This window comes from Canis aureus, chromosome 37, assembly GCF_053574225.1.
Source record: "Canis aureus isolate CA01 chromosome 37, VMU_Caureus_v.1.0, whole genome shotgun sequence".
In the NCBI taxonomy this organism is placed as follows: Eukaryota; Metazoa; Chordata; class Mammalia; order Carnivora; family Canidae; genus Canis; species Canis aureus.
The window spans coordinates 7808041-7952219 of NC_135647.1; the positions used below are offsets into that span (position 1 = coordinate 7808041).

The following is a 144179-nucleotide window of genomic DNA, read 5'->3' on the forward strand; positions in this document are numbered from 1 at the left end:
GGGTGTGGAGCTTACTTAAAAGGAAGAAGAATGAAAAAGAAAACAGGCAAGACAGAGCGCCTGTAGCATCACCGCTGCCACCTCATTTTTGAACAATAAATGTAATTCCCGTCCACAGGAATGATAGGCCCGTGTCACATGTGTGAGTGGGTCTTTTGATAGAGAAATGCTTTGTTTTAGAGGAGGCAATGTGGCATAATGACTGAGAACCCAGGCTCTGGAATCAGATATGCTTTGTCTTCACCCCCCAAACCAACCATGATACTTAACTTTCTAAACTCCAGTTTTCTGATCTATAGAATAGAAATTATAGTAACTACCTCATGGGCTATTGGAACAACTCTTGTAAAGTTATAGCTACTATATAATAATAATTATTATGAATCTACAGTTGACAAGGGATGTGAACAGAGATAAATGTGAAGGAAAAGAGAGTGATGTGTCCATGGTGGAGTTCTTATGGACCTTAGAATCCTAGCCCATCCTTCAGAAGCCCATTTAATTAATCTGTAGTGGAACTGTTTCATTCGCTGGATATTGTACCATCTGATAGTTCTTTTCCTTTTTTAGATTTTTAAAAAAGATTTTATTTATTTATTCATGAGAGACACACAGAGAGAGGCAGAGGCATAGGCAGAGGGAGAAGCAGGCTCCCTGTGGGGAGCCTCATGCAGGATAGTGACCTGAGCCAAAGGCAGACAATTAGCCACTGAGCCACCCAGGTGCCCCATCTGACAGTTCTTTTTAGCATTAATTGTACTATAGTATCAACAGGACAGAACTATTAAGATTTAAGTTCTCTGACATTTTGTTTTCAGGATCTAAGCGTAGTTACTTTGTTTTAAAGGGAAAATTAAAAAAAAAAATAAAGGGGAAATTTTATTTATTTATTTATTTTATTTTATTTCAAAGATTTAATTTATTTATTAATGAGAGACACAGAGCGAGAGAGAGGCAGAGACATAGGTAGAGGGAGAAGCAGGCTCCATGCAGGGAACCTGATGTGGGACTCAATCTAGGGAGTCCAGGATCACACTCTGAGCCAAAGCCCAACTGCTGAGCCACTGAGGAGTCCCTAAAGGGAAAATTTTAAAGAAGATTGGAACCTGTTTTATTGAGCAGAAGGAAATCTGTGGAGGGCTATTCTTCTCTTTTCACATCTATGACAATGTGAAGACCATTTTTGTGTGTGTGTGTGTGTCTGAAGAGCATAGATTTGTTTGTAGAAGATTCTGAGTGGTTGAGTACTTCCTTCATGAATTCGCCCCCAAGTTGGCCTACTTTTCCTGGGAGTTCACATCTAAGTGCTGATTTTTTGAAAGAGAGAGAGAGGGAGAGAGTGAGAGAATGCGAGTGTGAGCCTAAGCATGGAGAGGAGGAACAGAGGGAGAGAAAATCCCAAGCAGATGGTGCTGAGCGTGGAGCTAGAGGTCCACCTTGAGGTCACACAACCTTGAGATCAGGACCCAAGCCTGAGCCGGAACCAAGAGTCACATGCTTAACTGTCTGCCATATAGGTGCCTTAGTTTTTTTCCCCACGCAATGATTTCAAGCCCCTCCTGCCCTCAGACGTTTCACTTGGCTGCCATTCTGCTCCAGGTAAGAGGAGCACTGCTTCAGTTCTCCTCAGTTTTCAGAACTATGTGAGATCTCATGAGCCTGTCTTAGCCTAGCTGATGGGCAATCCTATGCCTGTGTGAGTGTGAATGTGGGTGTGGTAAGGGTCAAGCAGAGATTGTCATCCGCTGTTGGTGGCCTCCTAGAACAGCTCCATGGGGACCGGCAGTGGGAGTAGGGACCTTTTCTTTTCTTTTCTTTTCTTTTCTTTTCTTTTCTTTTCTTTTCTTTTCTCTCTTTCTCTTTCTTTTCTTTTCCCTTTCCTTTTTCCTTTTTCCTTTCCTTTCCTTCCATTGGTGAGGGAACATTGGTTGAGGGATTCTGGCCTGGTGATGTAAAATTCAGGGCAGCCCCTTGGTGATGGAACGCCTCCAGAAGGCAAAACTGCATGCTGGGCTGTGGAGGGGAAGTTGTTACCAGTATCTGGCAGGCCTGCAAGTGCATGTGAAGCCAGAGGCCACACTGATCACCATATAAGGTCTGCCTGGACGTCACTGCCCACCTCTTTGGATTCTCCTCGGTTCAGTAACATCTCCCAGGTAAACTGCTGATGCAAAAGCTTTGGGCTCGGTTTTCCCACGAATCCTGCGGGCTCCCGTGGGCTCCCTTTCCCCTGGTCTTCTGCCCATCAGTTCAGGGCACTACTTTCCTGAAAGCTTTCTTCATCAGCGGGCACACAGCAATTCCTGGGAAGAATCTGCAAGACTCTCATGACTCTGGAAACCCACGGATCAAGTGAAACAGTTCTCCCGAGTGCCGGTGATACATTTGTCTGCGCCTGGGGACAGAGAGCAAGCGCTTCCCCTTTGAGAACCCGCGCACTGAAAAGAGTGTATCGGGATGCACCCGTGCACCCGTTTCGTCCAGAGGTCAAACAATCTCAATCCGGAGGGATGGGAGGAAGTGATCAGAAGCCAGCCAGCCGCGCTCTGCCTTTCTGGGGTGACGCGGATCGGGGTGCAGGAAACCACGTCTTGCTCAGAGGAGGGTGAAGAGAGGGAGCGTGGGTGCAGCCGCCGCACGTTAACCCTCTGGGCGACGCCTCCAGGGAGGGGCTGGGAAGGAGAGCGCTGAGGAGCTGCGGGCACCGGGGCTGGGGGGCACGGGGGGGCAGGCCCGCGGGCCCGGGAGGAGGAAGGGGACGGCCCAGGCCGCAGGCCCCGCTGCAGCAGCTCACCCCGGCCCCGCGGCGCGGGCTCCCGCAGGGCTGGGCGGGCCGGGCGGCGCTTCCCCACTTTCCCTCCTCCTCCTCCTCCTCCTCCTCCCCCTCTCCCCCCCCGGGGCCGTCCCGCGGCTCGGCCAATGAGCGGCGAGAGGAGGGCAGCGGGAAGCCGAGCGCGCCCGGCCGCGGCCCCCATCCCCCCCCGCTGCGCCCCGGGGCCGCGGAGCCCGCGCCAGGTCTGCGCCCCGGGACTTCGCGGCCGTCGCGGCCCCGGCCTGGTGGCTCGTCCCCGGGAGGGAGGCGGCGGCGCGCGGGCCCTCGGCTGGGGCACGGCGAGCGGGGCGGGCGGGCGGGCGGGCGGGGGCAGCCGCCTCCCGAAGATGCGGGATGGCAGAGCGGCCGCCGTCCAGCCGCTCGCAGCGCACCACGGGCTCCACCTGCCTGCACGCGCTCAGCGAGCTCCTGGGCCTCCCGCTGGACCAGGTAAGCGCGCGGCCGGGGCGGGGGCGGGCGGGGGCGGGCGCGGGACCCCTGCGCCCCCGACGCTCCTCCCCGCCCCAGAGCGGGTTTCACCGCTGCACACGCTCCACAGGTGGGCTTTTTTTTTTTTTTTTTTTGCTTCCCCCCCCCCCCCGCCCGGCTTGATGTTTTTGTCCTGCAAGTGTAGAAGAAAAAAAAAAAAAAAAAAAAAACAACAACAAAACTGGCAGACAGGTTCAAATGAGCTTTTTTTTTTTTTCTCTTTGAGGTTTTGGGTTGCCTCGTTTCCTGTAACCAGGTTCTAAAGTATTTTGATAGATAAATCAAGTGTTTTTTCTATCAGCGTGGTCGAGTCTTTATTATTTTTAATTTAAATATCTCTACTTTCCCCCCCCCCTTTTTTTTAGTGTTTGTTTATTTGAGAGAGAGAGACAGAGAGGAGACAGCGAGAGAGCAGGAGCAGCGGGTGCAGAGGGAGAAGCAGGCTCCCCGCGGCCCGCGGAGCAGGGAGCCCATGCGGGGACTCGATCCCAGGACCCCACGATCAGGATCTGAGCCTGACCTGAGCCGGAGACAGATGCTTAACCAATGGAGCCACCCAGGCGCCCCTAGACATCTCTATTTAAAAGATAAGCCTGATGACTCTGTAGGCGGTAGCCTGTAGCTCTTGAACAGGGGGACCTGGGTTTTAGACTTGGGCGGTGAAACCAGTGTCACATCAGGGTGACAGTTATTTTGTACCACGTATGACGTCCACAGGGAGGAATTACACAAGGACCCTGTGGTTTCCTGAGGGGCTTTACTTTATTCAGTGGGTTTATCCTTGAGGTCCCAGGCTCCTGGGTGAGTTACATTAGTGTGAGAAGAGAGGCTCGTGGAAGGTACTTGGACCGTCCAGGAATTGTCTGCTCCTATTAAAACTGAGAATGACAGTAAAGAACAGTAATTCCTGAACATGAAACCTGCCTGAGGGTTGAGGCTGTCTTACTCATTTTCTTTTCTCTTTAGGTGCTGCAAGCTAGTGCTGCTGTGTATTTCATAGTGAGTCAATAAATACGTGTTGACTTCGTGGAATGGGGAGTGGTGGAGGAGGGCCCATTACATTCCTTTTCGGTATCATACTGAGTTTTGCTCCAGGTTTCTTTCTTTGCTTTTTACTAGTGATCTTTTTTCCCCCCAAATGGGAGTATACCTGCTGCCTTCACCACTCACATTCCTTCTGCAATGAGGAAGTGAGATCTGGCTGTTTGCCTTACTCAGATACTGTTTACTAAGCCACCCATCCACCTGGCTCCCTCCAAGGATCTGATTCAGAGCTCCACCTCCTCCTGGTAGTTGCCTTCTCATCAGTTGAAAATCCAGAAAGTTAACACATTGGGAGAGGTACCAGATGCTAACTGGTGCTTTTGTAATTTGTAGTGAGGATGAGAGAGACCCAGGGACTGGGGCAGAGGTGGAGAGGCTAGCGAATTCTTTTGTCCTGAAATTACTGTAACTCCCAGCTGAATTTCCTTAAGGGGAGTGTGTTTTGTACTTACCCCTTCAGCCCCAGCCCCACCCCCATCAGAATTTATTTTAATTGCAGTTTCTGTTTTAAGTTATTTGGCATTGCTGGAGAGAGGAGTCCAGGGAGGCTTTTTGCGTGGAAAGGGATAGTTAGGAGACCTTGACAAGTTACAACTGGGAAGTGCTAGTACGATGTTATTGAGTACTTTCTTCACTGCATCCACCTCCATCCCCAATCTTCTGGATTTCTGTCTCAGGGACCCTGTTTTTAATTTATAAAGAAATGGGATGCCTGGGTGGCTCAGCGGTTGGGCGTCTGCCTTTGGCTCAGGGCGTGATCCCGGGTGCAAGGGTTGGGTCCCCTCATCAGGCTCCCTACAAGGGAGCCTACTTCTCCCTCTGCCTATGTCTCTGCCTCTCTCTGTGTCTCTCATGAATAAATAAAAACAAATAATTTATAAAAAAAAATCAAAGAGCCTTAAGGATGTTTAAGGCTGGGAGAAAGGAATTTCTGGAATAAATTGAAGGACAGATATGAGCAATGGGCAAGGAAGGAGCCCTGTTATCTTGTGGATCTTAGGGTGGTCCCAGCACCCTCCCACAGGGTCACATCTGAGTGGCTTTTGGTAGAAGAAGCAAGTCTAGGGCAATGACCCTGCTTGTTTATTTAAGGCCTGGGGCAAATCCCAAACCATAAGTAATGTGGTTTGAGGCTAAATTGTGGCTTGAGAATTTGGAAGCTTGGTGTGTTTTTTTCCCCTCACACTTTCAAGGCCTTTTAAAGTCTTAGATGTCAGACTTGACCTGCTCTGCCAGCAAACTTCTTTGGTGACTGCTTCTGTGACCACTGGCCTCTAAGAGCCCCAGTGTCCTCATGGGTAAAATCAGATCTACATTTTGGAGTTTAGGAATTTTAGGTAGATAGAAAATGCCCGACATCAGAAAGGTTCTGCACTCAGGCAGGGCCCCAGCAGGAAAAATAATTTAACTCAACAGGTTGCAATGAAGAAGCTTTAATGAACTAGAGGGATGGATGTAGGCAGAATTTAGGGGGCGTTCAGATACCAAAACCTGGACTAGCAAGAGGACAGGGGAAGATGTGCTGTTGCCATGGCCCAGTGAGAGCTGCATCCAGGCCCTTCTGGGATGTAGGTGGGAAGCAGAGAGAGAACCTCAGTGCTTCTCCTCTTCATCTGCAGCCCTTCCAGCTCTTGCCTGTTCTCTCTTGGTGGTCAGACCCCACCCAAGTGTGGCTGGCCTGGGGTGTCCTGGTGATGCAGTCTGTAGGGGCTCCACCCCACCCCGTGCCACCCCCCAGCACAGAACTTGGAAGAGAAAGATAGAGCCAGATCTGGAGGACAATCCAAGGACAAGAGCACAGTCCTTAATAAATGTTTGCTTCTGTCCCATTAAAGAGTGACTTGTTCCTGGCCTTCGATATGCTAAACATGATGACACATGTACTTCAGGTTACTCAAGTAGCTCTTCACATGCCACTTGAAGGCATTGAATCTTTTCTCGCCCATCTTAACATTTCATGTGTATATTTGTAATTTTTTAAAAAGATTTTATTTATTCATGAGAGACACAGAGAGAGACAGAGACATAGGCAGAGGGAGAAGCAGGCTCCCTGCGGGGAGCCTGATGCAGGACTCCATCCCAGGACCCCAGGATTAGGACCTGAGCCAAAGGCAGATGCTCAACCACTGAGCCGCCCAGGTGCTCCTATATTTGTAATTTATGAATGGAATGCACTTCTGAGGATGTGTTTGGCTTCTGGGTGTCCCCATGTCAAGTAGTTTATTATTTGCAAAAACTGAAATGTCCACTGAGCATTCTGCTACGTGAGTGAAGAACCCTTTTCTTATTTTTCATTTGCCTCTTCTGTTTGTCTGTTCTGTTAACTCCTGGTAGAAGCTTGTGTGTGATTGTGAGGAAAAGTCTATGGTTTTAATTTCCAAGGATTTTACTAGTCTGACATCTTCCTAAAGATGTTAACTGTAAGATCATCTTATTTAATTAGAAGTGAGTAGAGCACAGAATTCAGATGCAGAGTGTGGGAAATGAAGGATGACATAGGAACCCCCACAGGTGCCTCACAGATGAGTTTGTTGGAAGTTGCATTTCTAAAACAGCAGGTTCCTGTATCTCTAGCAAGTACGGAGTTCTGGCCACTAGTAGGATTATTCAGATATAAAGCTTCACTTACCCAGGATAAATGAGGTAAGCACTTTTCTTTCCCTTTTAGAGTGAATCAGGGAACAAAGGATGTGTTTTGTCTTATTGTTTAAGCCATCAGCTCATGCCCTCTCGAGCTGGTTTTGGTTGTGGTTTGTGTCACCATCTGCCTTTAACCATCACTTAGGAAGTTTGCAAGACTGATTTAGCCACGGAGATGGAGATGGATGCATATTGCTGACGTTCTTAATTTACGTGGTATGTGGTCATATACTAGGAGTTGTGGAAGCTGAGAAAGCCAGTTGTGGAAGCCAGTTTGCTGGCTTTAAGGAATTTCCAGTTGAAATGGGGTGGGGGAAGCTCTGGGTGCCAAGGCTGTTTTTACCCACCGGCACCCTGAACTTTTGTTTTTTCGCATAAAGTATCAATTCATTGTTGAATTAGGATTCCTTGTCTGGGTCTCATTTTTTCCCCCGCAACCTGATCAGAAAAAGGAGCAAGGGAAAAACAGACCAGGACATAAGAACTCAGGAAATGATTTTGAGATTAAAGCAGCAAAGATTGAGGACAATTAATGCAAGCTTGTATTACAGTTTGAAAGGCTGGGTGAACGAAGACCAGCTCTCAAGACCTGTCATTCTTCACTAATGGTGATACCAGTAGTGAGTTTTGATGATTCCATTGGGGCCTCTGACCTCATGGTTTCTTTAATTGCCTAGACCTTTTGGTCAGTGGTTGGCTCCTTTGTCCATCCTTAGAAAGCCCAACCTTCATGTTTCTTCTTCTTCTTTTTTTTTTTTTTTTAAGGAAATTAGTATTTATTTTAAAGATTTTATTTATTTATTCATGAAAGACACAGAGAGAAAGAGAGAGGCAGAGACACAGGCAGAGGGAGAAGCAGGCTCCACGCAGGGAGCCTGACTTGCGACTCGATCCTGGGTCTCTGGAATCATGCCCCGGACTGAAGGCGGCGCTAAACTGCTGAGCCACCCGGGCTGCCCCTTCGTGTTTCTTCCTACCTAAATCTTGCCCTTGGCTAAAAGCTCAGCTCATGTTCCACCCTCATTATTCAATCAATTAAATATTTATTTAATGCTCTTAGTGCCATGAACCTGGCCAGGTAGTAGAAATACAAGGATCAGAAAAATCCAAGTCCCTGTTTTGGAAGAGCTTGTAGACCATCAGAGGAGACAAAGGCCCCATATAATGAATAAGTAGTGGGTACTCACCGACTTGTGCAGGTGCTAGCAGAAGTTTGTAGGTGGTGCTCTGGTGGAACAGAGAAGGGAAAACCACAGGACTTGTTGGATTCCTGTAGAATTTACTATTTAGCTTTGACAGGTTTACTTTTGACACTTGGTAAACATGACCTTGGATTGTTAATTATCTTGCTGTGTTTGTATGCTGAATTTCAAACTCATTTAAAGTCTCCTTGAAGTAGAGATTTTATCCCTCCTTGTATTCCAAGGACATAGTAGGTACTTAATAAATATGTATCATTAGTAACACATGTGCCAGTGGTAATGATGTGCATTATCAAACTTCAATATACTTAAAGCTGGTTTTTATTGTTTATTTATTTATATATTTATTTAAAAATATTTTAAAATTATTTATTTATCTATTCATGAGAGAGAGAGAGAGAGAGAGAAATGCAGAGACACAGGCAGAATCGAGTCCCATGCAGGGAGCCCAACATGGTACTCGATTCCGGGTCTGCAGGATCACACCCTGGGCCAAAGGCGGCGGTAAACCGCTGAGCCACCGGGGCTGCCCTTAAAGCTCGTTTTTAGGGACAGCAGATCAGCCTTTGTAGAGGGAAGGGTTCTTTGCCTAACTGGACCCTTCCGTTGATGCTGCCTCCAGGCTGTACCCTTGGGTTTCTGACTTGAACAATCTGCTCTTTGCCTTGGGGCTTTCCAGTTCATCCCACTTCAGGATGGGTTGGGCATATGGCAGGCCATAGAACATAAGCCCAGTAGAATCTCCCCTTCATTGTCTGATTTTGAAAATGATTGGCTAGCAGGAGAAAAGTAATTGGATTAGGCTGCAAACAAGTATTGAGTTTCTGTGGTGCTCCTCAAGAATTCCTTGGGGAGCGTTAGGTTGTGATGATTTAAACAGGAATAAAATAGGGCCCATCCTCAAAGTCTTGCTGGGTGAGGCAGGGACAGATACACCAGTTGTTGCTCACGCGTAGTGCCTGGGCCAGCAGTAGCAGCCCGGACGCTAGTTAGAAATGGTCATCCTCTGTCTAGTGCCTCATCTGCTGCCCCGGGGGTTGGTTTAGTGAACCCCGCCAAAGTCTGTGAACCACTGCTGCACACAGCTAACTGGGATGCAAATTAATCAGGCATAGAGGAAGCAGAAGGAAGGGAAAGATCTATTCTGCTTTTATTGGGGGGTACTGAGCTACGCTTGTGAGAGAGCCTCTCGCTGGTGAGGGGGCACACAAACTGGGTCTTGCAAGATGATGAAGGGGCATTTATCAGGCACGGTGTGTAGAAAGAACAATTCAGAGGAGCGGATGAGTGAATTTGTGCATTGTTCTGGGAACTGAGAGCCCACTGAGGTGGGTGGTGGGCTGCTGTGTGCAGCCTGCGGGGTCTGGGCCAGGGAAGAGAGCAGGAGTCCCATCAGGAGGAAGCCGAAGGGCTCTGGTGGAGTGTGTGCATTTCATCCTGCAGGCCAGGGGTCTGCAAACCTTTTCTGTAGAGGGCCAGACAGTAAATATTTTAGGTTGCACTGGCCCTGCAGCCTGTCAACAGCTACTCAACTCTGACATTGCATGAAAGCATCCATAGGTAATATGTAAATAATTGGCTGCAGCTGTATTCTTATGAAACTTCATTAATGGACACTTCTGAAATTTGAGTTATATATATATATATAATATATATATACATATATTTATATAATATATATTTAAAAAATTATTTAAATTCGGATTAGTTGACATATAGTGTAATAGTAGTTTCAGGGGTAGAATTTAGTGATTTATCAATTGCATATGACATCCAGTGCACATCACATCAGAGTTTCATATAATTTTAAATCCATCAGGCAATTTTCTTTTTGTGATTATTTTCAACCCTTAAAAAATAAAACACACACACATGTATATTTTTAGCAGGTAGGCCATACAAAAATAGGCAGTGGGCTGGATCTGGCTGGAGGCCTGGACTTTGCAGACCTTTGCTAGAGAAGAACTTCAGGTTTGATGCGTGGACTATTGTGAGAATCCGCTGCCATGCATGTTTCTGGGATTTGGCCCAAACTGGTGAATCCAAATGTGAGGGTATGGGGGCTCCCCAGGGGATTCTCTGGCCTACTGAATTTTAGGGCCACTGGTGCCATCAAAGGGAAGGCCCCAGGGGGCTTAAGTTGTGAAAAGATTTTCATTTTGTGACATTTTGTGATGTGGTGCAGGACTCCTGGCTGCAGGATGCAGGGATGGAGGACGCATGGGGGTCTGAGGTGGGTGTAGCATTGTCTGTAGGGCGGCAGAGGAAGAGCCGTCCAGGGTCCGTGTAACGGGTTGCTGAGCGTAACCAACCCTCTGAAAATCGCAAATTTTTAGCGGCACGAGTTTGTGCCAATTTGTGATTTTTCTCTTTCAGGGGCTCCTTGTAGGAGCAAAAGTAAAACCGGTGGACCTTTGCAGGGAAGGTTGCTGAAAAGTGAAGAAGGAAGGGTGTTGAAAGACGCTGACAAGTACTTGGAAGTGATGGGGATGAGAAGGGAAACAGCCAGAGCTTGGAGGGACTCTGAGGAGCAGGTGTAGAGGAAGGGGAGGGTAGCCGGGCCTGCACGGTGCTGTGGAAGATTCCTAGCGAAGCTTCTCTTGGCAGTGACAAAAATCTGGGTGTGCATGTGGGAGGAGGGGTGACAGTTGGGTTTAGCCCGGAGTGGCAGGGTACTGGGAGATTTCGCACACTTCCTCCCAAGAGATTGCAGCAGGTGAACTCGGGGATGTGAGCTGGAGCCACTGCAAGAGCGAAACCTTCTAGTAGGTTCTGGGTGTGTGAAGCCAGAGGGAGAAGGCACTGCTTGCCCTCAGGCACTCAAGCACCTGCTCTGTCCGCCTCGCCCTGTGAGAGAGAGTCTGGATGGAGCACAGGTTTTATTTAAGGGAGGTGGAAGGAAAATGACCTAAGTAAGGCAGCAGAGGGGGATTTGGAAGGGCAGTGACATCCTTCTCTCTACTTGCCTGTTGTGGCGATACAAGGCGCAGGCAAGTGCCTGGAGGCAGGCAGTTCTCCACCAAGCCTCTGAGGGAAGGAAGAGAGCTGGGAAGGGCACCTCGGGGGTTTGGGGTGGGGTTTAGGGTAGAGTGGAGGGAGGGCTGTGAGGAGGTCAACAGTGGGGAGGAGGGCTGAGGTGGGGTGATGAGTCATGGGGGATGAGGAAGTCAGGAGTGGCATGTGGCTGCAAGTTGACAAGGAGGGCCTGGTGGCTGGGCATGAGGGTCAGGGTGGATGGCAGGCTTCTGGGGAGGCAGGGGTGGCTCCCTGGGGTCCCGGAGTCCTGCTCTGCTTGTCACTGGGTGCCCAGTGACCAACCCCAAACACTATGGTCTTTCCTGGGGTTGCGCATAAATGTGGTGGAAAATTCCTTTGCGGTTCAGAGGAGGTTGCTTTCCAGAGGTAGAGGGCAGCTTGCAGAAACAGGGAATATCAAAGGGTAAGATGTGTTGAGGGCAAGATTATGAGGACTAAATCACAAACTCCATAGAATTGAGAGGACAGGGCTGGTGGAGTTAGGGCCATCCCTCTGTCCAGATCCCGCAGGAGCTTGTGCACACAGAGCAGTAGGATGAGCAGTCTCCATTCGAGGGGACTCTGGGTGAGTCCAGGAGTTGGGCTGGCCCCACTGGAAAGTGTTGCTGGATGTTGCAATCTGGTGGCTTAACTGGACAGTCACTGAAGGGAGGCAGAGAGAGTGCAGCTGTGGCCATGTGCTTCCTGGAACAAGAGGTCGGTCTTCACAACCTCGCCTCGGTTTACATTTCTGGCTTAACGACACCAACAGCTCTGTATAGTGAATGCTTGTGCTGTCAGGCATTCAGTCAGCTTCTCTGTGAGGATTATATCATTTAACTGGTATGACAACACTGAAAGCTATGCCAGATACTTCCATTTAAACAGTGGGCCTACAGGGTGTAACTGCCTGTAGTCCTGGGGGTGGGGGCAGAGGCGGGACTTGAACCCAGGACCTGTGACAGCTGTGCTCCTAGGCACTGTATTGCAGGGCACCCACCACTTACTTCCCTGTGCTGTCCCCCAGCGGACTGTTGATATCCTAGACCTCAAATGCTCTGTGCCTTTTGCACCTGCCAGCTTTCCAACCACACCCTTCCTTCCCTCTGAGCCTTGTTCTTCCCCATTCTTGTTTCCTATCCCATCTCTTCCTGCTCTCTGTAACCCTTATGTTGCTGTCTCCCTTGGCTCCAGGGCCAAATGGGTCCCTTCTTTTTTTTTTCTGCCTCTCCACAGCACTGTGCATACCACATTGCGGATATTACCTTATGTTTTCCATATTTATTGGTCTTTCTGCCTTGCCTGACTCTGGGAGGCCTGCCTGCCCTTCCTCTTAAGAGTTCATCCATTTTTTTTGACAGGGAGAGAGAGAGAGAGAGAGAGAGAGAGAGAGAACAAGCAGGGGGAACAGTAGTGGGAGAGGGAAAAGCTTAGCAGGGAGCCTGATGATGTGATGATGCGGGGTTCCATCCCAGGACCCTGAGACCATGACCAAGCTGAAGGCAGAGGCTCAACCGACTGAGCCACCCAGGCACCCCTAAATGACCATATTCTTTGTAAACCCTTAGGATACAGTGAGCTTCATGCTTCAGGGAGTGTGTGTACCTGCCACTTCCCCAGGGAACTGGGCGGATCTGGGTGGGGTAGTGGGGACTTCCTGGGAGTTGCTGCTTTAGGAGGAGGAGAAGGGGAATGTGCTGGGCGGGAGCCAGGTGGGATGGGCAGCCTATTCCAGGAAGCAGAAGCTGTTTGAGCAAAAGTGCTGAGACTCAGCTGTAGAAAAGATACACCTTGTTTGTGGGCAGTGACCGAGCATGGATCTTAGTCACCGGTGGTGTGCTTGGTGCTGTGTAGGAACTTAATAAACTGTCTGTTGAAGTGGGATTTTATTTACATTCTTGTATCGGAGTGAAGGAGTAAGTTAAGTTAAACTTGGGCGCCTGTTCATTTTACCAACTGGTTAGGTCTGCATATTGTTATTTGGAACCTGCATTTCAGATTGATAGGCCTAATTTCTGATTGAAAAGTTAACAGAAGGCCCAGCCGGCTGCTGATAGTTGGATGTTAGGCTTGGCTTGTTTAAATATAAACTTCTCCATTCCCATTTTCATCATGTGGGGTTGATGTATGCATTCTTTGGAGTGATAGATGCAGATACTAATGTCAGTTTGGGGCCAGTTTTCTCAGATTTGTTTGAACAACACGGGGAAGTTTCCTTTAGCAGCCTGTGGTCAAGTCCCATGGGTAAATGGTGCCATATACCCAAGAACTTCCAAGAGTTTTGCAGCACGGCCTCCGAATTGCATTTATCAAGAAAGATTTCTTGAAAAAGACTCTAAGGAGATCCAATCTAGAAATATGTTTTGTAGCAGGAATTCAGAATGTGTAATTTAATAACAGTACTTGGTTGTGTGCTTTCCAGAAGCTTTCTATTTTAAGTAAGTCAACCTTTTTGGTAAACAAGATAAAGGGGAAACTTTCTACAGTCTTATTAATGGCCATTTCTAGCAGTTTCACCAACATCAGTGTAGTCAGTGGGAAAAGTAATATCACATCATTTATATCGGTTAAAAATGTGCTTTATTGAAAGACCGCTGTCCCTTTGGGCTCACAAACGTTGACCATCTACCACTCGATGAGCTCATTAACCCGTTTGTGTTTTTTTAGTTTATCCAAAAGATGTGCCCCTGGTCCCTTGTAGTGGTGGGACTCTGCTTACAGCTTTCTGCACTTGTGAGATGTTCGTCTTTTATGTGTTAGTAATACCAGTCTGATTTGAAGTAGGGTTTGGAAAGTCCACAGCAGCATCAAAGCAGTTTTAAGTGTTGAATTCAGATTTCTGGGCTGATACTGCTGGGGATTTCCCAACCCTCTGATTATTACCAATATTCCATTCTCAGGTATTTTTACCAAACGACAGCACAGAGCTCAGGTTCTAGTCTCATTTACAAAAGAGCAGGGGTACCTTTGAACACTTTTTGTTCAGGTGGTTCTAACTGCTTCCTTCAAACAAGGAATTCAAATGAAAAAGATTGGTTTGTGTTCCCCCTCCCCCCCACCCCCATCCCTCAGCATCCCCTGTGCCCCATCCATCTTCTGAATGCAAAGGTATTCAGCCAGAGGTTGCTAAGGCCTCAAGGAAGTGGCTAAATTCAAAAGTCGTTTTGTGAAATTCCATGAAGTGGTTTAACTGTGAATGTCACAGGGTTAAAACTTTTTTTCCCCTGGCATTATATTTTACTCTTTGTTTTTATTTAAATTTATTTATCTATTTGTTTAAATCTTAAAAATTATTTTTAACTAATGAATTTTGTGCTTTTTATTTTGTATAAGTACAGTAAAAATCAGTTTTCTGATGACATAACTTATATGCTTATTATGAAAATCACAGAAAAGAGAAGATAATGAAGGATCCCCTCTTCTCCTTTGCAGCTGTCTGGATCCCCTCCCCACTGGCAGCCAGTGACATCCTTTCAGAGGCAGGCTTTGCATACATGTGCACAGAATCTTTTCGTCTGTTTTTCTGATAGTGTACAGTTCTTCCACTCCTTGCCTTTTTTTTTTTTTTAACTTAACAGTGGTCTCTTAGGGAGCGATTCATATCTGTATATACAAGAGTTCTGACTCTTGTGACATTTGACTTCCTTTCTGCTTTTTCTGAGAGTTCTGTTTCTTTGCTTCCAGGAACTGCCTTGTCCCTTAGCAAAGGCTGATGGTGCTGTTGGTGCTGGGTGAGGAGGTTGGGGAGGGGTCTTCCCACATTGGCACCGCCTCCTCCGTTCTCATTCCCAAGGACTGTAGTAATAAACAACAAAATTTCAACTGAATGAATATAAAGATCAAGTTGGCTTTATTCAACGTTTCATGAATCAGACAGCATCTCATCTAGTAACAGAAAGGAGCTCTGCCAAGCTGAAGGAAAGGAAAGATTTTTAAATGCAGAGAGGGGGTGGAAAAAGGAAATTATTAGCAAAGAATGCATTATTTCAGGCAAAGTCCCCTTCCTCAGGAGAATCAGAAGGGTCCCTGGGGAGGGATTATCTCAACAGTGCTGTGAGCCAGTGATTCCAAGTTGATTGGTTAAAGTTTACATTCCCGGGGAGGTGAAACTACAATTAGTTTAGGTATTAAGTCTTTGCCGATTGGGGCTTAGCACAAGTGACTCCAATTTGGGCATGCTCTCTCCTTTTTAACAATGGAGAGCACTGATGCTCCCCCCCCACCCCGCCCCCATCCAATAGCACTTGTGGTGGGGAGAGAGATTGGGGTTTGTTTCCAGTTTCCCCTCAGATGGAGAGAAGTACATCTAGACTGAAACATGAGAATCTGAAAGATCTCCACGATCCTTGAGTCCCAGAGATGAAAATGGCTCTATCTCTAACCAGCCTGGTGTCGCTGTGCTTCTCCAGACCTCTTAGTATGCCCATCTTCTGGGAACCTACTTAGCTCTAAAATTTTGTGATTGCAGAATCCTCAATAGTAGCAAGGAAGGCTTGGTTCTATATCACAAAGAAACACTTTTTGAGGGTAAAGCCCACCAACCAAGGTTCTTTATTTTCCATTTTTTAGTGGATGTTTCTAAAAGGAATGTACATATGTTTTTTACTATCTTATTTCTGTAAGTGAAATGCGTGCATTTTGGTGCATATTGGCTGAAGTGAGTTAACATTTGGGGTTCTGAAATTTTCTTCTTTCTCCTCTGTTGGCGTGGAAGACATTTTCTATGTCCTTCTGAGTCTGTCTATCTGAACCAAGAATCAAACTGACATGAGACTGATTAACAGGAAAAAATCAAATTTAATAGTGTATGTGTAGGGAGTCCATGCAAACATGGAGATTCCAATGGCAGGCCTCTATGACAGGAAGCCTCTATGACATCCTGAGCTAAGGAGAGGGGTAAGGTCTGGAGATACAAAGAGGAGGAAGACCATTAGCAGAAAGGTGAGGAGATGTTTGGAAAACAAAGGTTGCCCTGGATGCAATGAATTTCTTAGGTAAAGAGGAGTCTGTTAACAGCTGTCTTCCTGATACCAGCTGTACTTTCCAATGTAAATTTAGGCAGTGGACAGGGAGGGGCATTCCCTGCCCCCCACCAAGATATAGGTTAGCAGTTATCCTGCAAGCATATGGCCCACTGATATACATCTAAAGGGTCTCATGACTAAGGTTTTACTAGACAGTAATGAATGACCTTTTCCTAAGGATAGCTAGCCCCCTCAAGGTCCTGGGAAGCTTGTTTCCAAAATACCGTGGAGGTTTGTACTGTCACTCACCCCCTCCCAACTTGAAAGTATATAATGAGTCACCTGTCACAACCCCAATGCAGCTTTCTCTGCCTGTCAGTCCTGTCTCCGCACTTTAATAAAACCACTTTTTTTACACTGAAAATGTCCCAGGAATTCTTCTTGACCATTTGCTCTGAACTCTATTTCCATATCACCTGGAGATGGAGTTTACAAAAGTATTTTCGCAATCTCAGCCTCATGGAGTTAACAATTACCTCAATTTTATAGTTAGCTTTACTAAATTGCAAAACTTAAGTTGACTTATGTGGTTTTTATCTTTCTATTCAAGTATTTGAGTGTCTTTAGACATATCTTTGTTTGATGGCTGGTTCTGTTATCTTAGTTTAAAAGAAGGGCAAAATGTGGTTGTAGTCTAAAAATAATCATTTTATTAAGATTTAGGGTGAGGCTCAATTTCTGCATACTAATGAATACTGAATTGTAAGTGTGCATCTTAGCTAGGTGGAATCACAGAGAGAATTTGAAGGCAGGTAGGGAGCGATAAAACTATTTAGAAATTGATCATTCACGAGTTTTTATGAGAGCTGGAGAATCAGATCTTGTATGCTTGGCAACCCTGAAACATTTACTAGAGTAATATGTGTCTCACTTTAGTCCTCTGTTGCAAAGTTTCCAGAAGAATTTGAGTGTTAGGAAAAGGCAATGAAAATGGTCATCAGAACAACTTAGCTTCACAATTATGTGAAGATTGCTAAATGAGAGGAAATAACTTTGAGTAAAACAACAACAACAACAACAACAAAAACCCAAAAAAACCCCTAAGGATAGCAAAAGCCATAGAGCAAGGAGTGGCCATCAGTGAAGACCTTCAAATGCTGGTTAAGAACCTTAGGTGGGGTGCATCACTAATGCATCTCATTTCCCCAAGAAGGCCTTAAACATGATGGCTTCTGTGGAGAGCTCCTTTGTTGTGTTATTTTGTAGTTAGCCCTCATAAGCTCAAGTGAAAATACCAAGGGTCTCCACAGTATTTTAGGAAATGACTTGCACATCTTTCAAAGAGTGCCCTTTGCTTTATCATAGATGGATCACAGGTTTTGGTAAAAAGATTTTTTTTAAACTTTTTGTTTTGGAGTAATTTTAGATTTATGGAAGAGTTGTAATGGTAGTACAAGGAGTTTTTGTATATGCCTCAGCCAGTTTTCCCCAATGGCAGCATCTTACATTACCATAGTACATTTGTCAAAACTGAAAAAATCAACATGGATATATTATATTAACTGTTAAATAAATTCCAGACTTTTTTAATTTTACCAATTTTTCCACTACTGTGCTCTTTTATCCCAGGATCCTGTATGTTACAAGTCACCCATTTACAGTGTGTACAGTTCAAAATGTTTTCTAGTATAGTCACAGAGTTCTGTGCCCATTGTCACAATCTAATTTTGGAACATTTGTGTCCCTCCTGCCCCAAAGAAATCCCCATATCGTTAGCAGTTCCCACTTCTTCCCAAATCCTACTTCTCTTTTTCTCCCTCTGTCCAGGCCCTGGCAACCACTAACCTACATTCTTTCTCTGTAAATTGACTTATCCTGGCTGTTTCCTATCCTATATATGGAGTCATATAATGTATGTTTTTGTGATTCTTTTTTTTTTAATTTTCAAAGGTCTTGGTGGTTTTTGACTGGGTGTTCATGCTCTGTTGTACTTAAACTGTGGAGATATTTTGAGACCTGGATCTAAAGCACAAACCTTTTAAGCAAATTTGGGTTTCCCTCTGCCAGGGCACCTGGGAGCACTCCCAAGCTCACTTAAAGTACATTTTCTGCTTTGGAATTTTTTTTTTTTTTTTTTTTTTTTTTTGTGGTCATACAGGGCATATAAATTTAGGCCTCCAAGCTCTCATTCTCAGGGGTGTCTTTGTACATTTTGTCTCTCCACTGAGAGTCACAGCCCATATAAACACACATTCCACTGTCTTGGCTGTGGGAAGAACAATTTTCCCTAGTGAGGGGTTGCCTTTTAGGAGTTTAAGACCAGTCCTGGCTTCAAGACATGTCTTCACTTTATGCAGAGTCTCCAGTTTTGTCTTTTCTCAGCCTGCTTTGTTTCTAGGGCCTAAGCTCTGGACTCTCTGGAGGACATGCCAGCTTACATGTCTGATTTCTGCTTTTTTGCATTTCTGGCTTCGGAGGAATTTGTTTACTTTCTCACTAGTTCAGTTGTGCATGAAAATGATCAAGCATGTCAGTATGAGCTCATGTTTAGCTTAACAAACATAGATGATTTCCATTTTGGAATGTTTTAATATGTGTGTATACTCAAGAGTTGGTATATACACCTATTTTCTTTTGCTGTCAGCTCAAAGGTTCTGCTGGAGTGACAATCCACTAGCAGTGAGTACACCTGTACCCAGATCTTGGTTTCTAATACCTTTCTCCAAAACAAAATAAATAAAAACAAAAACAAAAGCTCCTAGTGATGAGAATGTTTCAAATCGACACAGGAGCCCACCCAAAAAGAGCTTGGAATGGCTAGAACTGGAAATATTTGAGCAACGGAGTAAAGAAGCCTTAGATTATAAAAGTATAGATTATAGATCTATAATCTACAGATTATAAGCCAAAGTATAAAATAAACATCAAGGAGTTCACAGTGATATAAATAAATAAGTAAATAAATGGGGAAAATAGACAAATTTCCTTGCAGACGAATTCCAAATAATACTCTTCCCTCAGGGGAGGGGTAGTATAACTTTCCACTCCATGAATGTGGGCTGTGCATCATGACTTCCTTCCAAAGAGAATAGTTTGGAAACGGAAGGTGGGGGACAATAGTTGGACAGTGCAAGAACTTAGTAAGTCTGACCTCCGTCAAGTGACGAAGACCAATATCAGTGATAATTATATTGGTAGTGCGTTACCCTTCGTATGGTGTGGGGAAAGTAACACTTCTGTCATCTTTCTTTCCAAAGCCCATAACCCTTATCTAATTATGAGAAAAACATTAGACAAATCCCAGTTGAGGGAGTCTACAAAGTATCAGACTAGTACTCCTCAAACTGTCAAGGTCATCAAACACAAGGAAAGTCTGAGAAACTGCTAATCATGCCTACGGTAAGGGATTGTTGTGAATATCAGATGAGGTAGGTGATCCCTGGGGAAGGTGTTAGCAGACACCAAATGACATTTTTTAAAAATTTATTTATTTATGATAGTCACACAGAGAGAGAGAGAGAGAGAGAGAGAGAGAGACATAGGCAGAGGGAGAAGCAGACCCCATGCACTGGGAGCCTGATGTGGGATTCGATCCCGGGTCTCCAGGATCGCGCCCTGGGCCAAAGGCAGGCACCAAACCGCTGCGCCACCCAGGGATCCCACCAAATGACATTTGCTGTCATTTCCTCATTGCCCGCTCAGTCCCTCTTTTGAAGCTAATAGAGAAAAATGTTAGCACTTCAGTGAGGTGGGTGTGGGTGGGTTCAGCTAGTATCTGATGAACAGGAAGAAAACATTGGACTTTGCAGATGCTAGAGGAGGAAGGAATTTGGATACTCCAAGGCAGAAAAGATGGGGCAGAAGGATTAAGTGAAGATGTGGACGACAGGTGGAAGGAAAGCTTTTTTTTTTTTTTCTTTTTGACCATAGTGAAATGGGAAGGTGGAGATCTAAGCTGATAGGTGAGTAGGTTTCGTGTACCTAGGAAGTGTGAAAGAACCTTTTTATCAGGTAAACATTACTTATCAACTGAAACCTGGGGTTGTTAGTTTGGGTGTGTTCCTAACCACCAGGGTGGCTTTGCATGTGGGAATATTAGGAAAATCAACTGTCTTCTAAAGCAGACACCAAGGCATAGTTTTTTACTTATTTACCAGACATTTGGGTATATAAAAGACACAACTTTGATTTCTTGGGATGAAAGGAAAATACGGGGGCGTCTGAGTGGCTCAGTGGTTGAGTGCCTGCCTTAGGCCCAGGGTGTGATCCTGGAGTCCCGGGATCGAGTCTCACATCAGGCTCCCTCCATGGAGCCTGCTTCTCCCTCTGCCTGTGTTTCTGCCTCTCTCTCTCTCTCTCTCTCTCTGTGTGTCTCTCATGAATAAGTAAATAAAATCTTAAAAAAAAAAAAAAAAAAACAAAGGAAAATACAACTTAAGCCCTGAGGAGGTATGGGTCATAGGTATACTTACTCTATCATATGGCAATATTTCTCATTCCAGCTTCCAGTCATAGTGCAAATCTAGCTATATGTAAAGCTTTTTACAATGAGTGCTTCCTATATACTGTGCTAAATACACACTCTGCACGAATTATCTCAAGTAAGCCACACAACAACCCTGTTGGTAAATCATATACCCCCATGAAAAACTGGGAACAAATATGTGACTTGGGTGAGATCCCGTGGCTGGTCAGCAGTACAACCAGGATTTCAACCTAGGAATTTTGAGTTCCAACCCTAGACTCCTATCCACTCTTGTATTTTATGTCTAAGGGTATGAAATGCAGCCTCAAAGTGGGAATGATTAGGTGAATATTTGGAAAATCTGGGAATGAACTAGACTACAAAGAAGTTTTGCAGTTGCCCCATTTGACTTGTGCAGGGGTACCATGACCTGGGGAACATGTTTTGCTCTCCTGTCCATAGCAGGTGATGCTCTGCAAGGGTAGGTGGCCACAGTCCACTCTGTGCTGTTGGAGTCACAACCCCTCTGCCCTGGTTTTTAGTGCTGGGTGTCAGTTTAAGAACTGTTCCAGTTTAAGAACACTGGAAAACTGAGGTGTAGCTGAAGGAAGATGAGCCTTGTACCTGGTTCATACGAGGATAGATAAAGGAGAAAGATGTGTTTAACTTAAAAGCCTTATATGATTGCAGTTTTCAGATATTTGAAGAATATAATTGTGTCCTCAACAAAATTAAACTCATGGGACAGAAACTTTAGGTTTCAATTCATCATAAAGTTCCTTATTAATGAGAGTTGTGTAGATGAAAGAAGAGCGTTGGTGTTCATGAGTCCGCCATCCCTGGCAGTATTCAAGCAGAGGCTGTAAGATGACTCATCATCAGGAGCTATGCCCTTCCTTCCCCATGTCCCTACCTGCGTGCCCTGAGTCCTGTTGCTTATCCAGCTGCCACTCTATGTGATTCTGGTTTTAGTGTTAATTGACTAACTGACAGTGGCTTAAGGAGCAGCCTTTCTTGGCGGGCATTTAAAGGTCACAGGATCTGTAAATGTTAAGCAGTAAATGAATAGTTGGATTAAATCATAGTATTTTCAAGCTATGGAACCATATACAGGCATTGGAATAAAGGCAGATTTGAAGATGTCCATCACATTGAATAAAAGCAAGTTGCTGAACAATGTGTATATTATGATCCCATGTCTCATTTAAATAAAAAAAATCAAAATACTTTCTCTCTCTCTCTCTCTCTCTCTCTCTCTCTCTCTCTCCAGTTCTGGAATGATAGTTACCAAAATGTAGCTAGTGGTCACAGTGACCTTGACCTTCTCAACAGTCATCCAGATGATTGGGGAGGGCCAAGGAAACTTGTAAATTTTTACATCTCTCTCTTTTTTTTTTTAAACATAGCATTTGGCATTTAAAAACTTTAAAAGGAAAGAGCTTCAAGACCTAAAGGAATGAAGTAGTTGTGCAAAATAAGTTGGTGTGGTGGTTGCTTTGGGGCTATCACAGTTCTGAAGCCCATAGGGTTGCAGAAAAAGGTGTCAGGAGACAAAGAAGGTGGAGTTCTTACACACTTAGAGTTCTGAGTATCTGGGTGAATGGGACTGTTTGACAGGAAAGCGAAACAATGTGACTTCTGCTTTGGGCCACATTAAGAGGAGAGCAGAAAAAAAAAAAAAAAGAGAGCAGACTTTCAAAAATGAGATGTCTTTGGGGGAAAGTGAGCTGTGAGTGATCAGAGCTGGGAAGATGGAGGTTTGGAGAGCACCAGCATCTGAAGGCAGAGGAAGCCAGGAAAAGGCATGACCTTGGTGGCATGGTGTAAGCTGAGGTCACAGAGACTTGCCTTGGCCAGCATTTCCACTGAGCATGCATAGAGGAGCCAGGAAGGGCAGATTAGAAAAGGTAATTTATTTATTTTTTATTTTTAAAAGGTTTTATTTATTCATGAGAGACACAGGCAGAGACATAGGCAGAGGGAAAAGCAGGCTCCCTGCGGGGAGCCCTATGTGGGACTTGATCTTAGGACCCTGGGATCATGCCCTGCACTGAAGGCAGACACTCAACTACTGAGCCACCCAGGTGTTCCTAGGAAAGGTAATTTAGACTAGTAGTTTGGGGTTGGGTGATGATGGGAGGGGTGTTGCAGGGTCCTCAGGTGGGAGGAAATGGACATATGTGTAGACCACTCATGAGAGCAGTCTGGTGACTTTGGAAGAGAGACAAGACATAATGGCAGGAAGGATCAAGGGGGAGTTTGGTGTTTGTTTTTTAAGATGGGAATTGTCCATGTTTGAAGATAGCGGTGAAGCTGAAACCTGGGGAGAAGAAGCTGACAGACATGGTGGTATACAGTAGATTAAATCTGAGAACACTAGGCCAGCTGAGGACACTGACAGAAGGTCCCTTCTCCACCCAGGAGAGTGGGATTGGGCCTGACTTACTTCACGGTGGAGATGGGAAGGAGGGGTGCTCCTGCTGAATAGCTCTGGCTTTGGTTTTTGGGTAAAAATATGAAAAGTAAGTTACCAGGGGCTCCTGGGTGGCTCATCAGTTAAGCGTCTGCCTTCAGCTCAGGTCATGATCTTGGAATCCTGGGATTGAGCCCTGCGACAGGCTCCACGCTCAGCAGGGAGTCAGCTTGAGGATTCTCTCTCTCTGCTCCTCACACATTCTCTTTCTCTAATACATAAATAGGGACGCCTGGGTGGCTCAACCGTTGAGCAGTTGAGCGTCTGCCTTTAGCCCAGGGCATGATCCTGGAGTCCCGGGATCGAGTCCCACATTGGGCTCCCTGCAGGGAGCCTGCTTCTCTCTCTGCCTATGTCTTTGCCTCTCTCTCTTTTTGTGTCTCTCATGAATAAGTAAATAAAATCTTAAAAAAAATAAATAGTCTTTAAAAAACCCTAACTTATCAGTATTTATTGTTCAGAAAGAGTGAAGTGGACAGAAGCCATCAAAAAGGTAGAATGGGCTCCGTGTCCCAAAGACGTAGGGCATCCTAAAGGCTTAAGGCATTCTAGGGCAGTTCACAGTATTTGTGGTTTACAGCACTCATTCCCAAACAGTGGTCACCATCGGAATTACTTGGGCGTCTCTTTAAACATAGGGATGCCTGGGACCTACCCCTGATCTTTCTGAGTCTGAATTTCCTAAGAAGTCCCAGTCTAAGACTCTTAGGAATTTAAAGAATCAGTGTACCCTTCAAGAGCTGCCTGGGACATGCTGATGGCCTTTAAGAGGAAGCATGACTTTCCAAACCATAAATACTGAGTATAGTGTGAAAGTTTGCTTGTCTGAGCATTGACTCCTTGAGGGACTTGTTCTAACTAAATTTTTGCTCACTTGGGAATTTCAAGTCTACCATGGTAATCAGGCAACGTGGTATTTCTCAGGCTGAGCAGCTTCTGTATGTGCAGGTGTGTGTTTGTTCATTGTTCTCAGCCTACCATGTCTTGTTCTTCCTCAACTCCAAGGCCTCTCTGACTGCCCCTCAGTCCTTTTTCTCTGAGTGCTCTTCACAGGGTTGCTTCTTACTCACGCTTCATATGGTGTTCGCATTTTACTTTCAAACATAGGGAGAAAACCAGTGTTCTGTTAATTTTCTTCCTTTCTTGACCTGACCAATGGAAATGACTCTTTCGTATTAATTAATCCAGAAGTCGCTCTTAGTTATGTGACTCTTTCCTACTCCTCTTTGTTAGAGATAGAGATTGCTGGATCTCTTCTGGTTTTGTAAACTATTTTAAATTTGTAAAAATAGGAATTTGGAACTGTTTTCACAGGGAAAGTGGGAGGAAGAAAGGGTGTTCTGTGGGACCACAGTAGAGACCACCCCAAAGAACATTTCCCATTAAGTGTGTGTGGAACAGCCATTTAGATACTTTTGCAAAATATGTTACATATGTCTTGTTATGAAATTTTCTGGATTAGCCTAACAATAAATCTTATTTCCTTCCTCATTTGACAGCAAGATCCAGGCTTACTGAAATTAGATTACTTGCCCAAGGACATCCAACTAGCTAGTGGCAGAACTGGGTTCATGTGCTTTCCAGTATGGCAGGCTTACTACTTTGTTCATGTCTTTGGAATTAGTAAGATGTATCCATGGTAAGAAGGCTGGACCTTTGAATTAAATGCTTACTGTAAATGGAGTTTCAGGTTTTTAAACATTCCAGACAGCTTAGGAATTTGCTCTTATGTCCTTGGGAGGACTTTATGTTAATATCTGAAATGAGCAAATTGTGATGGTCAGAGATGTTTCAGAGGAATAAACAGAGGTTATTTTTATCTCTAAGATGTTTAAATTTGAAGTACATGGTTCCAAACAACTTGGTAAATAATAGTTTTATAGCCATGTTTACAGGCTGCAGGTTTTGCCTAAAGCTTTCCACATGTCAGAATGTGGAACTTGTTCAGTTAACTAGAAATTGATCTTGGGGAATAACTCAAGGCTCTGTGTTTTTTTCTGAATTTCTGGTTTATTTACTTTCAAAAGTAGATGGCTTTTTTTCTCGTGTGGTTTTCTTAAGTCTCAGACCCAGTTAGAGTTTAAATCCCTTTACGTTGTCTGAGATGTACCTTTGATAGAATATTCCTGTTTGTGCTACTTCTCCAAGGGCTGTCCCAGTGTACTGCCTCAAAGCCGTGGCAGTTCAGGCTGGTATCTTTGACTCCAGATTCAGACCAGTGGTCAGGCAGGAAAGAGTGTGCACTAAACTTTCTTCTCTTTTCTTTCTTTTCTTTTCTTTTCTTTTCTTTTCTTTTCTTTTCTTTTCTTTTCTTTCTTTTCTTTTCTTTTCTTTTCTTTTCTTTTCTTTTCTTTTCTTTTCTTTTCTTTTCTTTTCTTTTCTCTTTCTCAACCTCTTTTTCTGTTTCTCATTCCCTCACCTTGGGTTTTAGGAAGGATGATGAAAATGAGGGCACTTGAGTTTTTAAGTGCTTAGGAGAGTGGGGATGGTATACCAGAAGCACCATTGAAGATGGACCATGTGCTGGTGTAGCCACTGTGGACAGCAGCATGGAGGATCCTTAAAAAAACTAAAAATAGAACTACCCTATGATCCAGCAATTTCTCCTCTGAGTATATACACAGAGGAAATGAAATCACTCTTTTAAAGAGTTATCTTCACAGTCCATATTCATTACAGCATTGTTCATAATAGCTAAGATGTGGAAACAATCTAAGTGCCCATTGATGGATGAATGGATAAAGAAAATGTGATACACACACATATACACACACACACAACAGTGGAATGTTGTTCAGCCAAAAAAGGAAAGGAAAGCCTGCTATTTGTAGCAACATGGATGAACCTTGAGGATATTATGCTAGATAAGATGAATCAGACAAAGACAAATACTGTATGGTTTTACTTTTGTGTAAATCTAGAAAGACTGATGATGTCTGTAATCATACTGAAAATCTATAGATTCTTATTCAGGAGGCCGAGAGGGGTGAGGTGAAGATCGAGTACCTGCAGAATGAATGGAATCCCTGCAGGTGCTGAAGCTTTCAGCAAATTCCAACCCTCCTACCCCCATTTCCTTCCTCCTCAGAGTTTATTGATGTCAAGTAGTAGATAAAGTCAGGGAGTCAGACACAGCTGTTTATTAACTGCCTGGGAAACCTTGGGCAAGTTACTAACCCTCTTGTGTTGGGCACTGTCCTAGGTAATAGGTTTACAGAGATGAATAAAACTTGTTCCTTGCCTATAGGGAACTCAAGCCTAACTGGAATACAGGCACACAAACAAATAATTGCAGTTACATGTGACAATTAAAATAATAGGTACATATAAGTAGTACAGAGCTAGTAGCATAGAGGCAGATATCTAGTCCACCATGTGTGTCCAAGGATGGGAGTAGGAGGGTGGAGAGAGGAGGGGGAGAAGTAGGGAATTGGGGTCAGGTGATGGTAGGGGGTGGGCTGTACCTGAAGGTCTTGGCAGAGATATGGCTGGATTGTTCTAAGCAGTTCATTTAACACAGGATGGTTTGAGTATGTACAGATGAATTGCCACAAAATTTGGGGAGTTTTTTTGTTTTTGTTGTTTTGGTGGAGGGGATTTAGCTTTGTGATAGGAGTATCTTCTTGTTCATGCCCAAAGGGAAGTACTAGAGGAAAGTGGGTGTCGCCACTTGGCCACACATATCCATGCGCTTTTGTGAGACAGCTGCACCTGTGTGGAGAACCAGCTCCTCTCCATGTGTAAATTGGTAGAGCCACTTTGAAGGACAGCTTTTGGCAAAATCCACAAAAATTTAAAAATGTGCATGGGTTGACACAGCAATTTCACGTCTCAATATTTCCAAATGTGCACAAGCAGACGTGGGTGGGGATGCTCACTGGAGCAATAATGAGAAACTGCAAGCTCCTGCTATATATCCATCAGTAAGGGAATTGCTAAAGGAGCCATGCTCATTGCATACCGTGAAATATTATGCAGCAGGTAAAAAAAAAAGGCAGTTGGCTCTATATGGACTAATATAGTTCTCCATGACATAGCTTTGAATGGAAAGAAAGCGAGTTGTAGCATGATAACTACAATGCATTACCTACTTATGAAAAAGAAAACAGAAACCTGTATTTAATGTAAAGAAAAGGTTTGGGGAGATAAACACTTCAAACTGATACCTCCTCTGGGAGGATGGGAAAGACTGGAAAGTCAAAGGGGATTTGTCTGTAGGGTTAACACATTTTCAAATAAGGAAAAATTACTGATGTATTACATGCAAAAGTGAACTTTAAAAAAAGCACTCCTCAGCTATTTTTGGTGCAGTAAACTGTTTCTCAAACCTGCCTGAAGATAAGGAATGGCTTGGAATGCTTGTAAAAAAAACCCCGGATTTCCAGCCCCAAGAAAATCAATCTCTGTCTCTCTCTCTCTGTCTCTCTCTCTCTCTCTCTCTCTCTCTCTCTATATATATATATATATATATATATATATATATTAAAGATTTTATTTATTTACTCATCACACACACACACACACAGAGAGGCAGAGACATAGGCAGAGAGAGAAAAACAGGCTCCATGCAGGAAGCCTGATGTGAGACTTGATTCCGGGACTCCAGGATCACGCCCTGGGCTGAAGGCAGATGCTCAACTGCTGAGCCACCCAGGTGTCCCAAGAATCGATATATTTAATAAGCAACCCAGGTGATCCCTACCAGCAAAGTTGGGAAACCTTAAGGTAGAGCCAGTCCCAGATAATACTCAGGAATTTTACTTTTCCTGGGTATTTCTCAGCCTTGTTCATTAAAGTGAAGAAGAGTCACTGTTAAATGCAGCTCTCTCTTGCTTTCTTCCTTTGGGAGTCAAGTAGAGTAAGAGAAGATCAACATACCTCAGTCCACCTCCAGAATTTAAAATATAGAGGTAATGGCCCCCTCTGTGTAATATTGAGGGCTCGCCCAAATTTGGGGAGTCTTGTAGACACGCAGGTGTTAGTTATCCATCTAGGGATTAAGGCCCAGCCATCAGCTGTGGCTAAGTGACTAGGGTCCTGCTTTCCTAGGGTGGTTGCCCATTCCTTGTATGCCTTTCTGCCAGTGTTGGCTTCCAACCCTGGGTTGCCATCGAGTATTCTCTAGCCTCTTTTTGTGAATGGTGTCACTGTTGACAGTGTCCCATCCTCTGCCTGTCCTCCCATCTGCAAGATGACCAGGGATGCTGTGATCATCAGACTTGGCTTTGCCAGACAGGCTAGACTTCCCCATCAGTGCCAGCACCGGTACAGACCCCTGGAATGCTTCTCTGATGTTAGGTGGGGCATCTTCCTGCCCATCTTGCTGTGAGTTACTGGCTAGAGACCCCCTGAGTTCCTAAGATACATTTCGATTTTAGGGGGAGTGATGTCAAAGATTTTGGAGCTGGGTGAGAGGCCTTTTGGGGAGCACTGTGCTGGCAGCAATAACTTGGTGGTCACAGCTATTTAGTTCTTGTACTTGGCTTTGCTAATTAGTCTATAGTCTTGATTTTGTTAGGAAACTTATACTTGACGGGGCTCAGAGCTGGATACCACCAACTAACCAGAATACCTTTTCATCCATTCACCGTGACAAATACAACAGATATGCAGGATGGAAATACTGATGTTAGTCATTCCATTTATATCCTACACAAGATACTTCCCCTGCAAATTTAAAGTCTCATCATACGTAAAGGGGGTCAGCTGTCTGGGCGTCACAGTCATGGGGATTGAGCTATGCTGGTGGACCCAGCTGCATCATATGGCTGTACCTGGGTCAGCTGGTTGTGGTACCTGTTCCCCCAAAGGGTGCTCACGTACTCAACATTTTTTTCTTTTGTTGTTTAATAGAATCTTTGCAGGCCTCCCCTTTCTGTACACACATTATCTTTTCCAGGTAGATCATAGTATCGTGGATTAGATTATGGTTTGTTTTAGTTACATTCCAGCCTCAAGGACAGGGCAGCCTGCCAGGTACCTTGAGTGAGAGAGTAACAAAGGGGAACAGAGGACAGGGAGTTCTGTATGGCTGTAATGATAGCCTCACCTCTCTGGACAGAAGTGATAAGGTCAGGGGATTTTCAATATCTGAAGAGTACTGTCTCTTTTGATAAATGTAATACCAGTTCTTTCCATTGTGTTCTCCAAATATTTGTCCATCAGTGATAAATAACTTCTCCATTATGTTCCAGAGTTACAAAAACTGTTGGCGTGTAAGGGTTTCCATTTTCACCCTTGCCTGGGTGAGTGGAATCAATTGAGAAATATTCACAGGTCTCAGCTGGGATGCTAGGTATCAGCTTTGATACTGGAAAAACTAACATGGAGATGTCAGTACGGCTCTGGGGCTAAGGAGGAGCTCCTGAAAACCTGGATTGAACTGATTTATACCAATGTGGGGTGGAACAGCATGTTGTTGCCCCTTGGCCAGCGAGAGGTGGGGGAGACTGAGCAGCCTTTAGGGAGGCATCTCAGGAGGGAGTCTGGACCTCAAGGTCCTGTTCCCTCCCCTAGAAAAAGGAAGGATCCCCCTAGTGTCAGTCATACCTTCCTTTGGGCATACTGAGTGAGGGCAAGGGGGAAAAAAAGAGAGGATTTCTGCTCAGTGTTCTAGAGAGAAGTCTTGGATTGTATGTGAGCCCAGGAGGAGAGGTTCTCGGCTTGTAAAGATGTGAGTAACCTTTGGCTTGATTAAATACTCATTCTCTTAGAAACTCTGGAAGTGAGCTGGTACTCTCATTTTAAAACTGAGGAATTTGAGTCATTTGTTCAGGGTCACCCAGGTCTATGTGGAGGGCACGGACTTCAGCCAGGGCCCCCTGATGCCTAACCCCAAGCCATGCCATCATACCAGGTTGCCTGTCAGAGGATGTGTGTGGTGCTAACCCTTCCTTAAATTCACGGTGAGTTAAAATAATCTTTTAATAGGCCAAGGCCTAAGACAGTCAATATGTGTACCTGTACCCTTTAATTGTGCTCTACACGCACAGCATCCACTTAGCGTGACCCCTTCAACATCTGGTTCCTGTGCAGAGGTGAGCTCTCTCAGATGCTCATGGGGTTCGTGTCTCACATGCGGGGGAATCGCGATGCCTCATACCTGAGTGGTCTTTTGTGCTTGCTACAGCCCTTTCTCTAGAAGGCTGGTACCAGAGCACCTGCTATTTTTTGCATATTGTAGCAGTAGCACAGTGCCTGAACCCACCCAAGCTCTCTGGGGTTATTTAATTGAGTAAATGTCTTCACCTACTTCTGAGTTCAAGAGAGAAGAAGATGGAAGGGAGAGAGAAGGCCAGAAAGAGAAGATAGAATAAAGTAGGAGCAAGCAGAAGGAGAGGATGGAGGGGGATGATACTAAGGGAGTGAAAGAAAAGAATTTTTAAAAAGGAGAAGACGACAGGAGAGGTCACACAATATTGTGCTTCCTCCTCCACCTGAGACAGCCCTGCCCCTTTTGGGGGGCACTGGCTGTCCTTGTCTTTGGCAGTACATGGGAAGGGGCATCACCACAGCCATGGCCAGTGTGGCCTCTTTTGTTGCCAGAGTGTCATTCATGATTCGTCAGTAGCAGCCTCCAAGATGGGAAATGCTCTCAACAGGCAGATACTTTGGTGGCTGACAAGTAGGCAAGGTTAAATCACCTGGTTTCTATTTTTAGCATGCTGTTAGTCCTAAAGCCGATTGGTCCAAGGTAATCATTTGCTACTTTATTCTATTTTAATTGTGTGTCTCACTAAACTCAGTTTCGGCTACATCAAACTGGTTTTTTCTCCTTTCCCTTTAATTCTTAAATTTTAAGTTCTAGATATTTTATTGTTTGGGGTGCACCCATAAGTGGGATTATTTTCTTAATTTCACTTTCTGCTGGTTCATTATTGGTATATGGGAATGCAACCGATTTCTGTACATTGATTTTGTAGCCTGAAACTTTACCAAATTCATTTTTCAGTTCTAGGAGTTTTTTGATGGAATCTTTAGGGTTTTCTTTTCTATCTATAGAATCATGTCATCTGCAAATAGTGAAGTTTTACTTCTCCCTTACTAATTTGGATGCCTTTATTTCTTTTGGTTGTCTCATTGTGTTGCAAGGATTTCCAGTACTATTGAATAAAAATGGTGAGAGTAGGGACACCTGGGTGGTGCAGTCGGTTGAGTGCCTGGCTCTTGGTTTTGACCCAAGATATGATCTGGTTGTGGTATCTGTCCCGTGTCAGGCTTCCCGCTCAGTGCAGTCTGCTTAAGATTCTTTTTCCCTCTCCTTCTGCCCCTTCCCATTTGTGTGCTCTTTCTCCCTTTATCTCTCTAAAATAAATAAAATCTTAAAAAAAAAGTGAGAGAGGACACCCTTGTTTTTGCTTCTGACCTTAGGGGAAAAGCTCTCAGTTTTTTGTCATTGAGGGTGATGTTTGCTGTGGGTTTTTTTTTTTATAAAGATTTTATTTAAAAATAAAAGAGACAGAGAGAGAGAGGCAGAGACACAGGCAGAGGGAGAAGCAGGCTGCATGTAGGGAGCCTGATTTGGGACTCTGTCCCAGGACTCCAGGATCACACTCTAGGCTGAAGGCGGCGCTAAATCGCTGAGCCACCTGGGCTGCCCTGCTGTGGGTTTTTCATATAAGTCCTTTATTATGTTGACATATGTTTCCTTTAAACCTACTTTGTTGAGGGTTTTTATCATGAATAGATGTACATTGTCAAATGCTGTTTTTATATTATTGAAATGAGCAAATGGTTTTTATCCTTTTTCTTATTGATGTGACATATCACATTGATTGTTTTGCAAATGTTAAAGAACCTTTGCATCCCAGGAATAAATCCCACTTGATTCTGGTGAATGATTTTTAAAAAATGTATATTGGATTCTGCTTGCTAATACATATTTCTTAAAATTTTATTTATTTATTTGATAGAGCGAGAAGGAGAGCACACGCAGGAGGAGCGGCAGAGGGAGAGCGAGAAGCAAACTCCCCGCATAGCGGGAGCCCAGGCATAGCAGGAGCCCAGTGCAGGGCTCAATCCCAGAATTCTGGGATCATGACCCTAGCCAAAGACAGAGGCTTAACCTAGTCACCCCTGTTTGCTAATATTTTGTTGATTCATGAGAGATATTGGCCTAGAGTTCTCTTTTTTGGCAGGGTCTTTATCTGGTTTTGGTATCAGGGTAACTCTGGCCTTGTAGAATGAATTTGGAAATTTTCCTTCCTCTTCCATTTTTTGTAACAGTTTGAGAAGAATAGGTATTAACTCTTTAAATGTTTGGTAGATTTTGCCCGTGAAGCTGTCTGGTCCTGGACTTTTGTTTGTTGAGAGTATTTTGATTACTGATTCAATTTCATTGCTGGTGATGGTCTGTTCAAGTTTCCTATTTCTTCCTGCTTTAGTAGGTTATATGTATTTGTGGACTTTCTAGATTTTTTTCTTATGGTTGATTTCTAGTTATATAGGATTGTGGTCAGAAAAGATGCATAGGAATAAACCAAAGAGGTGAAAGACTTCCACTCTGGAAACTATAAAGCACTAATGAAAGAAATTCGAGACAATGCAAAGAAAGGGACATTTTATGCTTATGGGTTAGAACAACAAATATTGTTAAAATGTCTATAATACCCAAAGCAATCTACACATTTAATGCAATCCCTAACAAAATACTGACAGTATTCTTCATAGAACAAGAACAAACAATCCGGGCAGCCCGGGTGACTCAGCGGTTTAGCGCTGCCTTGGGCCCAGGGTGTGATCCTGGAGACCCGGGATTGAGTCCCACGTTGGGCTCCCTACATGGAGCCTGCTTCTCCCTCTGCCTGTGTCTCTGCCTCTCTCTCTCTGTGTCTCTCATGAATAAATAAATAAAATCTTAAAAAAAAAGAACAAACAATCCTAGAATTTGTATGGAACTACAAAAGACCTCGCATAGCCAAAGCAATCTTGAAAAAGAAAACAAAACTGGAGGTATCACAAGTCCAGGTTTCAATTTATATTACACAGTGGTAGTAATTAAAATAGTATGCTACTGTCATAAAAATGGACATGTAGATTAATGGAATAGAAGAAAATCCAGAAATCAACCCACAGTTATATGATCAATTAATTGTCAACAAAGGAGGAATGAATATCCAATGGGAAAAAGACAATCTCTTCAATAAATGATGTTGGGAAAACTGGACATGCAAAAGAATGAAACCGGACCACTTTCTTCTGCATCACAGAAAAATAAACTCAAAAGGATTAAAGACTTAAATGTGAGACCTTAAACTATAAAAATCCTTAAATAGAGCATAGACAGTAATTTCTCTGATATAGGCTATAGCAATATTTTTCTAGATATGTCTCCTGAGGTAAGGGAATAACAGCAAAAATAAGCTATTGAGACCATGTTAAAAAAAAAAAAAGCTCTGTACAGCAAAGGAAACAATCAACAAAAGTAAAAGGCAACCTACAGAATGGTAGAAGATATTTGCAAGTAACATATCTGATAAAGGGTTAGTACCCAAAATATATAAAGAACTGGTGTAACTCAACACCCAAAACCCAAATAATCCAATTAAAAGCTGGGCAAAAGACAGGAACAGACATTTATTCAAGGAAAACATGCATATGGCCCACAGAGACATGAAAAGATGTTCAACATCACTTATCACTTATCATCAAATGCAAATCAAATGAAAATCAAAACTACAGTGAGATCTCTCCTTACACCTGTCAGAATGGCTAAAATAAAAACCACAAGAAACAACAAGTATTGACGAGGCTGTGAGGAAAAAGGAAACTTTGTGCATTGTTGGTGGGAAGGCAAACTGGTGTAACTACTGAGGAAAACAGTATTGAAGTTCCTCAAAAAATTAAAAATAGAACTACCTTGTGATCTAGCAACCACACTACTAGGTATTTACCCCAAAAATACAAAAGCACTAATTCAAAGGAATATATTATTTATGGCATTATTTATAATTGACAAACAATGAAAGCAGCCATCAAATGATGAATGGGTAAAGATAAAGATATATATTATGTAAAATATTCCACTATATATATAATATTCTACTATATATAGTGAAATATTACTCAGCCATAAAAAAGAATGAAATCTTGCTATTTGCAACAACATGAATAGAATGAGAGAGTATTATACTAAGCAATGTAAGTGAACTAAGTTAGTAAAAGATAAATACCAGATAATATAATTCATATGTGAAATTTCAGAAACAAAACAAATGAACAACAGGAAAAAAAGAGAAAGACGAACCAAGAACTGACTCTTAACTATAGAGAACAAACTGATGGTTACCAGAGGGGAGGTAGGTGAGGGTATAGCTAAAATAGGTGATGGGGATTAAAGAGAACATTTACCATGATGAGGAACAACCACCACCAACAACACAACAAAATAAAAACAAAAAGAAAACACAAGAACAAAAAACTCTCACCTGCAACCCACCAGGGAGTTCAGGACTTTTGATCATTAGCTACCCATTCTCCTGGGTGGTGCCATACCAATAAATAAATAAATAGCAAATTGCCTTTCTTCACTGCAAAAAAAAAAAAAAAAAAAAAAGTAAGTTCTAATTAAGCCTTTTGGTGCCTCTAGTTTGAAAATATTTTACAGGTTTACAGAAGGGATGCCATTTATTAAATGAAGTTTTCTTTATATTCACTTGTCCATGGATACATGGTGTGTTTTTATTTTGGAAAAAAAAGTAACAAATCATTGGTACTTGTTAAGTGGTAGAAGGGAGAGTAGGTGCTGTGTTTAAAAGCCAGAAAATCTATTTAAAGGCCAGAAATTCATGTAATGTTTAGGGCAGCTCAAAGCGGAATTTTGTTGGCAGATTCACCAACTGCAGACAACTCTTGAATTTAGTTAGCAAAGAAATCAGAGCAGCGATTCTGTATGGGTGGGGGAGTAGGGTGTAGACAGTCCATGGCCAGTGGTGCTTGTTAGAACGAGAAGAGGTTAGTGAGTGCCCTTGAGGTCTATCTGAGAGTCTGCACTGGGGCATCTCAGAGAGATTGATAGAGTGAATAAATTGCAGAGCTGTGTGAGGAATGATGGGCAAGAGATCCAGAAAGAGCTAGGGTGATTGGATGTGATTGGGAGAGGAATAGGGGAAAACTGAAGCAGGTTGGAGGCTATCAAGCTACCTCAGATGTTTATTGAAAGAGCCCAAGGAGTGTCTGCTTTCTAGGCGATGCTAAGGTCAACCAGGTAAGGCTCCTCTCTTGAAGGAGAACACAGGCTACTAGTGAAGAGGACCAGTCCATGGATACTTCAGGTACAAGACATGACATGATGGGTGCAGTTGGCCCACATGAGCCAGAGGGAAGGGGGAGACTCAGCGTTTGCCTCTCCCTAGTTCTTATAGAAGTTTTTTTTTTTTTTTTTTTAACAAAACATGTTGAGCCAGGACCCTGAGATCAAGACCTGAACTGAGATTAAGAGTTGAATGCTTAACTGACTGAGCTACCCACGTGCCCCTGATTTTTTTTTTTTCTTTACTCTAACTCTTGGCAAGTCCCTGTTACCAGCTGAACATCCAGTGTATGTTTGGTGAGCTGAACTTTGAGGAACAGTGACTGGTGGGATAGCCTAGCTCCACTCATTATGTTGGTGACAGTGCAATGTATTTATTTCTCATGCTGTCTGTGTGGTTACCAGTGCTTTTACATGAAGTGAACTAATTAATCATTAGCTGGCAGATGACAATCCACCTGTTCCCGTAAGCTAAGTCACTTGATCCCAACAAAAGTGTTAGAATCATTTATGGGAATTTCTGAGTTAGAAAGGAAATCATGGATCATCGATGTGACCTCCTGATGGCCTCAGAAAGCTGAGGCCCTCAGATGACTTGAGTTGCCTGATGTTTCATACATAATAGACGTTGACTGCAGCCCACGTTTAGCCTGTCACAGAGCTAGTCAGTGTCCTGTCTGGGGTTAGGGAATGGATAGCCTCACTCTGATTCCACATGTACTTGGAAGGGCCATCAAATCTAAGATACCTATTTATTTTTAAGTACTTATTTCCCAGAATTCTGTGATGCTTTTATAACCCGGGGATGTTTTTGTGGCATTAGCTACTTGATAAGGATTGCAGTGATGGTCTCTTCCTAGTAGTAGGTAGCCATAGCAAGCTCAGCGTTCACTGTAGAGGGAAAGGGTATCATTTGGGGGTGGCCTAGGAGTATATTCATTGAATAAACAAGTTGTGACTGTGTGCACATTCTGTACGAATTTTAGGAACCTTCCTGTTTCATTATGTGCAGGTACCCTTCAGCCTCCTCTTCCCCATAGATTTTATATCCCTGAGAACTAGCAGCAATAGGCAGTAACTGCTGCCTTATACTGTCAAATGGCCCAATTCACAAGTAAAACATAAATAGAAAAAAAACACCACAGGAGGAGGAAATGGCATCTTGGCTTAGTGGGGTTGCAAGGTGAGTAGAGTTCTTTTTAAAGTTTATACCACTGCAAAAGCTAAATTATAGACTCTGGAGGACTGAGGGGTTACAGGTAAAACCCACAGGACTTTTCCCTCCATGTTGGGACAGATTACCTTTAATGCTCAACTGTGAGCTTGCAGGGCATGGGTTCCGTGAGTGACACTGAGTGCCTGCTCACATCTGCCCAATTGTCATTCCTTCTGCCATCAGGGACTTAGAGAATCTGATATCAGAAAAGAGGGAAAAAGGAAGTTGAGGCGGTAGAGGTGCTGGCAGGCAAGTAGTACTTTGGTGGGAATCAAACAAAAGTGAGAAAAAGTTTTAGCGATAGCCAACATTTTAGGATAATTAGAAACATTTGCCAAGTTTTGTGAAAAATCTTTGTGCTTCACTTTATTGTCCATATATATCTATACGGCTTGGTGGATTTTTAAAAAATAGTTACCTTTGTTATGATAGCATCCCCAAGGCAGATCTGAACACCCCCCCCCCCGTTTGCTGCTTAAAATAATGAAATGAGAGAAAATATTTAAATTCCTGAAGGCCAAAGCCCAATGAACTGGCAAAAGGTGACTTTTTAATTGTTGAAACGCCAACAGTTGGGGTCTTCATTAGTGTTTTCATCCAGGTATGGGAAGGTAATTCTTGATGGTAGGTTAGGCTGTAAAAAATTTTTTAGTGTTTGCTATGTATGAAATCACTTGTCAACTGTCCAGTTCAACCCATCTTTTTTTCTTTTTTAATAAAGATTTTATTTATTCATGAGAGACACAGAGAGAGAGACAGAGACATAGGCAGGGTCCCTGTGGGGAACCCAATGTGGGACTCGATTCCAGGACCCTGGGATGATGACCTGAGCCAAAGGCAGATGCTCAACCACTGAGCCACCAGGTGCCCCTAAGTTCAACCCATCTTTAAAATTAATAATTGTGAGGCCATACCTCCTTATTGGCTTTGAAATGGAGTAAAAAACTGATCATAAATGCTCTAATCTCCTTTGGGTCTTATTTTCTGACTGTTTAAACTCTCAACTTTAAAAAAAACTTAGCTATTTATAAAGTAAAAATAACTTATGATGATGATAATAATAATGAGTCCTTGGATTTGCCAGTGCTATTCTAGACATTAATGTCTTACATATATATTAATTCACTAAAACCTCGCAACCATCCTAAAGTGGGAGGGCTTATGTCTATGAATGAAGACATTAATAAGTAGTGGGTGGATACAAAATCTGGATCTGGAGAGACCCCAGGCTGTACTTTCAACCACAACACTGCACCATATTAATTCTAAAATAAACAAAACCCAAAAACACATGCCCTCGCAGGCAAACTCCAAAATTAACTCTTGCAACAACCTTTATGATGCTATTGGGCTCCTTGATGTGTGTTGCAATTGTGCCTATGTCTTACAACACGTGATATTTTTTTTTTCTTAAATTTCTCTCGAAGAGGAAAATAAAAATGTCACATAAGAGCCTAAGCTTAAATTCTCCACTTAAGAGGAAGCAGTGACTGGGCTAAAGATAGTTTCTTGCCTTGGGCTTTTCTTCCTATATTATTTTTATTAATTAAAGAAAAATTTGTTGTGAGCCCTTAAAGGGGATCAGGTGTTGGGGAAGGAATTGTGTTTTGATGCTTTCTCTCTTTCCCCTCCTTGCCTACAGAAGTCTTCATTGTGCATTTCAGAACTTAACAGAAAATGGCTTTACTGTAACTTTCTTGACTGTCTTAGTAAATAATATATCCAAGGTGAATTAATTTGCCTCTTATGAATGTCACCACCTCTGTTCTGCCATGGGTCCATCATGCCAGATGTGAAAATGGAAATTAAAGGACTTTTGACAATAGTAACTTTTTGCTTTGAAAATTGTCTGTAATTGGTTAGTTGATATTATTTTTAGTTGGTGTGGGTTCCATGAGTGGAACTGTTTGCAGGTCTTGATTTCTTCAAGCTACTCACAAGAAGCAGTTCTTCCTTCTGGAGCCCTGATGCATCCCACCGGATTGCACACAGCAGTGCCATTGTGCTGTGTAACTCCAGCAGTGGCCACCTGGAGCTTCTATAGATTGGTGGCCTGGGTACCTGGGCCCCCAGTACTGCTTTTACCCCTCACTTCTCCCTCTGTTGTCTTAGATTTTTCTCTAGGCATGCCCAACAGCTCTGCACTGTATCATGAAGCTCATTTTTTGAGACAAGAGCAAGTGCAATGATGCCACCTGGAAGAGGTGTCCCGTTGATAGCCATGCACACTGCTGCTCCATGCATGTTGCTCCTATGTGTACATATTCCTTGCACCATGATGGGTCTGGAGTGCACCACAAGAACTGCAATCAGTGCCATCACGACTTGTTTAGTGTGCTACCATTTTTTTAAGTCCCTTCAAACCCTGTATTTTATATAAAATTTATAAACCTTTACAGAAAACTGACCGTTATTATTAGTCTTGCTTTTCATTTGAATTCATAGAGGCTCCAGTAAGTGGCTGGCTGAGGGCTACTGGGGCCTTACAGGCAGCCTGTGGAGGTTGGCCCATGGGATGAGGGAAGCAGGAACTTCACCCACAGCCTGGTCCATGCTGTGTTTGCTCAGGACTGTCCCTTGGGCATTGAGAAGAGGTAGGTGGAGTGGTGAGAACACCGGGTTAGAACTGTCTTTGCTTTTCAGGTCTAGAGAAAAAACAAGAAATCAGGCAGTTTTCCAATCAGTAAAGCCTGAGTATAATTTTGCATTTGCCCAAATAGCCTATGACCTACTGGAAAGCACAGAAGGGAAAAGAACTAGTTGGAGTCCTTCTTTGGAACCACCAGAAGTGGGAGCCATTGAGTGAGGCCTGCTGTAGCTATCTGTATATTCCCCCCTTTTTCCCTTGGATTTATTTCAGTTTTCTTCTATACATCTCTTTTCTTCTTTACCATTAGGTTTGGATTGTATTAATTCCATCTAAATAGTTGTACATTCATTCATTCTACAGAGATTAAATTCTTATGTGCCAGGCGCTGTACTAGGTGCCAGGGATCCAAAAAGTAACAAGCCAATAGGTTTCTGTCCATGAGAGCCTCACATACTATTGGAGAAACAATCGGATTTTGTCAAGAGTCTTAATTGTTTGTGCTGTCAATTCTGAGTTCTAGAGTGATGCGGCAAGAAGCGACCATTACCATATACTTTTTGTCTTTTCCCTTCTTATTTATATGCCATCCCCAACATTTTTGTCTTTATCATTTCTCTATATTTTAAAGTATTTTTTTTTCAATTTTTATTTATTTATGATAGTCACAGAGAGAGAGAGAGAGAGAGAGAGAGAGACAGAGACACAGGCCGAGGGAGAAGCAGGCTCCATGCACCGGGACCCCGATGTGGGATTCGATCCCAGGTCTCCAGGATCGCGCCCTGGGCCAAAGGCGGGCGCCAAACCGCTGCGCCACCCAGGGATCCCCATTTCTCTATATTTTAAACCCAGGATTCCTAAATATTTACCAGCACTGCCTAGCTCTGCATGTAGTACTCAGACTTAAACAGTTGTCCAATTTCTGGTCCGTCTCTAAGTCAAACAGTTTTAAATCTCTTTTGTGTCCTCCTGTTTATGAACAGCAAAATGTATTTTGACTCTTTCAGATATTTTCCAAAATTAGTCATTAATCATTTCTGATGACATGTTTCCATTAAGTTGTGGTATTTTTTTGTTTTGTTTTGTTTTGTTTTTGTTTTTTTAGAGAGGAAGAGCATGCACATCTGCACGCCTGCGGGAGTGGGGGTTGGGGGAGGGGCAGAGAGAGAAGGAAAGCGAGGATCTTAAGCAGGCTCCATGCCTTGTGCAGAGCCTCATGTGGGGCTTGATCTCCAACCCTAAGATAATGACCTGAGCTGAAATCAAGAGTCAATAATTTGAAGAATTAACACTTGGAACTTAAAGAAAAGCATTTCTTGAAGTCATTCATAGCTCCAAAACATTCTTGTAATCTCAAAAATGCCTTCCAGTAAACATTTTCTGAATGCCTAGCAGAGGTATGACACTATGTTCCTTATAGAATAAAAAATAAGCATAGTCTTCAGAGCCTTTTCTTAGCTTTTCTCACCTTTTCTCTGTCCTGCCTTTATCTACCTTTTCGTATTCTCTTAACACTCTGACCACTCACCCCCTAGCTCCTGAGCATACCATTCATTCTTCTTTCATTCATTCATTGTACTGTTGAGAACCTAATATACAGCAGGCACTATGCATACATTGATCAACAGGATGGATAGATGTTACCTCTGCCTTCTTGAATCTATTGGTCCAGGTAATGAGATCTTTAGAACAGAGCACAAGAAGTGATGTGATTGTGGAAGCTGAAGGTGTAGTGGGAGCAGGAGAAGGGAAGGCTTCCTAGAGGAGGTGACCTCTAAGCTACAATCAAAGGACTGCAGAGGAGGGGAGGGAGGGATGGACAAGATCAGAGGTAGGGAGATTAGCAAGTGGCTGTTGGAAATTGTTGAGTTGAAATGAATGGTGGCCTGAATTAAGGTAGATGTGGAGAGGGGAACATGCAGATTTAAGATAGATTTAGAAGGTAGAATTAATAGAGTGAGATTGGTTCTGTTTGGGAGGGGGCATGTAAGAGAGAAGCACAGTTCTCTGGTTTCTGGCCTGAAAGCAGTCAGGTGGTTGAAGGGCCCCACCCTTGAGCAGAGACCCAGAAAGAGGAATAGATGGGAGGCAAAGATTATGAGCTCTGTTAGGGACATACTGGAATTTAGGTGTCTGTAGTTTATCCAAGCAAAGATTCCAGCAGGCATGGGGATATACGTATAGGAATTCAAGGGAGAACCTCTGGGCTGCAGAAAATGATTTGGGATTCTCCAGCTGATATTTGAGACACAGGAGTAAGGGAGGTCTCTTGGCATATAATGTGGTATGAGAAGAGAAGCTGGCCTAGGATGGCCTCCAGAAGGGCACTGTGGTAGCAGGTGACAGGGGAGCAGCTCTCAAAGGAAAGAGATAAAAAGTGATCAGAAAGGTAAAGACAACACAGAGAATGTGGAATCAGGGAGTCAAGAAGAAAGAGCGTAGAGTCAAGTATAGTGTCAAATATGTTCCTGGCAGGCAAAGACTGGATATGGTTCCTTGGCTTTGGCAAGCAAGAATATGGTGGTGATTTGGGCAGAGCAGTTGTGGGGTATTAGGGATAGGCCATGGTTTGTGGCATGAAGGGGAGGTTGAGAAATGGAGTATGATTTTAGGGATTCTTTGGAATTCAGTTTTTTTTTTTAAGATTTTATTTATTTATTCATGAGAGACACAGAGAAAGGCAGAGACACAGGCAGAGGGAGAGGCAGGCTCATGCAGGAGCCCGATGTGGGACGCGATCCCAGAACTCCAGGACCATGCCTAAGCCAAAGGCAGATGCTCAACTGCTTGAACCACCCAGATGTCCCATGGAATTCAGTTTTTAGAATAAAATCCCATCCTTTCCCTTTTCCCCTATGACTGCATAGGTGGAAGAATTAATAGGTACCAAAGAAAAGCATGCTTATTACTTGAAAACAAATTTTTAACCTTTGTTGGAAATTTGTTTCCTACCTTTGAAAACTGTATATAGTTTGCTGTTGAATAGGCTAAGGTGTTTTTGTTGTTGTTTTTAAAAAAACAGGATGCACGGTTTCTTTGACTCTTGGTCCACATTACAATTTCCCTTTTGCTACAAACACATATTCTAGAGAAGGTGATTACATAATAGGAGCTGAAAATAGATTTGTTCCTAGGGACCAAGCAAAATCGCAGATTTTCCTCTTAGAATGATCTGCCAGGATACAAGGGCTACCAGCCCTTCAGTAGTCTCTCCACTGTTGGAGGAGTTATATCTCTGTTGTATCCCACCTGGCCCCACAAGGTCTCTCTCTGATAAAAGCTAAATGGTAGTGTGTTTTACTTTCAGTGTAAACTAAATTAAAATTAATTCTGCGGTGAGACTTTGGAGAATTTCATAACACTCTCAGATAATTGGTCACACCCTAGGGAATTGCATAAGAAAATATAGTCCTGGTTTTGCATTTTCCGTTTCCCCAAAGATCTCACTGAGTATCATCTTCAACAGCAAGTAGTATTATGGGTGTTAGGAAAGTGTATAGTTCAGTGGAGGGCATCTTCCTTGGAGAGGTAAAGTTTTTACTTAAGTCCACCAGGAAAGAAGTTGTTCAAATTGGATTTTCTTGTTTAGGAGCAACATAAGTTGTTGGGGAGAGAGGCAAGTTGTGAGTCTGTTTCCTTCCCTCTTGTTAAATAACCTTATTTAACCTCTGCATTTTATCCTCTGGGAAAACAGTGATGCTATTTGTACTCACTGCCTCCTTAGTGATGTGAAATAACCAAATGCAGTGTGTGTCTATGAGTACACATGTGTGTTACTTTTTTATAAGAAAGATGACACTGTGGTATCATATAGTTAATTCATGCTCCATGCTGGTTGGGCTTCTGTTTCTCGATTAATTCTATTTCCAATGTGTATGCCTAAGAATTTTAAAATAAGTAATGAGATTTGAAAAAAAAAAAGTGTTAGAAAAAAGGATGAATGTAGCCTTTTAAAAGCACAGTCACAAGCTCATCTCATTTGGCAAAGAAGATGGATTAATTGTGTTTTCATATAGGACAGATATTTGACTATACAGGAGAATATTATGCATTTGATAGGCCATCAGGGATTTTTTTTGGGGGGTATGTTTCATCATTTATATCCTTTCTACTAAAGGATGTGTAGAGACATTCGTCAACTATAATTAGTACTTGAGCTTTTCTCCTTGCTACTGTGTTGGGAAAACAGCTTGATGGAAAAAAAAAAAAAAGATAATATCTAGCATGTACTGAACAAGCAGTGTGCTAATCACTTGACATGTATTAACTCATTTAATTCTGTGAGAGTAGGTCTATTATCATGCTTATGTTATGGAAGAATTTGAAAAACAGGTTAAGTAACTTGGCTAAGGTTGTCCAGCCAGGGGTTGAGTTACGATGGGATCTGTCTCCAGCAGGCTGAGTTCATAGCTTGTGTTCTTCACTCTATTCTAGATACCATCACTATTGGTTAAATCTGTGTGCTTATTAATTCATCTGCATAACTCTCCCTTTTTATAGTAAATACTTAAAAATGTTAATGTAGTGGCCAATAAAGTCATTGGCCAAAGGTCAATGATAAATCAACTAGCAGTCAGGAAAATGTAAATTGAATTACTACAATACCAATGTTTACTACCTGATTGAAAAAATTAAGCAGATTCATAGCATACAGTGCTGGCAAAGGTGAAGGATAAAGAAGACCATAGGCATATATGATGGTGGGAGTAAAACATTTCTTCCAACTTTTGGAGAAGGTATCTGGTCATACTTATCAAATTAAAAAAATATATACCATTTGACTAAACTCCTAGGACTTCATCTTACAGACAAAAATCTTCAGAGCATAAAGTTATATATCAACAAGGATTTTTTATGGTGCTGTTTGTAGTGGCCGAAAACCCCTGGAAACCACTTGGAGGTTGGAAACTACTTGAGTAAATTATGTCATAAACATAATATTGAAATTTTGGAAAACTAATAAGGCCCTTTTCTTTCCTCCTGGATGTGGACCAACTTGGAAATAAATCCAAGAGACAGAGGAAGATCAAAATATTACCTTTATTAATGATAAAGTTGATTACCTTTATTAATGATAAAACCACAGTAGGTTCCCTTTCTCTTTACCCTTGAATGAGACTGACTTACCCCTCAACCCTGAACACTGGTAGCTGGGCAACCACACAAGACCCCCTCGGAAGGACAAAGCAGGGAGCATAGAGAGAGAAGGCCTTTTGTAAATGCAGACCTGACCCTAAAGAGAGAAGTCCCAGAAGGTCTGAACTAGTCATGTTCAGTGTTTCCTCTCAAATTCAGTTGGCTAAGTCATACATCCGTCCCAGGAAAGGAAGGACTGAGGACGGTCAGGTTAGATACCTTTCATATTTTCCCTTCTAGGGAATAGAGTGGAAATTATTTTTATGGAAATCATTCTATGGAAAACTAAAACATTCCCCACTCTAACACATATTATGGAATACCATGAAGTTTTAAAAAGTGCATACAAGCTCAATGTGAGTAGACCTGGAAAGATGTCTGATATTTTATTAAGTGAAGCATTGAATTACATGATTACCATGTAATCAATACCATGATTATATTAAAGGAAAAACCAACATGTATGGGTACATTTTTATAGATATAGATAAAAATATTAAAAAATTGACTCCAGTTTGCAAAGAAATATGGTGGGTGGTGTGTGTAGAAGGTTGGGAATGGGGGGGACCATAGGTTTTTTCACTGTATATTTTTGTGTCTTTCAGTTGTTAAAATAAGTGTTTATTAATTTTTTTATAGGAACATAAAATGAAATGAAAAATAACCACTACTTTTTTTCAATTGACTTCATTTTGGTATAGTTTTGCTAGATGCCTGGAAGAAAAACTTGAAATTCTTTTGTTATATTTCATTTAGTTCTCATAATATAGGATAATAGTTTGATTACTTTGGATGACTTTTGTCTGTTCTGTATGAATCAATTGGTTTTCCAATTTGTTTTTAAACCTTCTACAAAAAGTGGGGTGTACAGTGCACTAGACCTTTTTAGTAGCTCTTCCTATAGTTAAGAAAGCTCTTCTGTGATGGGGTGATGAGTGTCAGGGAGCCAAAATGTAGCCAGTTAGTCAGCCAGCAGGTATATCAACAAAGTATTAATAAAGATATTGTAGGTCATGTTGGGCATGGAGATCTGAATCTATTTATAAGGTGGAAGCAGATCTGTCTGTAGAGTTAGGAGCCTCCTGCCATAGTCTCCCCTCTGTGGGCTATTTTCCTTACCTACAAATGAGGGGCTTGCTCCAGATAATTGCTAATAGTCTAAGATTCTCTTGTATATTTTATGACTGAATTAAAATCTTTAATTACTCTAAAATGGACTTGCTAAACTGCCTGTCACACACACACACACACACACACACACACACACACCTGCTTCTGGTGGTGATCTCTATCTGTGTGTAAAATTTGACATCCAGGCCCTGGTCAAGATTATAAAGCCGTAATCAAACCAGTAATCAAAAACCTCCCCACAGGGACACTGGGGTGGTTCTCACTTGGTTGAGGGTCTGACTCTTGGTTTCAGCACAGGTTGTGATCTCTTGGGTTGTGAGATTGAGCCCTCTGTACTCAGCAGGGAGTCTGCTTGAGGATTCTCTCCCTCTGCCCCTTCTCTCTCTCTCTCTCTCTCTCTCTCTCTCTAATCTTTACAAAAACACACAAAACCTCTCCACAAACAAAAATCCTGGACCATATGGTTTCACTGGTGAATTCTACTGAACATTAAAAAGGAGGATTAATACCAATCCTTAAACTTTTTCAAAAAACAGAAGAGGAGAGAATACTTCCAAACTAATGTTATGAGGCCAGCATTACTCTGAAACCAAAGCCAGACAAAGACACCACTAGAAAAGAAAATTATAGGCTAATCTCTCTGGAAAACAGAGATGCAAAAGTCTTCAACAAATATTAGCAAACCAAATTCAACAATATGACAAAATTCAGATGTCATGATCAAGTAGGATTCATCCCAGGGATGCAGGGATGGTTCAGCATCTACAAACAATCAACATGATACACCACACCACATTAACAAAATGAAGGATAAAATCATATGGCCATCTCTATAGATGCAGAGGCATTTGACAAAATTCAGCATCCATTTATTATAAAATTGACAAAGTGGGTATAGAGGGAACAATTCTCACAATAATAAAGGCCATTATAATAAAACCACAGCTGATATCATATTCAGTGGTGAAAAGGTAAAAGCTTTCCTTAAGTCAGGAATAAGGCAGGGGTGCCTGCTATCACTACTTTTATTCAACACAGTAGTGTAAATCCTAGCCAGAGCAGTTAGGCAAGAAAAAGAAACAAAAGGCATCAGAATTAGAAAGAAGTAGAACTGTCTCTAATTCCAAATGACATGTTCTATAGAAAACCCTACAGACTGTACCAAAAAACTGTTAGAACTGGTAAATTAATTCAGTAAGTTGCAAGATATGAGATCAATGTACAGAAATCTGTTGTATTGCTACTCACTGATAATTAGCTATCAGAAAGATAAAGTAAAATAACTCACAATTAAATAAAAAAGAAGATACCAGAATAAATTTAACCAAAAAGGTGAAAGACCTGTATATTAAAAACTATAAGATATTGGGGCACCTGGGTGTCTCAGTGGTTGAATGTCTGCCTTTGGCCCAGGTTGTGATCTTGGAGTCCTGGAATCGAGTTTCGCATCAGGGTCCCTGCAGCGAGCCTGCTTCTCCCTTTGCCTATGTCTCTGCCTCTCTCTGTGTCTCTCATGAATAAATAAATAAAATCTTAAAAAACAAAATAAAACTATAAGATATTGATGAAAAAGATTGAAGAGGACAGAAATAATTGAAAAGATAGACCATGCTCTTGGATTAGAAGAATGAATATTGTTAAAATGTCCATACTATCCAAAGCAATCTACATATTTAATGCAATCCCTATCAAAATTCCATGGCATTTTCCACAGCAACAGAACAATCTTAAAATTTGTATAGAGTCACAAAAGACCATAGCTAAATCAGTCTTGAGAAAGAAGAACAAAGCTAGAGGCATCATGCTTTCTGATTTCAAAGTATTCTACAAAGGTGTAACAAAACACTGTGGTATTGGTATAAAACAGTTTAATGGAACAGACTAGAAAACCCAGAAATAAACCATGTTACAAATTAACGGTCTATTAATTTATAACAAAGGAACCAGGAATGTATAATGGGGGAAGTACAGTCTTTCCAGTAGATGATGGGAAAACTGTACAACCACATGCAAAAGAATGAAACTTGACCACTATCTTTCACCATACACAAAATGGATTAAAGATTTGACTGTAAGACCTGAAACCGTAAAACTCCTACAAGAAAACATAAGCAGTAAACTCCTTAATGTAGGTCTTGGCAATGATCTTTTGGATTTGAGGCGAAAAACAAAAGCAATCGAAAAGTGAACAAGTGGGACTACATCAAACTAAAAAGTTACACATCAAAGGAAATCATCAACAGCATCAAAAGTCAGCCTAGCAATTCAGAGAAGATATTTTGCAAATCACATATGTGATAAGGGGTTAGTATCCCAAATATATAAAGAACTCATACAACTCAATAGCAAAAAATAATCTGGTTAGAATTTGGGCAGAGGAACTGAATAAACATTTTTCCAAAGAAAAATGGCCAACAGACACATGAAAAAAGATGTTTGATATCACTCATCATCAGAGAATGCAAATCAGAAGCACAGTGAGCTATCACCTCACACCTGTCAGAACGGCTGTTATCAAAAGAATAAGAAATAATCTGTGTTGGTGAGGATGTGGAGTAAAGTTCTCCTCATGGTGGGAGTTCTCCTCATGGGCTATTGGTGGGAGTGTAATTTGGTGCAAACACTATGGGAGATGGTATGCATGTTCCTCAAAAAATTAGAAATAGAACTACCATATGATCTAGCAATTCCACTTCTGGGTATTTATTCAAAAGAAATGCAAGCTCTTTACTTGAAAAGATATCTGTACCCCTATATTCATTGCAGCATTATTTGCAATAGCCAACATGTAGAAACAACCTTAGTGTCCATTGATGTTTGAATGGTTAAAGAAAGTGCATATGCATATGTATGTGTGTGTGATGGAATATTACTCAGCCATAAAAAAGGAAAATTGCCATTTGTGACAATATTAATGGACTTTGAGGGCATTATGCTAATGAAACAAGATAGAGAAAGACAAATATCATGAGCTCACATATGTGGAATCTAAAAAATATCCCAGAACTCATAGATACAGAGAACAGATTGATGGTTGCCAGAGGTAGGGGCTGGGGAGTGGGCAAAATGGGTGTAGGGCATTGAAAGGCACAAACTTCCAGTTGAAAACCAGTCATGGAAATGTAATATACAGTATGGCGACCGTCATTAACAATACTGTGTTGTGTATTTGATAGTTGCTAAGAGATGGATCTTAAAAATTCTTGTCACCAGAAAAAGAACTGTAACAATGTGTGGTGATGGATGTTAATTGGCTTATTGTGGTGATCATATCATAATGCACAAAAATATCAAGGGGCACTTGGCTGGCTCAGTCAGAAGAGCATGTGACTCTTGTTCTCAGGGTCGTGAGTTCGAGCCCTAAGTTGGGTGTGGAGATTACTTAAATAAGTGAATAAATAAAAACTTTAAAAAATATATTTATTTATATTTACATATTTATATATATTTTTATTATATATATATATTTTAAGTTTTGATATTAAATATCAGATCTTTTTTGGTACACCTGAAACTAATTTGTTATATGTCAGTTAGATCTTAGTAAGGTAAAGTTGCCCCAAACATTACACTTCCTAGTTAAGTGGTGCTTCCTTCTGTACTTCTGTCCCTTCTTCCCACTGTTAGTCTTAGGGTTCAAGTCTTAGGGTTCACTCAGACCTTATTCTGAGACGGTCCTCTCAGACCTCCTGCATCCCATCTTACTTCCATCCCACATCCAAGGCTGGTAAAGAATTGCAAGCAGGTACACTGGACCAGAGTCAGGACACCTTAGTTCTCAGCTCTGAGAACAGCCACTCGATAGCTGTGTGACCCAGGCCAAGTCATTGACAGTCTCTGGGCTTCACTTCTCTCACCTGGAAAATGAGATGTTGGAAGGACAGGTGAAGGTTTAATTAAGTGAATCATCCATGGTGGCTAAGCAAATTGTTTCTGGATCCAGAATCCCTGAGTTTAAATTCTAGTGTTGCCAATGACTAGGTATGTGATGTTTGTGAAAATGTTTTAACTTCTCTGTGACTTAATTTACTTTTGTTTAAAATTTACTGTGCCTCAAAGAGCCTCAAGAAGTTGTGAATGTTGAAGGAGTAACACAGGAGGACTTAAAGCAGTGCCTGGGATGTGGTACACACCCTGCTGCTAGTTATTATTATCGTGTTGCTGTTGTTGTCACTTTCGACTGGCTAACAATGAAATTCATTCTAGTGGGCAGATCACATCTCCAGAGGATATATAGGTGGCTGTCTGTGGACAGGGTTTACAGGACTCCTCCAATGGTCCTGAATTCTATTCAGTCTTCCTGCCTCCTTGGCCCAGGATTAGAAGTATATGATTTATGGGGTGGGAGGTAAGCTGGAGACAGATCCTTAAAAAAAGATGTCATGCACATATTTTCAGGTTTTACTCTGCCATGGCTAAACAGACAGCATAAACATTTTTTTGCCCCTATATCCATTGGAGTTCATTTTTAAAGTGTTTTAATTTTAAATCATAACTAATACATGACACAATATTTACAGAATAGGGCAAGCTGCAAGTCTTCCTGTGCAGTGTAAATGAGCCAAGAATACAGGATTTTTTTTCCCTTCGAAGTAAGAGAGGGATTATCTCATTCCAGAGGGACTGGATGACGTACCCTGAACTGGGGACTGGGGGCAAGGAGGCTTCTGATGTGAGTATACAAACTCCAAAGAGAAAGTCTGTGGAAGTCTCCGAGATGAGTTGTTGGAACTGGCTTTGAGCCCCACCTCCTCACCCTACTAAATGGAGATCTTGAGAGGCAATCGCAGGCAGTGGCTAAGCATGTCAGTTTAAGTCCTGATGTTGCTCTGTGGTGGAGGAGCTTTGGAGTCCTTTATGTTGTGTCTGAGATCCTCGGTAGGACATTGAGGCTTGCCAACAAGGTTAAGTCAGGTAATGGGTGTGAAGCACTTAGTATCACAGCCAACATTTGTTGAGCTCAGTAAATGTACATGCCCAATAAATGCCTATTGTTATTACTTAAAACTTGTGTGTTTTAAACAAAGCCTGCGGGTTGTGTAAAGCCATTGTAGGCCAATGAGCTTTTTTTTTTTTTTAAGTATTTATTTATTTGAGAGAGAGAGTGCCTGAGAGCAGGAGCAGAAGGAAGAGGGCAGAGGGAGCTAGAGAAGCAGACTCCCTCCTGAGCAGGGAGCCTGATGTGGGGCCTGATCCCAGGACCCTGGGATCATGACCTGAGCTGAAGGTAGATGCTTAACCAATTGAGCCACCCAGGCGCCCCTGCCAATGAGCTGTTGATAGCTGTGGGGTCAGGGAGGCAGGGGGCAGGGACACCCCTCTCCTGTGGGTGGGCCGAGAGACCCTTCTGGGGTGTAGGAGGCTTCCACATATGCCAAGACTCACAGCTCCTCACAGCCTTGCCTTTGGGGCTTGCTCACTTTCCACACGTGGGTGCAAGGGAAATGAAGTGTGTTTCATTCCAGCTGTTTGAGTAAAGGATTTTTACTGAGCGGTATGATGGGGTTGAATCGTGGTCCCCCACCAAATCCAGATGTTGAAATCCTAACCCTTTGTGAATCCAGCCACTGTACATAACCGTTTTGGTTTTCATCCTCCTCACGTGTGAAATAGGGAGGAAGCTACTTCAAAAAGTTTTTACAAAGCTTAAATCGTTTACATGGGGTTTAGCACTGCACCCGACACGTGGTGAGCACTGGATGAATGGCATGTATGGTTATGGTGGGTCACTAAAAGCCCATTTCGTTTTAAACCACACACGTGGATGATCAACTTTAAATGATATTTGCTTATCGACAAGCTTCGAAAAAAATCAGCTCGTTACACATTTAAAAGGACTTCTTGCTGAGGTTCCAAGGCGTTGGAACAAAAGCGTCACAAGGATCTCTTTGAAAGTGCAAAGTAGCAGAAGAGTATGGTACAAACACTTTTTGTTCTGTGCTGCAGAAGGGAATAGGATTTCTTGTCATCTTCCCCAGCCACATTTATTTGTAGGAGGCAATGCAAGAGAGTACTGTTTGTGGAGGAGGAATGGCTGGCCTTTAAATAAGGAATTGTTTAATTAGATTGGTTTTGTCTGGGAGCATATAAGGCAGTGTTGCTGGAGAGAAACATTCCAGGCCTGGATGGTCGCCTGGGCCTCATTGGTGAGCCACCATGGTAGAGGAAATAATTTTGCACTGTAATATTTGCTGTTTGTTAAAAATAGACTGCTTGCATCTCTTCATTAGGAAGAAGGCAATGTTTTTTGCTCCTGGCAAAGTTCGTTTCTTGTTGGAAGAATATGAAGGCCATGGAACAGAAATCCCCAAATAATGCCTTTGTAGCAGCACATAACTGCTGAAAGATTTAAGATTTAAGACATACATTAGAAAATTGCAGCACAGTTTGCTTGTGTTTTGGTGAAATAGGGAGTCAAACCCTTGGGCTTGTGTTTTATTTTCTTGCAATGACTTTGAAATCTTGTAAGAGCCGTGGAAATTGAGCTCCTGTTGAATCTGAGGTATGTCAGGCTTGCGTGTGTGGAAGAGACTGACCAAAACAGCTGTGCTCTCCTGTTTCCTTGTGCATAAGGACCCACACAATACTTTAATTGTGCAGAGCATATTGTTGAATATCACAAATGAAAGCGCAGCTTTCTTTTCTGCTCCGGAGGGGGTGTGTCAGCACAAAAGTAGAGACGTTGCACATGTTCCTTTTAACTGTGAAGTTTATTCAAGAGCATCATGGTACAGATTTTATTCTTTCTGGCCGTCCACGCTGTTACCCTTGACATTTTGCCATGTATAGAACGTGTTTTTCTTTAAGAGCAAACTTGTTACAGGTTGTTTTTTTTTACTTATGCCTAATTCTTCCCTGAACTTTATCTGCAGTTGGTGCTAATAAATGCAACCTTGAGGCTTAGGGATTTTAATGCAGATTTTTTTTTAAAGATTTTATTTATTTACTCATGAAAGACACAAGAGAGAGGCAGAGACATAGGCAGAGGGAGAAGCAGGCTTCCTGTGGGGAGCCCGATGCAGGACTCGATTCCAGGACCCCAGAATCCTGATCTGAGCCAAAGGCAGACACTCAACCACTGAGCCACCCAGGCACCCCTAAATGCAGATTTTTAAGTTTCCTAGATTGCCTTGATGGTGTGTGTGTGTGTGTGTGTGTGTGTGAAAATCTACATGGAGTTTACAACTATAAATTGTAAAAAAAAAATTTACAGAAAATTTGCTTTGTTTCCTGTCACCTGACAAAATAGCCAACTTCCACTTTGTGTGGTACGTTTGCCTTTTTTCCTAATGCCACTATTAGTTTTTTTTTTTTGACATAGTTGTAAGCATACATACAATTTTATACTCTGTGTTTTTTAATTAGTTATAACAAATGCTTTTCATCTGATTATAGGCACTTTGCATGCCCAGTTTTAATACTGTTACACTGCATAGGTCTACGCACTAATTACTATCCTCTGTGTCCTGTGTTTAAAAGGTAGATCTTCCTTTATTTTGTTTTATAAGTAATACCTTCACATTTTCTCAACATTTCACCTTCTGTTATCCAACAGATGGATTTCCAGGAATTGGTTGAATGTGCAGCTTATAGCAAATACCAGCACAGTGCTTTCAAGAAGGATTGTAACTCAAGGTGCATCCTTGAGCTGTTTCATATGTTAACCAGTGTCTTTACTAGTTGTTGAACTTTTAGGTCCCTCCTTCTTGGGACTGGAAATAATACGGAGGTAAAAATTTTTGTGTAAAATTTTGTGCACATTTCTAATAGCGGCGATGATGATTGGTTGAAAATTTACAGCCATGGCTAGCTATGCAAAAAAATGTAACTTTGAAATTCCTCCCTGCTGCACTTTATTTAGCTTTCAAGCAAAATTGCCAGTTATAAGCAGCTCCCTAAAGTTTTGTCTGCCCCTGCCCCTAGGAATAAGCTAAGCCTGAAGGGTCCACATACCTTTGGAGCCATGGTGAGGGCCTCAGGTCCTTGTGCCACTGGGGCCTTGCTGGCTGGCCTCTGCTGGAGTGGAGCCTCTCAATTTGGTTTTGAGGGTTGGCCTCTCTTTGCTGCTTTGTCCCCTGTACCGTGCAGTGTCTCCCGTGGCTCCTGGGGGCAGGTTCACACTTAGCATCCACATCAGTGCAACCCCAAGACCTTCTCAGGCCTGTCAGCCCTCTGCCGGTCTCTCAGCTGCTCCTGGAGCCTGGGAGAGGGGCCTGAGTGATGCCTCTGGTTTGTGTACTTCATCACCTTCTGAGCCTCTTGGAAGCACTGCTGGCATCGCCTGGGGCTGCGTTCTGAGAAGCCAGGCAACCAGTGTCCTATGGAAATACTTGTATCATTCCTCCAGACTTCTTTCCTATATTTGTAGAGACTGCTTAGACTTTTTCAGATTTCTCTCTGCTTTAGGTTTACGAAACCCAACTTGGGAGTTGGAAAACCCAGAGATTGACTCTTTGTCGTAGACTGCATTGCCTCTCCCTGTGGAAGAAAGGACACATGGAAAATTCTGGCTGCTGCCTGAACATGTGGTGGGAAAGGGAACCAATACAGGGGCAGCAGGGAGGAGGCTGGGGAAGCCAGATCGTAATAGCTCAACAGTAGTTACTGTGTGTTGAGTTACTCTACACTTAATTCGTTATGTTATCATAGTGGGTGTAGAATAATATTAATAGCAGGTGCCTGTCAGCACCAGGCACTGGGGAGCCAGTTCGTAATAGCTCAATAATAGTTACTGTGTATTGAGTTATTCTACACATAATTCGTTATCATAGTGAGTGTAGAGTGATATTTATTAATGTTAATTAGAATAATATTAATAGCAGGTGCTTGTCAGCACCAGGCACTGTTTGAAGTAATCTTACGTATTTAGTTCCAACAAGCCTGTGAAGTGGTACCACCACTATTACCCCCATCAAATGAACTAAGAGTCGAAGCGCAGCAAGCTCTTGTAGCTCTTCAGGCAGTAAATGGTGGATCCTGGTTTTGAAGCCAGATATTCGGCTCTAGGTCAATTCTTGCAACACCTGGATCTATTGTTGGTTGTGGGATGCGGGGTCATGAGCCCTTCATGTGGTTATTATTTGAAGGTAGATCTATTTCTTTTGTAATGGTAATTTGACATGCTTCTTCTGGAAGTTTGATCATTTCATAAAAGGCTTTTGTTATTATTGTTTTTACTATTTAAGAAGACAGGATCCCTTTATCACTTTGATTTGTTTCTGTACTTACGTATATCTATTACCTCACTAACTTAGGTGTTTCTCCAATTTGGGTAGTTTCAACTTCTGGTAGTCACCAGAGTTTAGTATCTATCATCTCAGGCCAGTGATTTGCTTGCCAGAGTTGTGTAATTTTTAAAACCTGTTTGTTATGGGAAGGCTCAAACACACACAGAAGTGGAGAAGTTAGTAGGATCAGCGTTCTTATGCTCAGCACTCACTTTTCAGCTCATGGCCAATCTTGTTTCATCTATACCATGATTTGTTAACACTGGCTCTCCTGACCTGTTGGGTCAAAATATTCTTTGTTGTGGGGGGCTGTCCTGTGCCTCTTCAGATATTATCCTCTACCCACTAAATACCAGTAGCATTTCTTCTGGTTATGACAACCAAAAATGTTGCCTAGGGAGCAAGTCTTCCCCTGAGAACCACTGATTTGTACTCCCTCCACTCTCCCCATCCCTTCAAGATTATTTGGAAGCAGATCCTATACATTAAATCAAAACACATTTTGAGTTGTGTTTCTGAAAAACAATGCCTCCAATTTTATTGGTCCTATATATATAGAGGAAAGAAGTAATTATCTCATTCTGTTCCTATATGAATTAGTGTCATGGCAGCCTGCCCCCATCGGCTGCAGAGATGGTCATAGTTCATTCCAGCTACTAGAGTTGATATGAAGTAGCAAATGCAAAGAAATTGGTATCATGCTTCAGCCTATAGTTTAAAAAAAATTTTTGTGGTAAAATAGACAAAATATAAAACCTTCCATTTTAACTATTTGTAAGCATACAGTGCAGCTCAGTGGCATTAAGCACATTCCCATTGTTATGCAACCATCACCACCACCCATCTCCAGAATTCTTTTTATCTTGCAAAACTGAAACTCTGTATCTGTTAAATAATAACCCCATTCCCCCCACCCCTCAGTCTGTCTACTATGAATCACCTTTCTACTCTCAGTCTCAATGAATTTAACTGCTGTATTCTAGGTGCTTCATTTAAGTGGAGTCATACAATAGTTTTCCTTTTGTGACTGCATTATTCACTTAGCTTAATGCCCTCAAAGTTTATCCATGTTGTGGCATATGTCAGAATTTCTCCCATCTCAAGGCTGAATAATATTCCATTGTGTATTAGACCACATTTAAAAAAAAGATTTTATTTATTTATTCATGAGAGACACAGAGAGAGAGAGAGAGGCAGAGACACAGTCAGAGGGAGAAGCAGACTCCATGCAGGGAGCCCGATGTGGGGCTTGATCCCGGGACTCCAGGATCATGCTCTGCACCAAAGGCAGGTGCTAAACCGCTGAGCCACCCAGGGATCTCCTGTTATACCACATTTTGTTTATCCATTCATCCGTTGATAGATGCTTGGGTTGATTCCACCTTTTGGCTATTGTGAATAGAGCTGTTACAAACATGGGTGAAGAAATATATCTTCAAGATCCCACTTTCAGTTCTTTTGAGTAAATACCCAGAAGTGGATTTGCCAGATCATATATATAATGTATAATGGTAGGTTTAATTTTTTGGAGAACCGCCACAGTGGCTGCACCATCCTACATTCCTACTTGCAATGCAGAAGTGTTCTAATGTCCTCATCCTTGCCAACATGTATTTCTTTTTTTAAATAATAGCCATTCTAATGGGTGCGAAGTGGTGTCTAACTGGTTCAATTTGTGCCTTTTAAGATATACATCTGATAGTGGAAAAGCAGTTCTGTTAGAAGCCTCCTGTAGAACTAAGCAGTGCTGCTGTGTTTCCACTTTTGCCTTGGAACAGTTTGCCAGGGAACATTCAGATAGCCGTCCATGACTCACTCCCGGGAAGAGGATGAGGGAGTGGGTTGTGTCTGTGTGGAGGAGGAAGCTTGCAGTCCCTAGCGAAGTATTGCATTTAAACATGAACTACTAACAGTTAAAGGATTCAGGTTAGATTAGCATCAGGGGCCATTAGAGCCAGAAAAGACATTAGAGACCAGGTCTACCAAATCACGTTTGGCAACCCCCTCCAAAAAAACTGAAACCCAGAGCGTGTCAGTCTTCTTGACTTGGTGGTAGTGACAGTTTCTTGCCCACTATCCCCAATACCTGGCATGTAGAGTCAACCTGTGAATGTTTGTAGAATTATTCAAGGAATTACCTAAGGCTGCCCAGCTGATACCTGAGAGTCAGAACTAGGGCATTCAGTCAGGTCCAGGTGAGATTATGGTGGCTGAAAGATGGCAGATAGCGTCAGTGACCCAAGCAGTCTTCACTTCTTCATTTCTTTATCGATCGCTGGAATGACAAGATGAGATGGAATTTTTGCACGGTGAGCCTTATTCTTCCTTGGAGGGCAGCAGGGACCCACTTTCTTTAAGACAACCCAGCTGATGACTGTCGGGGGGCTGAGGAAGTCTGGGCCAGCTGAGTGACAGCCACCAAGCTTAAATCTGTTCCATCTCATCCCTGCCCTGCAGCCTTTATGGTCCCATCCTCCCATCCTCTACTTGTGCCTTTCTTCTTTCTGGGAAAGCCTAGTTCCTCCTGGGTACCTCTGTGTGTGTGTGTGTGGGGGGGGGGTCTCTATCTTTTAGTCTGCTAAAGCAGGTGTTCTCTATCTTGCCTGCTTACCAGAACCATCTGGATGCATCAGAAAGTCCTGATGCCAGGCCAGTTATATCAGAAGGCCTGGGGACGGGACCCCAGCAGCAGTATTTTTAATGTCCTTAACCACCATCTCCCCCTTTGCCTTCCAGTTTTTACCTAAACATTTTTTTCCTCCTGATTATTAGCCTGAGTCTCCTCCTTCCTTAGCCATGAAACTTCTTGTTACTTACTTTGGATCTAAAGGGCACATAATATAAGAGAATGATAATGTAGTAAGTTCACACAATGTTATTGTTACTTTATGATCACTTGTAGGTTGTTACCCTCTTTCTCAGAGTATAAGCTCCTGAAGGCAAGGGCGGTGGCTCCTTTCTCCTCTATCTCACTGCGTCTCAAAGTAACTGTGCATCACCATCCCTTGGAGGGCCTTTAAAGCAGCCCACCTTGAGAACGTCTAATTTAGTAGGTCTCAGGTGGGACATAAGAATTTGCATTTCTGACAGTTATCCACGTGATGCTGATGCTGCTGGTCTGGGGACTACACTTGAGAAAGCACTACTCTACCCTTTGGATCATTCCTCATGTGCAGGGGCACTCAGTAATTACTGGCCAACCCAAAGTTATGGAACAGATTTCCCCTTGGATGCTCTCCTAAATGACTATGTTCCTCTGTGGCTGAGAGAATGAAAGAATATTTGATTGATCACCTACAGATGATCCTAACTTCAACTTTATGGTTGCCAATTCCTTTATATTTTGAACCTTGCTAAGATGGTTATTTTTCTCTCCATTGGGTGTTTGTGTGTGAGAGAGGGTTGCTGTTGGTGTATTTAGGCTACATAAAAAGGTAGGACTTCGTGGGGAGATGGGATAATTGGGTGGTGGGCATTAAGCTAGGCACGTGATGTGATGAACACTGGGTTTTATCCACAACTGATGAATGAATTATTGAACTCTAAATCTGAAACTAATGACGTACTGTATGTTGGCAATTGCATTTAAGTTAAAAAAAAAAAAAAGGTATGACCGTAACACGTAGGCTCGGATCACAATTCACCTCCTCTCTGGCTTTCAGGATAAAAAGTGGTGGCAGAGGCACCTGGGTGGCTCAGTGGTTTAGCTTCTGTCTTTGGCTCAGGGTGTGATCCCTGGGTCCTGGGATCGAGTCTCACATCGGGCTCCCTGCAGGGAGTCTGCTTCTCCCTCTACCTATGTCTCTCCCTCTCTTTCTGTGTCTTTCATGAAAAAAATAAATAAAATATTTGAAAAAACAAGAAAGCGATGGCAGGCAAGAGCGGGTATAGTTTTTGGAAACTTCAGTGAACAATGATCTTCTAATAGAGGGCGGTGGGAATTCACAATTTTTAAAAATGACACAGAAGGGCTGCCTGGATGACTCGGTTAAGCAGCTGACTCTTGATTTTGGCTCGGGTCTTGATCTCAGAGTTGTGAGTTCAGGCTCCGAGTTGGGCTCCGTACTGGACATAGAGCCTAATAAAATGGTAATAATAAAATAAATAAAAAAATGAAACAAAATATTCTTCAAAAGCATTTCTGTGGATTATCAGGAGTCCATAGTAGCCTTGATTTTTACTGGGAAAACAAAATGAACTCAGGGGGCACCGATGTTGCCCCCTCCAGCCCCACCGCGGCGACAGCCCTAATGAATTTCACCAACAGCCACAGTTTTCTGTAGTGTAAGGGACTGTGGAGACTAAATTTGAGGCTCTATATAGATATCTATATCCTTGCTCCCTTTTATGTTAAGTGTCTTCTAAAAGTGAAGTTTTCATTCTGAATACTCTTGAGAAGGTTGATCCACTTTTCCGGTTGTCGCTGATGGTTACATCACTTGAAAGATCAGCTGATCTTTCCCATGGGTATCAGGGAATTATTTTATATATTCCTTTAGGTCTAATATTTTTGACAGAGAAATCAGTGGGATTTTTCTAGGGAATTTGTTGCCTGTTTTGCATAATTGGCAGGAAGTTTAAAGGGAGGCTAATTTCTTCTTCTTTTTTTTTTTTTTGAGACTTTATTTGAGAAGGAGGGAGAGCATAAACAAGGGTGGAGGGGCAGAGGGAGAGGGAGAAGCAGGCTCCCCGCTGAGTAGGGAGCCCGACCTGGGGCTCCATCCTAGGGCCCTGGGATAATGACCTAAGCTGAAGGCAGACGGTGGTTAACTGATTGAGCCCCCAGGCACCCCGAGGTTCTTTTGTTTTATATATGGATTTTTAACGCTACCCCTTGAACTTGACCAATGCTCTTGTTGATTTGGTGTTAATTTAAAATGAGAAAAATTAGGGGCACCTGGGTGGGCTCAGTAGGTTAAGTCTGCCCTAGGCTCAGGTCATGATCCCGGGGTCTGGGGATCAAGCCCCGTGTCAGACTCCCTGCTCATCAGGGAGTCTGCTTCTCCTTCTCCCTCCCCTCCCCTCAAGTTATGCCCATACTCTCTCTCTCAAATAAACAGATACAATCTTAAAAAAATGAGAAAAACTAGAGTCAAAACAGCTGATGATTACTTTGGAGAGACGGATTTAGTTTCTTAGGTATTAAATGAAGACAGCGTCATGGATTTGATTCATTTGTGTCTCTAAGGGAACACGTGCTTTATTTTAAGATCATGCTGTGGGTGAGCATGGGGTGGGGCAAAAGAGACCCAGTAAACTGACCTCACCATCACTGAGGTCCTTTTACATTAAAAAGCCCTCTTTGTATGGGTGGAAAAGCAACCTTGGCTAGTTTTAAAGGATTGGAAACATAACTCAGGTTCCTCACTTCTTACACCAGATGAAGGCATGGTTAATTTTTAGCCCCTGAACCTTTTCCAAATGAACACGCTGCTGAGAAAAAAATCCAAGGCCAAGTCTTAGAGGCCCTTTGCTCTGGAAATCTGAAAAGAGTAAAGAGAACTTACACAGGTAAAAGGGTAAAGGTTTTGAGTCTCTCTCTCTCTCTCTCTCTCTCTCTTTTTTCCCCTGTACAGGTGAATTTTGTGGCATGCCAGCTCTTTGCTTTGTTTGCTGCTTTCTGGTTCCGCATCTACTTAAGTCCTGGTAAAACCAGTCCCGATGTCCGGCACGCACTTGTCACCATTTTTGGCATCTATTTTGTCATCTTTTGTTTTGGCTGGTGAGTATGAGCCTCAGGAATACTAATCTTTATCCTTTGGGTAATACTCTTTGTGGCAATACCCTTGGCATTTCCCAGGCACCAAGGAAAGAAATATATTTACTGTTATTATAAACTAATGGAGATGTTCCAGGAATGTCCATTAGCGGTAAGAACCTAGAACCAATAAACTACCCGTTAGAAGTCAGTTCAGTGAATTTTTCTATAAGTTATGCTTCTATTGATTTCACCCTGGGTCATGTAAATGGATCAAGGTTTCATTTTCTGGGTGAGGGACCTTTCCTATCTGTTGTAGATATTGATGGTGTTTTTCTTGCATTACTGCTAGAGCTAATCGGTGTTAGTCCTATGCCTGGAGTAGAATAATAGTTTTAGTGCTGGTTTGAGGAAATGCGAGTCATAGCTCAACAGAGAGAGCCCATAGATGACACTTCTCCACTACATAAATGGACCGGTTACCGTGGGAGTGACACTTCTCAGGGAAAAAATTTTAGGAACCAACATTTCTAGACATACAACATACAACCTAAATTTGTGAATTCATTCAGAATACTAGAATACTACTCTTCAATAAAAATTTGAGAAAGGATGATACATATTTTGAATCAGCTGTCAGGTGAAAATCTTGATATCTGGGAAAGGTCAGTTTGAGTCCTGATTTTTTTTTTTAAGATTTTATTTATTTATTCATGAGAGACCCACAGAGAGAGAGAGAGGCAGAGACACAGGCAGGGGGAGAAGCAGGCTCCATGCAAGAAGCCCGAAGTGGGACTCGATCCCGGGTCTCCAAGATCAGACCCTGGGCTGAAGGTGGCGCTAAACTGCTGAGCCACCCAGGCTGCACCCCCCCCCCCACCACCTTTTTAAAGATTTTAGGGTCCTGGTGTTTTAAAAGCAAAACAACAATAACAATAAGTTTTGAGAAAAGAACTCTTCTGCATTCTCAGCTGTATGTGTGCAAAAGCATCAGCATTCCATTTATGGGCTCTTGACATCACTAGCACTGCAGTTGGCAGACCATGCCATGACTTCCTCCTGTCATTTCAAGATGTAGTACCTTAATTACACAGAGCAAAAATACTTGATTTATTTTCTCTTACATAAACACGAGGTAATGGATCACATGCTTTTTGCCGGGGGGGGGGTGCTGAGCAGGAGCATGGGTATCCAGTAGGTATGCTAATTCCGAGTGTATTCAGTGTTCCCCCTTCTCTCCATAATGTTTTAAAGGTACTCTGTACATCTTTTTGTGCTGGTGTTAATGTGCTACGGGATCATGGTCACTGCAAGTGTATCCAGTATTCACAGGTAAGATTCTGGGAGTGAACCAGGCAAGGTGAGGTTTTTCATGACCTCTGAAATGTGTTTCCAGGATAAAGGGGCACCTTCCCTATTTGCCTGCCACAGTGGCATATCCTAAGTGGAATATCCCATATCTCTGGGATATCAGAAAGAGAGAGGGGGGCCCTTAAACACTGGAAGTATTCAGAGGAAGCTTTGCAAAAGTGGTGGGAAGTCTCAGGTGTCAAAGTAGAAGCAGCCCTGTGGTAGCCACGAACTGGAAACAGTCCAAATGGCCACCACAGTGGGATACTACTCAGCAATAGAAAGGAATGAATGACTGATAACACACAATCACATGGATGAATCCTTGAAATAAATATGCAGGAAGAAGGAAGCCACACAAATTCTGTTCTTGAAAATGCAAACTTACCTGTAGTGATAGAGAGCAGATCAGAGCTTACCTGGGTAGGACGGTACAGAGAGACGTGAAAGTAATCAGAGAGGCAGGAAGAAGCATGGGGGTGATGGATATGTTACCTTGAATTTGGCTGTGGTTTTCCAGCAGTGTACCTATGTCGAAACTTTCTGTACTTAAAATATGTACAATAAAATGTTAAGAGCAGAAGTATTCTTACCATGATACTTTCATTCAAAAGTACAAAAGTAACTTAATTCTGCCTTGAAGGCAACATGCTTGGATTATTGATTCAGACACCTGGGTATCATCTATTTAGCTTTGTCTCTGTTTCCCATGGTCTGTAAAAAACCTCAGTATTAATACTGCCTTTCAGTAATGCTGGAATGTAAGCTCTATGGAAACAAAGTTCACAGTTGTATCCTCAGAGCCTAGAACAATACCTGGCACAAGTAAAGACTCAATATTTATGGAATGAATGACTGAATATCTTTGAAAAGACATTTACCGTTATGACTTCTTTTCTGATGGCTTCTCTGAAAAAGCGGGTGCCTTACATCAGCTTCAGAAGGCTCTCTGATTAATAAGGCTGTTAGCATGATGGTTTTCCTTTTGAAAATTGTTGGAATTTAACTTTTTAGTGTATAATTGTGTAAAGTACTCAAAATAAATTTCTGGTTTTCAAGGAAAAATATATTTGCATGATTTTGAATTGTGTTTTCACCCAACTTTTGTCCAGATGAGCTCTGAAAAACTGGATGGTAATCACCTCTCTTCTGAATGCCTTCCTTGAAGGGGATAGTGTCACTCCTTCAGAAGGGAAATAGGAAATCCACATTTCTAAGCCTAGGTTTTGGGAATGCTTCATATTATGACAAAATGCTGTTTTTAGCGGAGGGTGAAAATGTCTGGCTTTTCCCCAACTTGAGTTTCAGAGCAATTCAACAGTTGATAAAAATGTTGTTGCATCTCTATAGCACATTTTTAACTGCTTTGCAAATTGTGATTTGTCAGCTCTGGCCACACTTGTGGGATGCTGATGGGGTGTGGACCATTTTTCGGAGGGTCAGGAGCCTGCACTCACACTTGTTCCAGGCTGGGCCCAGTGTTGGTCTCTGGCCAGGAATGGAACACTCCAGCCTTGGCCAAGCAAGTGGTTTACTGACAGGCTATGAGTGTTTCACCATAATAATATTGTGGTAGCAGAGGGCCGTGTCATAAGACCAGAAAGGACGCCAGAACGAGTTCTTCCCTTCTTTCTTTGCTTGTGTAGTTGCCAAGACAGCAAAAGTAGGGAGTGGTTCATCATTCATGACGAAGAGAAGTTGCTTCCTATTGATGCAAGGAAAGAGCATTAGACTGGAAATCTGGCTCTTTCTAGCAGCATGAGTTCAGAAAGTTCACACAGCTTCTCTGCACATTAGATTTCCCATAAAATGAAGGGCTTGAACTTTAGTTTTCTTCAGGATCAGGATTTCATGATTCTTTGTGAATTGTTTCCTTCCCCTTGCTGAATTATAAGAGTTCTGTCATATGGCTGGGGAAGGTCAGTCTTTGCTGCTATGGGGAGTTAACCCATTTCTGAACATATCCTATCTGTCTTTGTCTAGAGAATTCTTGGGGCACCAGGTCTGTTTCCTTCCAAAGCCACTATATTGGACAGAAATCATAGGTGTTAATTTATCATATCTGAATCAACTGGAACAGAATATATAGTTTGTATCTCCCAAGACTTACACGGAATGTGATAATGTGACCAGTTGTAGGGGGTACTGCTTTATGCCCAGTGCTAACTAAGCCAAGCTCCTTTAAATAGTTTTCATTATTTTTAATATCTAAAGTCTTATTTAGTGTATCATTTAATATATTTAATATTTCATATCATTATTGCAAATATACTCTTTCTAGGACAGTCCTATGGGATTTAGGTCCTCACTCGCCCCCTCCCCTGCCCGCCAAGGTGAGGAAATGAAAGCTCAGAGAAGTAATAGGTATACAGATCAATGAATTTTCACAAACTGAATATATCCATGTTATCATCACCCAGGTCAGTAGGGAAATATTATCATCGCTCAGTCCCAATCTCTACCACACCCCTTCTTCCTAAAATAACTACTCTCTGGACTTCTCACATGAGTTTGGCCATGGTTGGGATTTGAAATCATGTTGGTCTGTCTCCAGAATATGTACTCTCTCTACCACTCCTGGATTCCTTAGATTTTTCAGGTTTGTGTAGAGGATGAATACATTGCCCTGTTGTATTGGGCCATAGTACTTGGCACCATCCTTGATAGATAGCTCTTTTTATAAGAAGTGAGTTGAACTTGCTTTTCCCTCTGGGTGAAGGGGCAGAGGAAGGTATGGGTATAGTTCATGTTGAGGAGAAAGAGGACTCAGGCATGGTTGCATTCAAAAGGGCCCTGCGAGAATTTGTCTTCTGATTTGGCTTTTTGCTTTTACCTTGACCCTCACGAACTGGCTGGAGAAAGAAACAGAGGCTGGAGGCAGAAAGGCCTAATTACATTCTATTTCTGCTCAGCTCTTCAGAGAGTTGCTTTCTGTTAGTCAGTTCCTTTGTTCACCATCTTCCTGTCTTGTCTTGGAAAGGGTTAAGGATGAACCTGAGGCAGGGCAAGTCTTTTTTTGTGTGTGTGTGTCATAACATCTTTGTAAATAACAGTAAAAAGAACATAAAGTCACATAGTGCTTCAGAGTTTACAGAACTCCTTCACGCTCACTGTCTGGTTCTCCCTTGCTACCAAATGAATTTTTATTATTCCTATTTCACTATTCCGTAGGTTACGCTGGTCTTCACGAGTTATTTTAATGAGGATTTGTGAAGTTCAATAATAATTTGATATGAGAATATATATCTCCCCTGTTTTATGACCCATGTTTAAAAATGTTATACCTTCTGCATTTATGTCTATTTCTGAGGAGTTCCTGAGCCATTTAAAATGTTGAATGTACTCATTTCAGTTCATGTTAACTAATAGTGCATGAACCCCTTCTATGGTCAAGAGTTGGGATGCTCAAGGTCACAGTGAGTTGGCATAACAGACACGTGCATATAATTGCAGCATTATAATTATGTATGTTGCATGCAGTGCTAGAGAAATACTGGCAGTGGAGCAATGAATTGTGCTGGAGGTGGGGTGGAAGGGATGGGGCAAGCCAGCGCCAGGGGCCTGACTGGGAGCTGAGCCTTACCTTAATTAGGCAGTTCGCAGGTGGGCTAGAGGATGGGGAATGGGGTTGCAGGCAGGGGAAGGGGCATGTGGAAGGCATTTGGCCTGAAAATGGAGTCTGTAATTGTGGAGAGTGAGCAGCCAGTGGAGTTTGAACGTAAGGTGTTTGTGGAGTGTGGCAGGAGATGACTGTAGAAGGGAAAGGTAGAGCTTAGTGTGTGAAGCACATCACAGGCTGCATTTAAGAGTTTTTTTTTTTAAGATTTTATTTATTTATTTATTCAGGACAGACACACACACACACACACACACACACAGAGAGAGAGAGAGAGAGAGAGAGAGAGAGAGAGAGAAGCAGGCTCCATGCAGGGAGCCTGACGTGGGACTCAATCCCGGGTCTCCAGGATCACACCTGGGGTTGAAGGCGGTGCTAAACTGCTGGGCCACCGGGGCTGCCCTGCATTTAGGATTTTTGATGTGACTGGACAGTGGGACCCATCACAGGCTTTTAAGACTGGTAACATTTAGTTGTTGGTGCATGCAGTATGCAGTAGTCTGTTCTTGTGAATGAAACACGCAAAACATTCTTGCTTTCATGGGGCTTTTGATCTAGTAGGGGAGACAATGGTTAATTAGATTATCACTGTTAAAAAGAAAACCTTAGGGGCGCCTGGGTGGCTCATTGGTTGGGCCTTTGACTTGAGTTGTGATCCTGAGATTGAGCCTGGTGTCCTGAGCAGGGAGCCCGCTTCTCCTCCCACTGCCTCCCCCTGCTTGTGTTCTCTGTCTCTATCTCTCTGTCAAATAAATAAATACAATCTGTTTAAAAACAAAAACAAAAACCCATAGACCCACATGGAGTCACTTAGGCCAACTCACCAAACAGGGGCTTAATACCTAACCTCCCTGCAGTTTTAACTCCCAGAAATATGTCTTCACCGGTCAGCCAGGAATTATCTGGCTAGCACCAAGGAGGCTCCGTCACGTGGGCCCTCCCCGTCCCCCAAAGGGAAGGGGAGGCCATCTGCACAGTAAGACACTTCCCTTTAAGGGAAAGTGGCCTTGCCTGAAACAACTCCTTCTTCTCTTTTCTTGGTCACTTCCTCATTCTACTCTTCTTCCTGTAGAAATCTTCCATTTTGTACCACTCCTTGGAGCTCCCCTCTACTTCCTAGATGGGGTGCTGGTGCTAGATCAACACATCACTTAATAAAGATAATTACATCTTCAAGTTTGACTCAGTTGCATTTTTGTCCTTTAATGTCATACATTTATGTATGATTACAGATTGATGAATATTCTGAATGGTGCCCATGCATGTGTATGGGTATGCGTGCATGTTGCTGGTTTGTACCATGTTCAGGGCTGGTCTCTGAAGGAAGCCACAGAACGATCCGAGTCTGTGGTAACTGAAGCCTCAGGCTTGGGCAGGGAGGGTCCCCCGAGCAGAGCACTGGGAATGCTAACACCTAAGGAGTAAGCGGAGTAAGATAAGCTGAGCAGAGCCATGGAGGAATTAACTAGAGAAGTAGGAAGCAGATAAGAAGAATAGAAGCCAAGAAAACAAAGTGTTTCATGAAGGGAGTGGTCAGCAGTGTAATACTGGTCTGTATTTTACAAAGATCTTGTGTAAATGTGATGGTTGTGAAGAGGAGAATCTGAGTGCAAGACCTTCCAGGTCAGTGCTTCCCAGCTCCGGCTGCACAATGGAATTACACCTGCTGGGTGTAACTTGTACCAATTAAGCCTGAATATTGAGGGCGAGTCCCAAGGCATCTGCAGTTTGTAAAGCTTCCTGGGTGACTCCATTGTCCTGTCATGGTCCCCGTGACAAAGGATGAAGGGTTCCAGGCAACGAATGCAAAAGTGAGGGGAGCGCATGGACAGGCTTGCAGATAGAGCAGAGAGGACTTTGTGATGGATTGCATATGGGGAGTGAAGGAGAGGATGGAGAAAATTGTCATTCCCTTGCGTCATCATCTGATCCTCCCTGCTTTTGGTTTCAGATACACCTTTTTGGTAGCAATGGGATACCTGACCATATGCCACATCAGCCGAATATACATCTTCCACTATGGAATCCTCACTACAGATTTTTCTGGGTGAGTATCTTAATTTGGCTGGGGGGCGGGGTCCTTTGCCTGCAGACTCTGACTTACTCTCTTGGGGTCTGTAAAGATCAAGCCTACACAAGAGACTCCTTGGTGGTTGGTTAAATCAGTTGGTAAGACTGATGAGGTTGGGGTAGAAGATTTGATTGGTCTGCGGGACCACTAGCTCTTCCGTGTTGCAAGGTAGGGGTTGCATACATGTTGCATATGGCCCCTGTGCTGTATCTCTCCTGCTGCCTGTTTTTTGTAGTTACGTTGGAACACAGCAAGGCACGGACTCATTTATGTGCTGTCTCTGGCTTACAGTGGTAAGACTTGTGTAGTTGTGACAAAACCATATGACCCACAAAGCTTAAAAGATTTACTGTCTTGCTCTTTACAGAAAAGTTTTTCCAAGCCCTATCCTAAGGCTCCTCACGCAGGGTGTTTATCTCATCCTAATTTTTAATAATATGGAAATTCTTCCAAACTAGCTGATGAGGGGATCCCTGGGTTGCTCAGTGGTTTGGCGCCTGCCTTTGGCCCAGGGTGCGATCCTGGAGTCCGGGGTCGAGTCCCGCGTCGGGCTCCCGGCATGGAGCCTGCTTCTCCCTCTGCCTGTGTCTCTGCCTCTCTCTCTCTCTCTCTCTCTGTCTGTCTATCATGAATAATAATAAAAAAAAAAATCTCAAACTAGCTGATGAACAGACCCCCTTGAGCATGTCCCCTGGCTGCCCTGGCCCCTCCCCCAGATTCCCTAGACTTCTGGCAACTAGAAGGTAATACCATAGCACAGCAAGGGTCTCCATACCAGTTGTAAAAACTTCTTTCTGTCACCATGGCCTTGATCTAGTGGACCAACCCTCTCCTGATGGTCACGTGGTGAAGACTGTAGAGAGAGAAGTGAAAATTTTGTGCTCTGTTGCTCTTTGTGTAGGAACAGCGTTTTATGAATCTTGAGGAGTGGACAGTATGCAGAGAGACCTCTCATAACACATTGTCTGATAGCCATGTTACTTCCCCAGGAGCTCGGGCCTGTTTTCTGCAGCAATCCGAGGTCAGGGAAAGCCTGTTTTCTCCACTCAGGTTGGATTGGGCTTCATTCCATGAGTTCTTGGAGAATGGGTAATAAAATAAAGGGGTTGCAACTCACAGCTTGTTTCTGTAAACCTTGCTGCTCATGCAGCTCCACGGTTCCACCATGAAGAGGCTCCAGAAGGCAGAGGTGTTGCTTTGAGGCACCAGGACTGTTGGTTGTCCTTAAGTTTTCTGTGTTTGTGGTTTCCTCTTTCAGGCATCAGTTCTCTCAGTCTTGGGCTTCTGAGATCTGACATTTCTCTTTGGCTAGTCTCCTTTCTGCATTCCCCTCCCCATAGTTGCGGGGTGCAGTTGTTCAGTCTTTCTGAGACGAATTCACAAACTCTTTTTTAAAAGAGATTTTATTTATTTATTTGAGAGAGAGAAAGAGAGCATGAGCAGGGGTCAGGCGCAGGGAGGAGGGAGAAACAAACTCCCGCTGAGCAGGGAGCCTGATGCGGGCTTGATCCCAGGACCCTGAGATCATGACCTGAGCTGAAGGCAGACGCTTAACGCTTAACTGAGCCACCCAGGTGTCCAGATTCACATTTTACTTTCTCATAATGTGTCTTGGAAAAATCATGTTAGCACCAAAGACAACAAGCCAGGAAGTTACAGCATTAAAAAGAATCTTTAAACAGTGATTATAACTTAACTAACCCTAGTGTTTGGTCAACAAACTTCATTTTTTGGTTTTACCCCCAAACTGTAACACCCCCCACCCTCGACCTCCACACATACACACACACACACACACACACACACACACACACACACCCTTAGAAGAGCTCCTGACTTATTAGGTGTTTGGTAAATGACTCTGTGAAATACTGGAGTTAATTTGTCAGTTCTTTTTCCAGTGCTGCAGGAGCTGCAGTTAAGGAGCTCCTCCAGCTATACTGAGTTGAGATAGTGAACAAAAAGCTTTGACTTCAACCCCAAGTAGATTATTACCTGTTTCTCACCCATATCATCTTCTTTTGAGGGGCATGAAACATATATTCATTCATTTACTTCTGCAAGAGTTTTTGAGACCCCACTTTGCTAGGCACAGTGCCAGGTGTGGAAGGCACCATCACTTAGGTAGGAGGAAGGGTGCTTCAGGCAGAGGAAGCAGCAATACAAGAGCACAGAATTGTGACAGGTGCCTATCGAGGTCCCAGAAACCTGCCTTGCTCTCCTTTACCTCCCACATTCCTCTGTCCCCAGGTCCTATCAGGCAGGCAGCCTGGCCGTCACTAGGCTCCAGACACTGCTGTCTGTGTGTCCTCTGCCACCACTTTGGACCACCGCATGTCTGCATCTTTCCCAACTGGCCTCTCATTTCACCCTACCCCTTGTCCGGTCTGTGCTGTCTATACCAACCAGAGCGAGCTCTAAAATATCAAAGCAGATGATGATCTGGACCCGATTCTCCTGTGGTCTTCTCCTGCTGTGTACTGCATATGGCAGCATTGCAGGAGAGCTTACGGCCTGCACACACGCTGGGCTGGTTCATGTCTCTGTGTGTATGCCTTGCTCATTCCTCTGGTTAGAAGGCCCATTTTTACCCTTGTCTGTGTGGAAATCTCTTACTGCACTTTCTACAACCTAGCTCAAAATCGCTGCTTTACAAAGCTTTCCCTGATTGCCACCTGCTCCTTCCCCCATCCCCTTCTTCTTCCTCCTGTTGGTCATTGCATTTTGGACCCTGCCTGGGAGGAGGGCTCTCATGTGGCTTTCATGGCTGGTGCCGCCTGTCACCTGTAAATCCCAGTGCACAATGTTTGGAGTTAGAGGGCAGGGGTGCTTCTGCTTTCACCAATTGATCTATATGCTTGTCTAGTGTCATATATGTTTTATTCCCAAACTGACTTATTCCGGTTTGAACTTGAGTAGAACTGATTATATGTGGATGTGAAAGGAGAGAGAGTAGTTTCTCTAAATCTTGGCTGGGTCCTTTGGAAAGGGACTAAGGCAAGTTGGGTGTGTTACAAGTAGTGGGTGCTGAATGTAAAGTGGGTAAGAGTCTGGAAGGGAATGGGGGAGGACTAGAGCTGGGCAGGATTCTGTTCTCAGGTCACTCTGCAGTGTGCGCATCTTGACTTTGTTTTACCTTCTCAGTCCACATCAGAGGCAGTGACTCTGGAGGTGGCACGCGGGGCTCATGTAAGGGAGAATCTATCACTCAGCTGACCCAAGCTCCAAGGAGAGGCTTTGGTGCTGAATCAAGAGGTGCATTCATTTATCACTTGGCAGATGCTGATGGAGAACCCTGAGCATGCCAGGCCGGGTCACAGGAGGGAGGGACGAGCAAAGGCTGTGGCAGGTACTTACTTACGAACTATAAGTCTGTATGGGGAATTCACACATGAGCATATCATTGTGAACTGGGTTGAACTCAGTCTCAGAACACATTCTTCTTTGGAAATAGGATCTTTGTAGGTATAACTAGTTAAGATGAGGACATACTAGATTAGGGTAGGCCCTCAATTCATTATGGCTGGTGGGGTCCTTCTAAGGCCATAGGAGACACAGATGCCAGGGATGCATAGTGGGGAGAAGGCCAGGTGAAGACATAGGCAGAGATAAAGGCGAGGTAGCTGTAGGCTAGGGAGCTCCAAGGACTGCCGGAAGCCACCAGCAGCTGGAGTAAAGCATGGCCTCCTTGGCCCCCAGAAGAAACCAGCCCTGCCAACACCTTGATTTCAGACTTCTGGCCTCCAGAAAACAGTGAGACCATCATGTTCTGGTTTAAAGCCACCCAAATTGTGGTAATCAGTTATGGCAGCTCTCTCAGACATCAGTGCACAGTGTTTTATGACTGCTTGCTTTTTGATGGGCTAACAGGTGTGCCCTGCTTCTGATCATGCAGGGTAAGAATGTCCTCACTGTCCCCATTTCTCCCCCTTCTGATCACGCTTCCTTCTCTGTAGGTTCTATCCATAAAGCCACAAACTCTTGAATGATTATTACATCGTTTTTAGTATAACCAGACCTGGCAGAAGTTATCAGTAGGAAAACATAAAGGGCGTTCGTGGAAAACAGCAGTGTGCTTATGAAATGTGGTGGATTTGGGGACTTTGATAACAGGGGACAATGGAAACCCATCACTGTCAGCTTGACTTCCAGCAGCATGGTCATGACACATTTCCTCAAGTGATGTTTGTGCTTGGGCATCTTTTTTTTGCTCTCCTTGTATTAAGAAGTCGCTAACATTACACACAAAACCATAGAATGTTTGGGAATGCCTGGGTGGCTTAGTCAGGAAGGCTTTGACTCTTGATCTCCGTTCAGGTCATGATCTCAGGGTTGTGAGACTGAGCCCCATGTCAGGCTCCATGCTCAGCTTGAGGTCTGCTCAAGATTCTTTCTCCCTCTGCCTGTCCTCCTCCTCCTGCTTATACACTTTCTCTCTAAATAAATAAAATCTTTGACAATATTTGAACTAGAAGGGACTCTGTGGGAAAGGATACAAAGAAGGTAGGTCTATTACCTGTAGCTCTCAGTGGTTATGCTGTTTGGCTCTTGAGGGTACCTTTTTTTTAATTTTTAAGTTACAGAACATTGTTAAGCAGCATTATTTTTCCACTCCCACCGTAAATGCATAAGGGCCTCACTGACATAAATCCATCTTCTGGGATAAACAAATGGAGAGATACAGACCAACCTGAAATTGACAAGATGTTTTAAATCTCAAATTGTCAGTTAGAGATTCTTTACCAATGTCTGCTCTATAATGATGAACATGTAGGCAACCCCCAGCTCCCCTTCAGAATGTAATTTGTTTAGCACTGCCATTGGATTCAGTTTTAAAATCTTATTTTGCTGAGGAATAAAGTAGCGTTTTGATGTTGAACCTGGTGTTTTAAAGCAGCCTGATGAGAGAGCTATTCTCTCTGGAGCATGCATCCAAATCTAAGTGCTTAGTATGCTTTATTATATCTTTAGAATAAGAGCCCAGAAAGGAATTGAATGGGATTAGTTGAGATAAGTATTTGTGTCAAACAACATATATATGTTTTTAATTTGGGGGAGCACATAAACTCATGCTTTAGATTATTCTGGGGCTTGAAATTTTATCATTCTGAAAGCAATCAAGTTTTCATGGGCTGGACTGGCATTAATGGTGAGAATCACACACAAGATACGTTTTATTGGTGTTGCTAATACAGTTTATATCAATACGTGTAGTGGTAGATCCTTTGTGTTTTCTCTGTGAATGTGGGCTATTAAAAATACCAGAACATTTACTGTTCTCCTGGGGGAAGCTCAACAATTGCTTGTAATAAACCTGGTACTTGATTCCTTTTAAGTTTGAGATAGTGAACGGATTCTTCTTTTCTGCTCACAGAAGGGTACAAATTGAGTTTTATGAGGGAAGCAGCAAAAAGAACCTTTATTTCCTCTTTGCAAGCTAGGCCAGATTCAGGCAGATAATTGCTCTCCTATGATGTTGGCAATTTGAATTGCCTGTGTGTTTTCGAAAACGGTCTGAAATGAGAACTCTTACACACTTAGAGTGGGAGTATAAATTGGTACAACCATTCTAGAAGGCAATAAAATTTCAAGCAAGAATTTTTGCATTTGAAAAGAATCATATTCTAGGGGTTCTTGGGTGGCTCAGTTGGTTAAGCATCTGACTCTTGATTTCGGCTCAGGTCTCGATCTCAGGGTCACGAGATCAAGCCTTGCTTCAGGCTCTGTGCTCAGCAGGGAGTCTGCTTGAGATTCTCTCCCTCTGCCCCTCCCCCTACGTGTACCTGCATGCATGTGCTCTCTCTCTGTCAAATAAATAAATGTCGTCTTTAAAAGATCATATTGTGTGATAGGATAAATTCCTAGGAATTAAAAAAAATTCCTAGGAATTGAATTACCTTAAGGAAATCAAATTTATTCATAAGCGTGTTCAACTACTGTCAATGGTAGTGAAGAATTGGAAACATCCTACATGGTCCAAAAAGAGGCAAATGATTAAATTATGGTACTACTGTGTGTCTACTGAAAATGATTTCGAAGAATGTTTAATGACACTGGAAAATGCTTCCAGTAGAATGGAATATCAAAATTGCAAAGCTAATCCACTTAAGACTCCCATTTTTTTATGAATATGGACATGTGTCAGAAAGGCTGGAAGGAGGTAATCAAAATGCTAAGACAGTGGTTCTGTTGGGGGGTGTCTTTATTGGCTATTTTAATAATTGTTTCTTTTTTATGATTATAATGAGACATCCTAAATGTTATTTAAAACTATTTGCAAGTACATTATGAATGCATATCCTGTGCATGCTGAATTATAGCCTGTAGGAATGGACCAATAGCCCTCTGTGTTCCCTGTTACCTTATTGAGGTTGATAGAAATAATGGAAATATTACTTGTCTTTACCCCTTGCTAGTGGAAGTGATCATTTGCCTAACTGTCCACAGAAATGTGCTTTCCTCTGTTGGTTTACAACATCCTGTCCCTTCTACCTGGCCAACCCAATATGTGCGAGTAATTGGGTTCTACTATAATATGGACAAAGAAGTGATATTTGTAGGGAGTTTTCACGATTTGCTTATTTCATGTTTATTCTTTAGGATTTTGGCAGCTTCTTGTTAACTTAGCTTAGTCACTTGGTGTTGAAGTCCAAGGGCATGAGTTTAAGTTCTACCAAGTATATTTGGTAAGTTCCTATTAAAATGGAGAACTGGTATTTTGTTGTGATCATTAAATGCCAAAGAAGGGAGATTATATCTTTGGAAAATTAATAGGAAGGGTAAAAAAGCCCATTCTTCTCTGCTTGACTGGTGGATGGTTCCCAGAAGATACCAGGCGAACTTTGAAATGAGAGGAGTTTCCCCTACTTTCAGTTGTAGTCCTAGGGAGCCTGATGGGACAATGTATTTTGTTCGCTGTGGGTCCTGGAGTCCTGTGTTTTCTTCGCTGATGCTGGCACAGTTGAAAGGAGTTTGGGAGCATTCCACTAAAATTGTAATATCATCACCTCCCTCTTCAGTAATCCAGGGAGCAGGGGGTAACCAGTAAGGCAGGAAGTGATAGGGAGGTGAGAAAGTACCATCTGAACCTCCTGTGTCTATTGGGCCGAGGCTCCTATTTGCACAGTTCATGTTGCATTTGGCTCTCCTGGTTGTTGTGCAAGATGGCAGGCCCAGCCGATGTTGCTCCTGATTGCAATTTGTTATGGTCCTATTCTCCCATCCTGTCAAAGCAATGCTTGCCTGACTCTTCGCTTTCCTAATGTATTACTATTATAAGGGGACTTCCATTAGAAAGAAAGAAGTAATAAAAATACAAAGCATAACTTTTGGGATCTAAAATTACCTTTTCAGGAAAATAAGATCCCTAAATATCAGATCTGGCTTGATGCTGGCCAGCCAGCTGTATGATCAGCTGGCTCTTTAACCTCTAACTGAGGACTGCATAATATTATTGCTCCGTCCCAGTTTTATCAGGACAGAGAACTTAACCACCCTAGGTCCAGAGAGTAAGGGAAGTTTTATTGGAATAGTGTTAAAAATTGAGATTTTGTTTAATGTTTTAAAGATAGGTTCTTTATTGTTGGGAGTTGATATGAGAAGTAGATAGAATGGATACCACTTCTGGTAAATTGCCCAGAGTCTGTTGGAAGGCATTGATTTTCTGTGTGTGTGTGTGTGTGTGTGTGTACGTATGTACGTATTGGGGGGAGTGGCATATTTTTTTGTCTTTCTGCTCTAATCACATATCTATCTGCCTGTTTTTCCTTATTCATTTTCCCCCTGTATTTTTTTTTAATCCCAATTAGAATAATAGTGTTAGGGGCACCTGGGTGGCTCAGTGGTTGAGCATCTGCTTTTGGCTCAGGTCATGATTCTGGGGTCCTGGGATCGAGTTCCGCATCGGGGGGTGAGGGGGGCGGGAGCCTGCTTCTCCCTCTGCCTATGTCTCTGCCTCTTTCTCTGTGTCTCTGATGAGTGAATAAAATCTTAAAAAAAAAAAAGAATAATAATGTTAGGGTTAGGAAGAAAAAAGTGCTTTTCTTTGTGTGTGTGTGTGTGTGTGTGTGTGTGTGTATAAATTTTCTTCTTTTATTGAATTACTCATTTTTAAAATTTAAGTATAATTAACAAAGAATGTTATATTAGATTCAGGTGTACAATATCGTGATTCAATATTTCCATACATCACCTGGTGCTCACCACAGCAAAGGCCCTCCTTAATCGCCATCACCCCCTCCCTCTCCTCTGGTGACCATCAGTTTGTTCTCTATACTTAAGAGTCTATCTTTTGTTTGTCTCTCTTTTTTTGTGTTCATTTGTTTTGTTTCTTTTCTTTTTTTTTTTTAAAGATTTTATTTATTTGAGAGAGAGAGAGAGAGAAGCAGATTTCCTACTGAGTAGGATGCCCGGTGCAGGGCTCAGTCCTAGGACCCAGAGATCATGACCTGAGCCAAAAGCAGATGCTTAACAGACTGAGCTGCCCAGGCACCCCTCATTTGTTTTGTTTCTTAAATTCCAAATATAAGTGAAATCATATGGTATTTGTCTTTTCTCTGATTGACGCATTTCACTTAGCGTTATACTCTAGATCCATTCATGTTGTTGCATATAGGAGGATTTCATTCTTTCTTATGGCTGAATAATATTCCATTGTTTGTATATATTACATCTTCTTTATCCATTTACATGTCCATGGACACTTGGGCTGCTTTCATATTTTGGCTATTGTAAATAATTCTGCAATAAACATAGAGGTGCATGTATCCCTTTGATTTAGTGTTTTTGTATTTCTTGGGTAAATAAATTTAGTGGAATCACTGGATCATGTGGTAATCCTTTTTTTAACACTTTGAGGAACCTCCACACCATTTTCCATAGTAGCTACACCTGTTTGCATTCCCACCATCAGTGCAAGAGGGTTCCTTTATTCCACGTACTCATCAATACCTGTTTCTTTTGTTTTGGATTTTAGCCATTCTGACAAGTGTTAGGTGATATTTCATCGTAATTTGGTTTGCATTTCCCTGGTGATGAATGATGTTGAGCTCCTTTTCCTGTGTCAGTTGGGCATCTGCATGTCCTCCTTGGAGAAATGTCTGTTCATGTCTTTTGCCCATTTTTTAATTGGATTGTTTTTTGGGTGTTGAGTTGTATGAGTTCTTTATATATTTTGGTTACTAACTCTTTTTTGGGTATGTCATTTGCAAATATTTCCTCCCATTCTGTAGGTGGCCTTTGAGTTTTGTTGATGGTTTCTTTCCCTGGGCAGAAGCTTTTTACTTTGGTGTAGTTCCCATAGTTTTATTTTTGTTTTTGTGTCCTTTTCCTAGGAGACATATCTAGAAAGATGTTGCAACTGCCAATGTCAGAGACATTTTGCCTGTGCTTTCTTTAGGATTTTGATGTTTTCAGGTCTCACATTTAGGCCTTTTTTTTTTTAAGATTTTATTTATTTATTCATGAGAGACACACAGAGGGAGACAAAGACATAGACAGAGGGAGACTCAGGCTCCTCAAGGGGAGCCCAATGTGGGACTTGATCCCAGCACTTCAGGACCACACCCTGAGCCGAAGGCCAACGCTCAACCATTGAGCCACCCAGGCATCCCTCACATTTAGGTCTTTAATCCATTTTGAGTTTATTTTTGTGTCTGGGGTGAGAAAATGTCCAGTTTCATTCTTTTGTAGCTGTCCAGTTTTCCTAAGACCATTTGCTGAAGAGACTTTTGCCCATTGCATATTTTTTCCTCTTTTGTCAAAGATTAATTGAACATATATTGTTGTGGGTTTATTTCTGGGCTCCCTATTGTGTTCCATGGATACTACAGCTTTGTAGTATATCTTGAAATCTGGGCTTGGGATACCTCCAGTTTTATTCTTCTTTTTGAAGTTTACATTGGCTCTCCAAGGTCATTTATGGGTTTTGTACAAAGTTTAGGATTATTTGTTCTTTGAAAAATGCAATTGGAGGGTGCCTAGGTGACTGAGTTGGTGAAGTGTTGGACTTTTGATTTTGGCCCAGGTCATGATCTCAGGGTCCCGAGTTTGAGCCCCACATTGGGCTCCATGGTCAGTGCAGAGTATGCTTGAGATTTTCTCTTTCCCTCTTGCTCTCCCCCTTCCTACCAGCTCATGTGCTCGCTCCCTTTCTCTCTCTCTCTAACTAAAATCTTTAAAAAAAAAAAGAAAAGAAAAGAAAAGAAAAATGCTGCTGGTATTTTGCTAGGGATCGCATTAAATATGTAGATTACTTTGGGTAGTACAGATATTTTAATAGTATGTTTAATCCATGAACATGGGATAATATCTTTCCATTTGTGTCTTCTTCAGTTTCTTTAATTAATGTTTTATAGTTTACAGAGTATAGGTCTTTCACCTACTTGTTTAAGTTTCTTCCTAAGTATTTTATTCTTCTTGGTGCAATTATAAATGGAATTTTTTTTTTTAATTTGAGAGAGAGTGGGTGTGTGTGCATGAGCTGGGGAGGAGGGCAGAGGGAGAGGTAGAAGCAGACTCCTTGCTGAGCAGGGAGCCAGCCTTGGGGCTTGATCCCAGGACCTGGGGATCATGACCTGAGCCAAAGGCTGATGCTTAACTGACTGAGCCACTCAGGCTTCCCTGGAATTGTTTTCTTAACTTCTTTCTGCTATTTCATTATTAGTGTCTAGAAATGCAACAGATTTCTATACATTGATTTTGTATCTTGTGGTCTTATTAAATTCCCTAATCAGTTCTAGTAGTTTCTCGATGGAGTCTTTTGGGTTTTCATTCTCTTTTTCTCTCTCTTTTTGTCTCTCTCTCTCTCTCCTTTAAGATTTTTCTTTTATTTGAAAGAGAGAGAGAAGAAAGGGGCAGGAAGAAATTGAGAATCTTGAAGCAGTCTCCCCACAGAGCATAGAGCCTGATGTGGGACTTGATCTCAGGACCATGAAATCCTGACCTGAACTGAAATCAAGAGTTGGCCACTTAACCAACTGAGCCACCCAGGAGCCCCTTGGAATGTTTCAGGTTTTCTATATTTAGTATCCTGTCACCTGCATATAGTGAAAGTTTTACCTCTTCCTTACCAATTTGGATACCTTTTGTTCCTTTTTCTTGTCTGATTGCTGTGGCTAGGACTTCCAGTACTATGCTGAATAAAAGTGCTGAGGGTGGACATCCTTGTCCTCTTTCTGATCTTAGGGGAAAGCCCTCAGTTTTTCACCATTCAGTATGATTTAGCTGTAATTTTTCTGTATACGGCCTAATTATGTTGAGGTATGTTCCCTCTAAAAATGCTTTGCTGAGGGGTTTTCTCATGAATGAATGTACTTTGTCAAGTGCTTTTTCTCCATCCATTGAAATGATCATATGGTTTTTATCATTTTTCTTATTGATATGATGTATCACATTGATGATTGTGAATATTAAACTACCTTTGCATCTTGGGATTAAATCCCACTTGATTGTGGTGAATGATTGTTTTAATGTAATGTTTGATTCAGTTTGCTAATATTTTGTTGAGGATTTTTGCATCTGTGTTCATCAGATATATTGGCTTACAGCTCTATTTGTAGTGTCTTTCTCTGGTTGAATTGGGCAGTTTTCATTCCTCTTCTGTTTTTTGGAATAGTAGAATAGTAGGTGTTAACTCTCCTTTAAATGTTTGGTAGGATTTATCTGTGAAGCTGTCTGGTCCTGGGCTTTTGTTTGTTATGAGTTGTTATTATTATTATTATTGTTATTATTATTATTATTATTATTATTATTATTATTGTTTGAATTTCATTGCTGGTGTTTGGTCTGTTCCATTTTCTGTTTCTCCCCGATTCCGTTTTGGGAGGTTATGTTTCCAGGAATATTCTGGGTAGTCCAGTATAATGGCATATAATTTTTCATAATATTCTCTTACAATCCTATGTATTTCTGTGGTATTGGGGGGTATTTCTCCCCTTTCATTTCTGATTTTGTTCGAGTCCTCTCTCCCTCTCTCTCTTTTGGATCAATTTGGCTAAAAGTTTGTCAGAATTTGTTGATCTTTTCAAAGAACCCGCCCATGGTTTCATTGATCTGTTCTATTGTTTTTTAGTTTCTATTTTGTTCATTTCTGCCTTAATCTTTATTATTTCCTTGCTTCTCCTGGTTTGTGGTTTTGTTTGTTTTTCTTTTTCTAGCTCATTTAGGTATAAGATTAGGTTCTTTGTTTTTTTCTTGCTTCTTGAGGTGGGCCTATTGCTATACATTTCCCTCTTAGAACCACTTTTGCTGCATCCCAAATAATTTAGATCAGTGTGTTTTCATTTTCATTTGTCTCTATGTCCATTTTTAAAATTTTCTCTTTGATATCTAGGTTGATCTATTCATTGTTTAGTAGCATGTTATTTAACTTCCATGTATTTGTGTTCCTTCCAGATTTTTTTCTTGTGGCTGACTTCTAGTTTCTTGGTGTTGTGGTCCGAAAAGATGCATGGTGTGACTTAAGTCTTCTGAATTTGCTGAGACTTGTTTTGTGGTATAACATGTGGTCTCTTCTAGAGAATGTTCCCTTTACACTGAAAAGAATGTGTATTCTGTTGTTTTAGGATGGAATATTTTGAATATATGTTAGGTCCATCTTGTCCAATGTGTTGTTCAAAGCTACTGCTTCCTTGGTGATTCTCTGTTTGGATGATCTATCCATTGATGTAAGTGGGGTGTTAAACTCCCCTACTATTTTTGTATTAGTATCAATAACTTCCTTTATGTTTTTAAGTAACTGTTCAATGTATTGGAGTGCCCCTATATTTGTTGCATAAATATTTTTTATTTAAATTCAATTATCCAACATATAGTACATCATTAGTTTCAGATGTAGTGTTCAGTAATTTATCAGTTGCATATAACACCCAGTGCTCATCATATCACGAGGCCTCCTTAACGCCCATTACCCAATTACCCCATCTATTTCCTACTTCCCCTTGGTTACATAAATATTTACAGTTGTTCTGTCTTCTTATTGAATTGTTCCCTTAATAATTATGTAGTTTCCTTTGTCTCTTGTTACAGGTCTTTATTTCAAAGTCTATTTTGTCTAAGTATTGTGACTCTTACTTTCTTTTGACCTCCATTTGCATGATAAATGTTTTCCCTTTCCATCACTTTCAATCTGCAGGTGTCTTTAGGTCTGCAATTGGTCTTTTTTAGGCACCATATACATGGGTCTTGCTTTTTTATCCATTCTGCCATCCTGTGTCTTTTGATTGGAACATTTAGCTTATTTGCATTCATAGTAATTATTGACAAGTATGTGTTTATTGCCATTTTGTTACTTATTTTACAGCTGTTTTTATAGTTCTTCTTTGATCCTTTGATTCTTCCTATTAGATTGGCTGACTTATTTAGTGATATACATGGCTTCCTTTCTCTCTCTCTCTCTTTTTTGCTATGCATTACTGGCTTTCTGTTTGTGATTATCATTAGGTTTATATATAACATCTTATGCATATAGCAGTCTATATTAAGTTGATGGTCATATATGTTTGAATCCATTGTAAAACTAAAGTTTTATTCTCCTCCTCCCTACATTTTAGATATATGATGTCATTCTTTATATCCTTTTATTTTCTGAATCTCTTGACAGATTTTTGTGGATATACTTAATTTTACTGCTTTTGTGCTTCTTACTTTGTTCCACTTATGATCTTCCATTTCCACTCAAAGAATCTCCTTTAACATTTCTTGTAAGATAGGTTTTGTGGTAATGGATTCCTTTAACTTTTGTTTGTCTGGGAAACTCTATATTTTCCCCCAGATAAAAAATTCTAGATACTACTCAGTGCTCATTCATGATAAGTTTATTCTTTAATCCCCATCATCTATTTCACTCATCTCTCCACCCACCCCACCCCCCTTGAATAACCATGAGTTTGTTCTCTACAGTTAAGTCTTTTTCTTGGGTTGTCTCTCTTTTTTCCCTCTGTTCATTTGTTTTGTTTCTTAAATTCCAAATATGAGTGAAATCATATAATATTTGTCTTTCTCTGACTGACTTATTTCACTTAGCATAATATTCTTTAGATCCATTCACAACTATTTGTTTTTTGGGTGTTGAATTGTAGGAGTTCTTTATATATTTTGGATACTAACTCTTTATTGGCTATGCCATTTGCAAATATTTCCTCCCATTCTGTAGGTTAACTTTCAGTTTTGTTGATGGTTTTCTTCCCTGGGCAGAAGCTTTTTATTTTGATGTAGTTTCTTTTTTTTTTTTTTTTTTTTTTTTTTTAAATTTTTTTTTTTATTTATTTATGATAGTCACAGAGAGAGAGAGAGAGAGAGAGGCAGAGACACAGGCAGAGGGAGAAGCAGGCTCCATGCACCGGGAGCCCGATGTGGGATTCGATCCCGGGTCTCCAGGATTGCGCCCTGGGCCAAAGGCAGGCGCCAAACCGCTGCGCCACCCAGGGATCCCTTTGATGTAGTTTCAATAGTTTTATTTTCACTTTTGTTTCCTTTGCTTAGGAGACATATCTAGAAGGATGGTGTTACGGCTGATGTCAGAGACATTTTGTTTGTGCTCTCTGCTAGGATTTTGATGGTTTCAGGTCTCACATTTAGGTCTTTAATCCATTTTGAGTTTATTTTTGTCTCATGTGAGAACGTGGTCTAGTTTCATTCTTTTAGGTGTAGCTGTCCAGTTTTCCCAAGACCATTTGCTGAAGAGACTTTTGCCCATTGCATATTTTTTCCTCTTTTGTCAAAGATTAATTGAACATATAATTGTAGGTTTGTTTCTGGACTATTTTGTGTTCTATTGAAACATGTGTCTATTTTTGTAACAGTACCATACTGTTTTGATCACTACAGCTTGGTAACATAACTTGAAATCTGGAATTATGATATTTCTAGCTTTGTTTTTCTTTTTCAAGATTTCTTTGGCTATTTGAAGTCCTTTGTGGTTCCACACAAATTTAAGGATAATTTGTTCTAGTTTTATGAAAACTGTTGGTATTATGATAGGCTTGCTTTAGATCTATAGATTGCGTTGGATAGTATAGACATTTTAACAATATTTGTTCATTCAATCCATTAGGATGGAAGAGTTTTCCATTTGTTTGTGTCATCTTCAATTTCTTCCATGCTAGTGCTTTATAGTTTATAAAGTGCACATTTCACTTCCTTGGTTATGTTTCTTCCTAGGTATTTTATTCTTTTTCATGCAACTGTAAATGGGAATATTTTCTTAATTTCTCTTTTTGCTACTTCATTATTAATGTATAGAAATGCAGTTAATTTCTCTACATTGATTTTTGTATCTTGTGATCTTATTGAATTCCCTTACCAGTTTAAAAAGTTTTCTATATGTGTTATGTCATCTGTGAAAGTTTTACTTCTTCATTACCAATTTGAATGCCATTTATTCCTTTTTACTTGTCTTATTTCTGCGGCTATGACCTTTAGTAATATGTTGTATAAAAGTGGTGAGAGGAGACATCCTTGTCTTGTTCCCAATCTTATGGGGAGACTTTCAGTTTTTACCAGTGATTATGATGTTAGTGTGGATTGTTTATATATGGCCTTTTATTATGCTGAGGTATATTCTCTCTTAGCCTACTTGTTGAGTTTTTATCATAAATGGATATTGTACTTTGTGAAATGTTTTTTCTGCATCTTGAAATAATCACATGGTTTTTATCCTTTCTCTTACTGATATGAGGTATCACATTGATGGATTTGTGAATATTGAGCTATCCTTGCATTCTTGGAATAAATGCCATTTTATTGTGGTGAATGTGTTTTTAAATGTATTGTTGGATTTGGTTTGCTAATATTTTGTTGAGGATTTTTGCATCTGTGCTCATCAGAAATATTGGCCTGCAGTTCTCTTTTTTTTTTGTAGTGTCTCTAAAAAAATTTTTTTTTGTAATGGCTTTCTCTGATTTTGGTATCAAGGTAATGGGGCCTCATAGAATAAATTTGGAAGTTTTCCTTCCTCTTCAGTTTTTCTAAACATTTTTTTAAAAGATTTTATTTATTTATTCATGAGGGACACACAGAGAGAGGCAGAGACACAGGCAGAGGGAGAAGCAGGCTCCAAGCAGGAAGCCTGATGTGGGACTTGATCCTGGGACTCCAGGATCACGCTCTGGGCCAAAGGCAGGCACCAAACCACTGAGCCACCCAGGGATCCCCTTTCCTCTTCAGTTTTTTTTTTTTTTTTTTTTTTGGATTATTTGAAAAGGGTAGGTATTGACTCTTTTTTTAGATGTTTGGTAGAAATTGCCTGTGAAGCTGTCTGGTCCTGGACTTTAGATTCAATTTCATTGCTGGTCATTGGTCTTTTAAAAATTTCTATTTCTTCCTGATTAATTTTTGAGAAGTTCTGTGCTTCTGGGAATTTATCTGTTTCTTCAAAGTTGTCCCATTTTGTTGGCATATAATTTTTCATATTCTCTTATAGTCCTTTGTATTTTTGTGGTGTTGGTTGTTCTTTCTCCTCCTCTTTCATTTCTGATTTTGCTTATTTGAGTTCCTTTTTTTTTTTTTTTTTTAAGAGTCTGGCTAAAGGTTTATCAATTTTGTTGATCCTATCTGAGAAATTCTTCATCTCTCCTTCTATCCTAAATGATAGCCCTGCTGGATAGGGCATTTTTGGCTGCAGATTTTTTCTTTTCAGCACTTGAAAATATCCTACTTCTTCCAATTGTCCTACAGACATTCTGCTGAAAAAATCAGTGGAGAGTCTTACGGGGTTTCCCTTGTATGTAACCATTTTCTTTCTTTCTTTTGCTGTTTTTAAAATTTTCTCTTTGTCACTGCATTTTGACAATTTAATTTCTTATGTCTTAGCGTGGACTTCTTTGGGTTGATTTTATTGGGGGGAGGGATGGGAGCTCTCTGTGCCTCCTAGATTTGGATCTCTGTTTCCTTTCCCAGATTAGGGAAGATTTCACCTGTTATTTCCTGAAATAAATTTTCTGCCCACTCTTGTCTTTCTTCTTCTGGGACCCCTGTCATGTAAATGTTGTTACATTTTATGATGTCACTGAGTTACCTTAATCTCTTCTCATTTATTATTATTTTTTCTTTCTCCTATTCATCTTGATTGTTTTCCATTACTCTGTCCTCCCAGTTGCTGATCCATTCTTCTGCTTCCTCTATCTACTATTTATTCCTTTCTGGAATATTACTTATTCTGTTTCATTTAGGTCTCTTGCTCTGATTTTATCCTGTTCTTTCATTTAGGACATAGTCCTCTGTCTCCTAATATTGTCTTACTCTCTGTTTCTCTGTGTTGGGACAATCAGCTATGTTTCCTGTTCTTCAGAGTAGTGGCTTTATGAAGAAGACGTCCTGTCGTGCAGTGTCCCCTGTTCATCAGAACCTGGTGCTTTGGAGTTGTTTTCTTTTTTTTCTTTTTTCTTTCTTCTTTAAAAGATTTTATTTATTTATTCATGAGAGACACAGAGAGAGGTAGAGACACAGGCTGAGGGAGAAGCAGGCTCCATGTGGGGAGCCTGATGTGGGACTCGATCCCAGAACTCCAGGATCATGACCTGAGCTGAAGGCAGATGCTCAACCGCTGAGCCACCTAGGCGTCCCTGTGGTTGTTTTCCTATGTGTGTTGAGTGCACCCTACTATTGTGGTTGAACTGCATTTGTCTTTATTCCAGTTGTCTGCAATGGCTCTCTTTGCCTGTTGTGGGCAGGATTTGGTCCCTTTACTGCTAATGGACCAGTTGGGCTGCCTTCGGCTTGAATTTGTTCAGACCAGGCATTTTCCAGAGCTGTGGTCACATTGAACTACAGAGTGCTTATTCTGACAGAGTCGAGTTGGTGGATAGGACCTTCAGTCAGACCAGATTTCTGTCCCAGTCCACTGCTAGGGCCACAATCTAAATGGTGTGTGTGGTTATTGTCCCCTCTCCCCCAGCCAGGAGTCACTTGGAGTGCTGTTGGTCCCTGTTGCAGCTGCTTTCACAGTGCCAGCTTGTGATGCTGTTCTGAATGGATTCTTGCCAAGCACAGATTGGACAGGGCAGGGGAGTGGGGGTTGTACAGTATTAGCAAGCTAGTTGGAGAGTGAGCTTGTTCTTGCAGGTGAAAGAGGCAGGGTTGTGGGGGGAGAGAAATGGCTCCTTTTGTTTTTGGAGAAGATTCTTAAAGATTACTTGCCCCTCAAGCACACATTCTGAGATTAGTAAATACATCTATATACCACAGTATACCCCAGGTATTTCTCAAACTGTTGCTTCTGTGCTATATCTCAGCAGAGCTATTTGTTATGCTGTCTCTTTAGGGTTCAGGACTCAGTTTCCCATCACCCTCCAGCTGTCCCAGAGCTGAGCCTGCTGATTTTTAACATTCTAGTTGTTAAGCCTTGCTGGTTCTAAGAAGTGGCAAAGTTTAGCCCCTTTGGTTTTCAAAGCCAAATGTGATGGGGGTTCATTTTCCCACTCTGGGTCCCCAGGGCTTGAGGTACCTGAGCAGGAACAGGTGTCTGCTCCTGTCCGTGATTGCAGTGTCACCTACAGACAGTCTCATGGGTCAGTTTGGTTCACAACCATGTCTCCACTCTTCCTACTCTTTTCAAGGTGGCCTTTTCTCTATGCTTAGCTGTGGCAAGTCTGTTCTGCCAGTCTTCAGGACATTTTTGGGGGTTATTTACACTAGCTATTTTCTAGCTGTATCTGTGGACAAGGTGAGCTTAGGATCTTCCTACTTTACCATCTTCCCTAGAAGTTGACCTGATGATATTTTTTTTTGTTTTGTTTTTTATTCATTGAAAAAAATTTGTAAGACAAGAGAAATGGCCCTACCTCAACCATGCTGGACCCAAACCTTGATTTAAGATGATCGGATGGTTCCCATGGATTCAAGTCCAGTGTCTACTACTAGTGAATGTATACAAATCCATGGACAAGGCACACTTCTCAGGGGGTGGAAAGTCTGAGTACAATTCAAGTGTCAAGGCCTCATTGTTCTGAGGAAGTTCTTTGGCTACACCAAGGAGACTTTTTTGTGTCCTTCTTGTACTTGTAGTATGTGTTCATGTACCTTGGATTTTGAATTTTTGCAAAAGTTCGCATGAATTCTAATCACAAACCATCAAACACGTCTTGGATTATTTTAGGTTTTGACTGAAATACAACATGGATGATACTTGAGTTTCATCTTTTAAGTCAGTAACTTTTTGGATTTCACTCTCAAATTTCATAACTTGGGCATTCTAAATTTGGCATCTGATCTACTCATAAGTGTAAGTAAATTGATCAATGAAAAAGTGTTGAGAGAGGAAGTCTTCTGAGCAAGAGCATATGGCACTCCTTACATCCATAGAAAAGTGAGTAAGTAGGAGGATTCTAACTCCATTTCCTCTTTGTGAACAGGTTCTAGTTCTAGCTTGCAGATTTTAGATCTGCTTTTTCACAAGTTAGTAGTGTATTGTGTTTAATAAACCCATGGTCACATGTGTGAATTGTTTCTTAAGTTGCTAGAAACTTCTTGAGATGTTTAAAATGGAAGCAATATATTGCTGAAAGTAGTCTAGATGACAAGTAACTAAATTTGGTCCACAGCTTTTTTTCTCTCCAAAAGAGACATTGTTTCCCCAAAATAAAGATGACAATACAATTTTTACACAGACCCAATAGTGCTGACCTCATATTGAATATTTATTGACCATTATCTAGAAATTCAGTATTATGTATTGTATTTGTCCAGGTTCTCTGAGGGGGATGCCAAGATGGGAATAGCAGCATAAGAGATTTGCCATGTAAAATGCCTGTGAGGGAAACTAGGGAGGCTGGAATAACCATCAGATTGAAATGCATGTCTGACCCCTGAGATGAGAGAGGCAAGGAAGAAAGGAAGACCGCAGTGCAGGTCTAAGACAATTTCATCAAGTTCAGTAAGTGGTCTTCTAGCAAAACTTGCCCTGGGGAGAGTACCACACCTCATTTGCAGGGGTCTGCCTTGGCACCTGCCGCACTCTGTCACTGGGCTGTGTCATTGGCTGGAGCAGCTCGAGGGGGCATGACCTCAGCATGAAGTTGGAGATAGAATTGGCAGCAGCGGTGGCTAATCATAGCTCCCTCCCTCAAAGCTCATAGTTTTGAGTGACTTCTGCTCATGGCAATTGCATATATAAGACTATTTACTGTATTTTTGAACATGAGCCTTATTATGGAATACATTAAATGTAATGCCAGATAGAGGAAAACAAATGTTATATTTCTATAGAGACAGAAAGTTAGGCTAATTCCATAACATTTTCTTTTTTGATATATCTATTTTTTAAACCCTTTAAAAAATGAAGCTATGGATTAAATGGAATGTACAAACTTACTTGGTTTGCAAATTGCATAGTTATCAGAATGTGTGCCTCAAAGTTTAAAAAATGTTGTACTGGGCTTTGTGTATGGAAAGTTGAGAGTTAGGTCCTATTACTGATTCCTAGGACTTTTGATCTAGTAGGAAAAAAGAAGTCCAAAAGGCTTTGTAAAGAAACTATCGTGTTTTCAAAGTTATGTTAAAAAAAAGTTCTTGGCATCTGTTATACGTTCTGGGTCCAAGGTCTTGTTGAATATCAGGAATGTGAGATGCAAAATTATATTGGTCTTTAAGACCACATTGTTGTAGAAAGCTTCAACACAGCTCTTATTCTGGGATCCAAACCTCTGTGCTCTGGAAGAGCAATTCTTTTTTTTCAATCTAAATGAGCATAGTCACAATCAGTGCTAGCTATGAGCATGTCCTACAGTACTAGAATGATCACCTTGATGGCTCCCTATTTTGCCACACCTGCTTCTCACCAGTCCTGGAAGAGCATGGCTATCCTTCCCTTCTGCAGTGTAACCATTAGCATAATTAATCATACAACATTTTCACCACCCCCTAGAGAAACCTGTATGCATTAGCCATAGTCCTCATTTCCCTCCCAATTGCTCCAACCTGAGGCAACCAGCAATTTATTTCCTGTCTCTATGGATTTGCCTATTCTGCTATTTCGTACAAATGGAATCATACAATATATGACTTTTGTGTCTGGTTTCTTTCACTTAGTATAATGTTTTCAAGGTCCATCCATATTATAGCATGGGTCAGTACTTCACTGTGTTTATTGTTGAATAATAGTCTAATGTATAGACATACCACATTTCACTTGGGTTATTTCCTTTTGGGCTATAATGATGTTTTTCTGAACAGGTGTGTACAAGTTTTTGTATAGATACATTTTTATTTCTCATGGGTATATACCTAGGAGTGGAACTGCTTGGTAATACAGTAACTCTATGTTTAATGTTTTAAGAAACTGCCAGACTTTCTGAAGTAGCTGGACCTTTTAATGTTCCCACCAACAATGTTTGAGGGTTCCAGTTCTCCACCTCCTGACCAATACTTGTTATCTTTTTGATTCTAGTCATCCTTGTGCTTGTGAAGTGGTATATGATTTGGTTTGCATTTCTCTGATGGCTGATTATTGCTGAGCATCTTTTCACCTGCTTATTTACCATTCATATGTCTTTTTCCGAGAACATCCATTCCAGTCCTTTGGCTATTTTTGAATTGGGTGATTGTCTTATTCTTCTTGAATTGTAAGAGTTCTTTATATATTCTAATACCAAGTCCCTTATCAGACATATAATTTGCACATATATTCATATATTCTGTGAAATGTCTTTTCACTTTTCTGATGGTATGTGTCATTTGAAGCACGGAATTTTAGGTTTTAAATGCTACCCATTTAACCTATATTTTTCTTTCATTACTTATGCTTTTGGTGTTACATTTATGACACCATCACCAAAGCTAAGGCCATGAAGATATGTGCCTATGCTTTCTTTGAAGAGTTTTATAGTTTTTGCTCTTACATTTAGATCTTTGATGCATTTTTAATTACTTTTATATTTTTATGTGGCTATCTGGTTGCATCATCACTATTTTAAAAAGCTGTTCTTGGGCAGCCTGAGTGGCTCAGCGGTTTAGTGCCGCCTTCAGCCTAGGGCGTGATCCTGGAGACCAGGGATCGAGTCCCACGTCAGGCTCCCTGCGTGGAGCCTGCTTCTCCCTCTGCCTGTGTCTCTGCCTCTCTCTCTTTTTCTCTCTCTGTCTCTCATGAATAAATAAATAAAATCTTTAAAAAATAATAAAAACAAAAAGCTGTCCTTGCTTCTGTTGAATTATCTTGGCACCTTTCTTGGCATGGGTGCCACTTCATAGGCAAGTTTTTATTTGATGTCTTTTTTCAAATTAGGATGGGTGTTATTTTTTGGTCACTAAATGGTTTATTGACAGTATTTTACAAAAGTATCTTTTGTTATGTGTGCATGGAAGAATTGCCTTTAATAGAGCAATGCATTTAGGACATATTAGGATAAAGAAGCCAGAATATTATATCTCGTCCAAGTGGAACTGGGGCACTGGATTAGGTATCCCCCAAACTAGGGGTGGTCATACTTTAATGTGCATCTGAGTTCTCTAGAGATCTTGTTCAAATGCAGATTCCCATTTTCTGGCTCTGGAATGGAGTGTGCAAGAGTCGGCATTTTTTTAAGATTTTATTTATTTATTCATGAGAGACACAGAGAAAGAGAGAGAGAGAGAGAGGCAGAGACATAGGCAGAGGGAGAAGCAGGCTCCATGCAGGGAGCCCAACGTGGGACTCCATACTGGGTCTCCAGGATCAGGCCCTGGGCTGAAGGCGGCCCTAAACCGCTGAGCCACCTGGGCTGCCCGAGAGTCTGCATTTTTAATGAGCCCCAGAGCATGCTGATGGTGCTGGTTCTGGAACTTACACTTTGAGTAACAGTGCAAGAGGGGCCTTCTGATTTGATCTCGTTCAGTGTTGTTATATCTACTTATTTAAAATGATTTTAAGGGAGTTTATTGAATTTAGTGTTTTTTTGTTTTGTTTTTGTTTTTGTTTTTGCTTTGTATTGAATGGCCTTTAAGATGAAAAAACTACCATGCAGGGAAATAGAATAAATGTTTCTTCTAGTGGTCCTTCTGCCAATCGATTATCTTCTATCTTCCTTTTAGGCCTCTGATGATTGTCACACAGAAGATCACGACCTTGGCATTCCAAGTTCATGATGGTGAGAAAAATGACTCGCCTGTTGGTGCTGAAAGCGAGACTGACATTCAGAGCTCTTTGTTTGGACTCTACCCATAGTCCAGAGTTTAGCCAAGTTCTGGCAGTTCTTCTATAACTTGTCAAAAATTTGCAAGCTTCTTTAATCAAAACTCTTCTCAACTATTATGTACCACTTCCCTCCTGAATCTGTAGTCTAAATTTGCTGAAGTATTTACCCTGAGAACAGTTGGCTTTCTGTTTACTTATGTAATATTTTAAATTTATGGTACTCACTGCCCTTCATTTCCAAATCTGCTGAGAAGAAATGGCATTCTTTTTCTTTGGTTTAATATGAGAAGCTCATAAGGTAATAATAAAAAAAAGTATTGGCTGGTTAACCATTTTTAATGCTAGTTTTATTTTGTTTAGTGTTTTTGTTTTGTTTGGCTTGGAAGATTATCTAATGAGATTAGCCTGGCCCTTCTCCTTGGAAGAAGGAAGGATCTTCTGTTTGTATACAATTGAACATTTTCTTTGCTCATGCCTTTCCTGCAAATGACCAGAAAGTGTGATTTACACGATTAAGACCTGGTTCCAGGGAAGGAGGACGGCACTTTCAGCCTGGTGGAAGATTTCAAAGTGGGTGGAAGAGATGTCAGGTTCAATTAGTAAAAGTATATTTTGCAGATTTGTACTGCTCTGGCAAACGCTTTCTGACTGTTGAAGCTCCTTTATGTGCTACCAGATTGAGAAGATTTATGATCTCTGCTAGCTAGTCTTATTTTTCTTTAAAGCTTGGGATTTGATTTAATTTCATTCTGACCCTGGATATTCCTAGTTCATACTTGACGATTTAGTCATTCTTCAGAGAACAGGGTCATTTTGTATCAAGGATAGAGCCTTTCTAGGGTAACCAAGTGTCCTGGTTTCTCCAGAACAGAGTAGTTTCCCAGGACATAAGACCTTTAGGGCCCAACTTGGGAAAGTCCAGGGCAAACTGAGGCGAGTTGCTAAATGTCTTTGTACCCAAGTCTAGTTGGTAGTCGTTATAGTCTAACGTTAGCACATAAACCAATAGCTAAAATCAATTTAATTTTTAGGACTGCCAGAGATGTATGGTTGACATCTTAGAAAAAAGTGTGATTTTTTTTAACACTGCTTCTTTTTTTTTTAATAGGCTTTTTGCCTAAATTTACTTTTTAAAGCATTCTCAGTTTACCTGATTTTCTGGAAAAACCCTTACATGCAGCAAGGTGTTTATTTGCCATTTCTTTTTTTCTCATGTGCAGTAGGAGCAAGTAAATTCCAGAAACATTGTCTTCCTTTATACATATTTTCTGAATTGCCTTTTTGATTGGTGACCATCATCACTTTTAGCTGAATATACATACAGCTTTGTAGTCAAGCTCTGTAGCTTTTAGATGACATGTCGGATTTTTTGACTATAAGTTAACATATACATTTTACGAGAAGCACAAATGTGATTTGGTTCCCTCCCCCTTTTCTGACATGGATGAATTTTAAAAGAAGAAGAATCACCTGATAAATCTTTTATGTTTTCCCTGCATTCAGGATTATATTTCCTGTTTTTTAGAAGAGGAAAGTCCCCTGTTCCTTTCCCCATTCCACACCCATGCTTTCAGCTGGTGCCAGGTGTCTGCAGCCAGCATAATCAGGGAGGTCTTTAAGGTGGAGCAGGCTGCAAAGGCAGGCTTCTTTCTCTCATGTAGCAATGAAAACATACGTACTTTGGTAAGGAGTGCAGGAGATGTAGGGAGTTCCCTGAGATCCATGTCCCATGCAATTTAAATAGGAGTAACCCCTGCTTTCTCCCCTCTTCACAAGAGCCTGTAGAGACTGTCAGAAAAGAAAATGATTTTATGATGTGTGAAATAAAGCACTTTTTTCAAATGACTTTTAGAAGCCTCATTTAGAATTATCTACTTCAAACATCTTATTTCTACATTTTTTTTATTTTGTAGGATTAGGTCGAAGAGCTGAAGACCTCTCTGCTGAGCAACAGCGTCTTGCTGTAAAGTAAGTTAAACAATATATTCTTGAACCCTTTGTATATCAGTGTCTAGAAATCTTTCTCATTTCTCAATAGATATGAACCCTATTAGATGGATGTATTATTATTTATTTAATGAATATGTTGTTGATGGATACTTGGGTTGTCTGCCACTCTTTGGCTTTTACAAACCCTGTTCTCAGGTCATTTTAAAGAGGTTTGGGCATAGCAGTGGGGGATAGGTTTCCAGAAGTGGGATTACTGGGCCAGAGAGTAAATGGATCTGTGATTTTGTTAGTTTTATGAGATTCTCCTTCACCACTGTAGTTATGTCCGTTACAGAGTTATTTTTATTGGCCCATGTGTCTGAGGGTCCTCAAGAAACAATTATCAGCGCGCATCAGAATGATTAAATGCCTCGATGAAGACGGGTAGGAAGTAGGGCTGGGAATGTAGGATGGAATCGAGTGCCTCGTTTTCGCAGTAAAAGATTGGGTAGGACTTGGAAGCAATGGAGACCCACTGCAAACGACTAATGAATCAGATTCTTTGCTCAGTGTTATGGGGGTATAAATGCTGGGCATTTGACCCTGGGTATTCCTAGTTCATACTTAACAATTTAGTCATTCTGTAGGGAACGGTGTCATTTTATACCAAAGATGGAGTCTTTTTAGGGTAACAAACTGTCCTGGTTTATCCAGAACAGAGTAGTTTCCCAGGACATGAGACCTTCAGGGCCCAACTTGGGAAAGTCCAGGGCAAACTGGGGCGAGTTGCTAAATGTCTTTGTACCCAAGTCTAGTTGGTAGGGCATAATCCCAGTGACCGGTTAGCAATGGCATTTTAGGGAGCCTTTCCCCACAATACTCTCCGGCCCCTTTAAATGCCATTAAAACACTACCCAGAACTGGTCTCTACAGAATTTTTCCCCTGCCACTACTTTGTAGTGCCTGGATGCCAAAGCAGACAAGAGGGCGTTCTGTGTGTCCTCTTCAAATGGAAACTGATTCCACCCATCATCTGTTTTGTGTTTATTTTGGCAGCCGGAAGGGGGCTTTCCCATTTCACAGCATCTCAGTCAACTCACATTAGGTCAGGTTCCCACCCCACCTCGTGTTTCTTACCTCCATTTTCTCTTGCAGACAGCTAAGGCTGCTGAGAAAGAGCCTATCTCAGCCTGAGTTGCCCTGGACCTCTCCCTCCGTGTCTATAGCTGCAGTCGACCAGCAGAGGGCGCGACGGAGCGCTGTGCCTTCCCTGAGCCACCTGCCTTCTCTGAGCCACCTGCCTCTATTAACTTGTCCTTTCCACAAGGTTTCTAGCTTAGATGGGTTTTCAGAGAAACAAAGACACCCATGTCATGGTTCATCATCCATAAAGACAACACCTGTGTTTAGGAGTGGCTTACTCGCAGATATTCGAGAAAAATCAAGACTGAAGGTTTTTCAATTTTTTTTTTCTATTTTCACAGAGTAAAACCCTCGTTTTTGGAATACTTAAGCTACCTTCTCAACTTCATGAGTGTCATAGCTGGCCCTTGCAACAATTTCAAGGATTATATAGCCTTTATCGAAGGGAGACATATACATGCGAAGTTGCTGGAAGTGAACTGGAAGCAGAGAGGTTTCCACAACCTGCCAGAACCTTCTCCTACCGTAAGATTTTAGTGCCAAGCATTTACCCAGAGCTCCACGAAAATAGAGTTCTGCTGCCAGGGCTGAGTCTCACTAGTAATTGTTCTAATTAAAAAGCCAAGTAGTTTACTAGAAAGCTTGGCCAATAACTCGCTGTCACCCTCATTTACCTCACAGAGGAGCTTATTGGCTGGAATAATTAAAGCAATCGATCCATTCTGCAACTGGACAATATTTAATGCTTATAATGTGCTCAGCACTGTGCTAGTTAGTGTATTCGGATTGATGAGTTTTTTTTTTTTGTCCTTATGAATAGAAATTCATATCCAGCCAAAGGACAATGTCATGAAAGGGGGATAGGGAGAGAGTGGGAACCAGAACCAATGTGATTTTTATTGCAGAGCCTGTTTCTTGAATGGGAAACCAGTGTTATGTCGGCATGCTTAAAGATTGGTTTTATTGACTGAGTGTTTAAGATGTTTTTTTGGAAATAATATTTTAATTTTAACCTGAATTTTATTAATTTTGAATTAGTCGACATTAGGATGACTTATTGAACTTTACAAATATCCTAAATTTATTCAGATCAAATATCCCATATTTAAGGGAAGTCTAATTATTTGAAAGAACAGGGAAAATTGGAAAAAGGAGAAAATCAGGATAATTGAGTTAAATATTTGTAAATGCTAAACTCTGTGCAAAATTAATTATTTGAAAACTTAAGTAATTTATTAAGCATGAATTTTCAGGTAGTTTTGACACAGTCAGGTCTTCCGCAGCTTATGGCTTGTCAATTGTCTCAGCTCTTACTGTGTTATTGAAACAGTGCAGGAGTAAGGTCGCCATGGCCATGAGACATCAAAGTCCTCACAGGTGTTTCTTGGCTGAATCTACCAGAGTCGTGCTTTTGTGTTTCACATGCTCTCATTTAGAGACTATGATCACAGAGTCTTAGTATCACTCTCCAAGGAGACTCTTGCATTTTTGTGCAAAAAGTGAAGTGGTCAGGTGGTATTTTGGCTAAGGACACATCAGTGGGAGGTAGCTGGAACTCACAGGCTGATGCTTCCCCAGTGTGTTGTCATAATCATGGCTAAACATGGTGAGCACTTGACTGGGAGCCAGTTGCTATTCTCGGTACCTTGCAAATATTCACTCACCTGAACCTCAAGCCACTCTGAGAGAGGTGCTGTAGCTATCCCCTTATTACAAAAAAAGTGCCCCCCCCTTTTTTTAAAGATTTATTTGAGAGAGAACACACGATGGAGAATGCAAGCATGAGTTGGGGGGGGAGTGAGGGAGAGAGAAAATCTTAAGCCAACTTGGCAATGAATGCAGAGCCTGAGACTCGGCTTGATCTCATGACCCATGAGATCATGACTTGAGCCAAAATCAAAAGTTGGTGCTTAATTGACTGAGCCATCCAGGCACCCCAGTAAGTGGCCTGTTTTAATAAAGTTGGGCACTATAGTTCTATTGATGTTATATGACATTCCCTGGAATGTCAGAGAAAGTGGGCAAAATCGCTTGGTCTAGAGGCATTTAAAATGCCAATGCATCTTAATACTAGAGCAGACTACATGTAGACCACCTTGGAAGGCTTTCTAAAGCTTTCCATTACCTGCTCATGTCTTGATTCAGGTATTTAAAAACTTGTACAGAATCCTTCCTAGCTAAGCCTCTGTCCTCCTTTTGGTAATTCAAACCCATTTCCTTGACTCTGCTGGTGACAGAAGTGGAAGGCGATTGGTTATTTCTTTCTAATGGAAGACTGCCACCCTATAATGCTCTTTCTCTTATGTTTTGGGTTATAAATCTACCTTCCTTTTGGGGCACCTGGATGGGTCAGTTGGTTAAGCTTTTGGCTCAGGTCATGATCTCAGGGTCCTGGGATGGAGCCCCACACTGGGCTCCCTGCTCAGCAGGGAGTCTGCTTTTCCTTCTCCCTCTGCCCCTCCCCCCCACTTATGCTCTTTCTCACTCTCTCAAAATCTTTAAAAAAAAAAAAAAAACTACCTTCTTTTTGTTGGTAGAATGTGCTGGTGATCATTTTCTTCCATTTTAGATGTATTTAGACCTCAAGTGTCAGAGGTGTATTCTTCATTTACATTTAGCCCATATGCCCAGCATCCAATTTGTGTCCTAAGAATGCCTACTGGTGGTGTTCCATCTAGAGAATATTACCAGAGCAGCTATTGGAACAGCTTTGTTCAAAATGTGCCCTTGCTGAAATTGTTTTCCTCATACCAGAGGCCTGAATGGTTACACTGATTTTTTTTTTTTCCCCCACATTTCAGGGAGCTGTGATACACAAGTTGTGTATGACCTTGGTGTCTCTCCTCCTGTTTTTGACACTCACCAAGACCTTCCCGGTCACCTGCCTGGTTGATGATTGGTTTGTTCACAAAGCAAACTTTCTGACTCGGCTCTGCTACTTATATATTGTCATGCAAGCCTCGAAGCCCAAGTATTACTTTGCCTGGACGTTAGGTACGTTTGATGGAATGGCCCTGAATGAATGAGGGAGAGTGATACTCCTTGGATGGCTTACCCAGAACAGCATTTTGGATCACCTAATCAAAAAAAAATTAATACATGATGGAGGCAGCTGAGCCAATATCATTTTGTACTTTCCAGCTAGCACTCCTATGTCCCACCATCCATAAATTCAATTATCTGTGATAAGAGAAAAGCAATCTTGGCTGTCATTTCAGCTCAATGTTATTAACAGATGTCCAAACTTGGAAGCTTCCTCCACCAATTGAAGCTCCATTAGTACAGTGGAAAGTTAAGGGAAAATTCTAGAATGATCTGGCTGTATTGTGATTTTTCTGGGTGATACATAATAGAGGGTACACGCTTGAATAAATTTACCAACACACATGCTGATTTAGGTTGCACTTTTAAAGAAAGAGTTGGTTAAAAAAATTTGTTGGTTAAGCTTTATGCCTTAGAAACTGACTTCAAGTGATAAATATTTTTTTAAGGTAGAAAGTTCAACTTTATTTGCTTTTTTCCTCTTTCCTTTCAAACAATTTTAGACTGGAAAAGTTTAAAGCTTTGCTGGAGTGAGCAGTAAGTCCTCCTATTTACTTACCAGGAATGGTAAGGAATTTTGATAAGGCACGGCAGCCCTATCTACTTCATATTTGGAGCCCTTACAGGAATGGAAATTTAACTTCTTAGCTGAAGGTGATCTGGGTCTTGATGTCAGAAAGCACTGATTTGGTTTATTAAGTCAAACAGATGATTAAACTCAGTGCCTAATGCTTAGCCCATGTTCCATGAGTGAAGGCATAGCACTTCACTGAGTTCTGTTTCCTTCATTTCATGCTCCAAGTTTTTAATCCCTAAATTAAAGCTTGTAGCTGCTAAATGATTTTTATTTTTTTTATTGTGATAAAATATAACATAGAATTTGTCATTTTAGCCATCTCTAGTGGACAAATTAATGGCATCAAGTTCATTCACAGTGTTGTGCAACCATCACCACCATCCATCTCCAGAACTTTTCCCATCACCCCAAACAGGAGCGCTGTACCCATTAAGAAAAAAGTAATAACTCCTCATTCCTCTCTCTCCTCAAGTCCTGGTCCAGATTATTTTTAAAAGTTGACATGTTCAGGGAGAAATTCAGTCCAGTGCAGTGTTTATGTAACACTTGGCCAGAAAGATCAGCTTTTAAAAAATTTGCAGTGTGGGAAATTTGGCCACCTTTGGTTTAATGCAGGGAGTGTTTGCTGATAGGAAGGTTCTGAGCTAGGAGGAATGCAAAGGTGAATAAGGCCTCTTCTCTGCCGTCAAGACTGTTCTGGTCTGTGGGCATAGAGATGTGTGTGCCCACCATGGAGAGCTGTCTCAATGCCAGGAATACCGAAAGGGATGCTGAATAGAGACCCGTTGTTTTGGAAGGCTGCAAAAGCCTTATTCTAACTCTTTCTGCAGTGGCTTTATTAAGAATGCTAATATCTTCGGTAGGTAGGCATGATACGTGCTATGGTTGGAAATCTGTTTAGAACACCAGGCTTACTTTTCTACATGAGATACTTATTATTTTCACCTTGCTCTAACCTGTGTGTGTTTGCAAATGAGAGAGTGAGAGGAAGAGAGAACATCTCCCTCTCCTTTCTACCTTCTACTTCTTTACTTACCCTTCCTTTTCTCTCCCTTCTCCCTACCTTTCCCACTCCCATGTTCTGTGTCCTAGGGCTTCAGGGCTGGCTTCTGGACTAAATCAGCTCCTGCTTTAGGAGGGAAGCAAGGCCATGCGTGGCCTCCTAGGGAAAGTCTAACACGAGGTGGGTTGTGCTGGCGGAGGTGGGGGTGAGGAGGGGCGGTTCTAGGCAACAAGGGGGCGTCTGGCATCGGTCTGCCCTTTTGGGACTGCCCCAAATTTTGGGAGTGTCCTTTTCTGTGGGTAGCTTTCTCCGTGGACTTGGCTCTTTTCTGTACGTCCTTCCCTTTATCTTTTTTTGGGTAGCTTCAGGAGAGACACACTTCATTAATTTGTACGGCCTCAATTTGAACTTTGTTACGGTGTAGATTGCATAGGCTGGTCTGAAATTAACCTTTGTATTATTTATGAATAAAGAAGCAATGAATAGCATAACGGGGAATATTTAAACTGCTTAACCGAATGATTGTTTTATCAAGCTCCTTAGAACATCATTTGCATATAATTGATGCACTAATTATACATGATTATAAATTTAATCCTTAAAGCTGGCCTCTTCATGAATCTCAGCCGATCCGCATGGTGTTCGCCTTGCTCTCCTTACTGTTTATAGTAAAATAATAAAAGCAATTTTCTTTGGATGTAGTGTACAATTCTGGTTGTTTTTCTCTTACTAATTAGTACTAATTAGTGAGACTCAACTTCAACCCAGGCTGTGTTCCAAGGATCACAACCTCCAAAATATGGGTGTCCAAGCTCATTTATCTGTAATAATACAATAGACAATACAAGTAAAGCCAGTTTGGGGTTGGCGAACTTAGAACCTCTCACTGCTCGGAGGCAAAAAACATGTCTTGGATAAACGGTGGTGGAAGGACAAGGGGGTACAGGCTGAGTAGCCAGGCTCTGGATGCAGCATCTGAGAGCCACTATTCTGGTCCTTCCTTTGTCTTTCATAGTGGCTCCCAGACACTCAGGTAGTGGGATTCTTTCTAGCATTTGGAGCCTGGCACTGTTTACCACCTGAGTGATCAGAATGTTAGCATTGCTAAGCCTTGGGAAGATGGGGACAGCAGCTAACATTTCTTGAGTGCTGACTTGGGCTAGGCACTGTGCCATGAGCTCTACTCACATTTCATCTAATTTTTTCAATGTGGCTTTAGGATAGGTACCGTTCATATCTCCATTTTCTTCTCAACGGAATGGATTTCTAGATGTTAGACACTCTCTCGAGGCTGTACGTTCTGTATGTTGCTCAGTGGACATGGGAAGCCAGGGGCTCTGCCTCTAGAGCCCGCCCTGACCCACCATATTCACACCGCTGGGAGCACTGGAAGAGAATACCTGTAGAGTGCTTTGTAAAATCCTAGAAAGATTGCAGGCACCAAACAGAGAAGTTGTTGCTATTCTGCTTTTTAAATGAGGCTGGAGGTAGGAGAAGCAATTGCAGGGCTCCTGGTCTCATACCATCCACCAGCCTAGTTTTAGTTTCCAACACAGACCCCGAAGGGCTCCTCTCCTTCTGGTTCAGCTCATCTTGTCATTCAGTGTCTTCCCACACATTTAAAACTTCATTTCTTGGGGCACCAGGGTGGCTCAGTCATTCAACCATCTGCCTTCAACTCAGGTCATGATCCTGGGATCCTGGGGCCAAGCCTGCTTCTCCCTCTGCCTCTGCCTGCTGCCCCCTCTGCTTGGGTATGCGTTTGTGCATCCTCACTCTCTCTCTGTTAAATAAATAATCTTGGGCAGCCCAGGTGGCTCAGCGGTTTAGCACCGCCTTCAGCCCAGGGCATGATCCTGGAGACCCGAGATCGAGTCCTATGTCAAGCCTGCTTCTCCCTCTGCCTGTGTCTCTGCCTCTCTCTCTCTCTCTCTCTCTCTCTCTCTATCTCTCTCTGTGTCTCTCATGAATAAATAAATAAAATCTTTTAAAAATAAATAAATAAATAAATAATCTTAAAAAACAAACAAACAACTTTGTTTCCTAACTGGCACACCCCTGCTAAGTTGCTTTTTTCCTTTTCCATGGAGTTTCCATCCCGTCGGCTAGGGAGAATGACCTAGCAGCACTCAGAACTTCTCATCCTTCTAAAAGAAACCAGATCATTTCCCAGTGAAGCCAAGCATAAGATAAGCAGTGTTAAATCACCCCAACTATGCCAAAAGGAAAGGAGACAAACATAGATTGTTTTTCTTGAGAGTAACTCTTCAGAAGTCACTCTGGAGCTGGACCTGAATGTCTATGGAGAAAAACGAATGAAGCCTCAAGACAGACTTCTCTAAGATCTCCCTAGATCTAAGACCTTACCGTGTTGTGGTTTAGTTTACTTCTTATTTTGATTCCAGTATAGTTAATATACAATGTTATTAGTTTAGGTATATAATATACTGATTCAACACTTCTGTGCATCACCTGGTACTCATCACCTGGTACTCATGCCCTCCTTCATCCGTATCATCTATTTCACCTATCCCCACCCCCTCCAGTGGGAACCATCAGCGTGTTCTCTGTAGTTCAGAGTTTGTTTCTTGGCTTGTCCCTTTTTTTCTTTTGTCTTGTTTCTCAAATTCCACATACAAGTGAGACATATGGTGTTTGTCTTTCTGACTTATATCACTTCGCATTACAGTTCTCTAGATCCACTCATTTTACTGTAAATGGCAAGATTTCATTTTTTATGGCTGAGTAATATTCCATTGTAGATACATGCCACCTCTTTATCCACTCATCTATTGATGGACTACTTCAGCTGTTTCCATAGTTTGGCTATTGTAGATAGTGCTGCTATAAACATACGGGTGCAAATAGCCCTTTGAATTAGTATTTTTGTATTTTGGGGGTAAACACCCATAGTGCGATTACTGGATCATAGGGTAGTTCTATTTGTAATTTTTTGAGGAACCTCCATACCGTTCTCCAGAATGGTTGCACCAGTTTATATTCCCACCAAAAGTGTAGGAGCGTTTCCCTTTCTCCACATCCTTGCCAACACCTCTTGTTTCTTGGATTTTTTTTTTTTTTTTTTAGCCATTCTGACAGTGTGAGGTGATACCTCATTGTGATTTGATTTGCATTTTCCTGATGATGAGTGATATTGAGCATCTTTTCATGTGTCTGTTGGCCATCTGTATGTCTTCTTTGGAGCAATGTCTGTCATGTCTTCTGCCCATTTTTTAATTGGATTATTTGTTTTGTGGGTGTTGAAGTTTTTTTTTTTTTTTTTTTAAAGAAAATATTCTGACAGAATTGAACTAAGTGGAGAGAGAATTAGCCTTTTGGTCATCATAATAAAAGTATGTTGATTTCATCAGGTCTCTATTTGGTTACAGAATCACATAATTGAGGAATTAGAAATGTTATACTCAATGTAGGAGGACATCTTATAGTTCAGTGAAGTGGAATAAAGATGGAAACCTGACCTTTCTCAAACTGACTTTATGGGTAGGATGCTTTGGTAATTGGGTCCACGTGTGGTCTCCGTGGTGGCTGGCCCCACATTCACATCCCTAGCTCTGTCTTTTGTCTTGTGTTCTAAACTTTTCTAACTATATCTTGGCAGCCCCAGCTGATACCTACTGGCATGTCATGCTTAATATGTCCAGAATGAGCTCCAATTTCTCTTTCAGAGCTGGTTCTCCTCCTGACCTAATGCTGTCCATTCATGTTGTGCCATCTTTAATGGCAGCTCCTGGACCTGTCCAAGTCACCTGGTTCCCCTGTTTCTTCTGGCCTCTGCTTCTGAGCTGAGATGTATGTTTACCTTCTTCCTTTCTCTTCTTACATGAAGTTGGTCACTAAATCCTATTGTTTGTCCCAGTTCATTTTTCTTTTATTTTCATTTTGCATTTTAGGAGCATCTAGTGCCTTCTTCCTTAGCAGGTGCTCACTAAATGCTAGTTAATAGATAAAAAATGAATAAAAATTAAGGCTACCAAAGAGCTCAAAAGGTTTCTCTGATTTATAATGGTACCGGATCCTTTTAGTTGTTTTGGTTTCTTTTCCAAGGAGAAACTACTCCCTGTCTCTCAATCTTAAAGCAAGACAGACATTTAATATCTTTTAAAACAGCAATGTGACTTTTGTTCCATATCCTAATATGTTGTTTTAAAAACCATAGCTGATGCAGTGAATAATGCAGCTGGCTTTGGGTTCAGTGGAGTGGATAAGAATGGAAATTTCTGTTGGGATCTGCTTTCTAACCTAAACATCTGGAAAATTGAGGTGAGTCTACTATGTTTTTGAATCAAGCCTCCATTATTGAATAATGGTGAATAAAGCAAATAGTGTGCTTTGAGTGCAGTATCCCTGGAAGCTCTTCCTCAGAGTGTCTGAGGGACAGCCATCAGGGAATGCCAGGTCCAGCAGCCTCCTGGACATTTTGCATCTTGGAATTTTTCCTGTTTTTTTTTTTTTTTTTTTAAAGATACCTACTTTCTTGACAGTTGTAATGGTTCAAGAAATGACATGTAGAAATCTGAAAAAGAGCCAGGAAAATCGTTTTTGTTGTTTATATTCCTGTTCTCTCAACTAGAAAGTCCAGATGCCTTTTTTCTCTTGTTTCACATTCTACTTTCTTCAATCAGGAATACAGACGGGGAGGCTCCTGTATTGAGATTTTAATATTGCAAGCCCTCTGTCATCCTTTTGAAACATTTCTAATCCATCTTATTTTAAGAAGAACTGTCACGACATAGAGCTTTTAGACCACTAGAATCAGTGTGGCTGTTTGTCTTCCACTGGCTTTGTTCTTGGACCACAGCTCTCAAGATGTCCTCATCTTCAGAGGTGGTCTCTTTGGGGCCACATCATTCTTGGTTTCCTTATATCATTAGCACTCGGAACTCATAGGAAGGCCCAGTCTTCGACCCTTTCCTCCTTGCTGCTGGGAGTAAAGTCATGGTTCTCAATATACAGAAGGGTTGGTTCTCTAGCCAGGTGACTCATATTTGCTGTTGGCTGTGGTTTCCCACCCACCACAGGGCAGGCAGGGTGCCAATGGAGAGCAAGTGAAGGAAATATGCATGTAGAGCAAGAAACAAGGGATGTGGAGACTGACCACTAGGCCAAAAGGAGACATGGCAGATGTTCTCCACCTTCTTGATCCCTGAGACTTCTCTTCATCTTAAATGGATAAACTATAGCCTCCAGAGCCACTTTTCTCAATTTTAGAAAGCAGTGTGGATCATCTACAAGGTTCTCATGTCTATACAGATGATAATCCAAAAGAGTTAAAGTGTGTTATAACTTTGCTCCCTTTTCCCACTCAAATTTTCTTCCTCAAAAGTCATGGACCACTGTTAGCTGCTTCAGAGCACTGTGGGCACATGTCCTTTAGAGTGGCTCCCCTTCCGTTTGGCTGCCCACCAGTACACCAAGACCTAGTCCTTTCACTGAGTATGTGGCCAGCGTGAAGGGCTAAGTTATTAAGTTATATCTTTATTATCAAAGAAAACCAGAAAGAGGGAGTTTGGATATTCAGTAGAGTTGATAGCAAAGAACTAAAGAAAACCAAGGACATCTGACTTAGTTAAGGTACATTGAAGCTGTGCATATAGCATTTTATTAGCCATAGAGAACATAAATAAAACCCCTTAGGGTTTTGAAATAAAAAGTCATAATACAATATCTATCTTCTATTTATAGCTCCATCCATCCCTCTATCCATCCCTCTATCCATCTCTCTATTATCTGTCTCCTTCCCTCCAAATGTACTAGTGTATGGCCTGAGATTTTCTTATGGTTAAAATAGAAAAAAAGTGGTACTTTCACCTTTGTTAGGAATTCTGGCTCTTGAATGTTTGCTTCATGCTTTCTACTACCAGCCTTTGATAAGACTTTTTTTTTTTTTTTTTTTTTTTTAATGAGAAAACCCAATTGATGGCTTAATTTAGAATCTCTCTTCCATAGTACCGGTGTCATTGCCAGTTGGGTGATGTCTGTTTTCTTTTTTGTATTGAGACCCCTTCATGCATGAAATCTCTCACTATTCTAAATACAACTGGAAGCATTTGAACCTGAGCAGCTATTTGTAGCATAACTCCACAAGACTGACCTAGTTTATAGATGGCCACATAGTGAACGATGACAAATTTAGGCTGAATCCAGAAAGGCCCTAAATTGACATGATTAAACTTTTCCTGTGGCAAACCCCTTTTTAGAGTGTTTAGTTTTAAAATTCAGATGACTTAAGTTTTTTTTTTAACCAGAGTAGAAGAAAAACCTACAAGACATTCCCTCAATTTTCCTATCATTTGAAAATAAATCTTGAGGGAAATGAAGACTTTGTAAGCCAAGTCTTAGTGCAAAGTAAATCTTATAAATACCAGAAAATTTTACTGTGTAGGTTGGAACAGCTGATCTACTCTTGATGGAGTAGTCCCTATTGAAATAGCACATCTCATCTGCCGCCAGGGAAATTCTGGGGACGACTTTCCATTACTTGGGGTATTTTTAAAGCTAATGATAGGTGTTATTTTCTTCTTTCTAGACTGCCACAAGTTTCAAAATGTACTTAGAAAACTGGAATATTCAGACAGCTACTTGGCTAAAGCGGTAAGAAAAATAAGAATGACCTCATTACTCATGGCACTTGGATATGTTTAGATGGAAGTCACCAGATGAGCCGCAAGTCTGCCAGTAGTAATGTGTCATCTGACACTGTTGTTTTGTATTAACATCTATGCCCTGTAAATGGAAAAGTAGAAATACAGTGATGTGAGAAGGTCACTATGTACCATATTTTAGTGTATCACTGAATAGTGCCATTCCTGTGCAGCAGCCACTCATTTAGCTTTCATATCAATCCCATGAGATGTTGGTAGTTATCCCTATTTTACAGATGAGGAAAGTGAGCACAGAGAGGTTATGTCACTTGTCCAAAGTCACACAGCTAATGCTTATCATGAATCCCAATAGACTGTCTCAAGAGCCAGGTTCTTAAACCTCTGTGTTGTGCCACCTCTTACCTAGAGAATACATTGCTCAATGTCAAGGAAGGTCAGTATCAGCATCGAATCACTGACGATCTCCATTTATCCCTAGCATTAAGAGCTTTATGGTACCCTAGACCTTTATGCTTTTAAACTTTGTGTTTTTTGTTCGTATTTCTCTATCCTTTTGTTTCCCTACACACTGCAAAACCGGAAACATTACTTAATATGGAACTAATAATATGCTATCTTTGAAGCAACAAATTCTAGCTAGTGAATATTCCTATCATATGAATGCAGGGAGAGTATGATTCTATCAGGCTGTAGATTCTGTTTTTGACCCATAGCATTTTTCATCGGCCACAACATTGGGGTAAGAGACAATGTATTGTAACACCTCCAAAGTAAGCTCATGCACTGTTGTCTGAAAGTTGATCTGAACATGCAGTTTTAGAAAACTTGCACTTATTTTTGCTATTAATCTGATCAATAATTTTAGCATAAAACTCTATTTCTCTATATTGGGTAGTCCCAATGGATCAAAAATCCTACTATCTCCATTAGGAGTTTATGTTCTAAGATGACTGAACATATATGAGCACTTAAGAAATGAAAAAATATTTTAAAATATCATTTTAGAAAATGAAATCTCTTATTTGTACAAAAAGATAGACACAGACACTAGGAAACAAATACCCGGGCAAACTACCCCATTTCAAAGAAACATTGCCAAGTGGCATCCCAGTCCTGTCTTTCTCTCCCCGAATGCATTCTCTTTCTTTGTATGAAATGGGAGCCATAATCCTTAGTTTGGGTTCAGATCCATTACTTTTGACAACCTATGCAGAGCTAGATTAGCGTTAACTATTTGAATTCCTATCTTTTTATTTGGGTCCTCTTGTTTAGTAAACCACATAGTGGCTTCCTTATAGTGCCACTGGTGATTTGTAGATTGAATTTAGTAAAACAACAAGAGTCAAAGATCTCCAAGGTATTTGAGGACAATTGCTACATCCTTACAATATCAGTTTTTCAAGCAAATTCATGGAATGAAATCCAACGGACACCGTAAAAGCTGAAAATTCATATAGTTGACACACTGATTTTGCACTGGAGTCATTGCCACAATAGATGAAAGGGTTTGCAGCGTTGGCTAGTCAGGTGGCATAGGGGCCATGTTGGAAAGAATTACTTTTGACTAAATGAGGATATCTGCTTCTAAAGATGCTATCTTAATATTAAAATTTGTAGTGCCAGTGGCACCTATCCATAAATTTTCTGGTAAATTAGGGTATTGGTGGAGTAAGCTTCTCCAAGGCAGGAACTATTACTGCATAGAGTGACCACTTGGACTTTTTTAGATGTAGTATGATGGGGTCTAGATCATTTCATTCCATGCAGGTTAAAACTTCATATCCCTCTCCCCAAATGACTGTGAATTGCCTGTCTGGTAGCATTCAGGACATGGAGTTTAGGCAGCTAGGGTTGCATTCAAAGTCCCTGATAGGGAATTGATGAGATGATTTTTGCATGGTCTGAAGACACAAGTGTAGGTAAACGTTTCTGCTATGTTTCACCTGTGACTCATTGCATCTTCCTCTCTTCACAGAGTATGCTATGAACGGGTTCCATGGTACCCCACGGTGCTAACCTTCTTCCTGTCTGCCTTGTGGCATGGTGTCTACCCTGGATACTATTTTACTTTCTTAACTGGAATCCTTGTCACAGTAGCAGCCAGAACAGTAAGCTTCCTTTGGTTGTAGGATCTTTTCCTTTATAATCTGTTGCCTCTATGTTTGTTGTGTTCTGATCCTATTAGGAGGTGGTGGAGTTGGGAGTGAAAAATCCAACAGAAGTCTTCCTATTAGAGAAATACTTCAATATATAGCAATTTTGAGCCATAAAATGATGAACTATTTTCATGTTATTTACAGATGTTTTGGCAAAACAAAAGAAATTTTAGGAGTAATGAACGTTTAATACTTTAGAAGAGTAAAACTTTTTAAAGATTTATTTTAGAGAGTACATACATGAATGGGGGAAGGGGCAGAGGGAAAGCAGACTCCCTGCTGAGCACAGAGGCCAAATATTTGGGAGCTTGATCCCTTGACCCTGAGATCAAGACCTGAGCCCAAACCAAGAGTCAAATGCTCAATTGACTGAGCCCCAGGCACCCCATCTCTGCGGCTGAAAACATGTTTAATCATTACACAGAGAGTCTACCGATACAGATGAGTAATTGACTAATTGAGGCTCATAGGCTTCATTCTGCTTATATTCAATTTCTCATTTCATTATCCCAAGTTTAGAAATAATTCACAAAGTCTGTGCAGCCAGTAAAATTGCAGTCACAGAAACTGTGGGGTTAGAGACTGCTCTAACTTTTCATGTTCTCATGCCTGATCTGGTAAATTAGTCTGTGTAAAATTCTCTGTGAATTTTAGAAATTTGGTTCTCGGGACACCTGGGTGGCTCAGTGGTTAAGTGACTGCCTTCAGCTCAGGGCATGATCCTGGGTCTGGGGACTGAGTCTTGGCATCAGGCTCCCTGTGAGGAGCCTGCTTCTCCTTCTGTCTGTGTCTCTGCCTCTTTCTCTGTATGACTCATGAATGAATAAATAGAAAAAAAAAATTTTTTAAAGAAATTTGGTTCTCTAGGTTTTTGGGGTAGACTTCAGTTTGTCTTCAAGTGTTCCTGGTTGTAGAGCAGGATGATAAAGAAAGAAAAAATATGCCTGTCCTTAATGAGTGAGATGAACATGTATGTAAATAATTGCAATTTAGCATGCTCTGATTGTCAGATGGAGTTTGGTATTTGATTTAATTGCAGTCTTTGATAACGATTGGGGCCTTTGTTATTCAGGTGCCAGGAATTTTTTCTGGTATTTGCCAAACAGTATTTTGGATGTAAACCTAGGAGCCCCAACAGAGCTATTCACTCATTCTTTTTTTTTTTTTTTCCACTCATTCTTTAATTCATGTATTCCATGAATATTTCAGGAGCCCTCCTTATGTGCCAGTTTGTGTTCTAGTCATTGGGATACCACAGTGAATAGGAGTCCCTTCCCCACAGAATCTCTGTTTTAGTTAGGTGAATGTTTGTTGGAATATATGTGTGAACAAGAATGATAATTGATCACTACTCATACTGCTTAGTATACTTTTAAAGTAAAGTATATATTATGTATGGAAAATAACACATTTTCTTTTCTCCCATTCATATTCCTACTTAGATTAGAAAAGAAAAGTAAAGAACAAATGGCCAGGACAAACTAAGACAAAGACCAGAATTTTGTTTCTTAAAATATCCAGAGTATTATTCCTTAAAATGTCTTTAGCTCTGTGATCTCAGCTGGTATAAAACCACTGATTTATATAAAGCCTTTCTTTAGTAGAACAGTGTTCCCAGGAGAATGAACTCGGTAATGAAATACCTTATGGGTTTTCTGATACCACTCAAGTTCCTCCATTGGATGGAGCTCTGGCTCACCCTTGAACTCAAGGCCCAGAAGGTGTTTTTAGCATACCAAGGCAGCCTTGGGAAGCCTAACCTGCTTTGGGGCTCACCTACCTCTAAGCAAGCCACTGTTTCAGCTGTGCCTTTGTTTCTTGGAGCTGGGAATTGGGTGTCTTTCTGGAGGCAAATCTAGTCCCAGTATGACAAAAGGCCTACAAATTAATTATGGAAAAGCTAACTTTTTCATAATTAACTTAAAATTATATCAGGTTAATATTTACTGGCAAAAAATCACTGGAATAAGATTTTTGATGCATTACTAAATGACAAAAACAGTCTAGAAAATAAATCCATGCCATCAGTGAAAATACGAATATGGTTATGTATGAATAGAGAAAGGCTAGGAAGGATATGTACCAAGTTTATAAACCTCTCCCTTTGTCTGGGAGATGTCAAAAAATAAATTCTTTCTTTGCTTAGTTCTTTGTTCTTTGAACATTTGTCTACAGTGAACATAAATATATATCTTTATAATAATAAAAACCACAATGGTACTTTTAATCATTGATATTCCTGAAGTATACTGCCTGCATGCACAGAATAAAAGTTGTTTTTATTTTTCATACTTTCTCCTGCCCCTGGCTTTGCCTTCCTTTGCTCGCAGGTGAGGAACAACTACAGACATTGCTTCCTTTCCTCCAGAGCCCTCAAGGTTGTGTATGATGTGGTCACCTGGGCAGTCACTCAGCTGGCTGTCTCTTACACAGTTGCACCCTTTGTCCTGTTGGCAGTTGAGCCAACCATCAGCTTATACAAGTAAGTTTCCATTGTTCTCAATTGCTGTTTTGTAAACTGGTCTGTTTTCTCTGTGTTTGACTCAGGAGTTGGTAAACTGAGTCACTCAGTATTAAGAATTTCTAAATACAGCTTCGATATGTAAACTGTGAGTCACTCAGTATTAAGAATTTCTAAATACAGCCCATAGAAAGCTCTGGGAGGAAATGGTTATCCTAGGGATCCCAACAAACATATAACCATACATCTGAGCAAAATTGACAGGAAGCCTTTCAGACATCCCTAATGTAATTAAGGGATGCTGTGACCGTGAAGTTTGCAGCAATCTGTCTGGGATATCAACTCAGAGGATGAATGTGGGGTTATGTTGGAGTCTTGGGGAGCATTCTGACAGCAGGACAGAAATGGGCAGGAGCTGGGTGGGATGACCTGAGGGGTCTGCAGGGGGAGCCTGGGGTGCTAGTGGGATGGTAGCACTGGTGGTGCACATGGGGGATTGATGGTTTGAGCTGCGGGATGGAGGAAAAAGATGGCTCACACCAGAAACAAGAGACCTTTAAGGAAGGAGTGTCCGGCTTTTGTATTCAACCCCCAGTGGTCCTGATGAACTCTAAACCGATTCTTGCTTAACTTTTATTATTTCACCCAGATTGATTTAGTATTTTTCTACTGTTGTCAACTGGTTTGTGACCTGGGGCAAATAATTAACCTCTCTTAACTGGCTTTTCTCACCTGTAAGTGAAGTTTAAGAATATACTCTATCACAAAAGACTGTTTTTTGGATTGGAATGAAATAAATGTGCAAAGGGCTTAGCCTTATGCCTGGCATATAATCTGTACTTAATAAAGGCTGACTTGGTATTGTTCAGTGCTTGCACAGGTTTTGGTAGATTGATTTTGGAGCATAGCTCAGACTTCAAAATAAATGCAAACATGTCCCATTTTAAGTGGGGATTTCTGGGTAGTTGTTGCACTGGTCAAATGATCAAAGTAGCTTTTACTACTCAATACACAGATAGCAAGGTCTATAAGTAGAGAGATCCCCTCCCCCTTTCTGCACCCCCCTCCCCCCACCAACCACCCTGTGGGTCATAGGGTCATAGGAAAAGAAGTGGAGGGAAGTGTGTGATACCTGTGAAGTCAGTTTCTGTACTACCTGTTAGGTCATAGGTGTTCTGTCAGTATAGCATGGAAGTTGAGCTGGTTTATATACCAATGTTTCTAGATGTGGGTTGCCAGAATAGTGGGAAAGAATTAGAATCTTCAGCAAGAAGAATCCTCAGTGCAGGTCCTACAGTCCTAGGAGCACAGACCTGTTAAGTTCTAGAGTAAGAGTACTGAAATTGAGTGCCCCTTCCCCGAGCTCCCTCTTCTGAGAGGCGCCCCCTCCCTCTTCCCCCACCTGCTCCGCCCTGGATTCCTGGATTGCTGGTTTCCCTCCTTAGCTGGTTTCCCTCCACCTTGTCCAGCCTCAGGGCAGGCCCACCTGCACACAGTGCCTTCTTTCCCCTTCTCTCTGGGCCAATATTTGCCCCTTCTGGTCTTTTATATTACTCACAGTAAGCTACTGTGCCTGTTTAGGTGCTAATTGTTTTTGTTACAGTCTCACAGGTTATGAGTTGTCTGCTTCTGACATGAACCCCCCCCAATACCTCCGTATGCCCCAGTATTTTAAATGCATGATACTGCCAAATGCCAGATTCCCCCACCACCAAGAATGTATGTATCACATTATATCAGAAATGCCTGCATTCAACTCAAAACCACTTAATACCTTCCATTTGCTGGGTACTGTCCTAGAAGCTGGGGATAAGATGGTAAGAAAAATATGGAAAAAAATATGGAAATCAGTCCTGGTACTCTGGAAGGGATAGCTTGTTGGAGGAGACAGGTGTTAATGGGCAAATTTATAAATATGTGCACTGAGATCGTACTCTGAGTGAATGGTACAAAGACTTATGAGAGCAGGTAGCAGGAATCTGACTCATACTGGACATTCAGGGCAGCTTTTGGGTGAGAGTGGCCTCTGGGCTAGGATGTGGAAGCTGTAGTGGGGGAGTGAAACAGGCATAGTGTGTGTGAGGATGGAGGGTGGTGGGCAAGGTGGGGCATTCTGAACTGTGCTCCAGACACAGGAAACAGCATAGAAAAGGCCCCCTGGGCTATGAGGAGGTCTGTGCACTGAAGCCCCAAGTAACGAGTGTTGCAGAACGAAGAACCTGTGGTAGATAGCAGTGGGCTGAGGAGAGAAAGAAGTAGGTATCAGTATCCCCATTTATCATATGATGAAGTGGAAGCTCAGAGAGGGTAATTGAACAAAACTCACACAGCTAGACCTGACTTTCGGACCCAGAATTCCTTTACAGCAAGAACAGTAATGCAGTCACTAAACATTTCTTTAGGAGAAGCTACTTAGGAAGAATGTTACTGGTGGAGGATCATGCTAAATAGTGATTTGTTTAAGATAACATGCATTTAACTGACTAAAGTATGCTGATCCCTACACTCTGGTAACTATTAGATTTACCAACCCAGATTACCCAAGTAGATTTCCATTTCATTTCAAACACAATCATTCCCTATCCAGATCAGCTCTGTCCAGTAGAAGTGTTTGCCATGACAGGAATGCTATCCAGTTGTGTTAGCCATCAGCACATGTGGCCATGGAGCATTTGAAATGTGGCTAGTGTGACTAAGGAACTGAATTTTTAATTTTATCAATTTATTCAATCGAATTTTTCGTCAATTTAATTTTATCAATTTTTAATCAATTTGAATTTTAAGAGTCACATGTTGCCAAAGGTGAATCCTACATTGCATCTCAAAAGGTGTTTTTAGTATCTCTTAAGAGATTCACTGAATTTGATGAAAGAAATGAGAATTGAATCCTCTTTTAATGGAGATGGGTCTGGTTGTATTCTAGATCTGTTCCTCACTTGGGGCTACTTTCTGTAACTGGAAATGAATGGCAGGGGTGTGCAAATCCACTTCTCAGCACATCCTTCACTGCTTAACGTTTAAATTTCAGACATGGTTTATTTTTAAGTGTAGTCAGTTTTCCATCTACAGTGAGACTTCCTAACTTTAAATTCCTGTCTAGGGGGATCCCTGGGTGGCTCAGTGGTTTAGCGCCTGCCTTCGGCCTAGGGCATGATCCTTGAGTCCCGGGATCGAGTCCCATGTCAGGCTCCACACAGGGACTCTGCCTCTCTCTCTCTCTCTCTCTCTCTCTCTCTGTGTGTCTCTCATGAATAAATAAATAAAATCTTTTAAAAAATAAATTCCTGTCTAATCTTCTTTAAGTTGTAAATGAGTCCCAAGTGAAAAATGAAAGAATTTGTCTTAGCTCAGGATGCTAGGACTGAGTACAGACTGAGTGAGTTCAACAACAGACATTTCTCACAGTTGAGGCTGGGAAGTCCATGATCAAGATGCCAGCAGATTTGGTTTTTGGTGAAAGTTCTCTTCTTGGTTTACGGAAGACTGCCTTCTTGCAGTTTCTTCACCTGGCAGAGAGACAGAGACATATATAGGAGAATATAGGAGAGACAGAGACAGAGGGACAGCTCCCACTCTGTTTTCTCTTTATCTTCTTATAAAGGCACTAATCTCATCATGGGGACCCCACCCCAACCAGATTACCTACCAAAGCTCCACTTCTTCAAATTCCATCATGTGGGAAGTTAGGGCTTCAACACATGAATTGGGGGTTGGGGTACAAATGTAGTCCATAGCAGAACCTTTCTGTGAACTCATTTTGAAAAGCAAATCCATATGTGTTAATTTGTCTTTAAATAGATGACCCTTTTTTGTTTTTAAGATTTTATTTATTTATACATGAGAGATACAGATCGAGAGAGAGAGAGAGAGAGAGAGAGGCAGAGACACAGGCAGAGGGAGAAGCAGGCTCCACACAGGGAGCCTGATGCGGGACTCAATCTCGGGACTCCAGAATCATGCCCTGGGCCAAAGGCAGGTGCTAAACCACTAAGCCACCCAGGGATCCCAAGGATGTTAGAATTTGAACAAAGTCCTTGAGAGTAGGAACTATGCCTCATTCATCTATGTATCCGGGGTACCCAGTGTGCTCAATAAATGTTGAGTTTTTCCATAATAGAAAAATGAAATAGTTGTTAAAATTTTAGAAAATGTGGCATGTCAGAATAGCTTTCTAAACTTTGCCAGGGGATTGAAATATTTTTCCCTTGACTCCCAAAATATTTGGTTTTAATCCACATAGTTGTTCCAGTGTAAATATGGCCATCTTTCAAAGGTTATGGCAAATGCAAGACAAAGTATATTTTAGGTGTACAGCTTTTAAAATCTTTGGCTGGGGTCCTGTTGAGAACCCTAGTTTACACCTTGAGCTGGTATTTTTTTTTAAAGATTTATTTATTCGAGAAACAGAGAGGCAGAGGCAGAAGCAGGCTCCATGCAGGAAGCCTGACGTGGGACTCAATCCCCGGTCTCCAGGATCACACCCTGGGCTGAAGGTGGTGCTAAACCACTGAGCCACCCGGGCTGCCTGAGCTGCCTGAGCTGGTGTTTCTGTCCGTAGAACTCTTTCATGCTCAAGTGTTCTGGTTTTGATAATAAATGAGTTGCTCACTTGCCTGGGGCTGGGTAAATTATAGGGGTTCCCTGTCCCCAGTTTTACCTTCCATGGTTTCAGTTACACACACTCAGTTGCTCTCCAGAAACAGATGATCCTCCTTCTGATGTATATGGTCAGAAGGCCAGTAGTAGTCTAATGCTTCTAGTGTAATCATCTCCCATCATCATAAGAAGGGTGGGGATAGTACTGTTGGACTGTATTTTGAGAGAGAAGAGGCCACATTCTCATAACTTATTACAGTGGTTAATATGGTTATAATTGTTGTATTATTTATTGTTAATCTCTTACTGTGCCTAGTTTATAAACTATATCATAGATAGGTATATAGAGGAAAAAACAGCATATATTGGGCTCAGTATTATCTGCAGTTTCAGACATCCACTTGCAGGTTTTGGAACATGCCCTACAGCCAAGGGGTGGAGGACACGTACCCTTACTCCTGTATACTTGTCTTGTTTCCCATTCCCCTGAAGAAAGAGATGGAGGCTTTGCCTTTTTGTAAATCCCAGTTTAATGCTTTGTACAACCTAAGCAGTAAATACTTATTGAAAGAATGAATGAAAATGTGTTTGTTGCTGTTAGAAGTCTTGACTATTCTGTAGACATGTTCAGGGACGTTTAGGGGATATGAAAATTATCTGATTCTAATGTGTCTGACGTGATCACAGAAGCTGAGAATGATACATGAATCCATTGTGGTTTTTTTTCCTCCTCTTAACATTATTTTCCTTTGATCTTCAAAGAGCATTGGAGAAAGTTTAAGTCCAGCCTTTCCAAAAGGATACAGAACAATTGTACAAATGTGAGCTGTTTCTAATTACTTGCATTTCCAGATATGCCCAGTATTTATTGTCTACATTGTGCTCAGCATGTTGAATACCACATTTACGCAATAAAAGTCCACAGACTCAAAAGCAACACTTGTTTCTTATTAATTTGGATGAAAGCTGTTTTCAGAGTTGTGGAGTAGGTTTTGAAAATCTGAATTCTTCTGGCTCCTAACACACACAAGAAGAACCCCTTATACTTGAGTACATTGGCTAAAGTTGCATATGTATCTAGGGAACAGAGTATAAGGTTTGGATTTTCCTATGTGTCCTTACATTTTGAATAGTAGGAGTTTCTGGCTCTCATGGGATTAATGTTCTCAGTCTGCTTATGGCAGTACTGTGTGTCTATCTGCAGATGGGCTGATGGGTTTACTCTACCCAGTCCTGTGGTTTTAGTCTATCTCTGGCCTGCTCACCTCCTGGGGGTGTCTGTGGGGTGGACTGAGGCAAGCCTGAGTAAAAACACACTGCCAAAAGCAGTGCCTTTAGTTGCTGGACTGTAGATGATGTAATCACATCCATGAAACATTTCCTATTGGTATCCTTGTGTGAAATATAATTTTTGTGTATGTTTTATTCCAGGTCCATGTACTTTTATTTACATATCATAAGTCTCCTGATAATACTATTTCTGCCAATCAAACCACATGCTCATATTCAGAGGCAGCCTCAGACTCTGAACTCCGTTAATAAGAAAAAAAAAGACTGATACCTCCAAGGAAGCTGAGCAAGTAAAACTGCAAAATGTCAGAAAGATGAGATCAAAGGCTCAAAGGTTTGCCAGGGACTTAGAAGTGATGTTTACATGCATTTTTTTTTAAGTGCAGGGAGTATTTTATAAGGCCTTTTATAGGATGAAGTCAGCCACGTCCAGTTGATTTAATATTTCCTAGGATATTTGAATGGCATGGAGGTGTGTGGAGAATGAGCCAGTGCTGCAAAGACAGTCCATTCTGGGCTGCTGGGTCCTTGCTTTTCTAGCATGATTTCCAGCCTCTGGAACCTGTGCATCTGCTCCAAAAGGCAGAAGGTTGTTGCTGACGGGGTTTGTCTTCCAGAACATACCCAGATACAGTTTTTCCTTGGGAAGCCTCAGAACTTTGACCACAGTAACTATGTGGAAGACCATGGAGGAGAGGGATCCTGCAAAGAGGAGCCAGGAGGACTTGCTGTGAACACTTGAATGGATTGAAGGTCAGGCATGCCCTAAAGTAGGCTAGATTTTTTTTTCCAGGGATAGAACTCTTCCCTTTTTTCTTTGAACTGAGCCAAGATTGGAAATCAGAAAGTCTCCTGTACACAGACACCAGGAGTCTAGGAAAGCCTACTATTTTCCATTCCACATGCTCCATCTGCTTGCCCAGGGATGACCCTGAGAAAACACCCAAATGTTTGCATCATCAAAGGCAGCAGAATGTCTTTTAAATAAGCCATTAAAAAAAAAAGTAATTTAAAGTTATATAGAAGCCTGATAAGAAGCAATAGGCATTTTTCTCTTTGCTCCCCTCATTCCATAGAAGTGTTAATGATCATGGCTATGATGCGCATGTGGGCAGATTTTCACTTTTCTGATTTTGCAGCTGATTAAATCTGACTGTTTTAGTTGAATCATCATATTGGAAAGCAGAAATTGAAAACCATCTTCTATCTTTGTCATGAATGTGCTGTGGTTCCTTTCAGGGACTTCTATTGGTTAATATTCTATGTGGGAGAAAGAAACATGGTATTAAATATGCAAGATAATAATGATGATGCTGATAATAAATTATATGTTACAATGGTGTGCCCTCAAATAAATGCCTTGGGAGGAGAGAATTTGTTCAAATCAGATGGTCAAAACTTGGTTTCATATTGAATGAATACTGAATGAATGTTTCTCTATAAAGGAAATATTTCTGAACAGACGAATTAGTTTTTTTGTTTCTGTGAGTAGAGACTTGGAATTATGAAGCACATGTGTATATTTGTGTGTTTCTCTAGGTTTTAACAAACTTTGTTTAAAATTTGAGCATTTATAACATTTTCAATTTATCCTTCTCCTGTCAGGCACTTGAATGGTTTTGGTTTTTGGTTTGATTTCCTATCTTCATTCCCAACTTTACAGGTAGGCTTAAACCCCCTTTTACAGATGAGGAAACAGAAAATCAGTGGGATGTTTGCTAACTGTCCCCACAGTCCCAAAGTAAGTGAAAAAGCAGAGATTAAAATCCACGGTAGTCCCAAGAGAGCTGTTGGCAGTTGGTATTTCCATGAGGTATCCTGCTGCTGCTTCTCTTAGGACAAAAAAATGTGAAGTGATGTGCTTGTCCCTTGAAGAGTTTTATGATGCTAGAGAAGAATACCAGAATCTGAACTCTAGGCCTTATGTAAGGTAATGGAAGTTAAAAAGTAGCACATTTTGGCCAGTGTTTGAGGCTCACCCCAATTTAACAAGGTAACCTTGGGGGCAATCCTACCTGTCTGGTCCATGAGGGATGTTATGGGAGAGGAGATATAGGTGCTTAAAATCTGTCTGGGTCTTTTTCCAACAGGAACATTTCGAGGCTCAAGACCAAGAAAAATGCACACTAGTAAGAATGGTACTTATCACCAGGAGCACAAAGAATATTGAGTAATCCATGTTATAGTGAAATCTTTGAACTTGCAATATGATTTATAATCAGGCTTCACTGTACTTAAATATCTTCATTTTTTTTAAAAGATTTTATTTATTTGACAGTGTGTGAGCACAAGCAGGGAGAGTGGCAAGCAGAGGGAGAGGGAGAAACAGACTCCCCACTGAGCAGAGAGCCCACATGGGGCTTGATCCCAGGTCCCTGGGATCATGACCTGAACTGAAGGCAAACGCTTAAAATGATTGAGCCACCCAAATGCTGCTAAACATCTTCATTTCTGAGAGAAGAATTTTGGTAGAGATTATCACTAAGAGAGGTTATCACTAGGGTGATCAACTGTCCTGTCATGCTAATGACTCTGCTGACTCTACTCTTCAGTCCTGAGAAACATGGACCATAGGTCCCTTTAGTGTCTGCTAAGAATTCATTACAGAATGGAGTCAAAGTGAAGCCTTTGCATTCTGGGCTTATAGATGTTATATGTCAGACAATGCTGGGCCCTTAGCACATTTTTCTTATTGCAGGGTTTTATTCAGTGCAGGCGTGCTTCTTTTTGTGCACTTCACTTTGTTGTGCTTTGCAGGTACTGCATTTGTTACAAATCAAAGGTTCATGGCAACCATATGTCAAGCAAGTCTACCGGCACCATTTTTCCGACACCATTTTTTACTTATGTCTGTCAGATTTCGGTAATTCTCACAGTATTTCAGACTTTTTAATTATTTTAGGATGCCGTGAAGCTCACCCAGATAAGACAAGGAACTTAGCTGAGAAGTGTGTGTGTTCTGACTGTTCCAACCAGCTGTTCTCCATCTCGCTCTCCCTCTCCTCAGGCCTCCTTATTTCCCAAGACACAAAAATACTGAGACTAGGCCCATTAATCACCCTACAAGGGCCTCCAAGCATTCAAGTAAGAGTAATAATCACACATCTATCACTGTAAATCAAAAGCTAGGAATGATTAAGCTCAGCGAGGAAGGCATGCTGAAAACTGAGATAGGCTGAAAGCTAGGCCTCTTGCACCAAACAGCCAACTTGAATGCAAATGACAAGTTCTTGAAGGAAATGAAAAGTGCTATTCTAGTGAACAAGGTAAGAAAGCAAAAGTCTTACTGCTGTTATGGAGACAGTTTTAGTGGTCTGGAGACAGTTTTAGTGGTCTGGAGAAATCAAATCAACCACAGCTTCCACTTAAGCCAAAGCCTAATCCAGAGCAAGGTCCTAGCTCTCTTCAATTCTGTAAAGGCTGAGAGAGGTGAGGAAGCTACAGAGGGAAAGTCTGAAGCTAATAGACATTGGTTCTTGAGGTTTAAGGAAAGCAGCTGTCTCCATAACAGAAAAGGGCAGAGTAAAGCAGCAAGTGCTGATGTAGAAGCTGGAGCAAGTTTTCCAGAAGACCTAGCTGAGAGAGCTCATGAAGGTGGCTTCCCTAAACAACAGATTTTCAATTTAGTTGAAACACCCTTCTATTGGAAGAAGATACCATCCAGGATTTTCATAACTGCAAAGGAGAAGTTAATGTCTGCCTTCAAAGGACAGGCTGACTCTCCTGTTAGGGGCTGATGAAGCTGCTGACTTACTTGTAGCCAATGCTCATTTACCATTCTGAAAGTCCTAGGGCCCTTAAGAATGATGCTAGATCTACCCTGCCTGTGCTCTATAAACAGAACAACAGAGCCTGGATGACAGCACATATTCACAGCATGGTTTCCTGAACATTTTAAGCCCACTGTTGAGACCTATAGCTCAGGAAAAAAGATTCCTTTCAAAACATGATTGCATAGCACACACCAGGACACCCCTGATTGGCACTCACTACAGCTTTAGCCTTCTCACCAAGGTGACACAGACACAAAGCACCACGGAACAATCCAGGCCCATCTGAAAGGAAAAAGAAAAAAAAAAAAAACAAACCTCTACAACCAAGAATATTCTACCTGGCAAGGTTATTCAGAATTGAAGGACAGAATTTCATATACAAGAATTTAAAATGTTCATCACCACGAAACTGGCCTACGAGAACAGTTAAAGTGGAAAATATAACTAAAAACATGTAAAATGGGACAACATATACATAAAATGTGAAAAGGGGAATAAAAAAGTTCTTTTAGAATGTGTTCAAACTTAATAGTGACCATCAACTTAATATAAAGTGCTATATACTTAGGCTGTTACATGTGAACCACATAGTAACCACAAACCCAAAACCTATAATATATATATATATATATATATATACAAAAAATAAAGAAGTAGAAGTATAACACTCTATAAAGTCACCAATCATAATGAAAGAGAACAAGAAACAGGAAAACTGCAAAAAATGACCAGAAAACAATGACCAAATGGCAATAAGCACATACCTATCAATAAATACTTTATTTATTTATTTATTTATTTATTTATTTATTTATTTATATTTATTTTTTAATAATTACTTTAAATGTAAATGGTCCACTTAAAAGACAAAGGGTGGTTGAAAGATTAAAAAAAAAACCAAGACACATCCATATGCTGCCAATAAGAGCCTCACTTCAGTTCTAAAGACACATACAGACTGAAAGGAAAGCCCTCCCCACAAAAAAAAAAAAAATTCCATGCAAATGGAAGAAAAAAACCCACAATGTGCAATCCTTATATCAGAAAATATGGATTTTAAAACAAAGACTGGGGACACCTGGGTGGCTCAGCAGTAGAGTATCTGCCTTCAGCTCAGATTGTGATCCTGGGGTCCGGGGATCGAGTCCTGTGTTGAGTTCCCTGCAGGGAGCCTGCTTCTCTCTCTATGTCTCTGCCTCTCTCTGTCTCTCATAAATACATACATACATACATACATACATACGTACATACATACTCTAATGAGTGACCATGAAGGACATTACATAATGATACAAGGATCAATCCAACAAGAGGATATAACAATGTGAATATTCATGCACCCAACATGGGAGCACCTACATACATAAAACAAATATTAATAGACATAAAGGGAGAAACTGACAGTAAGGGACAGTTAACACCTCACTTGAATCAATGGTTAGATCATCCAGGCAGAAAAGGAAAAGGAAATAGTATCTTTGAATGAAATATTAGACCACATGGACTTAACAGATATATGCAGAACATTCCATACAAAACCAACAGAATACACATTCAAGTGCATATGCAACATTCTCCAGGATAGATCACATGTTAGGCTACAAAGGAAGTCTTAATAAATTTGAAAAGGTTGAAATTATATTCATTTTTTTCTGATCACAATGGGTTGAAACTAGAAATCAATCATGAAAATAAAACTGGAAATAATACAATCACGAATCTAAACAACATGCTACTAATGTCCAATGGGCCAATGAAATCAAAGAGGAAGTAAAAAAAAAAATAGAGACAAATGGAAATGAAAACATAATGGCCAAAATCTTTGGGACACAACCAAAGCAGTTTTAAAAGAGTAATTTAGGGGCACTTGTGTGGCTCAGTCAGTAGAGTGTCCTGCTCTTGATTTCAGCTCAGGTCATGATCTCAGGATCCTGGGATTGAGCCCCAAATTGGGCTCCACACTCAGGTGGAGTCTACTGTAGGATTCTCTCCCCCTGCTGTTTCTTTCTCCCTATGCCCCTTACCCACCTGCCCTTTCTTTCTTCTTTCTTTCTTTTTTCTTTCTTTCTTTCTTTCTTTCTTTCTTTCTTTCTTTCTTTCTTTCTTTCTTTTTCTTTCTTTCTTTCTTTCTTCTTTCTTTCTTTCTTCTCTTTCTTTCTTCTTTCTTTTTCTTTCTTTCTTTCTTTCTTTCTTTCTTTCTTTCTTTCTTTCTTTCTTTCTTCTTCTTTCTCTCTCTCTCTTTCTTTCTCTCATTCATTCATTCATTCATTCATTCATTTTTATCTCTCTAAAATAAAAGTCTTTAAAAGGAAATTTAGGGCAGCCCTGGTGGCTGAGCTGTTTAGCACCGCCTCCAGCCCAGGGCGTGATCCTGGAGACCCTGGATCGAGTCGGGCTCCCTGCATGGAGCCTGCTTCTCCCTCTGCCTGTGTCTCTCTTTCTGTGTCTCTAATAAATAAAAAAAATTTTTTTTAAAAAAGGAAATTTATACAGGTCTACCTCAAGAAACAAGAAAAATGTCAAACAATCCACCTAACACCTAAAGGGACCAGAAAACAAACAAACAAACCCAAAGGTTAGTTGAAGGAAGGAAATAAAGTTTTTAAAAACCCACAAAAGATCAATGAAACCAAAATCTGATTATTTCAAAAGATAAAGTCGATAAACGTTTAGCCAGACTCATCAAGAAAACAAAAGTGAGGGAGAGAACTCAAATAAAATTTGAAACAAAAGAGAACTGACAACCAATAACACAGAAATGCAAAGGATTTTTTTAAACTACTAAGAAAAGTGATATGCCAACAAATTGAAAAACCTAGAACAAATAGATAAATTTCTAGAAACATACAATCTTCCGAAACTGAATCAGGGAGAAATAGAAAATTGGAACAGACCAATTAGTAGTAACAAAAGTGAATCAGTAATCTAAAACCTCCCAGCAAACAAAATTCTAGGACCAGAAGGTATCACAGGTGAATTCTATCAAGTATTTAAAGAAGACTTAATACCTATTCTAAAACTATTCTAAAAGATAGAAGATGGAAGAAAGCTTTTAAATACACTCTCTGAGGCCCATCACCCTGATAAAGACACAAATACAACCAAAAAAGAGAATTATAGGCCAATATCCTTTATGAATATAGATGCAAAAATTCTTAACAAAACATTAGCAAACCACATTTGACAATAAAAGAATTATTCACCACTTATCAGGCGGGCTCTATTCTTGGGATGCAAAAATGACTCAATATTAGCAAGATGTGATACACAACATTAATAAAATGAAGAATAAAAATATGTCAATAGAGAAAGCATTTAACAAAATACAACATCCATTCATGATCAAAAGCCTGAATAGAGGTTTAGAGGGAACATACCTCAACATAATAAAGGCCATATATGAGAAAACCACATCTATTATCACACTGGTGAAAAGCTGAGAGACAAAGATATCTACTTTCAATACTTTTATTCAACATAGTCCTAGTCACAGCAATCAGAGATGAAAAGGAAATAAAAGACATCCAAATTAATAAGAAAAAAGTTAAATTGTCACTATATGCAGATGGCATGATAGTATACATAGAAAACCCTAAAGATTCTGAAAACTATCAGAATAAGTGAATTCAGTAATGTTGCAGGTTACAAAATTAACATAAACATCTGTTGCATTTCATTACACTAATAATGAAGTAGCAGAAAGGGAAATTGAGAAAACAATCCCATTTACAATGGTTCCAGAAGAATAAAATACCTAGGAAGAAACATAACCAAGGAGGTGAAAGATCTATACTCTGAACACTATAAAACATAGATGAAAGAAATTAAAGATGATCAAGAAAATAAAAAGATATACCATGTCCATGGATTGGAAGAATTAATATTATTTAAATGTCTATACTACCCAAATCTCTATCAAAATACCAATAGCATTTCTCACAGAACTAGAAAAAATACTGAAATTTGTAGAGTTCAACACTGTCCTAAATATACATTGATTAAACAGTTTTGGGTCAGTGAGCTTTTGGTTTAAAAGAAATACACCATACACAAAACAGACTCAAAATGAAATGTAAGAAAGTGGTCCGGTTTCATTCTTCTGTATGTCACTGTCCAGTTTTCCCAGCACCATTTCTTGAAGACACTTTTTCCCATTGTATATTCTTGCCTCCTTAGTCAAAGATTAATTGGATATATAATTGTCGGCTTATTTCTGCGCTTTCTATACTCTTTCAGTGATCTATCTGTCTATTTTTGTGCCAGTACCATATTATTTCAGTTACTATAGCTTTGTAATATAACTTGAAATTTGGAATTATGATACTTCCAGCTTTGTTTTTGCAACCTGAAACCATAAAAATCCTAGAAGAGAACACAGACAGTGATTTCTGACATTGGCTGTAACATCCTTCTAAACAGGTCTCCTGAGGCCAGAGAAACAAAAGCAAAAATAATCTTTTCCGACTACATCAAAATAAAAGTTTCTGCAGAGGAAAAGAAACAATCAACAAAACTAAAGACAACCTACTGAATGGAAGATGTTTGCAAATGACATATCCAATAAAAGGTTAATATCCAAAATATATAAAAAACTGATACACTCAACACCCAAAAAATAAACAATCCAATTTAAAAATGAGAAGACATGAACAGACATTTCTTCAAAGAAAACATACAGATGACCAACAGACACATGAAAAGATGCTCAGCATCACTCATTATCAGGGAAATGTAAATCAAAACCACAAGATATCACTTCATACCTGTCAGAATGGCTAAAATAAAAACCACAGGAAAAGAGTTGATGAGGATGTGGAGAAAAAGGAACCCTCCTGCACTGTTGGTGAGAATGAAAACTGGTGCAGCCACTGTGGAAAACTGTATGGATGGCTCTCAAAAAAATAAAAAATAGAAGTACCTTACAATCCGGGAATTGCACTAGTGGGTATTTACCCAAAAAATATAAGAACACTGATTCAAAGGGATACGTGCATTCCAATGTTTATAGCAGCATTATTTACAATAGCCAAATTATGGAAGTAGCCCAAATGTCCATCAATTTGATGATGAATGGTTAAAGAAGATATAGTACACACACACACACACACACACACACACACACACACAATGGAATATTAGCCATAAAAAGAATGAAATATTGCCATTTGCAATGACATAGATGGAGCTAGAGGGCATTATGCTAAGTGAAATAAATCAGAGAAGGACAGATACCCTATGATTTTACTCATGTGGAATTAAGTAAAACAAATGAACAATGGAAAAAGAGACAAACCAAAAAACAAACTTGACTATAGAGAACAAACAGATGGTTACCAGAGGGGAGGGGGAGTTGGGGGATGGGTGAAGGGGATTAAAAGCACATTTACCATGATGAGCACTGAGTAATATATGGAATTGTTGAATCATTAGACTGTACATCTGAAACAAATATAACACTATATGTTAACTGCGCTGGAATTAAAAGGAAAAAAATGAAAGAACTAGATTTCATAGTTTGTTTTTGAAAAAGCCAAATCTAAAATATTTTATTTGGGGGGGGTTTCTTTTCCTCTTTAAGGTAACAACAAGGAACATTATTCAATAGTTGCAAAAGCAATAATTTGGTGAGATTTTTTTATATATATTTGAAGGGAAAAGAAGGCAGAAAGTAGGAAATTGGGAGGAGAAAAGAGGGCATGGCAGGTGGTCTCCAGAACTGGTATGGGTGCACCCTGCTTTACTATGCAGGCTCTGAGAACACAGTCATCCTGGGCAGCCTCTCCACTTTGGCTACACAGAACCACATGGGAAGTTTAAAAATATTGACCAATGTGCAACCCCTCTCAAGGGACCACATTTTATTTATTTTGTCTCCAGAACTTGGCATAGTGCCTGGCATGTAATGATTTAGTAAGTGTTTGTTGAATGAATGAGGGATTGAATGAATTAGTTTAATGCATCATTGCACTAGAAGGTTCTGTTTAAGTCACTTTTGAACTGCGAAATATTTTCTGGTTTTCAGAACTAGTTTTTGAAATAAAGGCTTGTGTTTTCAGGGGATCCTGAAAGCCCGTTATGTAAAATATTCACTTGGGCAGTCAGTTTAAGTAGTCTGAAACTCCCTCATCTGGCCATCAATGGACATTAACAGATGCATTCACTTCTTAAATGTTGTTAGGTCTGGCATGAGCCTGATACTCTGTTAGATACTGCAGGTAAAAGATGCTGAAGACCCATTCTCTGTGCTCAAAGAGCTGTGACTAAAAAGACATGATCTAGGTGTGTGCCCAGGACAACCCTGGATTTCAGAATTATTCAGTGATTGGTTGCATTATACTCTTACTTTCCTGTAAGTGCGGAGCTACCTCATTTCATGGTGCCTGATGGTGGCCCAGCACAGCAACATTACTGTTTTCTAGCTTCATGTACAGGACTCTTGTCCTGTCCTTTGGAATCAAGCTTGCCCTTGTCCTGAAATTAGATGTTGGCATTGCAACATATCATTACCTGTTAATGCAGTGGCCACCCAAAGGAGCAGACTGTACTTTCATACTTGCCTGTAGTCATAGTGGGGCATCTAATCTTCCTCCAGGAGGATGTTTGTAAAGGTCCCATGCTCAGTGAATGACTTTATGAGGCCCAGGGGAAGAGGTATTTGCAGAAAGCTCATCCCACATGAGCTTTGTCAAATTCCCTAAACTTATTCAAGGTTGCCTACCGGATGCTAGAAGATGAAAGCTAGCTTTTACTGACATTTCCCATCATATCTAATGTTACCTCATATAGTTTTGTGAACTTGGTGTTATCTTTTTTTTTTTTTTTTTCAGATGTGGAAGAGCACAAGGGCAAGCTTGATTCCAAAGGACAGGACAAGAGTCCTGTACATGAGGCTGGAACACAGTAATGTTGCTGTGCTTGGCCACCATCAGGCACCATGAAATGAGGTAGCTCCGTACTTATAGGAAAGCAAAAGTATAATGCAACCAAGGCTCAGAGATTTTAAATAACTTCCCAAGGTCGCCTGCCCAGTTAGTGGAGGAGCTGGGGTTCAAGTCCTAGTCTGGGCAACTCCAAAATCCATCTTCCCCTTGGTGCAGAGGCACTTATGTTTTCAGAGGGACAAAATAATTTTAGCAGCAGACTGCCTGGTCCTGCCACTTGGGGGAGTTATTAAACATATGCAAGGAGTGGGGAAATAGATTCACTGTTGAAAGTGCCAACTGCCCTTATTTCCATCTTCTCTTACTCTGCTAGTTAGGGGAAGGAGCAAACCGGTGAGGTGAGAGTCAAACTATATCATTTGATTCCATTCAAGAGAAGGTGTTTTGAAGCTTCTGTCAGTGTTTGTGGTCCTCAAAGACTTTTTAAGAGGATCTTTAGTGCATTTTGAAATATGCAGAGTTTGGCCTAGTTTCAATACCTGATGTAGGTTGTGTGGAGCAAACTGCTACAGGGGAGAAATGGACAGAACTTGGAGGAAATTAGGCACACACTGCTCTGCAGCAGCAGAATGTCCCGGCCGGAAGTGACAAGGCCTGAGAAGGGGAAATCCCCGTAGGTGGATTGGTCAGGGTGACCTTGAAGAATTGGATGTGATAGAATTCTGGATTATTATGGAATATTCATCTCTTACCTCCATGGCTGGAGATACTTTTAATCTTAAAGAAGGTAGATTTGGTTCCAGTTTGGCTGGCATTGGAAGGGAGAAGGGGACAGACCCAGTGTGATGGAGAATTCAGTAAGTGCTAGAGAATGGAGCAGGATATATCTAAGCCTCTTGTGAGAACCGTCCAGAATTCTAGCCAAAATATTGACCATAGGGTTGGAGGTGGTGCTATGCTTTCTATAATTTGAATTTGTAAGTACAAGGATATCTGATAAAGTGAACTTATATCTTATAAACTGAATATAGATCACCCTTGGATAAGACCTTGGGGATCGGCAGCTAACAGATACTTGGTTACGATCTCCAGGGTCCCCTTTCCCAGATACCTGATATCTGTAGGTAGTTATGCCTAGGAATTAGTATTCTTAACTCACTCCCCACAGAATTCTGATGTGCAGCCAGATGTGGGCATGACTGGTTTCCTCTCGTGTTTTTAACATCTGAGGAAACGGAGGCCCAGGGAATCTGATGAGGTTCATTGTATCACAGAGCTCTTCTGTAGCAGAATTGAGGATAGAAGCAAATTCTTTGACCCAGCAGAGTGCATCTCATGGGAAAATGGGTTTGGGATGAGCCTCCTAAATTTCCTATAATTTCTATGATAGATGAGCATGCCCTTCTAAGGCCTGAAAATGGGGGCACAGGTGAGCAGTTGGGTGTTTCAGTGACCTGGACACCTGCCTTCCCTGGGTACCAGCTGGCTTCTACGTGCCATGGCATAATATCAGCCTCTCAGTTTTTCCTGAAATGCTGATACAACCAGTGGAGGCAGATCGGGAGCACTTTTCTGGATAGCACAGCACTTTTCTCTATGGCTTTCTGGATCCACATAGCCCTGGGGATCAAATGGCCCCTTTTGTTCTCAAAGAAAATTCACACAGAATAAGCACTTTTGACATTAAAATGTACACAGGCTAAGCAGTTGCCAGCTACAATCATCCATTCTTTCCAGGCCTTTTTTTCTGTCTTTTGCCTTGTGTTTCAGAGGCAAAATGACCTTTCAGCATTTTCAGCTGCAGTCTCGAGTCACAACTAGCTCTGTGTGCACCGGCCTGGAAAAGCCCTGGATGCTGGGACAGGTTTTCTGTCTGGCTACCAGTCCTGTCTCCCTCTGGTCCTTTTGCAAGCTACTGCCAGAGAATCATCCTGGACAACCCATCAGGCCAGTCTTCATAAAAAATTCTGTCCACTCCTACCGTCTGCAACTTAAAACCTACCTCTTCGCCTCTGACCCTGACCAGCCTGGTTCCCACCCCTCCCACCAGGCAATGCAGCTGCCCCACTTAGAGCCCTGCCCCAGCTGCCTGGGGCATTTGTGACTCTATGCCCTTGTTATCTTTTATTGCTGCAGCCTGAAAGACCTTCCTTTTTTGAGCAGATGTTTCCCAAAGTAAAAAAGGCCTTTCTGGCAGAGAAAATACAAAGTGCAAGATGCTGTTTTCACTGTGATGTCTTTCTCCACTCACCTCAGTTCTGCTCACAGATCCCCAGTAATACTTTGTGCCACGACTTGATTTCATTTGTCTCTCCCCAGCCAGACTGCCAGCTGCCTGACAGGTGTTTATCTTATATCTTCATACCTAACAAGACTCTGGACCCAAAGGGGTACTGGCGTCAGTGTTGATTGAACAAATGATTGAAGGATTGAATTCCATTCACCCTAACAGGGTTCTTTCTCTGGGGTGAGGGAGAGGAGGAATCCTAAGGAAGCAAGCTGGCTTTGGGCATCTGTCCTCTATTTTTAGAGAACAACCCTATAAATGGCCTTAGTAATGACCAAAGGCACGATGTTTCTTTGAGTTTTAACATCCAGGCTTTCCCTTGAATATGGTGTTAGATCAAACTTCTGGCCACTGGGGTTCAGGTGGGATATAGGATCAACATACTTGAACTAAATTCCTGGGGGTTATCTACTCATGGGATTCCAAATTTCTGAGACTCTCATCTTTTACAACTTTTGGTAGTCAGTGGGACTTTGCATAACCATGGCTTTATTTATCCATCTTCTACTGATGGATTTTGCATTCATCTACTCAGGCTACCATAGCAAAGTATCACAGACTGGATGGCCTCAACAACAGAAAGTTATTGTCTTACAGTTCTGAAAGCTAGAAGTCTGAGATTAAGGTGTTGGCAGGGTTGATTACTTTAAAAAAATTTTTTTTAAGACAGAGTAAGAGAGCACAAGTAGGGGCAGGGAGGGGTAGAAGAAGAGGAAGAGAGAATCTTAAGCAGGCTCCACACTCAGAATGAAGCCTGACTTGGGGCTCGATCTCATGACCCTGAGATCATGACCTGAGCCAAAATTAAGAAGTTGTTGAATTAGACAAACAACTGAGCCACCCAGGCATCCCAGGGTTGATTTCTTCTCTTTCTTCTCTCTTGTTGGCTTGTAGATCGCCATCTTCCTTTATCTTCACATGGTTTTCTTTCACTACATGTCTGTGTCCTAATCTCTTCTTATAAGGACACATATTGGATTAGAGCTCACCTCAATGACTTCATTTTAACTTACCTCTTTAAAGACCCTATTGCTAAATATAGTCACATTCTGAGGTACCGAGATTTAAGACCTCCAACAAAACAATTTTGGGGGCACATGATTCCATCCACAATGGACTGTTAGGCTGTTCTTACTGTTTCCATGGTATTAAGCCATGAAGACACCCTTTTGGATTTCTTTGTACACACATGGGGTAATAAGATAAATATGGGGAAGTAGAATCACAGGATCTCGGTATAAAGGAATTGATTTTTGAGCTTGTCTACATGTGATTGCTCTCCAAATGGTTATAGGAATTTACCTCCTGCCCTGCAATGTAGAGTAGGTATTTGTTCACATTCTCACTGGTACTTGGTATAATTATATTTTTGTTTTTGCCAATCTGATCGGTGTTAAAAAAAAATATACAGAGAAAAGTAATTCTACCACCTACATCTATCCTCAGTTCTCTTGTCCCATTCCCTGGAGAAAGCCACTATTATCTTTTTTTTTTTTTTTTTTTTTTTTGCAGTCTTTCAGAGAAATTCTATACCCTGCATATGGCTTTTCAGAAATATAAGCATTTCCCATGTTATTATATAAACTTCCTAAAAGTTGTTTTTAATAGCTGTGTGTACTAGTCTATGAATAAATGTGCCATAGTTTTGAAAACATCCCCCTAATTATTGGGCATTGATTATTGCTTCAGTAATGAAAAACTCCTTTTATTTTATTTTTATTTTTTTTGAAAAACTCCTTTTAGAAAAGTTTTAAATTCATGAAAAGAACAAGGCACCCATAATCCCAGAAACTGTTGACATTTTATTGTATTTCTAGTTTTTCTTTTGCAGTTTAAGAACTTTTCTAGTTGTTCTTCCTTTTTTTTTCAAGTAGGCTCCATGCCCAGCATGAAGCCCAACATGGGACTTGAACCCATGACCCTGAGATCAAGACCTGAGCTGAGATCAAGAGTTGGATGCTTAACCGACTAAGCCACACAAGTGCCCCTTTAGTTATTCTTTCTATAGGCACTGATTTTTACAAAAGTCTAATACTTACTAGAGAGTTTGGTTTTTTTTTTTCTTATTTAACTTTACAGTTGAGTATACCCCAAGTGATCAAAATCTTCCATCCCTTTCTCTTCTGTTCCAGTGAACACATCAAGGAATGAAAACTAGTGAGGCCACGATGGGGGTTGGCTTGAACACGGTCTATAATTTTAAAAACATTTAAAAGATAAATCAATTGCCAACTTTGTCTTTTAAAATTACTATCAGTAAGAAGACACTTTGACAGGAGAGAGGGATCATGGCAGACTAGGAGGAGCTTGAGCTTACCTTGTCCCATGGTAAGCTGACCCCCTGAGGCAACAGTTACATTTATGCAACAAACTCGGAAAACAATGTGAAGACTGGCAGAATGGATCTTCCACAGCTAGTCATAGAGAAAAGACCACATCATAAAGGGTAGGAGAAGTGGAGATGCCATTGAGATCCAAACCCTCAGCACAACTAACCACAAATAGGAGGGACACCACAAACACAGAGGAAGTAGAGGATCAGAATGCACATTAGGTTCCCTTGGCTGTGGGGATACTCATTGGGAAAACAAATCCCCATAACTCTGGCTTTGAAAATCAGTGGGACTTACTTTTGGGACTTTAGAAATCATTAGGGCTTAACCCCAGGGGAATTGGAGGTGATAGGAAACTAAGTCTGCATCCTTGAAGAACCAGCATGATAAATAACTTGGTGGGAGACACAACATAGAGCAGTAGTTTGAAAAGACCCTGGGGGTTTATATGAAAGATTTATTGAGTAATATTAAGGCATGTGCTGGAGGGGCGGGGATCTGCAGAAGATTTCTCTGGGAACAAAAGTGCTAGTAGATGACATTTTTCTTGCCTCACCACCTAGCTCAGATAGTCAGTTACTTGCAGGAGCCAATTCTAACACTCTCCATCTAAGTTTTTGGCACTGCATGACCCACCCTGGCATTCCCCTGCAGACCTGTCCCAACCCAACACACTCACTGGGGCAGGCATCCCTCCAAAGCAGTTCCTACTCCAGCCAGTCATCCCTCCAAGGCAGGTAGCCTCAACTAGGATCAGCATCACTTCAAAGTAAGTCCTGCACTGAGGAGGTAGGGTAATAATACCACACACCAGCAGGCATTCAGTTCCTGCAGCAGAGCCTCTTAGCTGGCTCTACAAGGAGAAAGTCTTGCCCTGTGATATACACGCAGCCCTCACAGAGGCTAAGCGCAAACAACTAAGCTGGATCCCAGGCACCTAACAGTGAGCCCATGGTGATCATAGCCAGGCCTCACATTATGAGAAGCAAATCATGCCAATGTGCCCATAGAAGATGAAGTGGGTCATAGCAACCAATTGGGCTGAAGGCCAGAACTATCCACTAGTGTGTCCATGGAAACTGTGGCTCAGCCACAACAGTAGAGGGCACAGAGTCCACATATAGAATACCCTTAGATATCTGGTCCTAGAGACCAGGGGATTGCACTATAAGACACCACAGGACCCTCTCTTTAAAAGACCACTACTTTGAAGACCAGGAGTTTCTGATAACCTACCTAATATAGAGAAAAAAAGAGAGAGAGAAATAGACAAAATGAGGCATAAAATATGTCTCAAATGAAAGAACAAGGCAAAATCATAGAAAAAGAGCTAAACAAAATAGAGATTAAAATATCCTTGATAAACACTTTGAAGTAATGTTATTAAGATACTCATTGGACTAAAGAAAAGAGTAGACAAACTCAGAATTTCAACAAAGATGTAGAAAATATAAAAAACAAAGGTATAGAAAATATAAAAAAAACAACCATTCAGGGCACTTGGGTGGCATCTGACTCATGATCTCAGAGTCATGAGATTGAGCCCTGTGTAGGGCTTCATGCTGGGTGTGGAGACTGCTTAAAATTCTCCCTCTCTCTCTCCCTCCCTCCCTCTTCCCTTCCCCTCTAAAAAACCACTCTCTAAAAAATAAAACGAAACAAACCCCCCAAAAAACCAACCAGTCAGAGCTGAGGAACACAATAACACTAGTAAACTAGAGGTGGCAAAAGAACAGATCAATGGTATGGAAGCACCCAAACTGAAGAGCAAAAAAGAAAAAAATAATAAAAAATGAAAATAGGTTTAGGAACTACAATGATGTCATTGAGCATAACATTCACATTATAGTGATACTGGAAGGAGAAAAAGAAACAAGGGTACAGAAAATTATTTGGAGAAATAACAACTGAAAACTTCCATCTGTGGAAGAAACAAACACCCAGGTGTAGGAAGCAGAGAGCTCCTAACAATATAAACTCAAGGAGGTCCACAGCAAATCACATAATAATGATAATGAAAAAAATTAAAGATAGAATCTTAAAAGCTGTAAGAGAAAAGAAAAACAGTTATATACATGGAAAGTTTCATAAGGTTACTAGATAATTTTTCAGCAAAAAAAATTGTGAACCATAAGGGAGTGGAATGATATATTTAAATTGCTGCAAGGAAAAAAAACCTGCAACCAAGAATACTCTACCAGGCAAGGTTATTGTTCAGAATTGAAGGAGAGATGAAGAGTTTCCCAGATAGAAGTTAACAGAGTTCATCACCATTCAGCCAGCTTACAAGAAATGTTAAAGGGAATTACATGGAAAGAAAAGATCATAATTAGAATAAACCTATCAAAGTAAAAAATTCCACTGTTAAAAGCAAACATATAATTAAGGCAATTTAATCACTTACAGAACTAGTATGAAGATCAAAACACAAAAGTAATAAAATCATTACATTTACAAAAATTAGTGAAGGGATATGAATAATAAAAAGATGTAAAATATGACACTATATACATAAAGCATGGAAGTGAATAAAATATAATGCTTTTAGAATATATATGAACTTAATATATTCTCCAAACACATAGGATGTTATATATGAACCCAATGATGACCACAAACAAAAAGCTATAATTGATATGAAAAAAATAAAGAGAAAGTAATGCAAGCATTGCAACATAGACATTAAACCACAAGGGAACCACAAATAGACATTAAACCACAAGGGAAGACAGTGAGAAGAAAAAAACTAAGAACTACAAAAACAATCAGAAAAAATAAAAAAACAATACCAATAAATATTTACCAGTGATTACATTAAATGTAAATGGACTAAGTGCTCCAATCAAAGCACATAGGGTGACTGAAGGGATGAAGAAACAGGACCCATCTACATACTTCCTACAAGAGACTCGCTTTAACTTAAAGCACATACAGACTGTGGTTGAAGGGATGGAAAAAAGATATTCCATATAAGTAAAAGTTGGCGGGGTTGGGGAAGCCAGGGAAGTTATACTTCCATCAGAGAAAAAAATGCTTTAAAACAATGACAGGGCAACCTGGTGGCTCAGTGGTTTAGCGCCACCTTCGGCCCAGGTTGTGATCAAGTCCTGTGTTGGGCTTCCTGGGTGGAGCCTGGTTCTCCCTCTGCCTGTGTCTCTGCTTTTCTCTCGCTCTGTGTCTCTCATGAATAAATAAATAAAATCTTTAAAAAAACAAACAAAAAACGAAAACAAAGACTGAATCAAGAGACCAAGAAAAGCATTCCAGGATGAAAAAGGGACCAATCAAGAGAATATAGTAATTACAAATATCTATGCACCTGGGCACTTGGATGGCTCAGCGGTTAAGCATCTGCCTTTGGCTCAGGTCATGATCCCAGGGTCCTGGGATTGAGTCCCATATTGGGCTCCCCGCGGGGAGCCTGCTTTCCCTCTGCCTCTGCCTCTCTCTGTGTCTCTCATGAATTAGTAAAAAAGATCTTTAAAAAAAATCTATGCATACAACATTGGAGCATCTAAATGCATAAAGCAAATATTAATAGATATAAGAGGAGAAATTGATATTAATAGTAGACTTTAATACCCCATGTACATCAATGGATAGACCATTTTGACAGAAAATCAACAAGGAAACAGGCTTTGAATGACACATTAGACCTGATGGACCTAATAGATAAATACAGAATATTCCATTCCCCCCAAAACTAGAATACACATTCTTTTCTAGTATACATGGAACATTTTCCAGAAGAGATCATGTTAGGCCACAAAACAAGTCTCAAGAACTTTTAGAAGACTGAAATCATGTCAAGTATTTTTTCTGACCACAATGATATGAGACTAGAAATCAATTACAAGGAAAAAAATAACCTAGAAAAGAATCCAAACACATGGAAGCTAAACAATATTCTACTAAACAACCAATGGCTAAATGAAGAAATCAAAGAGGAAATAAAAAAATACATGAAGACAAAAATAGAAACACAATGATACAAGATCTTTGGAATGCAGCAAAAACAATTCTAAAAAGGAAGTTTATAGTGATACAGGGCTACCTACTTCAAGAAAGAAGAAAAAAATCTAATAAATAATCCAACCTTACACCAAAGAAACTAGAAAAGAAGAACAAACAAAGCTCAAAGTTATAGAAGGAAGGCAATAATAAAGACTAGACCATAAATAAATAAAATAGAAACTAAATGCATACAAGAGGCACCTGGCTGGCTCAGTCAGTTAAGCATCCGACCCTTGATTTTGGCTCAGGTCATGCTCTCAGGGTCCTGGGATTGAGTCCTGTGTTGGGCTCCATGGTCCATGTGGAGTCTTCTTGGAATTCTCCCTCCTTCTGTACTCCTCCCCCAACTCATGCTCTCTATTTCTCTATAAAATAAAATGAAATAAATGACCGAACACGTAAATAAATAAATGCAAAAGGTCAATGAAACCAAGAGCTGGTTCTTTGAAAAATAAAATTGATAAACCTTTGGCCAGACCCATCAAGAAAGAGAGAAATAACTCAAAGTGAGAAACGAAGGAGAAATAACAACCAACATTATGTAAATACAAAGGGTTATAAAATATGAAAAACTATATGCCAACAAATTAGACAACCTAGAAGAAACAGATAAATTCCTAGATGCCACCAAAAAAACTATTAGAATTGATAAATGAACTCCGTAAAGTGGCAGGATACAAAATTAATATACAAAATTCTGATGCATTTCATTACACTAATGAAGCAGAAAAATAAGTTAAAAATCCCATTAAAGTTGCTTTTCATGTTCACACAATGGAATTTTATTCAGCCATATAAAATATGAAATCTTGTCATTTGCAACAACATAGATAGACCTAGAGGGTATTTTGCAAAGTCACATAATTCAGAGACAGAAGGACAAGTATCATATGATTTCGTGTACATGTAAAATCTAAAAACCAAAACAAATGAACAAAGAAAATAGAAACAGACTCCTAGAGAACAAACTGGTGGTGGCCAAAAGGAACGTGGATTGGGGGATAAATGAACTAGGTGAAGGGGATTTAGAGCTATAAACATTTAGTTATAAATAACTCACAGAGATGAAAAGTACAGGATAGGGGATGTAGTCAATAATATTGTAACTATATGGTGATAGATGGTGACTATACTTACCATGGTGAGTGCTGAGAAACATACAGAATTGTCAAATGGGTTGTATACCTGAAACTAATATAACTGCATACCAATTTTACTTCAATAATAAACATATGGGATCCCTGGGTGGCGCAGCGGTTTGGCGCCTGCCTTTGGCCCAGGGCGCGATCCTGGAGACCCGGGATCGAATCCCACGCCGGGCTCCCGGTGCATGAGCCTGCTTCTCCCTCTGCCTGTGTCTCTGCCTCTCTCTCTCTCTCTCTCTCTGTGTGTGACTATCATAAATAATTAAAAAAAATAATAAACATATTAGAAATGTTTTAGATATCTCAGAATCCATCAGAAAATGAGGCTGAAGTCTGCTTCTCTGAGGCCTCATTTAACGTGTCCACTGCTAAGGGACTTGATTTAGCTTCTTGGTAAGTGGGGTGTGTTTGTAAAGGAAATATGGTCTTTTAAAGCAAAGCCACTCTTTCGTCCATAAAGTTGAATGATCTTTTAAAAACCTGCAAAGAAGCATCTTTTTATGACCGAATGAGTTCACGGCCTTCTCTGGCTCACCGGATTTGAATTGCTATTAATAAAGATAATTTATCCTAATGTCAATAAAAAAGATTAGGAGAAAGAATCTCAGTAGAGAAGAGTAATAAAGTACACAAAACCTCAAAGCTATCTGAGACCTTTAAAAGTCTTCAATCTGTAAGCATATTTTGCATTAGTAGATCTTGTATGAATAAGGTATTTAAATTAAACCTAAGGTATGTCAATACTAAATATAGCTGAAGTTAAAATATTGACCCTGGTTAACATAATTTTGGTATTCTTAAAATGTGTAAAAACTCATAATAATAATAATAATTTGCAAACTAGATGCTAATTATGCTGGGGAAAAAAACCCAGTAGGCATAGAACTGCTCTGAACTGGATAAAGGCATACATACCACACATAAACTCACTGCAGTCATTTGAACATCAGTCCTGGTGAGCAAAAGTGTGACAAGTATTTGAAGAGGGAAAATTCCAGTGTGTTGCTTTTTGGATGTTGCAGAATCACTGTCTCCCAAGAGTCTGAAGCAGGGAGGATGCTAGAATTACAAGAAAGGGCTGAGAGAAGCTTTGTAACTGAGTAGGTTAAAAGCTTAAAGCAAGGTCTCCAGTGCTTCCATTATTTTTGCTGTCATATAGGGACCCCATGAGTGGGTGTCCTCTTAATGTTTCCCAACAGGAAAGCATTTAGTCTCAAACTTTATTTAAAGTCTAGGTTTTATAGTATTTCTTGAGAGAGATTTAAGATAAAGCAAGGAGGCAGTCAAAGGCATTAGAAGTGACACCTCTTTCAATTATAAATCATAAATTATCTCTGTCCAAAGATCTCTGTCTGGACTTAAAAGTGGATGGTTTTTCTGAATTGGTGGAAAGTAATGACATCTTGTGGACATTTACAGTAATTGCAGGCAACTCATATTGCATTATAAAGCCAAGTTTTCATTCATTTTTTTCCGCCCACTGTTCCTTCCTTGGTAGGTTTATTAGTTCATTCATTCACACTCTTAACACTTAAACAGCAAATGACAGTCTATTGGAGCAAAGGTTTGATGACTGTGTTCCTGTAGGGTCAAATTCTGCACTGTCCTCTCTCTACCTTAGAAAAAACAAACAAGGTGTCACTATCCATTTTTAAGTTAGGAACCTGATATCTGAAGAAGTTGATCAACTTTCCCATGGACAATCAGTGAGTGATAGTGTCAGCTTTGCATCATCGGGCTGATCTCTTGGACTGAAGTCTGGTATTGCCAAACTATGTAAGTTAATTTTGAGAATTCTATCAGAAACTCTTCTTGTGCTATTAGTTTGAATAAAGTATAGTTGGGACTTGTTCTTTTTAAGCCTTATTAATTTCTAGATGAAGAATGATCCTTTTAAGAACACAGAAATGTCCATAAATGGTCATGAGTTTAATCTCCTAAGAAGCACAGTTGTGATGGGGATTTCACTTTAAGGGGAAGAAATTTGTTTGGGAAGTGATAGAGGAAGGATCTGGAATGTGGGAGACAGGAACAGGTTGGCAAATAAGACAGAGTGCATTGTGATTAGTAGATTACCTCTGTGGGTAAGTGGGACACAGTCTGCTGGGATCCCTGGGAGACCATGTAAAGCACATCCCAGAGTTATGCCACGAGAATAGAGGAGGCTGGAGTATTGATGGACAAAATCTCTTTTGTCGTTGAGATAATTTGCCAACACCATAGCATGTCCTGCAAGCAGGCAAGGCATGATTAATAGCCGCATAGTGTCCTGGGCATGCTCATAGGGGATTTCCATTAGAAGCTTCTGCATGCACAAGGGAGTTGAGTGCTGAGAGGAAATGGGTGGGCAGTTGCTATATCCCCACACAGATACACCTGCTCTTCCTATGTCTGATATCATTACCACTGTGATTCACATGTCTGGCACCATACAACATGATGAGAGACATAAAATAAATTTAAAGATACAGGATCTCTACATATCAAAATAGGCTAATCAAGAATTCATACACACTTGAATAAAAGTAACATGAAGTTTATTACTTAGTGTCAAAATGAGTAAAGGAGATATCAAACCCTGTAGGTTCAGAGAAGAGAGTTATCAGAAAACCTTTCTGAGGAAGAACTCTAAGGAATGATGGGATTTGGGCAAAGAGAGTGAAGAGGGGAGGAGAGATTGAAAAAAAAGTATAGGAAGGTACACATGGAAAATTTCTCAGGATGTATCAGTACTTAGGCCACAAAACAAATCTCAATAAATTTAAGAATACTGATATTATATCAATTATCTTTTCTGATCACAACTATTTTAAAGTGGAAAGCAATTACAAGAAAAAAACTGGGAAAAAAAACCCACAAACACATGGAGGTTAAACAATATTCTATTAAATAACTAATGGGTTAATGAAAAAAAGGGGAAGTAAGAAAATCCCTGGAGACAAAATAAAATGGAAAAATAATGGCTCAAAACCCTTAGGATGCAGGAAAGGCAGTTCTGAGAGAGAAATTTATATGCAGAACTATTTCAAGAAACAAGAAAAATCTCAGATGATCTAACCTTACATCTAAAGAAACTAGAAAAAGAAGAGCAAAGCCCAAAATCAGTAGAAAAAAACAATAAAGATTAGAGTGGCAATGAATAAGAGACTAAAAAGATAAAATAAAAATAACTGAAACTAAGAGCTGGTTTTTGAAAAAAATTAACAAAATTGAATCTTTAGCCAGACTCATAAAAAAGAGAGAGAGTACTCTTAACAAAATCAGAAATGAAACAAAAGTTACAACTGACCACAAACATTCAAAGGATTATAAGACAATAGAATGAAAAATTGAAATGGATAAAATCCTAGAAATACACAATCTTTCAAGACTAAATAAAAAAGAAATACAAAATATGAGCAGACTGATTCCTAGTAACAAAATTGAATCAGTCAAAAATCTCCCAAGAAATGAAAATCCAGGACCAGATGTCTTCATAGGTAAATTCTGACCATTCACTCCATTCATTCATTCATTCATTCATTCAGAGACTGTGTATACATGTGTTCAAGTGAGGGTGGGGAGGGACAGAAAGAGAGAGAGAGAATCCTAAGCAGTGTCCACATCCAGCAGGGAGCCCAATACAGGGCTCGATCTCATGACTGAGATCATCACCTGATCTGAAATCAAGTTGGATGTTTAACCAACTGAGCCACCCAGGTGCCCCTGACCAAATATTTAAATAAGAGTTGAAAGAGAGGGAAGGAGGCACCCAGATGGTTTAGGCAATTAAGCACCTGCCTTCAGCTCACATCATGATCTCAGGGCCCTGCCTTCAGCCCCACATCGGGCTCCCTGCTCAGCAAGGAGTCTGCTTCTCCCTCTCCCTCTGTGCTCTTGCTCTCTCTCAAATAAATAAATAAAATCAGAAAGAAAGAAAGAAAGAAAGAAAGAAAGAGAAAGAAAGAAAGAAAGAAAGAAAGAAAGAAAGAAAGAAAGAAAGAAAGAAAAGAAAAGAAAAGAAAAAAAGAAAGAAAGAAAGAAAGAAAGAAAGAAAGAAAGAAAGAAAGAAAGAAAGAAAGAAAATGGCAGAATAGGAGGATCCTAAGCTCGCCTTGTCCCAGATGCACTAAAACAAGAACGGCGTGTATTACATGTCACTCTGAAAATAATCTGAAGACTACCAGAACAGATCTTCCACAGGTAAGTGTAGAGAGAAGGCCACATCAAAAAGAGTAGGAGTGGTGATACAGTCAGGAATCAAATCCCCAGACTGACTAACCACAAACCAGAGAGACATCACAAGCACAGAAGAGTGAGGGGATCAGACCCCAGACTGGGCACCTGTGGACTTGGTGACCTGCATTAGAAAGATAAGCCCACATAATATGTAGCTTTGAAAACCAGCAGGGCTTAACTCCAGGTGAACTGGAGGACTGTAGGAAGCCAAGTCTCTTGCCCTTAAAGAGATAGTGTGCTAATAACAGCATGAGACACAGCCCAGAAGCACAGTGGGAAAAGTGCCTGGGATATACCTGCAGATTTACTTACTAATGTTGGGACAAGTGCCACAGGAGCAGAGAACTCCACCAGATTTCTTCAGGAACAAATATGCTGGTAGGGTGGTTTTTCTTGCCTTCTCCCAGCCTAAATAGCCAGATGCTTATGAGAGCTGGTTCTACTGTTCTCCAAAGACCTTGCTAGCATCATGCACCCTGCTCTAGTGTTTCTCTGCAAATCCACTCTACCCAACCCACTTGCCCTGGAAGGGACTCCTCCAAAGTGGCTTCTATCCTGTTACACCCAGCAGGTAGTAATGTTGGCCAAGACCAGCACCACTCCAAAGGGACTCCAGTCCTGGGGAGGAGGGAAGCTAACCCACCCCACACAGCAGTACTCCTACTGTTCCTACAGACAGGCCTTCCAGCTGGGTGTGCAGGGAACAAGTCCTGCCCTTCAGTGCACTCACAACTGTCACAGTGACTAACTGTAGACAGCTAGGCTATGAGCTGATCCCTTCCAGGAACATGCTGCAGCAGTGCCTCTCAGCAAAGAGGGGAGAAAACTCTGCCTAATAGTGCTCCCTAGAAGGTGAAGCATGTCATTACAGCTAGCTGGATTGAAGGCCAGCATCCACCACAAGGGAGCCAAAACAGGGGCAACCCTAGAGTACCTGGTTACAGTGACCACAGGACCCTTCTACACAATTCTACTCATTTCAACACTAGGAGACATAGGTGACCTGCCTAATATATGGAAAAACATAGAGAGACAAATGAGGAGATGGAGAAACTTGTCCCAGGTGAAAGAAGACAAAACCATAGAAAAAGAATTTAACAAAATGAAGAAGAGCAATATATGTGATAAAGAGTTCATTGTAATGGTCATAAAAAAATTCACCAGACTTGAGAGAAGAGTGAATGAACTCAGTGAGAACTTCAACAAAGAAATAGAAAATATTAAAGAACCAGTGAGAGCTGAAAAATACAGTAACTGTAATAAAAAATACACCAGAGAGAATCACTAGCACATTAAAGGATGCAAAACAAACAAACAAAGAAAAACAACCCGACAAATCCCAGCTTGGCAATCTGGAAGACAGAATAATGGAAAGTAAACAAGTTGAAGAGCAAAAAAGAAAAAGAAATGGAAAAAATGAGAACAGGTTAAGGGATCTCTGTAACATCATTCAGTGTAATAACATTTACATTATAGGGATCCCAGAAGAAAAGGAAGAAGGGGACAGAAAGTTTATTTGAATAAATAATAGATGAATACTTTCCTAATCTGGCAAAGGAAATAGACATTCTAGGTCTAGAAAGTCCCAAAGTCCCCAAATACGATAAAACCAAGGAAGTCTATAGCAAGACAAAATTAACATGAAAAAATTAAAGATAAATAATCTTAAAAGCTGTAAGAGAAAAGAAAACATTTACAAATAAGGGAAATCCCATAAAGTTAAAGACTGGTTTTTCAGCAAAAATGTTTCAGGCCTAAAGGGAGTGGCATGATATATTCAAAGTCCTGAAAGAAAAAAAACTGCACCCCAAAATATTCTACCCTCCAAGATTATCTTTCAGAATTGAAAAGGAGATAAAGAGCTTCACAGACAACAAAAGTTAAAGGAGTTCATCACCACTAAATCAGCTTGATAAAAATGTTAAATTAGGAAATTCTAGGACTAGAAAGAAAAGGCCATAACTAGAATAAAATTATGGAAGGGAAAATATTAATATGTAAAAGCAAACATAAAGATAGTAGATTAATCATTTATAAAGCGAGTATGGGAGTGAAAAAATGAAAGTAATAAACTCAATTATATCTACAAAAATTAGTCAAGGAAAGGGGTGCCTGGGTGTCTCAGGTGGTTAAGCATCTGACATTGGCTCAGGTCATGATCCCAAGGTCCTGGGATTGAGCTTCACATAGGGCCCCCTGCACAGCAGGGAACCTGTTTATCCCTTTCCCTCTGTCTACCACACCCCCTGCATGTGCTCTCTTCTCTCTCTGTCAAATAAATAGATAAAATATTTTTTAAAGGTTAATTATGGGATACAAATAATAAAAAAGTGGCTGCACCAGTAGCCTTTTCTTTCTAGTCCTAGAATTTCCTAATTTAACATTTTTATCAAGCTGATTTAGTGGTGATGAACTCCTTTAACTTTTGTTGTCTGTGAAGCTCTTTATCTCCTCTTCAACCTGCACCCCGATGTTTATAGCAGCAATGGCCACGATAGCCAAACTGTGGAAGGAGCCTCGGTGTCCAACGAAAGATGAATGGATAAAGAAGATGTGGTTTATGTATCCAATGGAATATTACTCAGCTATTAGAAATGACAAATACCCACCATTTGCTTCAACGTGGATGGAACTGGAGGGTATTATGCTGAGTGAAGTCAGTCAGTCGGAGAAGGACAAACATTATATGTTCTCATTCATTTGGGGAATATAAATAATAGTGAAAGGGAATATAAGGGAAGGGAGAAGAAATGTGTGGGAAATATCAGAAAGGGAGACAGAACATAAAGACTGCTAACTCTGGGAAACGAACTAGGGGTGGTAGAAGGGGAGGAGGGCGGGGGGTGGGAGTGAATGGGTGACGGGCACTGGGGGTTATTCTGTATGTTAGTAAATTGAACACCAATAAAAAATAAATTAAAAAAAATAGAAATGACACATTCATTTCAAACTAAAAAAATAAAAAAATAAAAAAAATAAAAAAGTGAAATATGACACTGTAAACATAAAATGTGGAGGGGTAAAACTCTAGTATTTTTAGAATGTGTTTGAATTTAGGTGACCATCAACTGAATATAGACTGCTGTACACATATAAAACCCATGATAACAAAAAATAAAAACCCTTTAATAGATACATGAAAAATAAAGAAGAAAAAAACACAAAGCAAAACACCAGGGAAAGACATAAAACTACAAGAGAAGAAAAGAAAAAAGAAACAGAAAAATGACAAAACAAGCAGAAAATGGTTAACAAAATGATAATAAGTACATACCTGTCAATGATTACCTTAAATGTAAATGGACTTAAATGCTTCAATCAAAAGACATAAGATGACTGAATGGATTGAAAAAAAAAAAAGACGCATCTATATGCTGCATATCAGACATTTCAGGCCTAAAAACACATATAGATTTAAAGTGAAGGATGGAAAAAGATATTCTCCAAAAGATATTCTAATGGAAGAAGAAAAAAAGTGAGGGTAGCAATACCGTATCAGACAAAATAGTTATTAAAATAAAGATTATAGCAAGAGACAAAGAAAAGCATACATAATAATAAAAGAATCTATCGAACAAGAGGACATAACAATTGTAAATATCTATGTGCTCAACATGGGAGTACTTAAATATATAAAGCAAATATTAATAGATATAAAGAGAGAAATTGACAGTAATACAATAATACTAGGGGACTTTAACACCCTACTTGCATCAATTGATAGGTTATTCAGATAGGAAATCAACAAGGAAATAGGCTTTGAAAACACATCAGACTACATGGACCTAACAGATATATAGAGAGCATTTCATCTCCAAACAGCAAAATACACATTTTTTTCAGGTACTCATAGGATGTTCTCTAAGATCACATGGTAGGCCGCAAAACAAGTCTTAATAAATTTAAGAATATTAAAAAAACATCAAGCATTTTTTTCTGACCACAATGGTATAAAAATAGATACCAATTACAAGAAAAAAAAAAAAAAAAACACGAACAGGCAGAAGCTAAAAACATGCACTAAAATTCAATGGTTTAGTGAAGAAATCAAAGAGTAAATTTAAAAAATCCCTGGAGGGAATTGAAAATGCAAACACATGCTTCAAAATCTTTGGGACCCAGAAAAAGCAGTTCTAAGAGGGAAGTTTATAGCAATACAGAACTATCTTAGGAGATAAGAAAAATCTCAAATAAACCATTTAAAGTTATATCTCAAGG

The 144179-nt window shown here is 40.9% G+C and overlaps 1 protein-coding gene across 1 annotated transcript; it reads left to right on the top strand.

Moving 5' to 3' along the window:
- Positions 1 to 3112: 3112 nt before the first annotated feature.
- MBOAT1 (membrane bound glycerophospholipid O-acyltransferase 1) lies at positions 3113 to 116773 on the top strand. The gene is made up of 13 exons (XM_077886397.1): positions 3113 to 3262; positions 60228 to 60373; positions 61604 to 61681; positions 67267 to 67362; positions 90388 to 90443; positions 92404 to 92458; positions 93904 to 94087; positions 96364 to 96556; positions 102362 to 102465; positions 104732 to 104796; positions 106783 to 106915; positions 109294 to 109445; positions 115452 to 116773. The coding sequence occupies exons 1-13, from the start codon at positions 3167 to 3169 to the stop codon at positions 115576 to 115578; spliced, it is 1485 nt and encodes a 494-aa protein (XP_077742523.1). The 5' UTR covers positions 3113 to 3166; the 3' UTR covers positions 115579 to 116773.
- Positions 116774 to 144179: the final 27406 nt, after the last annotated feature.

What these genes read in the sequence shown, in the direction of transcription:
- MBOAT1 (XM_077886397.1), top strand. Translation starts at nt 3,167, where the DNA reads ATGGCAGAGCGGCCGCCGTCCAGCCGCTCGCAGCGCACCACGGGCTCC. An exon ending in AGTGTATCCAGTATTCACAG is followed by an intron (nt 61,682 to 67,266) that starts GTAAGATTCTGG and finishes TTTTGGTTTCAG; the next exon opens with ATACACCTTTTTGGTAGCAA. An exon ending in TCACAGTAGCAGCCAGAACA is followed by an intron (nt 106,916 to 109,293) that starts GTAAGCTTCCTT and finishes CTTTGCTCGCAG; the next exon opens with GTGAGGAACAACTACAGACA.